This window comes from Haemorhous mexicanus, chromosome 3 (genome assembly GCF_027477595.1).
Source record: "Haemorhous mexicanus isolate bHaeMex1 chromosome 3, bHaeMex1.pri, whole genome shotgun sequence".
Lineage (NCBI taxonomy): Eukaryota > Metazoa > Chordata > Aves > Passeriformes > Fringillidae > Haemorhous > Haemorhous mexicanus.
The window spans coordinates 53,154,459-53,298,637 of NC_082343.1; the positions used below are offsets into that span (position 1 = coordinate 53,154,459).

At 41.2% G+C, this 144,179-nt stretch overlaps 2 protein-coding genes and 1 long non-coding RNA gene across 4 annotated transcripts; 1 reads left to right on the forward strand and 2 right to left on the reverse strand.

Moving 5' to 3' along the window:
* Positions 1-5,903: 5,903 nt before the first annotated feature.
* TXLNB (taxilin beta) lies at positions 5,904-44,345 on the reverse strand. 2 transcript variants are annotated; one of them, XR_009485820.1, is made up of 11 exons: positions 44,213-44,345; positions 38,885-39,301; positions 36,871-36,962; positions 32,945-33,115; positions 27,215-27,409; positions 25,537-25,656; positions 20,498-20,572; positions 15,253-15,345; positions 14,033-14,128; positions 10,741-12,915; positions 5,904-10,664 (listed from the first exon to the last, which is right to left on the reverse strand). XR_009485820.1 is itself a non-coding variant. In XM_059841845.1 (10 exons), the coding sequence occupies exons 2-10, from the start codon at positions 39,285-39,287 to the stop codon at positions 12,106-12,108; spliced, it is 2,055 nt and encodes a 684-aa protein (XP_059697828.1). In that variant the 5' UTR covers positions 39,288-39,301; positions 44,213-44,345; the 3' UTR covers positions 5,904-12,105. The 2 variants fall into 2 exon arrangements, 1 of the variants encoding a protein (XP_059697828.1); XM_059841845.1 differs by having other exon boundaries at positions 5,904-12,915.
* A 16,743-nt stretch (positions 44,346-61,088) lies between these two features.
* Positions 61,089-63,923, reverse strand: CITED2 (Cbp/p300 interacting transactivator with Glu/Asp rich carboxy-terminal domain 2). Its single transcript, XM_059841850.1, has 2 exons — positions 63,736-63,923; positions 61,089-63,099 (listed from the first exon to the last, which is right to left on the reverse strand). Exon 2 carries the CDS (start codon positions 63,090-63,092, stop codon positions 62,370-62,372), a length of 723 nt encoding a protein of 240 aa, XP_059697833.1. The 5' UTR covers positions 63,093-63,099; positions 63,736-63,923; the 3' UTR covers positions 61,089-62,369.
* A 2,251-nt stretch (positions 63,924-66,174) lies between these two features.
* On the forward strand, positions 66,175-86,625 carry LOC132325040 (uncharacterized). The gene is made up of 3 exons (XR_009485821.1): positions 66,175-67,039; positions 84,410-84,506; positions 86,433-86,625. It is a non-coding gene; the product is annotated as an uncharacterized LOC132325040 (long non-coding RNA).
* The last annotated feature ends 57,554 nt before the right edge of the window (positions 86,626-144,179 follow it).

A 144,179-nucleotide genomic window follows, 5' to 3' on the forward strand; every position in this document is an offset into this window, starting at 1 on the left:
CCATCTTACAGTTTCTGTGTCCCATTTTCCTGGCTACATACTCATTTAATAGGCAGCTGAAAAAAGTAAAAGGCTATGGCTGAATCTTTTCAAAACAAATTCTCCCCGGTTATCCAGATAAAGTTACAGAATAACAAATCAATGCTGCCTTTGTGTGATGCCTGCATGACTCTTACTAATAGAAGAGTCATAACTGTGGAATGGAGTCTGTGGAGATAGAAGATAATCCAGCCGTAATATCAAGGGACCTTAATGTATATTGCCAATTGCCAAATACTTCAGCCTTTTCCCCCTAATTTTCTTCTTTTTTTTCAGTGCCTGAGCTTTTAAATGAGTCTGGTTCCAACTGAAGTAATACTTTGTGTTTGCAATGTGATTAATTCTGAGAAACATCCCTGCTAGCTGGTTACTTTTATAATGTTTGCAAACCTCCCAATCCCCACATGACAACCTGATCCTTTTGTATTTGTATATTTAGGAAGCATCATTCTATTGGCACAAGACACAAATACTAGCTGAGGATACTTGGTGTCTCTGAGCCAAGCTCTTCCTTTTCCATGTATTTTTTAAAACCTGGAGGCAGACAGCACCTCTGAGGTCAGAAATGAGGAGGATCGAGAAACTGAATCAGAATCTAAAATCAATATTTTAATAACAAGGGAATATTTTCTTTAAAGCTTTGTTTGAGTGACTGCTATAGTTACAAGCCCTGTAACAAGGATATTCCAGTTATACAAATAATTTAATATAGCCTGCTTTTAAATCTGTGTGTTAAAGTCTTTCCTTGCCATTGGTCAGCCTCTCCATTTGGTGCAGTCATGGCTAGTTTGGCTGCCAGGGTGGTGGCAAAAGGGGATCAGGCTGCAAACCTCAGCACACAGCCAGGTGGAGCAGGGAAGCAGAATGGTTGGGAGCACAATAACACACAAAGTATAATCCACTGCTTGAGGCAGTGCAGCAGCCAGGTTGGTTGGAGTAAAAAGTGCAGGGTAAGGGCCATTTCCACACATAAGTTTCATGGCAATTCTTTCTGTTGATTTTGTATTCAGTTCCTCACTTAAAAATTGGCAATGTTTGTGCCTTGTTGAATTTAACTTCCTCTGCCTCTGGCTGGAAGAGCCCCTGTTCCTTACCTCTGCTGTCCCACGCCTGCTGGAGTTGAAGGGATGCTCACAGCTGGGGGATCATGGACCTGGCTCCTTGCAGTCCCACTGACCTGGCTCTGTGAACCTTAGTGCTTGCAGGTACAAGATGCAGCGCAGAGTTGGAAGCCTTGGAGAGGGCCAGCATGGACATGGCTGAGCTCAATTGTTTTGCTTCTGCATCCTGCCTCCAACATCTCTGATATGCTTGTGATCTTCTGAGAACTATTTTCTTAAAAGGCCGTCATGGAAAAGCAATGCAAAAAGCAGCAGCACTTAGCCACCCCCTGTTGCTACACGTCAATGGTGTGAGACCTGTTATGCAGGGAACCTAAAGCATCATGAGCCTGCTCAAGTTCCCTGCACCATGCAGGTGGAGAGGCTCTGGAGAGGGTCCTTGCTTCTTTAGTTGTGCACTGGGAGACTGGTGGGAGCACATGGCTGTCACTGCCATGGTGTGTGTGACTGCTTAGTGCTCATGGAGAGGGCAGGATTGCCCACCCACCTCTCTGCTCTGTGGGAAGATCCTAGTAGAAGTAGGTTTCAGCAGCTGCCTGTTTGTGGCTGGAATAAGTGAGAAATTAGTAGCTTGCAGCAGATCTAGGAAGCCCAAACAGGATTTTGGCATGTAGTTGTCCTCTGTCTCCTGAAGTCTGTGAAAATGGGGTTGTGCCTGTTTACACCAGAAGATTTGTGCTAGTGCTTTGGATAATTGGTGGACACCAGAACTTCAGAGTGCAGGTATTGCTGAGAACAAGCACTGCACAAATTAGCCTAGTCATGTGTTTGGCAGATCTCTCATTAGCAAGGAATTCTTAATAAGAATTATAGTATTAATGAGGGTTTATCTGCTAAATCCCTTTCACAGGAAGAAAAGAATCAGAAATCTGACTCAAACAGTAAGGTGAGGATGTTTGGCTGAAGGCATGGAAGAGGTGATGGGAGAATTAACATTGCAGTTCCTCTCTGGAGTGTTCACAGCAGAGCAGGGCTGGAGGGAAAGACATTCTGACTCAACAAACTGGGGGAGAGGTGGGATTAGCACTTCAGTGAATCTAAGAGAGCTTCACTGGAGCTGTTTGATGACTCATTTAGTTTATTTGCAATATAAAGTTTAGCTGGTGAGAAACCGAGTTCAAATACAAAGGACTTCCTCTGGTCTCTGTCTTGTCATTAAGGTCACTAATGACAAGTGAGCTGGGGGGAGTCACCACCCATAGCAGTGGTCACAGCCTGATGCAAAGACACCGTGGGATGGGAGTATGTGGGCTGCAGTCAGTTTTGCTGAGGATGGTGTCTGCACGCTGGCGCTCGCCTCTGCAGTGTTGTCGTGGCCTTACTGGAGTTGTGTTATTTGTGCAGATTTTGATGTGCTTCATGTCTGGCCTCTGATGAAAATGTGCTGGCAGGAGAGGAGTGCTGGAGGGCCCAGCCCTGCTCTGCTCCTGGGTTGAGAGCAAGGCTGCCCTGTTGTCCATGACCACTCGGCTGCCACCTCGGCACAAACACCCACCTACACGAAAAGCAGCTGGACTTTCTAGTTCAGATTAGTGCTGAATCCTCTCTTCCCTCTGTGCTCAGCTGCTGAGTAGTGGAAATGTAGTTTTGTGAGGTAAGCCCGAGAGTGTAAGCCAAGTTTTAAATGACATGTGTATAATCTTCAGGAAAAATAGTGTGTAACTGTGAACTTTCATTTTCTTCTGATTATTTTGATGGCTGCCAAGGCACGATGAATGTGCATGTGGGAATTTACACTGGCTTGACCGTGTCAACTTGAAAATGTACAGGATCCAGAAATGTCAGTATCACACCTTTGGAAGCCTGTAGTGTGGCAGTGAGGTCCCCAAAAGAAGTCTGACTTTCCTCCACAGTACTGTTGCTCCCTCTGACTGCTGCAGGTGCACACTGCAGCAGCACAGGGGAAGATATTTCAGAAAGGTTTATTTGAGCCCTGGAGTCAGTTGTGCTAGGGCACAGACCATGTGAGAGCTTTATCATATTGACTTAACCTTGCCTCTGTCTTTTGGGACCAAGCTGATGCCTCCCAAGTCCTTGCAGTTACGTAGTTCATCAGCCATGACTGTTAGCTAAGTTGTTTCAGCAGTTTTCAAAATAAAAGTACACATCCAACAGACTTCAAAAGGGTTATCACACATATATTATTCAGACTCTGGTGGTTGGAGAACCTCTGGGAGATGCCCTGTAGGGTATGTTTCTGTTCAATATACTTAAAATGATCTGGGTGCAGCAGTTGCCTGTCCCATTGGCAGGTTTGCTGATAGTACTCAACTGGGAGGTGCTGATGGCTCTGAGGGAGGAGAGGCTTTGCACAGGGATCTAGATAGATTGGAGTACTGGGCAATAATTCATGGGATGAAATTCAACAAATCCAAATGCCAGATTCTGCGCCTGGGACGGAGTAATATCAGGTACAAGTATAAACTGGGAGAGGAGAGTCTGGAGAACAGCTGTGCCGAGAGGGATCTGGGGGTGTTGGTGGTCAGCAGCTCAGTGTGGATCAGCAGTGTGTGCCCAGATAGCCAGGAGGGCAAACTGAATCCTGGGGTGCATCAGACATGGCATCATCAGCCTCATCTTGAGCACTGTGAGCAGTCCTGGGGCCCACAATTTAAGGAGGATGGGCAGGTCCTTGAGTGGATCCAGTAGAGGGCAACAAAGCTGGTGGAAGGGCTGGAAGGCATGTCCTGTGAGGAGTGGAGGAGGACTTTGGGCTTGTCTAGTTTGGAGAAAAAGAGGCTGAATTTTGACCTTGTTGCTCCCTGTAGCTGCCTGAGGAGGAGACATGGCTGATCTCTTCTCACTGAAATCCAGTGACAGGATGCATAGGAATGGTTCAAAAATGCAACAGAGACTGGGTATTAGAAAGCATTTTTTTTTTTTTTAGCAAGAGGGTGGTCAAACTCTGGAACAAACTTCCTAGAGGAGTGCTTGATGGCACAAGACTGTCAGTATCTAAGAGGCATTTGGACAGTACCATTAACAAAGTGCTTCAATTTTTGGTCATCCCTGAAAGTGGTTGGGCAGTTAGGCTAGATGATCACTGTAGGTCCCTTCCAACTGAACTGTTCTATTCTATGCTACTCTATTCTAGTCTAAAGTGGCTTCGCAGTGATAGGCTGGTGTGACAAGACAAAATGTCTTTACAAAACTGACTTAAGCTTCTTAACCTTTAAGGATTAGGAGAGACTTTTGCTTGTTTTGCTTTCTCTGTTTGAACATAGCATGTGTGGTGTGCTTTAACTAAGTTCTTGTGCTGCTGCATTTTTTGTCTTCTTGATCCTTGTAACATTTTGCTTGGCAAGCAGGAACAGTACATGTGGAAAGTTCATACACCTGTGTAAATGTTATTGTTAACAATTACTGCTCTGTTGAGGACTCAAAAAGTTTTGACAAAACCTCAGGAGAAAAAACATCCAGCACAGGAGCCTGAGCCTATGGGAATTAGTGCTCAAGCAGCTGTTGCTGTGCCACTCATCTTGTGGGAGCTGCAGCCGCAGAGGAATGAGGATTTTGCATTCCCAATGGACCTGGATGAACCCACCTGTTGGCCAACAGTTTTTTCTCTGCTCATCTGGCACAGCTGCCTACAAAGTCATCCCCTGAGCAAAGGCAATTCAAAATGCCTTTGCTCAAGCATTTTCATAACAATCTAAAGCTGCCTGAGGCATTTTCACCAGGTTGGGTTAGAAACTGATCAGGTGAGCTGCCATGCTGGAAAAACAGGTGAGGGTTTCCACTGTGATGAAGTTCATGGTGAAGTGCTGGGAAGACTGGTGGATGAATGGGGCGTGGTGGCTGCTTTACTTGGATAGCAGCAATGTGAACAGGCAGGGACTGCCCTGCTGCAGTTAAACATGCACGTGGGTTCTCTTGCTATGAAATGAGAATGCCCCATGTCATCTCAAGGGCTGGTTTTGTCCAGCCTGGAGAGGGCTCAGAGGGAATCTTAAACTAATGATGGGAGGCTATAGAGAAGACAGTGATGCATAATAGCAAGGAGAGAGGCCAAGGACACGGGCTGCACCAAGGAAGATTAGATAGAAAGAAAAAAAATTCACTGTGAAGAAAAATCAAATATGGGAACAAGCATCTGGAGACATGCAGTCTCTATCCTCGGAAATACTCAGAACTTACAGGACCTGAGCAACCTGATGTAGTTTCAATATTGATCTTGCTTCTCTTAGGAAGGGGAGGTGATGTCTAAAGTTCCCTACCAATATAAGATATTACATGATTATAATTTTTAATGGCATCTTAAATTAGATGAAAGCAATTAGTCTTACTGAGGAGTAAATGTTACTTGCACTCAAAATAATTCACAACCACATTCACTACCCACACTTTACAAGCAGCAGTACGAGGCAGAAAGGTCATTCATTTGTGTGAGACACACAGTTTCGAGAGCAGAGGTCATACATAGTGCAAAATTTGCAGGAGTTCCAGGTGTACCACCACCTGGTGTCTACATTCTATGTCTCCCCCTGCTATCCACTGGTACCTGTGGGATTCTCCAGGGTGCAGCAAGAAATCCAAGTCCTCTCTGGAGTAGAAGGGCATCAAGCAGAGCAGCAGTGTCCCTGCAGCTGTGGTGTTGCAAGGCTTACACCACTAAAATGTCCTACTACAGCTCTGCCGGTCTGTGACAAAACACCTGCATCATTCAAGATGTTACATTAATACATAATTAGGATGTCAGTATGGTATCTGTCAATTCACCAGTAACTGTGGCTTAAGCTGTGCTTCATTAAGAATCTTTATTGTTATGAGTGTAACAGAGACATAGAAATAGATAACAGCAAACATAATACACTAAAGATGTGGTGGGTGGGTTGTCAGCTGCTATTCTGCAGGCACAAGGTCACTGTGATCTTTTACAGAAGAAGTTCAGTCTTCTTTTGTCCTAGCTTTGTCTTTAGTTAATTTTTAGGGTCAATTTTCTTCCTAGTAGCTGGTACAGTGCTGTGTTTTGGATTCAGTATGAAAAAAATGTTGATAACACAATGATGCTTTAGTTTGTGCTCTCTAGTTCTTATTCTAAGTCAAGGAATTCTCAGTTTTCTGTCAGCAAGCAGGTGCACAAGAACCCGGGAGGGAACATGGCCAGGACAGCTGACACGAACTGTCCAAAGGGTTATTTCACACCACAGAGTGAAATGTGCAGTCTATGAACTGTGGGGAGCTAGCCAGGAACTGCTGATTGCTGCTCAGGGACAGGCTGGGCATCAGTCAGTGATGCTGAGCAACTGAATTGTGCATCACTCATCTTTCTTCAGTTTTATTCCTCTCTCATTCTTTGTTATGTCCTGTTTCACCACTATTATAATTCATTTTTTTAATATTATTGCTGTTGTATTTTAATCTATCTCAGTTGTTAAACTGTTCTTATTTCAGCCCATGGGTTTTACCTTTTCTGATTTTCCTCTCCACTCCCACTGTGGGGATGAGGGTAGTAAAGGGGTGGTTACATGTTATTTAATTGTCAGCTGAGGCTAAACCATGACACCTTTCTGAGGAGCCAGCTGAACATACCATGCTGTTGTGAACCATGCTTGTAAACTGCAGTTATTTTCATCTGAAGTGTTATGGGTGTATTTAATGATGCAGAAAATGCCAGCTGAGATAAATGGGTTGACCAAGGCAGGTGCAGAGATCTGCTGCTAAGACATCTCTCATGGTGGCAGGTCCATCTCTTTCCCACTGTGTCAAGCCCCTATTTCTGTCATCAAGACTTTTCTGAACAGACTCTCTAACTGTGCAGAATAGCACCAGTTAAAGCTGTGGGTTTGTGCAATGGTCTGGCAGTCTAGCGATGGTTTAGAAGCACAAACTTAAAATCAAAACTGTTTTCAGCTGATGTAATTCAAATGTGACCTTGGATTTCAGCGGGTAACACTGCATTACCAACCCACAAATAGAGGTTGCTTCTAGTAGAAATGACATGGACTTCTTCACTGTTTCTCTTCTTTCTGTGAAAAAAAAGCCTCTTTTTTTTTTGACATTACATTTAGCCTCCAGTGTAACAGAAGCAGAGTCTTGTGTTTTGGGATGCTCTGGTCTATAAACTTTGATTTAATAATATTTTGTGAGGAGAGGAGAGGAGAGGAGAGGAGAGGAGAGGAGAGGAGAGGAGAGGAGAGGAGAGGAGAGGAGAGGAGAGGAGAGGAGAGGAGAGGAGAGGAGAGGAGAGGAGAGGAGAGGAGAGGAGAGGAGAGGAGAGGAGAGGAGAAACTCACTACATGCATGTTGCTCAGTCATTTTGCCAATTAGCCTCTACCACAGCAACTGGGAGACGTGATCCTTGAATTTTGAGCGATCACCCTGCTGCTGGCACTTGACCTGTTCTCCTGTTTGAGATCCCAGGGTGTCTGTATGGAAGTGTTGGAGCTTTCTTTGTGTGCAGAAGATGTAACAGACAGTTCCAAAGGCTGCAGCTGGTCATTACCGATGTGCGATGTGCGTTGGATATTGTGTCTTCCCTGTCTTTTGTGCGGGGGTCAGACTGAGATTTAAAATACAGCTTTCCAAATTCTGTATTTGCTCCAGGAGATGTCTGTTAATAGTCAGTGGAAAGGCTGCCATTAACTCTGAGAACAGCATTATACTCCATAGTTAGCATCCAAATGTGTGGATTCCTTTATGAATAAAGGACGGGTGGAGTTCAATTAGCAGTTACGGTGACCATAATTGAGGTCACGTTTCCCTAGATACCATCCGAACAAAACCCCAACGGGATCACTGCAATGATCTGAGTTAAAATTAGCTCTTCTTGGTGATTGTGGTGGTGTATTTTTAACCTGAATTGTTGGAGTAACCCAATTCAAATGCAGCCGTGCACACTGGTGAGGGCAGCGGGTGCAGCATCTGAGTGGGAGTGATGCCTTGAATGGGGGCACAGGGGACAAGATGTAACTCACATTTCTGCCAGAGATGGCATTTTATTTTTATTTCTCTGGAAACTGGTGGGAAACACATGGGAAGAGATAGCATGATGACTCGCAGCACTCGACACTTGGGACTTAAAGTTCTTTTCTGTGTAGGATTGGCTGTGACACTGGAGGTGTGTTCAGCTTGCAACTTTGTTTTTCAGAGCCTCAACTAGCTGGCAGTGTGCAGGCTGAAGCTTTCCGGTGTCAGCCATAGGGCACCTGGACCATCTAACCTGAGAAAACAGAAATTCTAGAAACCAAATGAATGTCAGCAGATGCTGGTTTTAAAAAAAGCTCTTGCTTCCTAGTAAGGAAGAAATAGCTACCTTCACCACCTCTCCTCACCCCCAAATCTGTGCCTGGTGATAAGGGACTAACTGCGTGAAATAAAAGCGAGACTGAAGGAGGCAACCACACAACACACCGGGACTGATGACACTGCCAGATTAGAATAATGATGATAATAATGAACACTCTGGAGGCAGGTCTCACTGCCACTTGCTGCCTCCAAATGAGTGTTGAAACCCACAGAAGTGTGGTTTTCTGTGCCTTGAGTGCAGAGGCACCTGAGGAAGTGCAGCAGAGCTGCTGTGCAGACTGCCATCCCAAAGGCTTTTTACAAGGATACTGTGCATAGTCAGTTTTATATTGGGTACCAGTGGAAGAAAAGAGTAAGGTAGGCCAGGAGTTAATGTTGAAGAAGAATGAGAGAATCTAGGTTAGCACACAGAAATCTGTGATGGTGATTTAATCTTCCAGTCTGATGCAGTGGATGATTAAGAGGCGCTTGGTTAAATTTTACAGATTTTCCATTTCCACTGAGGGTACTCCAACTTTCCACAGCTCTACAGGCCATGAGATTACACATAAACCATCTCCACAGTTTGACTCTAAATACTCTGTGCAGCTTGGGATCAGCCAGAATTTTCCCTACAATTCTCATCTCTTGTAAACACCTGAAGCCAAATCCTGAAACGAAAAGCTATGGAGGTCACTCTTCTGTGCTTTCAGTATTGTATGTGTGCATACATGCTGAAAATGAGGAGGAAACTGCTGGGATAAAATTCAGTTGGCACACGAGAAAAGAAGAGAAGCAACAGGAATGTGAGAGAAACTCATAGCAATAGGAGCTGCAAGCATTTGAGTGTTAGAATTTTGCAGTGTTAGAATTTCAAGGGCAAAAATGAGGAAGGTGGAAGAGTGTGGGAGTAATTTTCCCAGAAGGCAGTGTATTTATTAATGAGGAATGATGCTGTAAGAATCAATCATAACTATGTAGGAAGTTTTTATCTGCAGGATCCTTGTCTCTCTGCTTGCTGAAGTTGGAAGGTATGAGACATGAATTACATAACTAAAGATATGACCATAATGATTATGTAAAATGGAACCAACCTAAAGTTGTAAGGCCATTATTATTGCATTAAATGTTTGAATGTATAAGAAAAAATCAACAACTGGAGGCTATTTGAAAATAAAGAAGGGAGTATTTAAAGAAAAAGAAGTTGGTTTCACGCAGGTGGTTACTAAAATGTCAACAGAATCAAAGGAGATCAAAAATTAAAACCCCCAAAACATTAACAAGTATATAAATTGCATTAATTTTAAAAGTCACCCTGGTAACAAACAAAACTTGTAACAGCAACTATATTTCTACCAACTTAAGTCAATGGAAACTAAAAGAAGTGTAGTATCAAGTGAGTATAACTTTTTATCTTCGGATACAGATTTGTTATAATGTTTTCAGGCACATAACTGGCTTGGTTTTCAGAGATGGCCATTCACTTAGGGTTTTGAATCTGAATATTTTATGGAATTCATGTTGCCTAATTTAGATACCTAACAATAGACATATTAAATTTAAATTAGTTGTCTTAGGCTGGCTCTAGCATCTGAAGAGAAAGATCCCCTTCAGACAGAAAGTAATTCCTTCTGACTTGGATGCCAGTCTTATCATGGGATAACTTGTCCTCAAAAGATGCTTTTCCTTCTCCACTGTTTATAAAAGGAGCTTAAGATAACTAAGACTCAAATTATCTACTTTCACATGATTAAAGACATGAGATAAATCCTGTAGGTCTTGTTATCTAACATAAGGCATTCACAATTGAAAACTAGTCATGATAGCTACAGGCCATATCCAAACACACTTTTGCAGTTTATGCTCTGTGTACTCCAAGGGTCAGCTCTGTAACCAAGCAGTTCACAGACATATAAGCAGGGTATGGACCATGTTGGCAGTAAGCAAAAATTCAAACCCCATTTTTGGAGAGTGATATGTTGTAAGGACTCTGTGACCACTGTTTCCCACAGTGTGTCAAAGACGACAGCTTTCCTCTTGGTTCACCTCTATTTCAACTTTGGCTTGAACAAGTTGCTTTGTCTTTGGGGTCTTCTTGGGATTTGTCTATAAACATGGGTTTCTTTGATTGTAAGATTTCCCTTTCCAACCTCTAAACATCTTGTTTAATTGCCCTTTTCAAATTCTTAAGCTGTCCAGCTAAGACTCTGAAAGGTCTGGGTGGAATTCAGAGGAAAGAGATGAGAAACAAGGAATGTCCCCCAGGATTATTTTAACCTTCTTTCAAAAAGCCTACTTAGGCTTAAAGAAGGTTAAAATAATCCTGGGGGACATTTCTGGGGGACATTTTAACCTTCTAAAAGGCCTACGTAGTCTCCTTGCTTGAGACTGTAGAGCTGTCTGGGTAGGTATCCTCCCTTGCCTCCTTCCTTCTTCATCTCTGTTCTTGGCACCAGAATAAACCAGTTTCTGTCAAGGTGGCTGCATTATTAAGCAATAGCTGTTGGCAGGCAGATGGGTAGAGCTGGTTAGACAAGAAAGGGGATGGGAATGTAGCCAGCCCCTGGAGGTGTCTGTGAGAGGGACTCCTGCTTTCCTGGTTCTTTGCTTCTGGCTTATTGACTTGTGCTCTATTTCCAGAATGGGGTGACAGGTAAGTCCTCATCCTTCTCCTGGGAGCATTAGCCCGTGCAGCAGTGCCGGGAGGAAGCTGTGGTTCATGTGGCTGTAACTGGGAGGGACAGCTCCATCCAGAAGCACGATCTCAGAACTGTTCTTCAGTATCCTTCTGGAATACATCCTGGTACCTTCCACTCTGCTTTCTGCTCCTTGCCTAGAAATTGGGATCTGCAACCAACTTCTGAACTTCTAACCTCGTTTATGTGCTGGAAACAGGCATGATCCCCACTGTGGGCCTTGTCATTCCAAATAGTATGATAATGTAGCAGTTTTCTGTTGGATGTAGAAAGAGAATTGTGACCCCTACCTTGGGAATTGCCATCAATTTGGAAATTGCTGTTTTCAGGTTATTTTATGTGAATCTAGAAAAGATCTTTTTCCTTTCCCTGTAGTTCTGTTGAAAACAAAACCTATTCTAGAACACTGAGCAGAAAAGACCAATGGAAGGTAAGGCTGAAAGCTTGTGGGTGTTTAGGTTACAGAGCTGAGTGGTCATTTCCTTGCCCAAAAATTCACCTCTGGCTGTTGCACCGCTCCTTGGATATGGCTGACCACATTTATGGTTTCACTATTTTACTTTGTAATTAGAGATTCCTTTCACCTCATTTATTAAAATCACAGTGTGTCCAAGTAGGCCACCTTTTATGCAATGTCAAAATAAATAGATAGGATTAATGATGAGTCTTTAAATATATGCATGAGAATTGCATTGGTTTTTGAAACATGGAAGTGCAAAACTAAAATTATTTTCCTGAATGAGATGACTCATCATGCCTGGGAAAAAGAGATCCTGTGATTTCATTGTATTTCCATGTCATTAAGAAAATATTATACTTCAAGCAGATGAAGGACAGCAAAATTTGCAGACCCATTATTACTGGATAGTGGTAGCAAGGAGAAGTGCATTACATTTGCATACAAATACATGAGTGTGTTTTAGGAATCAATTTTTGTTTCTTAAAAAAAAAAAAAAGGTATCCATTTAGAGGACAAAGCAGAGCTCTGGTTTGCAGAAGACAAGCCTGGACACATGGTGTCTTCAATCCACTGCTTCCATGTCTGTGTCCCCTGTTTGCTCTGCAGACTGACCCTGGACAGATCTATCTGCTGGCTCATCCACACATTCTGCAGCTTTTGGTGGACCCTGAATGGGCACTGGCATATTCCCAAGGGAGATGGGTGTGTTTTGTGTGGGGGTTGGCACGTTTTCAGGGGTTGCTGGCATGCTTTCAGTGGGTATTGGCATCTTCCCAGCGGGGACAAGCACACTCTCAGGAGGCACTGGCACACTTTCTGTGGGTGTTGGCACCCTGTCTGGAAGTGAGGGCATGCTTTTGGGGGGCTTTGACCCGTTCTCAGTGGGCACTGTCATACTTTCAGTGGGTGCTGGTGTGTGTTCAGTGGGTGTTGGTGTGCTTGTGCTGGGCTGCTCACAGTTTTTCCCAGCCTCTGAATGCGGAGTGAGAGGAGCAGGAGGCTCTGGCGCCAGGGTGGCATTACAGGTTTGAGTGTCACAGGGCTCTGGATTGCTGCTGTTGCTTGGGAGGGACTCCTCTGCCTTGTGGGACACCCTGAAAGCTTCAGCCAGCTGCTTCAGCATCCTCTTGTCACTCTCATGCAGCTCCATGCTGGCCTGCTCAGAGGGGGAAGGGGTTGTTTTAGTATCATCTTCTTCATCATCTTCTTCTTCTTCTTCTAAGATGCCATTTCCATTCACCTCTTCTGGGAACTGTGCTTGCTTTATTTTTTTGTACAATTCATTCCTCTCTTCCTGCAGAGCACGGCAGAGGTTCTCTAGTCTCTGGATTTTCAGCACAAAGCACTCGTATTCCTTGGACCTCATGGCTTTCTGTAGTCAAAGACATCAGGCAAAGGTACAGGCTCAGTTTGGGTGCATGCAATTCATTAGTGGAACTGGCAATTAGGAAATTATTTGAGCAGCCTTCAGAGGATGCTGCCAGGTGGCTGGCTTTCACCAACTGCTCTTCAATAACTGTGGTGTTTTGGACCAAAGCTTCAAGAGGAAATTCATCCCTGTAACTACAATGTTTTAACATCCTGGATACATATCCAGATCAATTTCACTCAAATATATTTGCAGGAGTACCTGCTGATGATCTGGAGAGATGGAAAAGCATAGTGGATGTCCATGCAGATAAGAAACCAAAAGCCTGCTTAGACTTTTGGTTGGTGTGGGTGTGAATTTGGAGGCAAACGAGCTGCTTTATTTATTTATTTATTTATTTTATTTTTTTTTTTTGTTTTGTTTTGTTTTGTTTATCTTGCTTCTGGGCTCTGTAAGAGCATCCTGAATTGGAACATTTTCTGCACCCAGTGAGGAAACAAGAGATACAGAAATCCATAAAAATAGAAATAGCAATAGCACAGAGCTACAAAGCTAACCAGAAAGATTTGTTCAGCTTATGTTTGGGGTGAAACTCCAGGCAGCCTCTAATCTTCTTTGAATGAGTTCCAATGTGCTTATGAACTTCCTTTGCAATGCCCCTGGGACAGCACATTTAAAAGTATGGTGAGACACAGTACTTGCTTTTGACTTTTAGAGTCTGGCTGCACAGGAAGTTAATGAAAGGCATGATTTTAAAGTTCATTAGCTAGAACACATTAATTCCCTGGGTGGATGCTCTTATGCAGAAAGTAGCATGAAGTGAACTAATGCCAATTTTCTTGTATGGGAGAGCATTGAGAATCACCCATTTTTAGAGCACTTAACATTCAGAGTTACATAATTCAGTTTCTCATGGATGCAATGGATATCTGCACAATCTAAAAGCACTACCGTTTATGATTGTCTTTTTCTCTAAAGATATCCAATTATCAAGGTAGCTTGAAAGAAAGACCCTTTGATTCAAGAAGAAATTTTTCACTGACTCTGGGATTATCTCATCTCCCAGTTAAAGTTTTACGTGTGGAAAAGGATGCATCTTGAGATGGGAAAGACTGCTCACCTCTTCAATCATGTCCAGTAATGCTCTGTTACAGTTCTCAAACCTGGATTTCCATGTAGCAGTATCCTTTTCTAACTTCTTCATTTTCTTTGTCATCTACAGAATTAGGAAGAAAAGCCGAATCACAACAGAAATTCCATGCTAAAAATGAAATTAGGGCAGCCCCTTTATTCAAGTCTTTGGCCCTGCTCAGAGCTCTGCTACCAGCAGCTCTAGTGTCTGTGCTAAGTAATAATTTATGTTAAGGGATGGATTTCATTTGAAGTAGCTGCTATATCACTTTCAGCCTCTAGTCTGTAGTCCCAACAGTAGGACCAGCTGAGTATAGCCAACTTCCAGCATACAAAATCCCACAAAAACGAAAGGCAAAGCATTTGGTGGAATCTGTTTGTTTCTTTACCAGACTACAGTGTTAGACTGCTGGGATGTTAAAGACAGGCTCTTCTGAGCCCTCAAGGCCAGGGAGATTCCCCCTGGACTAGTCACCCCTCTATACTACCTCCAGAACACACCACTAGCTGAATAGCACCATTTTTCCTGTTGGTTTTCTGCAAGCAAAACTCTCTATGAAGAATTATTAGGTGCTGCCTGGATCAGGGCATGAGGATTTTGAGCCTTGGTGGCAGAGCAGAACATTGTTTATTCTGAAAGCAGGTACAATGTGTAGATGTGCTTGGTTTTTAACTCCCATTCATTACAGGAAATAAGAACCCCAGCTGCAAGGACACAGTCTCTTGGACTGTTTCCACACAGTGTAAAGTGGTTGATGGGCTTCAGCTCTGCCCACACACTCTAGCAAAAGATGTGTAGCCTATGTCCAGCTCTCTGTACCAGTGTCAGTCACCCAGAAGTTCTGGGCACTCCTGGGAACATGGTCTGATAAATGTGGCTCCAGACTCCACCTCTGGTATGTCTCAGGGATCTGTACCCAACCACCACATTATATTTTAAGTAAAATATTTATTCTCCCTGGCATTTTCAGTTTTAGCTGAAATGAAGAGCTTTCTACTCTCCTTTCTGCTGTTCAGGTTGCAAAGCTGAAATCTAACCTGCTGTCAGTTGTGGCTGAGTGTGTCCTAAATCTTATTTGAATGTTGATGAAATTATTCTTCAAAATGTGCAGAGATGGTCCCATCTCAGGTAGAATTATTAGAGTGAGAAATATCAATATCTAAAAGGAAAGCATCAATTACAGAGTTCAGGCATGAGCTCCTACTCACTTTTTCCATCTCCTGTTTGAATGTGGCAAACACTTCATTGCTTTTGGCCAATGTTTTCTGAAATTCTTCAAATCTTTCAGAGTAGAGAGTGATCTGTATTAACAGAGAGAGAAAAAACCTCACTAATTCAGAACATTCAGGATGGTAAACTTCTACTTTGGCAGAAGATAAGATAAATATTGCATTTGGGCATGGAAATTAGTTTCTGTTTGGAGGCCATGAAAGCACAAACATCAGGGAACAGAAAACTCTTTGCACCCTTTTATGGTTGCAGACTATTATGATTCCTCCATTGCGGAAAGATAAACTGAGTAAGAATAGAAAGTGCCAGGCAAGGGATTTTAAAAAGACCTGGGAGTTATGGATGGCCCTACTCTCCTGAATGTTGCAGCTGTGGTATCTCTATACAGGGAGTCCAGAAAAAAAGTAATTCTGTAGATCTCAAGACTTCTGAAAACATTTCCCATGCTTTGATCCCTGGCCCATCTCCATGGGCAAGGACTAACCTGAACTGGTCCAACCACTGATGCTGTGCAGGACCATTCAGTGTGATTGACTCAAGGTGAGAGCCAGCGTGAGCAGAGCTGTGCCTGAGCTCTAAGCCTTGCTTCACCGTGCAGATGTCACCAAACCTCAGCTTTAACCTGGGGGTTTCAGCCCTGACAGAGGAGGTCAATACTGCCTGGCTGTTCACCTGCCTTGTGGATTTCTCTGAGCACTCTTCCAGCCAGGCTGGGACCTGGGTGCTACCCTGGCTAGGATGCTTTTGATGTCCAAGTGAGCTGGGGGAGAGACATCCCCACACCACGCTGCAATCATGGTTTCCCTTCTTCCATCTTTCCACCTGGTGGCTCAGGCTGTGGCCAGGAGCTGCACAGGCAGTGCTTGATGTGCTTCACTGCACTCCCCTGCTGAAGAGGAGAGTCACTGCTCACTTTCTATGTTACCTGGCATGTAAGCAAATCCCACCCTTCACTTTCTCACCGCCGTGAATCTGCACTGGATTCCTCCAGGATGCATCCCTGCACCACAGCTTGAGCAAGCCAAGAGGGCACCTTGTCAGCTCTGTTTTGAACTGCAGCTGCAGGCAAGGCCAGCAAAGACAGAGCAAGCCATACCCAGACAGCCTCTTTTGACAGGTTCCCTTCACTCTGAGAAGCAGAGCAGAATGAAGTTCTGTTGAAATGTGCCAGCATTTCAGATTACCAAGGCTCCATAATTTGCTATCAGTTTATACCTGGCAGCCATGTGAAAGTTTATCTGTGGCTGTATTTTTTCATTATTACAATTTCTTTTCTATCTAAAATCATCAGATGGTTTTGGGGGAACAAATGTTCTAAAGATCTGAGGTTAGTTTTTCTGTAAGATTTTCTTGTTTTCAGCTTTTCCTGCATGGTTCGATTGTCGTTGTCACTTAGGTTGGTTTTTGTTTGTTTTTTGTTTGTTTGTTTGTTTGTTTGCTGGGTTGTTTTTTTTTTTCCTTTTGGAAAAGAAGACCAGCTCCAGCTTGTTCCATTCCTTCTGGTGCCAGAACATCCCTACAAATGTTTAGGTCGTCAGACATTTCATCTGTCCAGCCTGGCAGCTCTTAGGAAAAGTGTCACATGGTGTCACATGTGGTGGCTGAGGCAGCGTGGGTGCAGAGCACTGGGAGGGTCAAGAGCAGCCTGCAGTATTCCAGTTTGTGGGTGGAAGCTGGTTGCTTCTCTCTCCACATCAGCAGGGAGCTGGATAAAGGATTACCTAAGAGCTTTTCTTTAGTGTAGAGGGGGTGTAGCCCCTCCCCTGTTACTACTGTGAAATTACTAAGGAAAAGAAGACTTAGAAAACATTGCTAATAGTGGGGTGGCTTTCATTCTGATTTTGAAATCAATTCAGTTACGTTATGTATCATGCTTGTTCAAGCTAGTTGATATGGTGCCCCTTGCCACAGCCACAAATGCAGGCTACAGCCAGGTATAACCTGGGCTGGAAGGGCCTTGGAGGCTGAGAGGAGGGCACAGGCTGCAGCCCTTCCCCACGGTAGGTTAACCCATACAAAGAACTCCATGGTGCCAGTGTCAGAGCTAGCTGACATGAAGATTGCATGTTTGTATTTATACAAGGCTGTAGCCAGAGCTGTGACCTAGGCACAAGCTAAAACTCAGAGGGATTTGGTTTAGCAGCCCAAATTCCACAGCCTAGGTGGGACACTGCTACCAGGTGCAGCAGTGGAACATTGACATTTAGAAGAGATATCACAACTCTAAGGAGAAATGCCTGAGCTTCCCAAAGCCAAGTGATGGAGCAGAGGTGGGAGTTAGAGAACTGAGGCTCCTAACCCAGATCTGTTTTAAAAAATCTCACCTCAATTCTGTCTCTGATTTCCCTTCCAAATTTTGCATCTTGTTTAATTAGGTCAAAAACATTTCACATTTGAACAGGGCAAGCTCTGACCTCAGCTGGGTCCCTAAGCAGCACCACAGCACTAAGAATAGCTTCTGCAATTTAAGCTGAATAATAAATGAATGTTTTTACAGTGGCTGGGAACAGGCTGTGAGAGATGTCACTCACAGGGAGCATGCGCTTGTGCTCCAAGATCAGGGAGACGAGGACCGGCTTGCTGCATCCAGCAGGACTGTGTGGGAAGGGAGGCCAGAGACAGCACTGCTGTGAGTGCAAGGCTTTGGGAAGTGGGGGCTCCTCAGCACTGCCATGCTGAGAGGGTGATACCGTGGGGACACCCCTTTGGTCTTGTTATGTTCTTCTTGGTTGCCATGGTTTAGTTGTTGCCCTGTGCTGGCTAAACATTAAAGGTCTTGGCTGGCTTCTATCTTTTTATCTGGTTTCAATGTGTGAAGCTAAAATAGTCTGCCTAAGCATCATGCCTGGGGAGAGCATGCAGCATCCTGGGAAGCACCACCACAGTTGGGGTGTGCCTCCTCAGCTGGTGCCAGATCCCCACCATTTGGAGTGCCAAATTTGGCTATCTCTGGCACATTGGCCACCCAGAGACTGACTGGTGTGAATATGATGTCCCCAGTTCCTTCCAGCTGAAGGAAGAAGTGGGTGTTTATCACCTCCTCTTAAACAGGGATATCTCACGGTGAAGGTTGTATTATGGCTTCTCCCTATCTCACTGACCCAACATCTTCTCTTAAATTTCCATGCAGCTGCTCCTCTGTTAATCAGAGGATCATAGAAAGACTTGTGTTAGAAGGGACCCCAAAGAGCGTCAGGGACATCTTCCATTAGACCGGGTTGCTCAAAGTCCCATCCAAACCTGTCCTGGAACACTCCCAGGGATGGGGCATAATATCTATTTATAGCTTTGTGTTGCTTGTATCAAAGAGCTCTTTATGCTCTTTGTGTTCTACACTTGCACAACACATTGCATTATAGCATCTGGTCCATGAGGGAGGTCCTTTGGTGCTACCATGCAGGAAATAATAAAAATTTAAAAAAATAATATTAATAATGTTATTATTCCTAGTAATTCCAAATGAAGGCTGGTATGTAAGTGACAGAGCTCTCACACTTGAGCAACACACTTAACTGTATATTTCATTTCAGGAAGCAAATCACCTAATTTTTATCTGCACAAGTCTGTAAGGAGCAAGTGTATTCTCAATGCTTTTACAGTCTTTACTGGTGTTTTCTAAAAACACCTTTTCTGTTTCAAATGTTCTAGTTTTTTCTCAATAACAACAGCTTCATTAAGCTGTCTACGGAGGTCTGCCTGCAGAATTTTTTTTCTTCTGGTTGAGCATAAAAGTTTAATTAAAACCACTCTGAGAAAATTGGGAGCAGGTTTGCAGTCAGGACAGACTCAGTTGGAGGCCTTGGAGGTTTCATTGCAGAACCTGTTAAACTATTGTCAGCACCAGTTTATATGATGTCCTTCAGTGTGCCGCTGGCTTACCTCAGCATCTGAAAAAACACAAGAAAAACTAAACCCCTCTTAGCAGGTGTCCAGGTTATCAGTTTAACACTGAAATTTTTTGATGGCTCAACAGGCTGCAATTAGACCATCTGCAAGGAAAAGGCTGGGACAACTTGCCTGTATGATTAACTGTGAGCAAGGGCTAGGAGGCACTTCCTGATGGATGAGGAGATTGGCAGCTGCAAGAGGGGCTGACAGACTGACATCACCCCCCTCAAGGTTCTGCTTGGAGGGAATCTTTCTCACAGACAGGTCAAAGAATCGACATAATTGTTTCTGAAATCTAGAAATATCTACTGATACTCTCTCTTTTTGATGTCATCTAGTGTTCTCACTCATTGATTCAAGGTCTCACTCGAACATTCAAGGTGATTATTGCATTGCTCCCAAAGTGTAGTATATTCTGCCTATGGCTTGGTTTTACTGCCTTTCACTCCAGCTTGACTCCTGGCGTAATTTTGGCAAGTAATTTTATTTTATTGAAAGTTTCAAATTACAGTTAAGCAATGAAATCCTAGAGATCCCTCTCTCTAAGCCCTTAGTAGACAGAGTTCCTTAAAGTTAATGAAAATGCTGCCTTTGCACCCCAGTTCAGAAAAGCATGTGGGCACAGCAGCTCCAGTTTGGTAAACTTGTTTCCTGATGTGTATGTACTCCGGTGCTTTGCTGTATAAGAAAGCTGCCTGAAGGGTAGCTGTGGTGAATAATCAAGGCACGTGTTGTTCTGTGGTTGAGGGCTGTAAACACTCATAAATCAGCATTTTAGAATGATTAGGGTCAGAAGGGACCTTTAAAGACCACGTAGTCCAATCCTTCTGCCTTAGACAGGGACACTTCCCACTGACCAGGTTACTTCAAACCCCATCCAGCCAGTTTTGAACACTACCAAGCACGGGACACCCACAACTTCTCTGGACAACCTTTTCCAGTGCCTCACCATCCTCACAGCAAAGCATTTATTCCTCATATGTAAAAGAAGTCTCTCCTCTTTCACTTTAAAACTGTTACCCTTTGTCCTATCACATGCCCTGGCAAAAAAATCTCTCTACATTTTTATAAACCTCCTTTAAATACCAAAAATTTGCAAAAAGTGCCTCTTCTCTTCTCTTCTTTAGACTAAACAACCCACATGTCAGAGTATAATTTGCAGTATGGGCATTACAGCTTGAAAATAACCTGCTTCCTTTGCAATAGACTATGGGATGTAGAATGAGGCTAGAAGGAATACACAGAAAGTAGTTTGGATACTTTACCTGGGATGTGCCTCATGGGTTAAAAACTGGCAAACAAAGGCACACCATGCAATCACCTCTCCTACGTCACCTGTGCCTGCAGGACAGTCTCTTGCTCCTTTAACATTTTGGCCTGGAGCTTCCATTCTGCAGCTTGGTTCAGGAGCTGTATTTTGAGCAACAGAGAAAAAATTGTTAGGTCCCTAGATTATCAGTTGGAAATCCTCATCCTCCAGCTACTTAGGTTACTGTGATAAGGAGTGGTCTAACTTTCAGGTGAATATAGTTGGAGCAGTTAGGTAAGGCAGACTATTTAGTGTTATCCTGAGACATGGGACAGATTATTTGCATTCCATAGGCATATTTGAATAGGAGTTCAAAACCTACTTGGAATTAAATGTGCAGTACAGTGGGCTATAAAAAGTGTGGTATTTAACCACATCTTCACCAGACTTCTAGAGAATGGATAGGATTCTTTCTGGCACATTCATTTCAGCACAGCTCCAGCCAAATTCCTGCTCTCCAGTGAATGGCAAACTTCCTTTCACATTAACAACCATGAGTTAGCACGTGGGGATGGTCACAGTCAGACCTGCATCAAGAAATCTGGGAGTTTTCAGAAAGCCAGTGCATAGCAAATGTCATACATTTACTGCTGTCTGTTATCTCTGGGCTCTGTTTGCACTGGCAAGTGGAGAATTCCAGCTCAGGGTGATAAATGTCTCAGGTTAAGTAGGCTGCCCAGGAGGACCTTGGCTGCAATTTCTTTCCTGGCTTCTCCTGGGAAGGTGTGCTTCCCTACTCCAATGTGTTTGGCAAAATCTCATTCTGATGTGCAGGCTGCAGATAAAACAGGTGGAAGATTAGTCAAGGCTGAACGAACTGTAGGAATGAGGTTTGCAGAGACCTTTCTTGGCCACAGTTCTGTGTCAGCACTTCCAAAGTACATAGTAATATTTTAGCAATTGGTTTAATCTAAAAGCAGGAAACATTTACCAGGGTGTTAAAGAAATGTCCCTGTCATCTACCAAACATTTATAAAGTGTTTTATTAGTCAGGCAAAATATATTTTAGAAAAAGAATGCTAATGATAGCTTGAGAAATGAGACATAAAGAAGTTATTTTACCACAGGATTTTGCTCAGTTGGACTAAATTGAACTTAAATTGTACTGTAAACTGTATTTAAAATAGCACAGCTGGGCTCTGAAAATATATTGATAATTAAAAGGACTGTGTAAGTCAGGGGATCTTATACTGGAAGTGAAAGGCAAGTAGAAGCACATGTTGAAAATGTATTTGATCCCCAGTAAAAACTTTTATTCAAACCATTTTATTGGAAATAACACATGTAAACTATGCAAATACCACCTGGAAAAAGAGCTGAGGATGAACCCTAAAATGCTGATGGTCTCCAGCTGTTTGTGGCACAGAGACTATCTGAATTAGATTTGCTGCATATATAAACATATGTATATTGGCCCTAGAAAAATATTTCTTTCATCAATTTGGCTCTTTGATTTGGACCCACTGAATTTTTAACAGCTAAAGTTTCCTAGACAAGAATGTTTTACTGCTCAATTATGAAGAAATTATGTGTTGTACTTATTTTATATCTGACTCTTAATATTTATTTTGAGAATTTAATTTGTTATTTGATTCCATGGAGATAAATCAAGTTCTTTAATTCAGGTCTTGTTGATTAAAATTTCAAATAGGATATGCCATGGCCAATAAAAAGAGTTGGCATGGGTTAAATGAGCATCAGTTTGTGCATTTATTTTCTCAGAAGAGGGTATGCTTTTCATGTAAAAAAAAAAAAATAGAAGCCTGGATGAAATCTGGATTTTTAAATTTCACCTTTCTTTGATATCTACTGTTTTTAGAGTGCCTTTTAGAATTTATAGGGTTTGAATGATTTAATGAAATGTGCTTCAAAAACCCTCAGAGCTACCCAGTCCCTAGGTCAGTCGTTACTTCTAAGGATTGGACTTTTATCGGAATTGCTTCAATCACAGCTAGGGTTACCTCCACACCCAATGTGACTGGAATAATGAAAAGGTTCCACCTCCTGCACCATGTCTTTGGCCACAACACAACAGATGGACAGAGAAGGCAAAGAAAAGTTGCTTCTTTTACCTCTTATTGAAATCCCTCTTTCTTATTGACCCTCATTATAACTTCTGCAGTCAGCAAAAATCCAAGAGTTAATAAACCCTTCTGTAATGGAAGCAAGCCACAGAGAGGCTTGCTCAAATTAGCACATGTTCTTATGCAGCCTGAGGTCATCTGCAAACACCAAGCTGGGAGAAAATGAATCAGAACTGATACATTTATTAATAGACTATGAAGTGGTAACAAGGAGGCTGAAGTATCAAGAAATGAATAAATATTGCATTGGTGTTTACAGAGCAGCACTTTAGTGAAGGGTGGTGATGCTACACTCTAATAATAGAGCTGTGGTAGCTGCTGGAGGCCCAGACAGTCACAGGGGCTGGCTTAGTGAAAATTAAACTTCTCTTTTTGCTGTCAGAGTCTGTAAATTCCAGTTACGTAGTGCTGACCAGTTGTGGGATGGTGAAAAAATGGCATCCTTAGGTCAAGCTGTCCCTTTGTGGAAACCACACATTAGGAACTACAGCCGCTTCAATAGGGAATTGCATTCTTTGATGCATGTGTAGAGTGAACTGTGCAAGCAATGAGATGACCTCCTTTTGAGGTGTACATGCTCTGAGAGAGGGAACACCTCTCACTGTCTGAGGTAAAGAAGTTTTGCATAGGGGCAAAGATTCCCACATGGAAGAAGTGCATGGGAAGACATCAAAGTGAGCCTTCAAAGTGTAATCAAATAGATTTAAGCATACAATAATTTTCATTTAAGAACACTTGCAAAATCCTGCAGCAAAGGTCATGCACAGGGATGAGAAAATTCTATGGAGAGAAAGGTTCTGAAAGCTGTTCTGACTTTGCACATTACTGAGCTGGAGAGAGTTACAGCTAAGTGAGAGAACCCCATCAAAAGCACCTTGATTTCACACATACATGTATATACATTACTCCCACAGACACTAGCACAATAGCTGGGTGGGTGGGACTAAGAGCACATCAATAGGATGGAGGTGGGAGCCAAGTGTAGGCCAGCTCTCTGGGTGCTGGGCTACCCGTGATGAATCGTGACATGCCTAATTATGCCTTGACTCATTGCATGGCTTTTGGCCTTAATTCCTGCAGCTAAATCTAACTTGCTTGGAGGTGATGTTAGCCATGCATCACCAGCCTGCCTCAAGGACAGGATTTTTAAGCATTTGGACTATGGGAAAAATATCCTTTGTACACTGTGCATACTACTATACACCTACTGCGTAAAGGTTTTGTAGCTTGTTTTCAAACCTGTTATTTCTTACCCACAGCAAAGCCCAAAAGAAAATCTTGGCCTCCCAATTGTAGACAGTGATGACTTTCAGTGCTTTAAAAGAAATGAAAATACCAAATCTGTGCATACCAGTTCTGGATAATACATACAAAGAAGTTTTGGCTAAAACAGGGACAGTCACAGGTAACAAGCAGCCCCAAAATTCATGTTCTGAGGGATGCAGCATGAAAGTTCATTGACACAAGGCTAAATATGCCAGTTTTCCACAGAGCCAATGTGGAAAACAGTCTTTTATATCTTCTGTTCTGGTTTTTTTTTCCCCTCAGTATTTGAAATCTGGTACTCATTAGCAGAACTCCCAGTGACACCAGTAAATTAAGCCCATATTTACTTTGCCATTGTAAGTGATTTCTTGGACATCTGGAGATTTTTGGAGTTTAAATCTGCCAAGAATCAATGGTCATGAATGAAATTTTGGGGTTTGGCTTTGTGTAGGTTTCAGAGTGAAGGAGAATAAGACAGCTGGACTACAGAATGTCATGCAGTGATATGCAGACTTGCACAGAGAAGCCCCAGCTCATTTTCACCCTCACTCTTTAGCAGGGAGTAAAGCTGAGCAGGAGTCAGTGTTCCAGCTGCAAGATAAGTGCAGAGAAAGAGGAGAAATGCTCTTATGGGCTGTTTTTGGTAAGAGGTGTATGCTGTGTTTTCCTTGTGCTCTAACAACAAGTCTTAGAGCCCCATATTTTCATCTATTTTGAGTATTTTAAGACACCCATTAGAGCCATGCTTGTGATAATATAATGTTTCCAGATATGGGGAAGGGATAAATGTCCTGTCTTTATGGAAATGTCTCATGCTGCTCCTGAGTTAGCTGGAGGACTGGTGAAAACCAAAGTTTTCTTCCAGCTGATGAGAGCCTGTCACTCCCTCTGAGAGCTGCTGCCTCCACTGAAAAGAGGGACCATGTGCCTGCGTTGAACTCCAATCCTTTGTAGATGTGAGGATTGCTGTGAAAATACCAGGCAGTCTGAGAAAATTAATTTTAGTCTGATTGAGTCACAAAATGTGTGAGACTACAGATGGAAGAGTGTCCTCCTTCCATCTCAGCTGTGTCTGCAGAGGACATGCCTCCTACTTTTCCCTGCTCCCCTGATAGAGCTCTCCAGAAAGGGAGGAAGAGCAGACAAAGCTGCTAAATGGATCCAGACCCTGCCTGCCTGAAAGAGGCACTGGGAAACCAGTATAAGGAGGGAAACAGTGAAGGGGAGGCTTTATAAAAGCAAGTGGTTCCTGTGGATTCCTCCATGGCAAAAGAGGATCCATGGCAGGATGCCTGGGGGAATAGCAGCATTCAGCCATTTCACATCAATCCCACATTCTTGGTCTCTTCTCTGATGGTTTAGATGTGTGCATTCATATTGTGTGGGGAGATGGAGTATCAAGTATCAGAGACAACTGAAAACCAACGGCATCACCTGACCCAACATCACCATGCACCAACTGCACAGTAACAGTGAGTTAGCTGAAACACCCTGGGCTCTAACCCACTGCTCTGCAGCGTGCCTCTAAAACTGTAAATGGCAATGAAAGCCGCCTTTCAGAGGCTGTTCCTTTGCATTGAACACCAATGGTAGCTATAAAAACTTCTCTGCTACTGTACCCCAGACTGGCCCTGAATATATTCGTGAAATAGCATGCAGGGCCTGTTTTGGCCTAAAGCTAAATAAAAAGACAAAGTAGAAGGATAGGTATGTACATATTCCTTCTCTTTCTGGTGTCGCTCCTCGGCTTCCTTCATCATTTCCTGAGACTGTTCCAACTTGGCATCCACCAGTTTCTGTTGAAGTTCTCTGTGCTTAAATATTTTGTCAAGGTGCTGTAAAAAAAAAAAAATCTGCTGAATTTGCAGGTTTAATTATCTACATATACCTTCATGCTTGTACATGTACAGCTATTTACTGGAACGCTTAAAAGACAAAATCATTGCAAAACAAGAAGACACTCCTATTGCAATTACTAAAAAGTTACAACTCTGATAAGCATAAACTGGGCCAGAATTAGCATGGGAAGGGAAACTGGTGTACATTATCAATTTTGATTTATTGTAAGAAAAAAAAAAGCCTTAGTATCGTTGCCAGTCCTAAGGTCTATGCATGCAGTTATCAGTAGAATCGAGTGTGACTGAAAATCAAATAATTGCTCACCAATAATAAATACGCTGGGGACACACTTTCTTTTTAGCTGTTAAATGGCCACAGTGTGGATGATGGTACAGACACATTGCACCTGCAGTACTTGGGAGCACGTGCACTGCCCATGACAGCCTCTGTGTAAATACAAGCCCAGCACATCCTCTTTGGTCTGGACATACCTGCGCAATGGAGGGCCTGGGTGACAGGACATGAGTGGGGATCTGGAGATAAGACCAAACAAACCAGAGGCCTCCTCTAGCCTGTAAAATGCCTGCCTCCATGGTGACTTTCAGGAGATAAATGTTGCTGATAGCCTTCTTCACCCCTAATTCACTTAGATAAAATTCATAGGAGCAATTATTCTGCGTGTGTCCCTCTGGTTTACATTTTCTTCTCAGAGACACCACAGGAGAGGAGTGTACATTTCCTTCATTCAGTATAGGAATTCATGCATGATTCAACAGATTTGGAAAAGCAGGTATTGTATCAGTCATTCCAGATTGTAAAGATAGATAACTTATGTTTTATTCAGTATGATAATGTTGTCTGATTGCACTGAGGCTCACAGTAAATGGATTTAGAAACTATAAAAAGACCCACTGTGATATTTGTTGATGTTTGTCATAAAATAAAAAAAAAAAAAGGTAGTTTGGAATTTTACTGGAGGATTTTTTTCTGGTGTCAAAAATTTAAAAAAAAAGAATCTATTTAAAGTCAAAGGGTCTCCTTTATCTGTCGTCCTAATATTCTGCTTTTGGGAAAGGGTCAAATAGTTTACATCAGAGTTCTTTTCCAGCCTGCTTCTGGAGGGAACAAAATATATATGTTGTCACCTGCAGAACAGGCTGCCTAAAGGAAAGGGAGCCGGGGTGGAGGGAGGGAGCTTAGTGGGAAGGAGGAAAGGGATGCTGGGGAAGGTCCCCAGGGATTTGGGGGAGCTGTGACAGGGGGTTGGGGCAGCTCAGCAGACAGCTGGCACGTCTGGCTGCTTGGGTGCCTCAGCCCGTCTCACACAGCAGCAAAGCTGCCGTGGCTGCCACAGGCGGGGCGCTATGGCACGCAGCTCCATACCGCAGAGATCAGAGGGCTTGCTGCTGCCACGGTGCTTCTCAGAGGGCAAAGCACGGTGGGGGCTACCCTGTGAGACAGCCGAATGATGGCCAGGCTGCTGGCAGTGCTTCCTGATCCCCTGGGACAGCCGGCCGTGCTGCCATCCCAGCCAGCAGCCAGGGCACTGCTCACCTCCTCCCGCAGCTCATACTGGTCAATGATGCTCTTCAGCTTCTCTGCCAGCTCCGTGTTCTCCTGGCAGAGCTTCATGTTCCTCTCACTCTGCTGCTCGATCTGAGCCTGGATTTCACTCAGTGTGCCCTGGAAGTGATTAGTTATTTCTTTCCTCTTCTCATCTTCCTCCCGTGCCCGCTGGATTGTTTCCTCCTGTTGTTAAATGGGAGAGAACACAGTAAGTGAGAGGCATAATAAGCAGTTCCAGAAAAATACCGTTTCAGAGTAGCATAAGGCTTCCCTTTGAAGGATTATACGTGTTTGCATTCCTCTTTGGAGATTTTCTTGCTTTCATCTGCTCCAGCATTAGGCAAGATTCTAAATTGACAGAGCCAATTACACAGTGGCCTTGAAAAAATTAGGGAACTAAGAATTTGCATTTATAAAGATGGATGTAGAGCACAACTTCAGGTCAAAGCAAGCCTGAAGGAGAGGACATACACGCATGTCTTGATTCATGATACTACATCACACCTTTTTCTTTGGAAAAAGATATTTAGTGGAAACAGTCAGAAGCTCTTTTATCAAAATTCTCTTTGACTGAATTAAAAAATCACCTTTTACAATGCCTCGTTTTAACAAGGAATCTCCATATCAAATTAATGGCCTTTGGGATTTAAATTTTCAAGAGAAATCCATCACTTGCTGAAGAATCCCTTCCAATTCCTCAATTTTCCTTCTCTAATTTTTTAATTGTCATAAACATTTGCACTAATTTACTAACTAGGGAATTCAAGGAAAGCTTTTAAGTTGAGCATTCAGATTTAATTTTTTTCCTTACTATTGAACTTCTGTTTTAGATTTGTTTATATAAAAGACAATGCAGAAAGAATCTGGATTCATTGCTTTGGATCCAGTAATACAGACTATTTTTATTCTTCCTCATTTTCTTCCAGGGCAATCTGCCCTTCTGGGGAAGGTAATCCTGATATAGAATTGCTAGACCATATCTGCTGTAGTTACAAATCAGGCCAGGACCATTTTAAAAACTCACTCCACAGCATGCAAATGGCACACTCTAATAAGGTTTCAACTATCATAGTAATTTGCATAAAAATCTCTGGGAATACTGCATATGGATATTTTCTATAAATATATTTGAATAAAACCTTAGCTGACTCTAATAATGTATAATTTGTATCATGAATGTGACATAGTAGGCGTTGATTTGGGCCCTGCTCATAAAGTAAGGTGAATACCAAATGACCCAATTTCTGCTTAGCATGCAGAACACGAGCCTGATCTAGGACAGCTGCTGTTCAAGGTAGGGCATGTTTGTCCTTTTGCTGTCCAGGGAGCAATAGGGATGCCAACACCTTGGATGATGGGAGGAAAGCAATGGAGCCATTAATAACACCCTGGTGCACAGAAATGAATAATACCCTGGTGCATGGAGCCCTGCTGTGCTCTGCAGTTCACACAAGAACTTGTGTGTGCATTCATAAAGAATAATAAAAAGTGTGAACCCAGAATGACTTTCTCTCCTAATAGGAAGGAAAAATTTCATGTGGAACTGGGCAAATGGCTTGGGGGTTGGGTCCTGGTTCAGTACCTGGCTTGGAAATTGGACATACATAAAATTTGCATCAAGATAAAAGAAGCTCTCCAATATTTTTTTCTCGGTTGGTGAGAATGACTTTGAAACATTTTGCTTAACCAGCAATAGAGCTGTTTGTAGGTATTTTTTGCTTAAATCCTTTTAGTAGAAGAATGACCTTCCAAAGTAGAGTTAAAAATGCTGCTCAAAAGATGCTTTAGATCTATTGATTTAGCATTCCCAAAAGGAAACATTTAATTTTCTTTTGAAAGGGCATATTTACAAACAATGCCATCCTTTTTATTTTTATTTGAAATTTTTTCCAAATTTCACTTGAACTCCTAGGCAGTTTTGATTAAGTTAGAATTCCATTTTATCTCTGATACGCTGTTTAAAAAACTCCTCATGCCTCTTAGTTCTCCATTATATAGGTGCAGCCCTGAGCAGGCAGAAGAGTGCAGGTGCTTCACTTCCAGAAGTCAGAGTGAGAAATTGAACTTGCATGTCTGAAGTTGTCATTCTGTGGCTTCAAAACATCCTTCCTCAAAAACATTGTATTGTTATAATGCAGGTAGCCTTATAACATGTCACTACGTGATTTAAAGCTCTCCAGACTAATAAGTCCATATGAATATAAACCAAAAAAGGTGGATTGTGCATATCTCACACCAAACAGCTCTGTTACAAGGTGAAACGAGACATTCTGAGACTACCAATCATGCAAATGTAAAAAACCCAACCCTCTGCATATGTTACTCAGATCTTATTTCCTGCTCTTCTGAGACAGAAAAATGATACAATACAGAACACAGAGACAATACAAAGATTCATGGTTAAAGACACTGAGCCAGCAAGCATTTCTTTGCAGGATGCAGGATTTCTCTGTATCTGTTCTGCTTTAGAAAAAATATACTTGAGAAGGATATTTGCTTGGAGATGGGGGCTGGTATGTGTCCTGAGGAGCTCCTCAGAGGCCTTCATTTGTTAAAGCCTTGAGATCCCAGTCACAGATTAAAGGGAACTGGCTGAGCAGAAGGGCAACAGTGTGGCTACAGCACCGAGCAGAGACCAGCCATAAACTCTTGTTCTCTTTTCTCTGCCCTTTCTGAACCTTTGCACTCCCTGTTTACCCTTTCAAACATATGTTCTTGTCCTTGTGCAATACTGCTTTTGCTCTCACGTTTTGCTGCCAAGAATGTAAGAATGCATTGAGTAAAAACTTGTTAAAATTAAGACAGGATATTTTGCAGTTTGGGATTCAGCACAGAAATGTGAAATCATTTGTGAACAGAAGAGTGTGATTGATACTGGAGTTGTTCTCGTGCCTCTCTGGGGCAGTTCCAGAAGACTATTGGTCTGCTGAAGCCATATCAGCCAAGATGGTATGAGCAAGGAATCCTTTTTTCAATGAACTGTGCTCTTCATTCCCAGGCTCCACGTCTGAGCCAGTTTGGAGCTGAGCCCATAACTAAAGCTGCTGACTTTTGTGACATTTGTATGAAAGTCAGTGCTTAATGCCTGGTGGCAGGGAGGACGAGGGACCTGAGATGTTCATGTCACTACAAGATGCTAAGTAGCTACCAAACTGTCAGATAATTGGCAGAACATGAACTCCATGCTGAGAAATGAGTTGCTGTTAGCAGAACTGGTCTTTATTGCAGTGGGAACACATTCCACTATTTCACAAACCTTTATTCTGCTTTTCTTGGAGGGAGAATTAAACATCTGTGTAACTGCAAGGAAATAATCAGAGTAGCTGGACTACATGTAAGCGAGAATTTGAGGCTGGGATCCAATACTAACCAGAAATTTTTCTTCTCTGATCTGCCCTGTGGATTTTCAATGCAGCTCTGCATTGCATATTCATCACCACTTGGCTGCACGGATGCGCAGTTAATGGGAATTCCACACACCAGATGAGTGAAGATGACATTTACATGACATGATGTGCATATAATGTACCACATGGTAAGTCAGAGGCGGTTTCTGATCTGGGCAGGCCAGATTTCTCCTTTGCTATTGAAATGACACAATCTCCTGGCTGCTATTTTCCACATTTGGAAACATAATCAAACCGCTAATCCCAAGTACTAAAAATATTATGAATCTCTGTCCTGCCAAAACCAAAATAAAAATATTTAAGCATAAGATTTTAAAAAACCATTTGATGGATTTGCTGGTTTTGGGCCCTCTCAGTACAGTCATAAGTGAAAGAAAATTGCACTCATTTAAATAAATAGAACAAGAGTTTCTGGACATTCATGGATTTCCAGCAGCTAAAGCATAAAGGCAAATATTCCAAGAACTATGCTAAAAATTCTTAGAGAGACAAAACTGGATAAAGATAATGAATGTTTTTGTTTATTACTTTACTTCTCATGCATTCTGCAAGTGTATTTTTTCTTACTGTTTTATTTAATTTTGGGGTTTTTTCCGCACTGATAACATGGGAGCCAGAGGAAAGACATTATTCTGGGTTTCTTAAAAGGTCTCCAAATTCTTAGAAAGAAGTGCTGAAAATAAGAACACTTCTTCCTAATACTGGATTACCTCAGGCATATTCCCTGGTTTACTCGGCAAAGATACACAATAAAAATAAGAACTGAGCCTGAAACTTATAAGTTTATTTAGAGAACCTAGTCACAAAGTAAAGCAGTCCAACAGGTAAAAAGATGTTGAAAAGACACTTTCCTAATTGTAAAGATGAAATGTGCAAGGAAGTATTTATATACAAAGAGAATGGAAAAATCATGCTCTCTAGGAGGAAGATTGATAAGCATAAAGTAGCTGGGAAACTGTATGAGGAATTCAACAAAATTTGTCCCAAATATGTTTTCCAAATAGAATTATTTTTTCTAAATGCCCAAGTCTTCACTGATTTGTTCCACTGATATGATTTTTTTAGGAATATCAGTTAAGGCTATGCAAAGCATTGTACACTGTAGCCTTAATTCACTTTAAAACTGGCTTGTATTTCTTTTGAAAGATTTTACCCACAGGTGGCCTGGTAAATCACTGTGGATCAATACTGAGGAATAGCTCAGGTCTAATACAAATGACAGGCACAAATTTAATTTTCACTACCAGTTCTGCGCGGCTGTAACTGAGCACAGAGAGATTTGCTTCTAGCTTCCCTGTGTGTTAAACTGCTTTTATCCTTCTACTAGGGCATACACTACTTTGAGTGTATGAGTGACTATTCCCTCTCCCAGCTGTATTCTTACCATCACACAATGAAAGTCAGAGCAAGACGCTGAAGGCCCACTCCTGAGCTGGTGGAAATGAATGCAAATGTATTACCAGTAATAGAGGTTATATCAGGTGGAATTCTTGCTGCTGACAATTCCTATGTGTAATTCTATACATAACTATATTCCCATAAAGAAAGGGCTTGAACAGATCAAAGCAGAGGCCTTTTGTATACTAATACCAACACTATCACTAACATGCACTCAGAAAAAAAAAGGATGATCACAACAGAAATATTCTTCTTGAACATACTTTTTTCCAAGGAGCATAATCATATTATAAATTTCACATTTAAATGGCATAATGCACCAAGCAATTGGTAGACATGGTGTATGGATCCCAGAATTTTAAAACTCCTGAAAATTTTCTCCTTTAACTGATTCTCGTAATCCAAACAACTTCCACAAATAATGTTGGCATTCTTCTTGTCTCGACATTTTGTGTCTTTAGACAAATGTCCTGATTGACTGATCCTCACAAATCACTTGAAAAAGTCCACGTGCTCAAATTACATGAAAGCACCCACCAGCCTCCTGTGAGCCCACTGGAGCAAAGCTGGTGTTCCTGTGGTTCTTTTTATGCACATGCATTTGCATCTGCACTCTGAGGGACCTGGTCTGTTAGTCCCGCTGCTCTTCTCTGCACTGAGCTCCCTAGTAATGCAAGGAGGGCTTAGAGATAGTGTGGGTAAGCCCAGGGTATAAAAGTGCTGGGATACTTCCAAATGAGAAACAAAGGGGTCTTGGTGTAAACGGACCTCAAGAGCAGAGTGTGTATGTAATTATTATATATTGCATGTGCAGATGCAAAAGTCCCTTTGGTTTGGTACTAGAGGGAGATGGCAAAGTGCCAACATCATCTTTCCCCTCACTGCTAGGTACTGTGATAAGGCTCCCACTCACCTTGAGGTTCTTGTTGTGCCTCTGGAGCTCCCGGCACAGGCTCTCGAGCTTGCTGCGGGCGAGGATGGCTCGGCTGTGCTCACTCTGCAGCTGGTCCTTCTCCTTGGTGATCTGGGCCTGTCTCTTCTGTAGATACTTCAGCTTTTTCTGCTCAGCACGATGTTCTTCAAGCTGGGCAAAACAGGGATTAAACCAGGGAAACATTGATTAAAATGAAACAAAGAGGGATAGAAAAGAAAATGAGCTCTTTTAGTCTGGGGAAAGTCTTCACACATTCTTAACCTCTTAGGAAATCTTTTGTATTTACCAGCACAAATGTGATAGGAGAGAGGAACCTGGAGATTCTCAAGCCTGCTTGCTGCAACAGTCCCAAGTGTGCTGTACTGTGGGTGAACGAACATAATTTTTAACATTCTTGTCACACAATTTTAGCTCTTCCTTCTTTGGTTTAAATTTCTTTGAAGGACATCTGTGAGGTTTTTATTTTTGTTTCAACATTTGGAACTAGAGCAGTCAGTAGTGCTTTATGTGGTGAGATTTCTCCAGATCATGAGGTGATACAGTAGTTGCTAATTCTGTTTTATTTTTCAGTTTCCTGAAAAAGAAGCAGTTTCCTAAATATCCAGGAATGTGCTGGACAAAACAACAAAAGAGGAGCTGGAGACCAGGAATGCTGTTCATGTGGGGGCTTTGTTTCTGGTGGAGGAGAATTCTCTTCAGAGAAGAGTTTCCCAAAATGACATGTGGAACCTCCTCTTGCCAGGCTCCTCTGGCTCACAGGACATGTGAGAGTGTCTGTCAGTTGTGTTTCTGAAGCTCCTGTCATCAGTGGGGGTGTGTCATGGTGCATCAAACCTCTTTTGGGCTCTTTGTCTCCGTAAAATTCCTGGAGGAAACACGGACAGACCCTACTGTTCCCTTGGGAGCCTGCTGTTCTGTGGATGCATGACTCCTGCCTTTCCTAGAAGGCTGGTAGGGAGCAGGGTGGATTTGGAGGGGGCAAAGAGGACCAGCAACATAATTGCTAATAGTAACCCCTGCACAGTCTGGTTCTTTCTTTTGATGCGTGTCCATCACTGGATGTTTGGAAAAAAAATCCTGTACTGTAAATTAACACCCTAACAGTGAGGTCAAAGAAGTCTTTCACCTCTGAAGCTTTTAATGATTTCATCTCCCGATCCAACACACAATAACCCTCCTCACTGTATCACAGATGTGCATACATTGCAAAGTATTTCTGAAATCCAGATGTTTTCTGATTGAAAAACAGTTGCACATGAGCTTTAACATGCAAACCTTAATAATAACAGTTGCTGTTAGGACTACATTATCTAATAATATGTTACCACTTGTACTAATTAACCCCAGTATGACTGGGAAAGCCTGTGAGCACTGGGGAATGATGTGCAGCTCAAACAAGACAGTCAACAGCATCATATTTTACACTTTCATCTGTTTTCTGTAGATGTTCAGTAGTTTATGTTTACAGTAGAGAGCTCTATGTATTATTAATCAAATCACAGCTAAGTGTACCACAAAACAATGCTCTCATCAGCTTGGAGTATATTTACAGTTTATGTCCAACTTCTAACCTGTGTATTGTCTATTTTTGTAGATCACAATATGGGCTTTTGCATCTAAAAAAGCTGCACTAGCTGAAATAATTTTTCTAGTATTGTAGGAAAATAAATTTATTTTCTGTAATTAAGGCTGAGATATTTTTCCTTCATAAGTTTGTTTTTGTCCCCTTCCCCTTTCTGCTGAAAAACATAAAAAGTGTTCTTTTTGCTTCACATTTTGCATGCACAGCCTGTGCTCAGTGGATAATGATTTATCCAAATTTCACGATTCACTCAAACTGTGCTTGAGATGGGGGGCTCAGAATAAATCTGGTATTAATCATGATATGAGAAGTCTTCCATGCATTTTTGTTTTTTGCTTTTTTCCCCCCATTAATATTACTTGCACTAGAAACTTATACTTCAAAGTTCTCAGGAATATCTAAGACACGGTGTTACTTTTGCAATGAAGAAGGCAATTCACTGGTAAATAGGAATGCCAAAATGGTCCCCAATGATAAATTTTTATGAATAATTAATGAAATAGAAGCTAAAATTAACTGCAAATAGAAGCAATATTGACTTTTGAAAGCTGTCGTAGAGAAATAGTCAATTTAGGAAAGAAAAGTTTTATCTTGCTCCCAACTGCAGATAATGTCAGAGCTCGTATTTATTTTTTAGCATATTGTTCTTGCACCCAGCACTTGTGAGACTCGCAGGGCCTCTGAAAATAATCCAGTTATAAACAATTCTGTGACAGCTGTTTGTAAGCAAAAGCTGTTGCAAACCACAGTCTGCTTTGCTAACCCGACACACTGGATTTAGTGAATGACATGTTCTCTGTTGGTGAGTAGTGTGGCAGAGCTCATTCCCAAATGCCTGTCCCACTTCCCCAACCCCCCTGGTCTGGCTTCTACCTTCACCAGCCCATGCTCCAGCCTGCAGTGTACCCACAGTACAGACTGTGCCAGGGCATGGGCTGGCAGGGACATAACATTGCTGGGGCCTCTTCAGCTACAGCCAGCCCCAACACTACTTGAAGCAGGGGAAGCACTGCCAAGCACCCAGCTCCATCTATCACATGGCTACACCTTCCCCTGAGCTGTGCTGCAACAAGTGTTTGTGACACTACACAGCCCACCAGACCAGGAGCTGATCTGGCTGGAAAACAGCTGAGCAAAAGTAAGACATGATCTGAAGTGTGTGATGGGGATGGACAGGAGGGAGCAGGGAGAGCGGTTGCAGCTACAGCCAACTGCTGACAAGCCATTTATCACCATACACCCCTCAGCCACTTCAAGTGAGCAGGCTAAGGCTGTCTCCAACAAGGTTTTTGTTGTATTTAAGGAATGATTTATTTCAGTGACATTGCACAGTACGTCAGAAACAAGTGTTCAGTACTCTTGCTTTAGCACCTTTCTCCTGCATGGGCTACTGGCAAAACAGCCCCTGCTTTATACGGTGCTGCACTGCCATTTGAATGCAGTGGAGAGTGCTTTGTAGAGGAAGAAGACCTATTTCAGTTAATCCGAGAGCATGAAGACCTTTTAAGCATGAGATAAACTATGAACAGCCTGAACCCAATTTATGAAATCAAAGGATTTTACATGAAAAACGGAAAGCTAAATTTCACTTCACATTATGATGAGACATGGACACATCTGTGCATAAAACCAATTAAAAAGTCAATGTTCTGCTTCACACATTTTTCAGCACTCCACAAAGCATAAAATGCTGCAGCCTTGTCATTTGTAAAATTTCCACAGCTTATGGTCATGTAGTCCTTTGACTACAAAGGAAAATATCCCTTCATCTGAAAATAATCCATCTTAAGTGTGGAAAGAACAGTCAGGTAGGTGGCATTGTTACAGGAGTGATATTATGGTGGCAGGGGCTTTGACTCTTCATTTCATTGTGCTGTGGCTTCTCTTACAATTAGTCTCAGTTGTCTATTGTCTGCTTCCCAATACAGGAAGCTTTATACTAAATCCTCTATTATTTTCATTTTGATGAAATTACCAATGCATAATTTAAAGCAATGCCTGCAACAGAAACATGCAAAAGTCCTTGCAGGAGGTGAAGGCAGGAGCCTAAACACCAGTCTCCAGTGTGGGCCAGTTTGGTAGATTTGCCTTCAAGTACAAATATTCTGCCTCATCAACTTTCTGGCCCAAATCTTGTTTACCTCACTTTTTACTTTTTTTCTCTTTTTCACCCATACTTATTTGACCATGACAACTGTATTGAGATTCACTTATCAGGACAGACACCACTGGTATGTGAGTTTTGACTCTGCTGCATGTCATATGTTTTTCAGACCTTCTTTTGTAGACAATTTGTACAGAAAAGAGCCAACATTGTACTCACCAGCTCAGCATACTTCTTAAACAACAGGTCCAGCTTCTCTTCTGGAGTATTCAGCTTATTCAAACTTTGCATCAGGAGGGTGGCTTCTTTTCCTTAGAAAGAGAGGAAGCAGAGATTTGATGCTAGAGGTAGTTGATGTACTATTATGAAATTAGTTGTTTGATGCATGGGTCTGTAAAAACACAGGCTGAAACGAGGCATTTTGGAAGGAAAGGAATAATTTTTGATGTAAATTTCTGAGTTTTTCTTTGCCCCATAAGAGCAAACATGCTAGGACTTTCCTCCATTTCAGACCTCAGTAATGGGCTTTTTTCTAACAAAAGCATTGTCTGCTTTTGTCTGGTGTAGTCTGATTTTCATTCAATGTCTTTGCAAGATGATTAGGTCAGACACATGGCACATTTGACTGAAATAGGACAGAAAGGGCCTGGACCCCAAGGCTCAGGAACAGCTCTCTTTGCAAGAGAAAGTGGATCAAGTCTGGTGTATTCAGCTCCTTTGCTGATCAACCCACACAAAACATCAAGAACATTAAGTCAGATATAGAGACTATGGTGTGGAAGTAAAAAATCAGAGGGTGGAAGGTGCTGCCAGCCAGGTCTGGGCTATGTGATGCTCCTGCAAATCAGTTCCCTGACTTGGTGGAGAAATCTTGTATTCCAGAGGGAGTCTAATAACTTCCTGGGCGCACAAAGCCAAATCCCTGCACAGCCATTTAGGTATTGCTTCTCCTCTGACACCTCTTGGTTTTCATTTCAGCCCCAGGTATGAGCTGGAGCTTGAACACTGCTTGTTCATCAAATACAAAATGTCCCTGACATCCCTGGAGATAAGGCTGCCTGTGGTCCCAGGGGCTTGGACATGCTTTTTCAAATGCTCCTTCCTGAGACTGTTAGACAAAATCTGCTCTTTGCTTTGGGCTGGACATTTTTTATGTTTTCAATTGTAGTGCAGACCAGGAGTACTGTCTCTGGAGAAAATCCTTTATTTCACACTAAATGCTCTCTACAGCATCAGCATAAATAAGTGGAAGTGAGCTAAAATCAAATCCTTTTGTGAACTGTCACAAGGGCAGATGGAGCACTGTGTGTTGGTAGGATTTTCACTGAGCTTGATGAGCTACCAGTAACAGCACCAAAGCCAAGGCAGTAGAAACTGAGGAATTTTCTTCCGGACATTCAAAGAATTTTTGAGGAAAAAAATCCATACCATGTCCTATGCTTAGCCCCTTCTCTGTAAGAATGTCTGCGGTGATTCATTTACAGGCTTAGTCTGCATTTGGGTTTGGGCTCTCATGCAAAGGAGAGGCTTGAAGATTGGCTGGAGTTAAATGTAGGAAGGGAAATAATTTACATCTATATTAGATTAGAATGTAACTACATTGCTCTCTAGTGGCTGCCCAGCAGAAAGTACATGTATTCAAAAACTTGATAAGACTTCTTTCTAGCTCAGCTGACAGCCCTACCAGGGCTGAGGTGTTAGAGAACAAATGTATTGGCTTATTTCATATATACTATATGATGAGTCCAGGGGTTTACTAAATGAAAAATAACCTGGGTGTGACTGACAGTAAATTTTTTCTGCAGGTCCCATGCCACACAGTAGCACCATTATTACTGTTCTGACCAGTGAGTAGCCATATCTGAGCAGACAAGAGAAGAAAGCATTCACTAAAGTACAGATGAGAGGCTAGGTTTTCCTTCTTCTAAGTGACTTTGTGCAGTGTGTCATTGCACTGACAGCTTTGGCTAACCAGTGTGGGTGGCCTAGTAGTACATCAGTGTTGTGTGATGCAATTCTTATTTTTAAAGAACTAATATCTGATATAGCCTACGTGTTGGGTAGTGCCAAAAGTAATTATCAGTTATAGAAAAGTTGTAAAGGTCACTATAATTTTCAGTGGTAGCTGGAGGTCCCTAACATCCATACCAGAAACTTAACATGGCAAAGAGCAAGGACCAGGGAGTTCTCACTTGTGTTTGCAGAAGGGCTGTGGGAGTATGTAAATGCTTACCTAGTCCCTTCAGGATTTTCTTCTCCAGCTTCTGCTCCTTGTTGCTGCTGGGCTCCTTTGCTTTGGAAGCATCCCCAGGAGCCAACTTCTCTTTCTCACTCTCTTCATTTCCATCTTCATACTCTGCATCCTCCAAGCTGCCTGGCTCTCCCTTCTCAGGCCTGTCTGCTCCTGTAGCAGTGCTTTCCTTCTCCATCAGGCTCGTGGCAGACCCGTAGGTTTTAATGATGTCCTCCAGCTGCCGGCTCAGCTCCTCTGAGATGTCACACATGGCTGCTTCGGGCCAGCTGCTTGGCTGCTCCATGGGGACTGGAGCAGGGGATGGCAGGCCAGGGGCAGGTTTGTCCCCACTCTGCCCCTGGATGTCCTGCCCAGGTGAGGTGGAAGACTGGTCATTCTCCATGCTTAGTGCAGCACCTGACAGAAAAACAAATGGAGGGTTAATTTAAAGGCATAGAACTAGCCCTATAAAGAATTAGACATCAAGATGTTCCCAAAGCTTGGCCAGCATATGAGTGATTTTGTGTGAAATTTGTGATGGCAGCTTATCCATTGGTTCTGGCCTGACAAATATGTCACAGTTAGATAAATAACCAAGGTGATTTGCCTGCAAGGAGAAAGGCAAATTATATATTTTCCAAGAGAAAAGCCTACCCAAATCTAACACTTAAAAATGAAAACCTCTTATTCCCACTGACAGCAATGACACATGAAATGACACCCCAGTCACTTATACCATTTTCCTCCTTGAATAAAATATTTGCCACATGTTTACTTTTCTTGATCTGTTTACCTGTAACACAGGCTTCTGATATGGGCAGCTTCACTTCAGAGCTGTATTAGTTTCATTTCCCGCTTCTCTCCTGTTGACACATCTTAAGTCAATAATCACAAAAAATATTTAAATATTTTTAATATTTTTATATTTATATTTTCAGTGCAACTGAAAAGTGCACTGTGCCCTTAGAAAGCCCAGCATGGTGCTTGATCTACAAGAGATGTGGTTTGGTACCATCACATGAACAGCAAAGAATAAAATTAACAGCTATAAACCACCCTTCTCTTGTACTTGCTGCATGCTGCTGACAGCTTCTTTGACAAAGTACAAACTACAGAATAAATCACAATGAAATAAATCCAACCACACATATCATAGTTTGATAGTCCATGGTGTTTTGTGGGGTGAATTTCAGCTAATTTATTCCCAGTGTGCAAAGGGAAGCTTTTGTTTTCTCAGGTTTCTGAGCAGCTGCACTCAGCCAGGCAAATACAGAGCCCCCAACATATCTGTGTTCCTGCTCTGGCTTACCCAGGACCTGATAATGAGGTTGTCAGCAAGAGCATCCTCAGCACCAGGAAAACTCAGAGTAGTGAAGGCTCCTTCCCTCTTAGAGGGAGAGGCTGCTGGCATCTCTGCATTGCCCTCCTGAAATAATGCAGAGGTGTGGGGTGCACAGCTGGACCTTGATCTGCAACTAACCTCCACTACTGCTTGACTGCAGACTCTGTACTCTTTGCAGCCATGAGTCCTTTCTCTCTCTTTTCCAGACTGATTTTTGTTCCTTTCCTTAATAATATGATTTATAATGGTGCCAGTGGGGAAGAGGGGAAGAAGCTTACTTGGTTGGTTCTTTCCAGCATGTGAAGTGATTGCCTTCTTATTTTTAAAAGATTTTGAAAACATGGAGCTAACTGGGAATCATTTTGTTCCCTGTTCAAACAGGCTGCAACATATGTTTTCTATAGTGTCTAAATTTCTACAGCTTTCAAAACTGTAAATAACATGACCAAAGGCATTATTTGATAAGAGAGAGGTCATTGTAATAAATGACTCAGTCTTCTTAAATTCTCCCCAGTCAAAGTGATGTTTGGAAGTGCAGTGATGGCCATCACTAAGGCAACATTTTTGAGGATTTGATTTTCTAGCTATATGACCAGGCTTGCAGATAAGATAGTCAAATGATTTATCATCTCTCAAGTAAATAATTGAAAGCTTTGAGTGGGCTCAGGAAGCACTTGAAAACTGTTAGCTATTAATCCATGCCCCTGCAGTCCACCCATAGATACAACTTGTCAGCAGAAATGGCTCAGGAATGCATCTGGACCTGGTCTCACAAACCTGTCACACAGTCATGTCCCATTGTTTCCTCACTCCTTGTGGCACAGTCACTATATCAGTGCAAAATGATTGTAAAATTATAGCGATCTGATTTGATGTAATTTCGAGTTTAACTGACATTGAAAAATTAGACCCTATATGTGCAATTTAAGTAAATCATTCCAGATAGCACAAATGTTAGCCTCCTGTTTGTGATCTTTTTAAACTAGAGTTAATTGACTGCCAACTAATTCAAGGTCAGTAAGAGTATTGTAAAGGCTAATCTAGACACTCCACAAAATATGTGTTTATCTCTGACATGTTCAGGCTAATGTTTACTGTTGCAATCATTAATTTGAGCTAATTGGCAGTTGGCAATCAATCAGCTAGAAAACCCAGGACTACCAGCTCTTGTTTAGGCAGAATAAAAGTCTCAGAAAGTATATCCCAGATCAAAATAGCTATTTTTGTAATATGTTCATCACAGAGGGAGGGCAGGACTGCAAAAGGCTCCATTTCCAAATATTAATTTATTTTCAGACTATCTCCCCCTCTTTGTAAGAAGGCTCAAGCCAACGTTTTCTCTGTACCCCGACGCTCTCCCTTGGCTGCCTCCCAACTTCATCACTCATGTGGCAGCACTCTCTGGCTAAAGGTTTCCTCTTATGTGAATCACAAAGCATGTCTCCAAATACTGTAGGCTTTAAATATACTGTGGCAATTGATCTGTGCATGATGTGTCTCAGTAACAAGAGAAAAACATGGGTGAATGAAAGAGAAACTGGATGGTTAGAATCAAGGACACAAGATGCTTACAAGCTGGCCTTGCAGGAAATCTTCCCTAACGTACATTCCTGGCTAGAAAGGATTTAGTTATAATCAGTCTGAAACCATGGCAATGGCTGAGTCTGAAACCATTCACAACTGCTGAGTTTCCATCCACCAGCCCAGAATGGTGAGCAGGCAGCAACCCCAGAGATACACAGCAATAAACTTCTAACCCAAAGGTGCCCACCCACTGGGTCTAGCAGCTGTATTTACACACACAAACAAATATCCTAATGTTTTATTTTGTTCTTCCTCAGACTAAACCAAAGGTCTGATGACTGCTTTCCAGCACAAACACAATGCCTGTAAAGACTTCTGTACCTTGTTTTGCACAACAGCTTCCACAGTGCTGCAGTTTATGTTGAGGGAGTCACAGCATCTTGGAATTGCCTGCTTACAGCCTTTGATGCTGGGAGTTTTTGCAGCACTTGACCCCAGTTCTCCCTTGTACTCCAGCCTGCTTAACCTTGATGTACACAAGGAATTCTCCCTTATAAGGCCATTAAAGACTTTTGGTGCCAATTTCAGCAAGATCCAAGGTGTTTACATTATACTCTATCTTAAACACAGTAATGCCTAAAAATGAGGTGATGGAGTCCAGAAGAGGAATTCCTTGGTTTTTCAGACTTGCCCAATTTTAGACTGGCCACCTCTTCAGTTTTGCAACTTCTACTAGCGTTACTGTTGCCTCCAGGCACTGAATTTCCAACACAGCCTTATCCTGTTTTATGGCAAGGGGGAGGACTGGCTAGTCTGACTGAGTTTGAGCATTGCATCTTGTTTACTCTTTTTCTCCTGCATTCCCAAATCCTGGACCTGTTCCAGAGCTGTGAGATCAGCACCTTTCTTGGCCCTGGTGTTTTGGATGGAAACTTGACACTTGTGGTTGCTGCCTACAAATAGTCACTGCTGTCCTCCTCTCCTTCAGTGGGGAACACCCCAAGACCCAGAGGGTGCTGCCGCCTCCCCACTGTGAGAAAGACTCTTCTCCATTCTCCTTCCTCTGTTAAGAACTTGGGAAGACTCAGGACAGAAATGGAGATTTCAGCATAACTGAGCACACAGCCTAGCCACAGCTGCATCCAGAGGCAACAGCAAAAGGTGTATGCCTCAGATCAGTCTGGTTACATGCTGAGCTTGTTTGTCTGCAATTATATCCCTTGATATTTCACATTTACAGCACAATTTGCCTTCACTGTGCTTTGAAAACAGCCAGTATTTCCAAAGTAAAAGGTCAGTAGGCAAGGGCCAGTGACTGATTTAGCAGAGCTGCAATAGCCATCCCACTGCTGCTGGGAAAACTGTTCCTGTGCTGGGGTGTGCCAGCCCACCTCTCGCACTGCTGGGAGCTGGCACTGCTGCCCAGGCACCCTCCTGGCATGACCAAAACACAAATTAAACATCTTCTTCTTAGCTTGTCTGGCAGGCTGCCTTGAAGACTGTCACAGAGTTTTGTTTACCTTTTATAAACAGTGTGCTTCCCCTTCCTTCTTATGGGATTTGCTTCCTGATTTCCTTCTTGCAGCTTTAACTTCTAGAGGGTTTACAGACTGGTCTATATTTAGCTTTTGCATCCCCCTATATTCAGCAGAAGGACACATGGCACCTGCTCTGCAGCCAGGAGCTATTTTAAGGTCTTCTAAAATGGGTGATGGTATTTAGCACTTTATGCTCAAAGTTCACATACACACACATTTCTCTAAAACAAAGCTTTACATATATTTGCAGCAGCCAACACATGCTGATAAAATCTGATTTTTTATCTTTATATAACACCAGATTGGTCTGCAGTGACACCTCAAAGCAGCAAACATTAAACCCTGGAATTGCCCCTGCCTCTGTAGCTCTGATCACCCTCCAGAAAAATACAAGTACCTTTTTACAGTCTAGATAGACAGTGCCCTATGTGTTACTTTAGAAAGCAGAGATAAAACCAGCTGTATCAGCTACCCACTGAATTCGAATAGCTTCATGCTTTATGTTCAATTTTCTAGTACAAAACTGAACAAAAGTTTGGAGGTTTTGTGGCAGTTTTCCATACAGGCTCAGAACCAGGCTTGGAGGCTTTCTGAAGCCTCCTGCCTCACCTTTCATGTGGCACCTGAACCTTGACCACTGTTGTAGCAGACCACTCATGGCCCCCAATCTCAATTCAACACAAGCGCTACCAAAGTAATCTTAAATTTCTCTGATCACTCTTGAGACAAGAATTTCTTACTTCTTCTTTCACTAGCAGCCTTGGTTACCTCCCTGTTTTCCTCAGATGTCACATGGTGCCCGGACTTTCCTAGGGCTGTTCCTAGAAAATGCAGGTTGACGCTCCCAAAGGGAAGTACTTAAATTAAAGCCCTTGTGCCGTGTCACCAAGCAGTGACAGCAAGGAAGCTGTTCATCAGACTTACCGCAGCAAAGAGAAGATCTGAGCAGAGGAAAAAAGCCAGGCAGAAAGCTCAGACAAGGGCACTCCAGCAACAGGTTCTGTAATCCTGCCACTGAGGAAAGAGAGACAGGAAGACTGAGTGAGGCGGGAAGGACAGAGTGACACAGGAGGAGCAAACAGTGCAGGGACTGAGTGTGCAGAGTGCAGGGACCGTCTCTGATAGGCGCAGGGGAAGCTGCCTGCTGCCTGGCAGCAGGAGCCAGCTATGTTGGCTATTCCCTGCTCTGACAGAGATAGCACGAGAGATTAGAGACTTGGGCCCTCAGAAAGAGAAAAGAAAGGAAGAAGGAAGGATACTTGCACAGCTGCTACCCTTCTTCAGATTTAAGTCTTAATCCCTCAATGACTTGAGGCGTTGTGCTGTGTGAAATTTGTCTGTATTGACAATGGATTGGTCGAACTTGGTTGAATTTTTCTGTCTCTACCACAAAGAATGGGATGAATTTCCATAATGTGAAGTCCCAGCTGTGACTGCCCTTTGCAGCCTGGGATTTGGGCAGGATTTGTTAAAAACAGACTGATTCTTAATCATAGACTCACTGACTGGAAGAAACCACAGGATGTCTTTAGTTCAAGCTTTTGCTTGAAGGAAGCTCAGCTGTATCTCAGACTAAGTCTCTCAGGGCTTTAAATTGGTCTTTACAACCTCCATGGATGGAGACTGTATGACCTCCCTGGGAAGCCTATTATCTGGCTTGACTGTCATGGCACTAAAAAAGTTTCTCTTTCTACCTAGCCTTAACTTCCCTTGTTCCAGCTTGTGCCTATTACCTCTTGTCTTCCCCCTACACACTCCTATAAAGACTATCTCTATCTTCTTGATAATCTCATCCAAAGCTGTCCCTTTTCCAGGCTGAAATCCAATCTCTCCTGACAGGAAAAGTGCTCCAGTGACAGCCACCATGGTGCTTCTCTGTTGAATTGATCAACTTTTTCATTAAGGCAGTGATGCTAAAAGAGGGGAGTGGTGCAGTTGTCCCTGATCCCAGCAGCTCCCAAGCAAATATTGCAGCCAAGATAACCTGCCTGACCTACTTTCTGCACATGACCCTGCAGGCTCATGTTGGCCCAAAGCTGTTGATACAAGCAAGCAGAGCACTCCCCAGGGAGCTCAGCTGCACGCTGCTTATGAAGCAACCAGCATTTCCCACTTCTGTGACCCACAAGCCACTCAAGCACCATCTTGAGGTGCCATATCACCTAAGCACCATCTGCTACCCACTCCCTAGAAGGAGATGTAGGTCAGTTTAATGCACAGATATGCAAACAATGGAGAAATGATAGGCTGGTACAGAAGTGGCAGCCAGGGCTATGAGAAGAGAAATGGGACTTGGTCTCCAGTGAAAAACAAAGAGGCTCAGAACAAAAGGTGGCAAAACAAATGTATACTATAATGATTTGGAGTAAGCTTCAGACTGATCCATGGCAATGGAAGAACCAGAAATGCTTTGTGCCTGATTTATAAGGGATGTCAGAAAAAGCAGTACTGGGCAGCTCAGTACCAAGAACTAGCAGCTCCGAAATAGTCTGTATCTCAGACTTTTAGCAGCATCTCAGACTTTTACTGGAGAGGACTAAAGGTCTTGCTTTATTTGTGGAGATGGTGGGGCAAAAATTCACCCTTGAGGTGGTTTCTCAGTCTTATTTGTCTACTTTGAAAAGGCAGCTACATTCTGGGGATGCATGGGCATTGTGGCTTTAGGAAAAATCAGTTCCTCCAATTTTCTTCAGACTCTGGTGGTGGCTTCGTAGTATTCCTAAGGAAGTCATTGATTTAGGGGTAATGAAAAGGAGTGAGCTTGCAAGGTCAGGGGCTTCTGTGGAAAATCTTTTGGAGAGGGTTGGAAACTGGGTGGATCTGTTTTGAGAGAAGATAAAACTCTGCAGATGTTTGTGACAGGGCAGTGTGCGACATCAGAATACCAGTGAAAATATGTGTTTGTATGGGCTCTTTGTGCTCCTTGTGCTCCTCCTGATTTGACTGAAGAATTTTCCTGTTCCAGACCCTGTTAATTTTTCTTTTGAAATAAAATCAGCTCTGAGATCAAAATGCACAACTGAGCTAGCAAGGAGCTAAGTAACAGCTGAGCTGTAGAAACTCACTCTGGCATGGTCTCACTCCTTGGCACACACAAGACAAGACAGGTTCAGCTTTGCTCTCTTTCACTGGGGTTAAAGATATTACATGTCAGCTCATTTTTGTAACAGCCTCACAGCATGTATGGGAACCCTTATCAAAGCTCAAATGAAATTATGGGATTCACTGGGCACTGGGAACTTGGTCATGTCCCTGAGACATCAGAGTGTGCTGATAAAGTGCGGGAAATTAGTTGGGGCCATCATTATAAAAATCAGCTACAAGTAGTACAAAGCCACATATTCTGAGTTGTTCCTAAATATGCAAGTAAATAAAGCAGTCTGTGGTAGAGTCAGAAAATAAAAAAGCACAGACAAAATCAGTATTACTTTTGTGGGGAGTATGTGGGTGTATTTTCAGAAGGTTAAAGGGATCTGCTGGATTTTGGGCTGTGAGTTGAAATAACTGTCTTTGAAATGGAAAGGGAAACACAGAGAAATTTAGAGGAGTGTGTTGAAACTGTCATGCAGGCAATTCATGTGCTGAGGACAACCAACCCACTGGCACTTGGACTCTGCATGCTGGGATGGTTACATCTGAGGAGCTCAGGAGAGAGTGGACTGAAAGTGCTTTCTGTAGAGCCTGCATAGTGTCTGAGGGCTCAGCTTTTGCAATGTTTTAGGCATTTCATGTCCCTGTTTTGGGGAAGAGAAAGAAATCATTCCCTAATACATGAGAAAGAGGAGAAATGTACCTTTCTCACATTAAAGCTAGATGACTCCTTGAGAATTTGCAGGAACAAAACTGAGTTTATTTTACAGATGTGTTCAGCTATGAACTGGATTGCATGTCAATAACCCTAGGCTCTCTTTGTTGCACAGGGTCATTTCCATGGAGGTCATACGGAATATCAGAAACAAAATGTTTATTTCTGGATTAAACATCATCATCATCATCAGCATAAATCTTTTGAAGGATAGACTTCCCAGGGGAAGAAAAAAACTTCTACCTGTACTGGTCATTTGCTCTATATAATAGAGAATATGTGTTCAGCCTTACCAAATAGAAGGATAAGTTAGTTCATCATTAAGTCAATATTATTGAAGCTTTTGGGTTCCCTTCCTATCTTCCTCTGACATACCTTCTCCCTTCTTTGCCTAGGCCATTTTCCACGACTTCAACATTCAGCTCTCACCTGCTCCCTTCTCTCCTCAACTCCCTCCAGCACAAATATTGCTTTTGGGAGTTATGTGTGTTCTTTCTGTGTGCCATGGGATAGTTTAGGTGAAAGACTGATGGTTCATGTTTAGAGTCTTTCTCTCGAATGCTCAAAGGCTTTAAAAAATGCCAACACTGAAGGCAATACTGTGTCGGATAAAACCACTTGAAAAAGTTTTGAGGGTTTCTTTTTCACCACAAGCAATGGCAAGCCTTAGTTGTTCTACCACCTAAATGAACACTTAGTTTCTGCAGAAGCCCTAATATCCCCTGGAAGCCATACAGACTGATTTGTCCTGCAGGCCAGTCTTTTGGCAGAAGGCAAAGAGGCTGCAGAGGTTCTCCTGCTTTCTGCAACTTCTAGATGCTCTCCTCCATGATCCTGCTAGGCAGCAGCAGAAGGAAATTTGGAAACTAGCATTTCCAGTCCTGTCACACACCGGGATGCAGACGTCAGCAGACTGCCATGGTCTGCTACTTCAGCGCCAGTTCTGTATCAGTGAGAGTATAATTTTTTATTATTGTGCAGGAACTTCTCTAAGAATCTGAATGAATTTTTCATGGCTTTCCTCCTGAATAGTTTTTGGTTTATTTTTTGACAGATACAGGTTTTTCAAATTATAGTGTGCAGGGACAGAACCACTTGCTGTAATACCACTATTTCAATTATATTATAAACATCATTAGAAGGCCAAACACATCGTGGACTGCATCAAAAGCAGCATGGCCAGCAGGTCAAGGAAGGTGATTCTCCTCTATTCTGCCCTTGTGAGACCCCACCTGCCCAGCTCAGCACAAAAAAGGTGTGGACTTGTTGGAGCAAGTCCAGAGCAGGGCCACAAAAAAGTGGGAGGACCTCTCCTATGAAAAAATATTAAGAGAATTGGGGTTGTTCAGCTTGGAGAAGGGAAGATCTGGGGAAACCTGATAGCAACCTTCCAGTACTTAAAGGGAGCTTATAAATGAGAAAGAGTGACTTTTTACATGGACAGATAGTGATACGACAAAGGGAAATTACTTTGAACTGAGAGATGGTAGATTTAGATAAGATATGAGGAAGAAATTCTTTACTGTGAGGTTGGTGAGGCATTGGAACAGGATGCCCAAAGAAGTTGTAAATGCCCCATTCCTGGAAGTGTTCAAGGCCAGTCTGGATGGGGTTTTCAGCAACCTAGTCTAGGGGAAGTTGTCCCTGCCTGTGCCAGGGAGGTTGGAACTAGATGGTCCTTCTGACCTGAACCATTCTATGATTCTACGATTCTGTGATTCTATGAAATAACATTGATCTGTTCTGTTTAAATATGACCATAATATACTTATGTCATAACATAATAATATAATATACTTACACCTTGATAATATACAGTAACAACCAGGTATGTAAAATACATAATGAAAGTATAGTGTTGATGAAGAATTTAGAAATGCCTATAAACATAAAACAGATAATTTGAATTTAGAAAGAGCCCTCATAATGGATCTTGAGACACAGAAGCATGGTGACATGTGAAGAATGGTCTAGAAGTCAGAAGGCTGCTCAATCTGGCAGGTTTTTCTGCCATTGGCACCTACAACTAAACCAGTATAGGGAGAGTCCTATGATTTTCCAATGAAAAGCTTGTCAAGACCAATCTCCACTGTGTTTAATTTACTTGGATAGAAACATTGTAAACACCAGGACCAACAGGACATTTTCTATAGTGGTCTCTTGGGAATCATTTCTCTCCTGTTTAGTCCTCGGTTAACGTGAAAAAAAGGAGGGGAGGGGGAATGATATATTTGCATTCCACACTGTATCAATTTTCTACAGATTTCCTAGCTCCACATCAATCTCAAAAAGGTTGGAAGGTTGTGATTTGCCTTCTAATAAGATTTTATGGCCTGAAGAGTTTGTCATATACTTAATGTTTGCCATGTTTTTTTCTTCCAGAGCTCAAAGATCCTGCCTACCAATGGCACTTAATAACACAGCCAAATTAGCTAACACAGAAAACCCCAACAGGCAACAGACTTAACTATTTTAAGCAAATAATTTAATTCTTAATCTACATCAGTAAGAATATAATTTCTGCAGTGTAGCAAGGAAACCACTCTAAGAATCTGGAGGGAATCCCCATGGTCTGCTACTGAACAGTTTTTGATTTATTCTTGGAAAGATTCAAGTCTTTTGAAACTTTAAGAGCTAGCAAAATCAATTATCAGGGTTTCAATTTTCTCCGGGCAATTTCCACCGCTTCAGCTTGCCCAGGAGACAGACTCTACATAAATACATTATGCTATGTGCTACTTGGAGAATTTGGCAGAGTCAAGAATAGCTCTACTTGAAAAATCACACAAAAGGTAAAGAAAACCCTCAGGTGAGGCATGCAGTCACACCTGAATGCATATCAGCACTTTGAAAATAACTTTTCTCCATATATAAAGGTAATTTATTGGGAAGGGAAAGAGCAGTATTAGCTGCTTCTAGTTATTCTGGTACTGCAGTGAAGTTACTGCTGATTTACACCATTTTAAGCGAGCACAAATCTGGCATGAAGCTTCAAAAAGGTACTGAATCCTGAAACAATCTATTTTTGTCATGTAATTTCATTTTAAAATGATACTCCTCCAGCTCGAAATCATCTTCTATCAACACACGATGGGAACAGAGTTGGGCCATGTCAACCATCAACCCCAGACATTTTCTGAGCCTGCCAGGGGAAATCTCTGGGCCCAATTCAGATGTGATCAGGTTGTAAATCACATATCAAATGTATTGGGAAGTCTATTAAATGCAGTGGTATGTTGGTCAAGGGTGAGTTATAGAGAAGAAATTATCTATTACGGCATGATAATGTAGACAATTATTTTGTAAAAGGCACTTGTCTTTGTCTTTTCCTCCCTTTTCTAAATCCTTCCATTTGCTAGTAATGTTCACTTGCATCAGTTCCATTATGTATCGTTTATTTTAGATTACTGCTAGAACTGGCTTATAAAAATTAGAAATGGGAAAGACTCATTAAAGGCTCAGTCCTGCAGCTGCTTCATGTGTGAAGCTGTCATTGATTTCCTAAACAGCACCTGCTTGTGAGCAGCAGAGAGAATAAAGCAAATTAGAAAGTGAAGGCTTGAATCTCTCAGCTGTATGAACTGCATATGGGCAGGAAAGCATCTCATAATTGGAGCCAAGCATCTTTCCCTGGAAAAGTCCAAATTCTGCTGATAATCAAAAGGAAACTGAGCGGGGCAGGGGGCTGAACAACACTGAGGTTATGACTAACCTGTCTGGGAATACTGGAGGAAAGATTAGGGCCTGACACAATGAAAATGACACAGATTGAGATAAATGAGGCTTGGAAATCAGAGGAATATTTGTGGTGAAAGATAAAGATGTGTAGAACGAAGCAGGAAAATAAGAGACAGTGATGGTGAACTAAGTCCTAATGAAGATTTTATTTTATAGGATAATGACAGGGTGGACAATGAACTGTTAGTTCAGAAGGAATGATCCTGTGATCAGCAGAACTGGCAGCACTATCCTGTGATGTCTAAAACTGCTGCTGATGTAAACACCAATGACCTATTTTAAGGCATGCATGGAAGGAGAATCACTGCATGGAGAATGCAAAAGGATGCAAGAGGTATATTGGCACTGGCAGATCAGAACTGTGAAACGGTGTCAACTGGACTTTTTATAAGGGCTTTCTAGCTATGCAGAAGCACCTTATTAAACATAACATTTGTGGGACCAAATTAATAAAGAAGAAAAGAGAATCCAAGAGATGAAAGGATGAATAAAGAAAAGAGCAGGTGAGAGTGAGCTTCTTATTTTACTAAGCTGAAAGACAAATACAGGAGGTAGCACCAATGTCCCCAGCTTGTTAGACTACAGCAAATCTTCATTCTGTGTTCATAAAAAGCCTATGCAAGTCATATTTACTGGGAAAGGCAGTTTGATCTCTAATTCAGATCCTGGACTTGAATAGGAGTATACAGAGAGATACATACATAATATTTAGCCTTAGGTAACTTCAGATGTGTCTCCAAAACTCTATTACTATGAATTTAAAGAGTTGTTTTTGCTCTAACAGCTTGCTAAAGGAGAGGATGGGTCAGATCTCAGTGCTTTTCAATAGCCTCAGAGCAGTTATGTAATTTGAGACTCTCAAACTATTTGGAGTACGGTGAATTGCTGAACTAAGGGAAGAAAATTAACTCTTTAGCCCCCCACCTGGAATCAGAGAGAACAATTCTAGTTGGCTTGGAAACTCATCATCAGGCAATCTGTAATATTGTCTGTGTTTCTACAGCATTACAAGATATATCACTAATTACTGTTTGCTTCTGTGGCTTCCAGTGTTTTCCAGTTGCGTAGTAGCTTGCATGCAAGATTGTAATATAACCTATTGAGTAACTTCAACATCAAGCAGCAGTGAACTGCAAAAAGCACACTGCACTCATTATTTGAAAGGGTAAACTGAGACACAAAGCATTACACATTAATGCACAATAAATAAGGACTTACCCAAGGCCATGCAGATGGGAACAAGATGTGCTCAGATTCTTTTCTACTGTAATTGCGGCATGCTTGCTTAATACAGGAGGACCAGAGTTGCATACTTAGAGTGAAAGGGATGTCCACCTCACAAAAATGTTGTGTCTTTGTGCGCTTTATGTGCCTTCACTTTCTGCAAAGGGTTTACATAGGTTGAAAAATTCATGTGACCTGTCCAGCCAGCTTGAGCAAAAATGGTCTAAAACCAACATTGCTTTCAACAAAGGAGGGCTGTCAGGTAAATATAGGACTGCAGGGCCTAAATGTTAACCAATCAAATCTATTCCTGTACAAAGGAACTGTAGTCCACATGACCAGGGAAATGAGTAATTTTGATTTTCATTAAATTAAAAAAAAAAAATCTGTGTGATCTCAGAGAAATTTCAGAGGCTGTGACTATGACTACCCACACAGGAGAATGCCAATAAAATCACAGGACTGTAATATCATTATTCTAATGACTAATAAATATTACCTTTTTTTGGTTTGTTTTCCTTCCCCCCCATCATTTGATCTTTCATGTCTTCCCTGTCTTGTAAAATAGATGGTGAGTAAATCACCAGAGCCACCATTCTGTTATATGATCGTGCTTTCCTGGTGCAGCAGGCTCCTACTCTCTGGTTGCACCTCCAGGCTTCTCAGTGTTGACTTCTGTGCCATAATCTTTTCTTATGGCCTCTGTGCTATAATCTTTTCTCTCTAGATCAGCTAGCAGAGCAGGCAAGAATGATAGTCACAATTCATATGACTGTGGACTGTTTTACCAACCACAAAATAGAAAAAAAAAAATAAAACCAGTCTTTAGTCCTATCCTTTCTCACTTATTTGCCAGTCACAAAAATGAAAAGATTTTGGAGGGCACACCAATCAGTAAGGCCCCCAGAAACCTCCTATGTGCCAGCCAACAGCAAGCAAGGAGAAAATACAGTTCTTTTGAGTCTCATTTTCTCTGTATTCTCTTTCCTTTTATGTCACCAACTAAGGTTTGACTAGCTGGGTCCTTGTGAGGCTCTATCAATTTCTAAGTCCTGTTCCAAGACCCAGTTCCTTCATAGACCATCAAGTGTCAAGGATACCCACAGATCATCAATCTTCTACATAACTTTCATCAACAAAGTGGAAGAAGAAAGTCATGCAGCATTTCAGCATGATCACCCGCCTCAGGCAACAAATGCTGAGGAGTCATGAATCTGGTAACTCTTGGCACAAGGAGGCATAAGCTGGCAACTTGCCTTTCTAAAGGAAAGTACAAAATCTCCCTGATAACAATGGATGCTTTACTGGCAGTGGGAATTGGTTTGGATGTTAAATTTTATATACACCTATGTCCTTACTTTTTTAGCAGAACAACCAAAAACCCCCATAGATGTGACATGAAAGTGATTCATGAATGTAGTTAAGCTTCCTTAAAAAGCAACATGCAATTTCCTCACAATGAAAGAGGCTGACCAAAGCCACTGACAAGCACTTTGGAGCTGCTCATTTTTGTGAGGGAGGAAAAAAATTACGAAAATATTAGCCAATCACATTTCCATCTACTTTCCTTTCCTTCTCAGTAGTTAAAGACCACCTGCTACCAGGTTGATAAAAAAACCCTCAAAACTAAGAAAGAAGACATTTTCAAGTTTTTTCACTTTAGGGTGAGGAAAAAGCTAATCATAAGGTCACAATAGTTCTTTATCAGAATGATTTTAACAGTAATAAACTCCAGTAAGTTAATGTAAGAGCAAACTATGGATCAGAACTTTCTCTAATCCATTCTTGACCCAAACAACACTTCAAGGTTATACTCAAATATGTGACACTATATTTGAATTAAGTTAATGAGAATATCAGATAGACTCTCAGTCATCATAGTGATTGTGAATTCTGATGTAATCCAATCTGAAATTACCACTGTTATACGAGGTGTTGGAGTTAGAGAGGATGGTTCATGTCTGCATCTGCAGTGCTGTGCTCAATCCACACTATAAATTGATCCATCAGTGTCTCCAGAAACACTACTCCAGACTCTGAAGAAGGACTGAAAAGACCCAAGACTAACTTACACCACTATGGTAGAACCTGACCAAGCAACACATAGTCCTCCTAAAATGAATAATGTGTTCTGAGCATTTTTAGGTCCACTGATTCTGGTGGGGTGACTTTGGGGGAGCTGAAGTAACTGCATTAGACTAAGAATATGCTATGTAGTTTTGGCATGAAGTACTGCCTGCTCTCCAAAAAGGATCCCAAGGCTATGGCTATACTGGATAAGCCATCAGTCAGGCATTGATTTTTGGCTTGGACTTCACTGACCAAGCAGTTGCCTAGGTCAGAACTGGACCCAAAAATCACTAATCTGGATTTTGGTTATAAAGCATATCTGGAAAAAATCACAGGTGAATAATAAAGTCAAGTCCTGTTAATCTTTACAATTCAAGACCACTGTCTTTTGAAAGCTAAGCATAAAAACCCAAACCCAAAATCAACTACAAACAAACAAACAAACAAAAAAACCCACAAAACCCCACCCCACAACCAAATTAAAAAAACCCAAAACCCCCAAACAAAGAAAAAACCTAATAGAGAGAGAATAGAATGTAACTCCTGAACTTTGCCTTATCTACAATCACAGTTATGAGAATGCCATTCAGGGCAAAGCTGTTAGGTACAGTAAGAGCTGAAGAGATCTGAAAGAGAGGCAAGGAAGAAAAGTAGTCTCCGTTCCTTCCTCAGGCCAAAATACTGAGAGCTCAGCTTTGGAATTTAGAAATGCTCTGCTTCACTGATTCCTGTGGAGCCAATCTTGCCCTTTAAACACACACCTTGATAACAGAGCTTGGGGGAAAACAACACAGTCCTCTAATAAAGGACTTCATTGCTTGCAATATTTACGTGTAAAACCATGTCAAAAAGACCCCTGGACTAAGAGGTTTGGGCTAAAGGAATCAGTCTAGTAGAGTCACTGTGTGTATTAATCTAATTTTTGTGAAGGCATTGTGGGATTGCCAAGAAGCAATTCTTGCACTAGGTAAAGGCTCTGCTCCATAAGCATCCATCACTACTCATGCTGACAGCATTCATTCAGTTAAAATGTATACGATAAATCAAATTAAAAGACTGCTCTTTTAAATACTTTAATCGATAAGAAAGGCAGGGCTTCAGCTACACCTAGCTACAAGCTTCCAGTACTGCAGCCTCTCCGCAGCACTGTGACAGCGAGGCTATATCTGTCGTGGTAAATAACTACTGCTCTGGTTCAATACAGAAACTGTGAATTGAAACTAAGCACCTCCAAGTAAGTATCCACAATTTAAACAGCTCCTTGTAAAAATCTGTCTGATTATCTGTGCATTGGCATCTTTCACATAAAGTGCTTTATTAAAAATGTCAGGCAAGGTCTCAAAAAGTGACAGCTCAGATGGAGATCAAGAAGTGAGGCGATGGGATGGCAGGCTGCCCTGCAGCAGATCCCTCTCTGCGGAGCCAGGGTTGGGGCAAGATCCTGGTCAGAGGCTGCTCTTTTCCTTACAGGGCAAAGTCACAAGGTGGCTTGTGACAGACCAGTTGTCCCCCCGCAACCATCCCAAGGCACTGCTGCAATAATGCACCGCACTGGCTGGCCATGCATCCCAAAGCAGACATGCTTCTGCCCCAAGTCCTTTCAATGGTTACATTTGCCCTGATTAAACCAGAGTGAGTTCATGATCAAGCACAAGGTCTGTGGTGCTTCCTGGCCACTGAAAGAGTCCCACCAGACAAAGCTCAGATCCTGTATTACATGGGATTTAGGAAGAGAGGAGGTAGTTTTTACAAGCAGCACTGAGCACAGGCTTCAAGCCCATCCTTTGGCTAAAACAGTTTCCAGTGTGACAATTGATGGGAAAAGGACAACTGATGGGAACGGGATAACTGATGGGAACAGGGCTACTCCCTACTCACAGTCCAGCAGCAGGCACATGCATCCTGTGTCTATCCTCAAGAGCAGAGAAGCTGGTGCTCAGAACTGCAGGCTTCAGCAGCAGCTTTGCTCACTTACATTCACCTAAGAAAATTCAGGTTTTTCATGTAAATAATGGTCTGTGAAGAAGGTTAACATGTCAATACCTCATTTTCCACTTTTCTGGCATACAGTGTTATGCCTTTTCAGACATGATGAGCAAAACCAGCCTGTCCTGACCACTCCACTGATAGGCACCAGTTCACAGCATGTGGTCAAGGCTCTACTGGTCTTCAGACCTTGTCCCTAAAACTTTCTGTGTGGTGGTCACTAATTTTTTTTCTGTCTGCTACTTAGAAAGACTTTGTATTCATCCCCACACCTGTATTTGAACATTGCCCTTCATCTCCTTGTTGGATCACACACTAGCCTTAGTGCAGCCTGCTGATAAGCAGCCCAAAATATAACTATATAACCTTTATAATCCTGTAAGGAACCTAAAATATAACTATTTTGTTTCTGTACAAAATCAAAGCAGATGCGTGCAGAAGCTTGGTGTCTTTTCCCATCATTGGGAAATCCTTGGAATTCATTTCTGTCTTCAAATACATACTCTACTTCACGTAAAGTTGATGGAGGGCATATAACTGTATGAGGTTTGTAGACAGAGATAATATCACTTATTAGACCAAATAATGTAACTTGAAGTAAATAGAAAAGATTTTGAGTATCAAGCCTTTAAATACTTATCCTGGCAGAGAGAGAGAGAGTGAAATCTGAAATACTCTGCATTACTTGTGTTTGAATAGCAGCAGATAAGACTTTTTATATACTCTCAGAAATGTCCCATCTCCTGCACAGTGCACTAGTGCTAACAAAGAAGCCTGCAGCAGAAAACTCACAGGGCAATTCTTAGGAGGCTCTTGGTCAAAACTGCCCTCAGCATCTTATGCTCTTACAGCATCTTACAATGAGCATCTGCTCAATAATTAGCTTTTGAGCTTAAGAATGCTGTGTACTGGCACTAATAACTTCAGACACAGTTTTAGGAACTTCACAATTCGGAAAGTTTCTTTTATTTTACTTTATTGCTTATAAAATAGGCAATATGTTGCCAAATGAACGCTCCAATAGAGAGAGACAACAAGATGGTCCAGTGAAAGAAAAAGGTGTGAAAAGTGGTTAGCATTTTATGAAGACTGATAAGGCGGAAAATGCTTTGCTTGGTTTTAATATAGTAAATAAGTCTTTCAAAATCTGTTTCAGGCCTGTGATCAAATTGGCCCTCTGTAATTTTTTAAGAGGGGGAAAGGCACAGCAGATGGAAAGGGACTGAACCAACTCTATTAAAAACCTGGTGTTGCAATTTTTTTCTAAAATGAGGCAAAGAGAGTAACAGAGAACCTACCATAACAGCAGCTCATCTGTTCAGTCACTTGATGTATCTCTTTATTGCTGCAGTTACTGAGACTCAGCTTTATCTTGCGCGTGAGCACAATAGTGACACCATATTGAAATGTGTAAATATATTTTCATAAACTATGTAAAACACCTCCTCTTTACTGACAAAATGATGCACTTAGAATACATGAAATCCTGAGAAAATGCTGCTGCCTTAGGTTCCAAATTCCTCTGATTCCTCATCTGAGTTTTATTGCACGTGCACTGTTATCTGACAAATATATCTGCCAGACTATTTAAAAAATACTTTGTCTTATCATTTAAACAGCTCCTGTCAATGTTACCTAGTCCTTGTTCACACTGCTATCCCTATGAGTGATGATACAGAAATAGATCTGGCTAAGGTCGGTGCAGCCCAGATCTGTAACACTGGCATTTCTTATTCCAGTCTCCATGAAACCCAAAGTATTTTTGAAGAAATGAAGGCTTCAAAAGGGACAGCTGTAGGGTCAGGGACAAGAACTGCTTTTTTGGACTTCATTTCCCTCCCACAAGCTCAGTGCTTGTGACCCACGATTTTGCTGGTGTTTCTGATACAAGGGTGTATTGTCCCCTTGGGTACCAGCTCACACGTTAAGCCCTGGTGTGCCACGCAGTCAGGAGGAAACAGAGGCAGAGGGCAGGAGGAAGAGGACAGGTACAAGGTCAGAATAGGATGACTCCTATAGCCAGATGCTGATGCAGAAGTCACCTATGCCCTGATGAACTACTTCTGCGGGGCTCCACGGACACAAGCCTTTGGCTGAACACCAGCGATGCACAGGGCTTTGTATCCAACTGAGCACGGAAAACATCTCCCTGGGGTAAAAGTTAAAAAAAAAGAAGAGTGACTAAAAAATGAAACAAATGAAAGGAACTCCACAGATCCAGATGTTGGAATTTTCCAATCCCCCTAGCAAGACAAGATAAGCAGGGGATAATCCTTGTTTATATAACTTTTTTTACTTAAAAAATTTTTTTTTTTTTTTTAATAAAACCTGAGACCAACAGGCATGTTTTCACCAGGCTTGTGTGCTTCTTTTCCAAATTCGCACCGAGAAATTTCGCTGGGCCCGCACCCCCCTCGGGCCGGGTGCTGGGGAGGGTCTCCGTCGGCGGGCACGGCTCCCCTTCCACGGCTCTCCGGGGGTCTCTTGAGCAGGTCAGTGACGAGCACTCGGCAGGCTGCCCTGGCTGAGAGCCGGGCCCCTCCTGTGTCCCGGCAGGCCTCGTTGCGGGCCCCTGGCCCCGCACAGCCCCCGGCCGAGGCGGGGACGCAGGTTCCCGGCTCGGGGGCGGCTCTCGGCCCCCCGCCCTCAGCGGGCGGCGCAGAGCGCGCTGGCGCCGCCGGGGGGCGCGCTGGCGCCGCGGCCGCCCCGCGCAGGTGGCTGAGGGGCCGGGCCGGGCCGGGCCGGGGCTGCCGCGGCGCCCACGGCCCTGGCGGGAAGCGCCCGAGCCCTTCGGTGAGCGGGCAGCTGCAGCTCCTGCGGCCTCCAGTCCAGCGCCCACCCGTGAATTCTTGACTCCCGGGGAACAAGGAGGAGGACGGCGTCAATCTGTGCTTAATTTCCCACCGAGCGCGCGTTGCGTGGCGGGCCGGCTTAAGGCTGATCTCCCGTCCAAATAAAGCAGCGCGTCTATTTATGGCCGTGGCTTAAAGAGGAGCAGATCTCATGTACCATGTTGGAAGTTCTTGAAAAACAGCCAACGTACAGAGGTCAAGTTTCCTGTACTGACAGCAACTTAGCGGGATGCGAGACGGCAGTGTCCTTCGTGAGGAGCTGGAGAACTGGGTCACTGTGCATCCTTCACTAATCGCTGGGTTCCAATTATAAATTACTTTAGTCTATTTGGAAGCAGTGTGGAGGAGAGAGAGGGAATCTACTTGAAAGCCTGTTACTGCCTCAGCCATGGGAGCCAGTGGGAGCATTGCCAAGGGGTTCATGTTGGCAAGATGAGGGTCAGGCCCCCAATATTGCTCAGTAGATGATATAATGAATAAAAAAAATACACACTTGGGGTATCCACTGGGATCTGACTCTTCATTAAAAATTAAGGGACAAGGCAGACAATATGATTGTTTGGCAAATTTCCCCAGGGTCTACTTTTAAGAAATCATAAAACCCCTTAGCGATGCCTTGCCCAAAGCCAGTGCTTTCCGTAGCTGCTGTTACTCAGGGGCAGCAGCTCTCAGTTTTGCACGGAGCTGTACACAAATAGACTCTACCAGTATGCCCATGGAACTGCCTACTCTTGGAAAATCTTGCATGGAAGGATTTAATGTTGACAGACTTAAGTAGTGATGTCTCAACTGTGAAGAATCTGTTGTTTAACCAACTTTATGAAGCAAAAGTGCCTATCATTAAAGTGAGAGTATTCCCTTTAGTTTTAGAAGATCATTGAAGCTTTAAACATCTATGCAATTTGGTATGCACATAATTTGATAGTCTGTTTTACAAGAAGTTGATTAGAATCAGAAAAATCACCCTCCCTAACTCCCGCAGAAGAGGGCAATGAAATGTGTGCAGATCAAACAGCCTTAAAATGGAAAAAGAATTTATATAGTGGCAAATTGGGCAATGGCTCTTAAAACTACAGCTGTATTCTTCTAAACACTCTTTTACGTTATTGGTGAGTTGGTAAGTTATGACTTACTGTCATTTGATGTAAAATTTACTGTCACAAAACATTAGCAATCACTGGCTGAAACCAGAAGGCTGCTTTTTTTGAATTCTTGGTATTGAGTTTTCTAGGAATGGACTGTCACTGCCTGCAGAGTGCATTTTTGTCATCTCAGTTTTTCCCAGAAGCATACACCTCCTTCTTTTTACCTTTGCTAGTACTTTAATATTTACTTTTTTTTCATCCATAAATGTGTTAGCTGCTTTGTGTCTGTAAGGCAAAGAAGGACAAGTATCACTTTTCTCACCAGCTGGGGCAATCTTAGAAATAGTAATCACTTTAATTTCCCAGCTTGATTCAAAACACTGCTATTTACACTCCCATTGTGTGGTGATATCCTCCTGTTTACGTGACCAGGTTTAAAATTTAACTACATCCACCATGCTGTTTTTCTTCCTAATTCAGAAGACAAGGATTAAAATGTAAGCAAAAAGAAGGCTCAGTGGTACTGCTCCTCTGTCAAACTTGGGAAGCATGGCTAAACAGGATTACATGTATTATTAAGGTCCTGATCCCACAGTCCTCACCAAACTAATAACTTGTGCAGGAGCTTTGCCAAAGGCCGAGTGAGGGCAGAAGGCAGCAACAGTTGGCACTAAATGTCAGCTGCCTTAAAATAATGGGCATTTTCCTCCAAAATATTTTAAGTAGAACTGTATGGATTTTTGTCAGTGGCTTCAGTTGGCAGCAATTTCTGGGGGAGGGGGGTCAGAGATGTCCCACTGTGGAATACTTCAATACTATATTCCCCTTCTCCCAAGTCACTGGAAATGAAATGAAACTGGTTCCAGTGTCACCCAGATCTGGATTGAGGCAGCAATATCCTGTGTTACCCTGTAAGAGAGAGGCAGAGGGTGACACCCACCACCCTCCCTTCCCACCTTACCAATACTTTTTACATAGCTCTTCCAGGTGAGATAACGAATATACAAAAGAACAAAGTCTACTATATAAATGAAAGCAGATTTATAAAATTACAAGTTTAATAGATAAATATAATAAATACTTTATGCATCATAACTCTGGACAACTACATTTAAAGCAAGTATGTTGGCAAGTCACAAAAAAAGTTGCGCCCTCGGCAACTTTATTTTTCAGAAAACCACACTGACAGGCATATTACAATGTAACGCATGAGGCTTTATGCTGTAAGTATGTTCAAATCCCGCTCACCTACCGAGTTCACCATGACATATATATGGGTGTAGTGTACTTTCTATCTTGGAATGTCTTTTTGCACACCAACACGGTTGTACAGATAGACGTTATGTTCTACTTACCAGGGACAGTGGGGAAGAGTTTTGAAGAAAAATACTGGTAAATGACTTCTAGAAAAACTAAAGCATTTCTTAACTTTTTATTGACATTGGCAAATTAAAATAGAATAAATTAACAATATTTTCTCAAAAAAATGTTTTGTACAAAAATACTGTCAAAATTTCCTGAAAAGCTTTCAACACAGTAGTATCTTTTCATGTACTGAATAAACTATATTAGCACAGTGTCAAAACGCTGAAGACAGAAACAAAATTAAAAAAAAAAAAAAAAATCTGTGAAATGTTTGCCACTAGTCAACATTCCATCCACACCATATTATTGTCTGTACATATGGGGGAGGGGGACTGGGTAGCAGACTTTTTAAGTAACAGTATTACTTTTCCTGATCTGGAAAGGTTTGGCCCACATCTGTTAAGCTTCCAGTTTAGCGTATTCAGAAAAAAAAAAAAAAAAAAAAATTAGTCTGCACTGCAATGCATAGTTAAAAATTAAGCAAGATGGCAGCTTTTGTGCAGTAGTATCTGCCCTTCAAAGTTCATGCAACCAACTAATGCAATTTTTTTCCCTGTTCCCTCAGAATTTGAATGCAGTTCAAGTCACTGGAAATCATAGTTTACAAAATCCACAAGATTAAGCAATTTGCCAAGATTAATATCTAACAGTCCGGCACTGTGGGAATTCTGGGCATGTTACTGTGAGGAAATTAAGAGTGGGAGGTCGGGAGGGGGGCAACCAACATAAAAAGGCAGAGTTCGCTAGATATTATTACTACAGGAGGGGAGGTGAGTGACAAAGCTACAAAAAGAAAAACAAAAGTGGCAGCGATTAAAAAAAAAAAAATTATACAAGCGCATAGTTGACTCTGCTTTCCAGATTCTCACCTTTTCAAGCCCTGAAAAGTGAGACACTGTGTCTAGGGGAATGTTTTCATTCGCACCGATAAAAGTCCTTTGTTTGTTTTAAATGAATCAGCAGCTCACCCTGCTGGGCTGCTGTTTGCAAACGAAGTCTGTCATGAAGTCAAACTCGTTCTGTCCCAACCACAGCTCGGGAAGCTCCTTGATGCGATCCAGCCCCATTTCGATGACTAAGGACATGAGGACCTCCTCGTCGATGAAGTCCGTGTCTATGACATTGGGCGGCAGCATTGCCGCGGGGACGTGGGGGACGGCGGGCGGCAAGCCGCTGCCGCCGCCGCCGCCGTGCTTGGGGTTGCAGTCCCTGAAATGCTGCTGGCTGCCGCCGTTCAGCTGGTGGCTACCGGGGTGCAAGTCCGGCATGTAGTGGCTGTGGGGGTAGGGGTGGTGGCTGAAGTACTGGTTGTTCAGCTTCTGGAGCTGCATGCTGGCGCTCAGCTGTCCTCCCGGGCTGGCGACGGGGGGGGCCATGAACTGGGAGCCGCTGAAGCGGGCGGGGGGCGGCATGCTGCCGGCCGGGTGCCCTCCGCTCACGCTGCCCGGCCCCATGGCGTGCCTCACCCCGCTGCTCGCGTTCATACTCCCAGCTCCGTAATGTATATGGTCGCCCATCAGGGCGCTGAAGGCGTGCTGCTGCGGCGGCTGCTGCTGCTGGTGGTGGTGATGGGGGGTGGGAAACTGCCCCATGCCCATCCGATGCGCAGGGTGGTGGTGGAGCCCGCCGGATCCGTCGGGGAATCGCCCGTGGTTCATGGCCATCATGTGGTCTGCCATGGCTCACCTGGAAAGTTAGCGAGTGAATATATTAGGAAAATACACCCTCATCGGACATCCAGCCGCCTCTCCCGGACCAGCTGCATCTGCTTGGCCCTGGCAGATATTACTTCGCTGGTCCTGCAGTCCTCTCTCCTTCCCGGTGGAGGGAATAAGAAAAAAAAAAAAAACTCCCAAAAATCTACAGTGGCTCCACCATGGAGTACAAAAGGAAAAATAATAGGAGAGCCCGCGGAACGAAAATCCCGGTGCCCTCCGCTAATCCGGCGGGCAGCACGCATTCCCACTCCAAGTCGCGCATACCTATCGGCGGGGAGCGTCGCATTCGGCCACCGCCGCCGCCTCCCGCACGCTCTGGAGCCGCCCAAGCCCCCCGGCTTCTCCCTCGAAGGCAGCGGATTCCCACGGCACTCTCGCTAACTTGAGCGGAACAAGCAAAGAATTGGCAAGTCCCACCTAGCCGCTGTCAGCAACTTTTGGATTTAAGTCCCAATTATTTTGGTGAATATACGGTAATGAACAGATAAGGACATGAAGCCAAGCAGCTGAAAACCACCTTTCCTCGCGTGTTTATACAGTCACGTTTTTCCTGTTGCACACAAAAGGGACACCCGGCACCAGCCACGAGAGCCGCCGCACTCACCTCCCGGCTTCTTTCTTCCTCTCCTTCAAAGGTGGCGGTGGAATCAGTCAGCGAGAGTCACCCAGCATAGAGAGGGCTTCTCCGGCTCCCTCTCCCCGGCGCTGACGTGACCGGCGCCGCGATCGCTGCCGCAGCCCCGGAGCTGGTTCTCGCCCCTCCGCGAGGCGCATCGGCACTTGCCAACAATGAGCTGTGTTCCTTACACGGCTTTGGCCGCGGCTAATATAGGATTTCAGAAGGGAGGAGCAAAACCCTTACAGGCAACCAGAAGTAAAACCTGGAGCAAGCGGGGCGTGGGGGGGGAGGGAAAAGGGGGGGGGGGGGGGGAAGAAAAGGGAAAAAAAAAAAAAAAAACCCGAACACCCAACACTCAGCGCGCGGGCGCAGGCAGCGGGGCACACGCGTGTTCGGAGACACGCGGGAAGGGGCCAAGGCGGCTCGGGAAGGCACCGCGCACCCCGCGCTCAGCGCCTCCCCCGGGAACAAAGCGGGGCTCCGCGGCGGGGCGGCAGGAGCGGCACCCCGCGCACCCCCCGCACCTCGCAGCCGCTCTCCCGCCGCCCACGGCCCCGTCCGGCCCCGCGCCCGGGCATCGCCGCTGCCCCTTGCGCCCCGTCCGGTCGTGTCGCTGCAGAGCGGCGGCCGCCGAAACGCGTGGGACTGAGCGCTCCGGTACCGCTGCCCGGGCAGGGCGAGGTCCGTCCCTCCGGCGCCGCCGTGGTGCAGGTGCCCGGATCCGCCGGCGTGCGGCCCCAGAACTCGCGTGGGCGTCCATGGGGCCGGCCCCTCCCCCGGAGCTGAGATCCGAAATCCACCTTTTTCCACAAACACGGCAGCCGTATGCGGGAGGTGTATGTGGGGATACCGGCACGCTCCCCACTTCCCACGTCCCTCCATCTCCTGTTTTTTGCCCGCTGCCCCCCGGGATGTGCAGGGCGAGTGCCCACCCACTCTTGTCCTTGGTCGGTGTTGTGGGGTTTATTACAGTTATTTACGATTGTTTCCATTGGAATGGCATAAAAACCCAGGACGTGCGGGTTTCGGGTGGGCACACGCTTTGCACGGGCAATCGCCCTGGCTGGGCACGTCCCTTGTCGCTCCCCCTGCCCGGGAGAGCCATGCCTCGCTGCACAGCCCCGGTAAGGACCACGCGTACCCAAGCTGCCCCCCCTCAACCCCCGAGGCCATCGTTCCTGCCTTTTGCTCCAGATCCACTAGCTCCTTTCTGAAGGGCAGCCATGCTGTCCTTCAAGTAGCAGGGAAGAGCTGAGGGGCTGGGGGAGGCATGCCACAGGAAAGTGCTGGATGGTGGCCCACTTTTCCACAGCGCCTTTGCCTGGCTTTCTGCTTCCGTGTTTGTTTTTCTTCTTGGAGCCGTCTACGGACACACAAAGAGGACAGTGATAGGCAGAACACTCCCTCAGCACAAAGAATTGTGAATATGAGGTCAAGACGGCCATCGTGTAGGCTGAGATGGGGTTTCTGCTCCTCCACGTGCTTTGCAAGGATGCAGCACAGTGCAGGAGGGTCTCCCTGGGGAGACACAGGTGAGGCAAATGGGATGCTTCAAGAGGCTCTCCATGTGGCAGTGTCTTGCCCCCTTTTGGGTAGGGCAGGTTCTTACTTGGCTGCAGTGACTTACAAAACCTAAAGGATGGTTAGCTCTGCCTTCATCTCAAGGAGAGACAAGGCAGAGCTGGGCTCCTAGATGCACTGAGGTGATGGATGAGTGTCTCTGTGTGGCTGGTGCAATCCTTTGGCAAAGCCATATGGGCAGATGGCAGTGGTTGGGCAGACATGGGATACCAGGAAAATACCTGGCTGACGTCTCAGCTGTGAGGGACAAAAGGGGTGAAGTCAAAGCGCTGGGAGGACAGGAAGCTTTAAAAGTGTGAGTTCCTTCAAGGAAGTTTCCTTATCCTGGAGCTCCTTTTCCTGCAGTAAAGTAGGGTGCTCACCATGATTTCACATTTTGGTCTTCAAATGCATGTCAGTAGATGGATGGGGGAATTGCCACTGAACAAGGATCTCCAGCACAGCCAGAGATGGTCAGAAAAGTGACAGTACCTTTCTGGAGTTTTTTCCTTCTCATTGGTGTGCAGGTTTAGCAGGACATAACAATGAATAATATGAAGATCCTGTTCCATTTGGCAAGTAGTCAGCTGTGTATCATGACAAGTGGTTTGTTTAATGTCACATATCCATGGTGATACTGGTATGCCTTTTTGCTCTCCGCTGCTTTAAATTTGTGATCCTTTTTAAAGCCATCGTATCACTACTCTGCAAATGCCCTTTCCTATTTTCAGCTTTCAGGTGCTGGAAGCTGCCAGCTTGCCAAAGTGAGTTATGGACAATTGGTGCAAGACTGCCAGAAGCAATAGTAGGAAAGTCGCAGTCTCCATGATGCTTCACTCATACAAAACATATTTTCAGGTATTTACAGTCCACATACAAAGAATTAGGTGGAATGGTGCTTTCTCCATCAGGGCCTACAGTGGGATCCAGATAGGGCTCAGCAGAGCGGTGCCAGACAAGGCAAGTCTGTCATTGTTTATGGCCATAGCAAAGTGGGAACACAGTCAGTTGGTTGCTTTCCAGGAATTGGCTGGAAGACTTATGACTGGCAGCTAAGGGAATGCAGGACAAAGCATGAGCCCATCACCACTGAGCTCTCAGGAAACTCTGAATCTCATTTGTTTGCTACTCCTGATCTAAGCCATGGTTATTTAAAAGAATCTTCTTTCGATTCCTTTAAAGTCTTTTGCATATGAGTTGGTTCCTCAGTCAAACAGCAAGAAAGCAGGGCACTGCATATCAGGAGAGAGCCGGCGGTGGCCGGGGTGGGAATGAAACCAGCAGGATTCAGAGTTGCTTCTCAAATGAAGAATTGGAGTAGAGCTGAAAGCAGAATGTGACTGAAGGGCCCATCTAGGACAAATCACTGAGGAATATCAAACACCACAATGGAAAAGAAAGACAAAAGTGGATCCTCAGTTGAATGTTAACATTTTGGATTGGAAGGCTGGCTTGCAGATGCGGCCCTGCGTACTCCTTCCAGAGTCGAATGTCTGCTCATTGTGGTGAAAGGAAGGAAAGGAAAATCACAAAGGAGAATCCAGATGGTGTGTTTTTAGATATCTACTGGAAATGTTTAGGCTTGCTGAGTACTGTAATATATCCCTGGAACAAGATACCCAGGACAACAAATTTCAGGGGGGACATGGATCTTCAAGCCCTTTTTTTGCAACTTTGAAACTGTAATCCCTAACTCTCTGTAACTTGTCTGCCCCAGATGATGGTGGAGGTGAGTTTCTGTGTGTTCCCTCCCGCACTGACAAAGAAGCAGTCAGGAAAATCCAGGTCAGGACAGCTGCTAGGGTTATCTGATAGGAAATTTTATATTAGAATGATATCCTGGAAGAAATGCCCTTTCTGTAGAAATCACACCCTGCAATTGAGAAGACAAGCCATGATTTTCTGGCTGCTCTCACATCTGACCTCTTCAAAGCTTTACCTGAGCTACCTACCCTTCTCAGAGGCACCTGGCAGTTGGGATAGAGGAGGGAACTGTGGTGCAGGATGTCCCTAGCTCTTTGCTGGTTGGCTGTCCCTAGTTTCACTGCCCACCCCCAGGAAAAATGACGAGTTTGTTCCAGATGGGCACCCAGGAAGCAGAGAAATCTGTTTTGGTGTCTCAACATGCCTTTTTATTACCCCCTGGAATTCCCTTTGTGAGAAGGGCAGGTTTTTTTTGGTGGTTTTTTTTTTTTTTTTTTTTTTTTTTTCTGTTGGAGTTTTGATTAACAGGGAACTCTGTTTTCTGGGTTACTGAGAGAACCGTTATTCTTATGGGATTGAGGGGAAGGATTGGACACAAGATTAACCATGAGTCTAGTCATGAGAACCTCTGTGTATCCAGGTGGGAAGGAATTATCATGCCAAGTTTGATTGTTGGAACAGCCCCAAAGTCCAGACTATGGCAGAACACATAGGATTAACTCAGTTTACTGAGTTCAATATAGACATGAGTTTCCTAAATCCATCACTGCTCCCCTCTGTTGGTCCAGACACTGGGCAGGCATTCCCCAGAGCTGAGCATCTAGACTCCTGTTTCAACAATCTGCTATCCCAGGGAAGGCCACTGTTCAGAGAGGTACTGCACCTGACATACAGGTGGGCAGCCCAAGTATGGATGAGATGACCCACTGGGGATTTCTTTCAGTGGTGGCCTGTATTACCAGGAGTTGCTGGAGTGATGTCTAAGCAAATTTGTATTGTATTCCTAAGAGTTCCTAGTAGGAGAAAGTCAGTGGAAATGCAGAAAGAGACATGGAATGTGCTATCTCAATTAGTCTGTATGGGATTTTTTTTTTCTTTGACAGGTTTGATAGGATAAACCATCTCTGTGCTGATTGCAAGTGGTTACTGTGCTGAAAATTGGGGTTACAGGTGTGCTTTATTAGCAGCAAATCATTCTGAAAGGAGTTACCCAGGGCAAGGAACTTCCTTGAAGCATTAGGGGGTATGTTAGAGGTTTTCATGTGTATGCATCTCTTGTTGATATGCCAGGAACCAAAGATGTACACATCAAATTGGTGGTCAACATTAAGGAACACAGGCTATGCAAAGTGTGCTGCTCTCTTCCCACACACTTTTTTTTTTGTTTTGTTTTGTTAGATGGATCAAGATACTAATGTGCCAGTATATTTTACTTTGATAACAATGAATGTGGCTTTGCAACCTTTATCTCCATGATCTTATTCCTGTGCGAATGTCTTGGCAAGCTTCATTTTTTACCCTTATATGCCCTTTTTTGTACAGTCTTTCAAACTTGTGTGACCACAACTGAGAGTGTTCCTTAAGTGTAATTTCACGGCAAGGTATCTTTTTTGAAAAAGTAACTCTGCAAAAATAGGAAAATTTATTAAGAACATTATTTCCTGAAGAGGCACGAGAGGATGTAAATATAATAAAAAAACCACACACATAAGCAAATAATGAATTAAGCATCATTCCATTTGTACGTTTTCACACAGAACCCCAACACAGACCTATTCACTACTCTTTATGTTTTGGTATCAGTGGGAAGCAGAAATAACAAAAGGAAACATTCAGGTGCTTTTGACAAAGCAGTGGCAGCTTCTGTAGTAAACTGAATAACACAAGCTTCAAATAGAGCACAGAGGTGGAAAGCGGTCACCAGGGCTAGGCTGTATGAACAAATATTTTTTTACATTTGGAGACCAAGCCATGTACTAATACTACTCATTTGGGTCAAGAAAGACTTCAATTTTTTTTTTTTTTTTTAGAATGAGATGCTTTATTTAATTAAAAATTATTAGAAAGCACTGTGCATACTTCTAAGTATGTATTAGACCTGGATGAGTACACCTAAAGCGTTTGTTGCATACATTCTGTAATTAATTGGACTGGTAGTTGACAAGTAATTTATTTGAAGTCCACTGAATAATTGAAATTTATTCTTAGAATGAACTGGAATGCTAAAAAAAAAAGATTTATTATTACAAATATAGGGCTCAATACAGATGCATTTATACACATGATTAACAGTCATGTTTTTTGGACAGATCATTTCACACAGTACCCTACTCTCTTGTATCTGCATACAAACATTCTATTTTAAGTGGGTGAGGCTATGCAGGAAGTAAGATTCTTCTCAGTATGAATAAGGTTGACAAAATCTTAACTTCTCAGACCACCAACAGTTCAAATTGACAGCAATACAGCAACTGTCTGTACTTGGGACTGGATTTTCAGGTGATCACATCTTTATAGCACAATAGTCCACTTGAGACACTGATCTGTGTGAGTGTCGGGCCTGGAATTTAATAATACCTAATTAAAAATATAATTATATTATTCCATTGATTAAGTCCAGATTGTGTCTTTGCAATTTCAATATTTCTGACTTGAAGAAATTGTTAGTAAAGTTAACATAATGGTTATTATGGAAGAGAAATGTTCTGTTGCAATGCTGAACACCAATATAGACATGGATAAGCACGTACTTTGGATGTGCTTATTGAACCTAATGGTATAATATGCAGCAAAGTCTCTCTAAATCACATGAGAAATACTGACTTTTGTGGGACTACAAGAGTTCTGTGTACAGCAAACAAGTGTGCAAATATGGTTATGTAGTGTGTAGGAAAGTAGTTGTTTCATATAACCACTATGGTCATTTAGGCTTCTCCAGCAACTTTGCCACTTTAAATTTTTATTTAAAGAAATAGGGAAGTAGTTTAGTCCTCCTCTTGATGATAAAGGGTTACAAGCAGCTGTGGTGTTGGTGTCACGTGTCATACATTGTCAGCAGACATTTGCAGCTTCAGTTACATTTTCTCCTTTGATTTAATTATGTTCTTCTCCTAAATGAAATAATTATAATGTGTGTACTGTGTGGTAATGGCAGCACTGTCTATTCCAGGCCTTTAGAAATATGCTGCGGGTTCAGGAGAATTTGTAAGCAATAAACCTTCTCATCTAGATTGTCATTTTAGGCAACTTACTTTGCATACACCTTCTCCAGGGGTTTATTTTTTACAAGGATGAAGAATCTGAGAATGATTCCAGTCTGACCTGTCATATCAGTGGATTTTTCACTGCCTTTCTTTAGTTGAGAACCTTTCTACTGCCAAGCTGTATTTTGAGGCTTTATATTCCAAATTTGGTCTCAACTCAATCCAGCACTGCACATTGTCTGTTCTCTGTAACACCAATAGGTTATCTTTGTTTTCTGTGGCAAGGGTTAATCTTGCTCAGACAGGCCATTCTCAGTGTAGAAGATGCCTATCTGTGCTTCTCCCTTCCTGAATGCTTGCTGCAGAGGAGCCTGGCTGCTATCCCTCTCAAGATTAGTTACACACTTTCTATGTGGATTACTTCCTGCTTTCCTTCAGCCTTTCATTTTGGTTGGCACCAGCAAATGTTGTTTCCATTTGTGTAAGTAGCTGTTTCGTGGGCCCTAGGATTTGGAAACGACAGACTCAATTCTAGTACGTTTTGAGTTTTGCTCTGAAATATGTACAGTAAGTCTGTCAAACCCGTGAAAAATAATGAAATGTAAACAAAGAAATGTAAATATTCAAAATAGTTTCTATTTCCTAAAACTACTCAAAACTCAAGTTTGGTAGCCCCTTATTTGGAAACACACACCCTGTTTTCTTATCAGACATATCTTTATGAGTGTTGCGAACTACACCATCAATTTTTTTCCAATTGATTATTTTTGGTTTCAGTTGTTTTTAGGAAAGCACAGCAGATGTATGTAATTTTTCACACTTTGCCGTTCTTATGTGTCAGCCTGATGATCTCATACTCAAGCACTAATAATACTACTACTCGCCTTTTACATAAATTACCACTTCACAGCTTCAGAGCATAATACCAACATTACCTAATTACTCCAGAATTGAGCATGCACTCTTTTCCTTTTAGAGTAGAAGCTTAAATTGATTTAAATGGTCAAATGTAATCAGAAAGGAAAACAAGTCCTTTAATAGCTGTGCAGTGGTCTCATCAAAAGGCCAGGAGCCAGGGTATTTGTTCTCTCCTCTCTCCCAGCTCCAGCAGTGTAATTAAAATCAGACTTAAGCACCCAAATTCCTTTCTGCTTCTGAAAGGCCTACATAGACCTCACTTTATCTCTCTGTAAAGTGGAAAAAATTGATACCTTTCTCCTAGAAAATGCCTAGCAGAGATCTTTTTGGGCTAATGCCTAAGAATCACCACTGTGGCCACAGAAGTTTGACATCAAAGCATTTTACAGCTATCCTAGTTTTCTGCATTTATTTCAGATCATGAGTGGGCTCCAGCCACCTTAATGTCAGTAGAAACAGTCATTACCATCACTGACTTCAGGATAGGCAGATCCACTCTGGCATTTTTAATCTCATCCAAAAGGTAACCCTTCCAATAACCTTGTGTTCAGTCCCACCCAAGCAACAGGACAATTTTCTCCCCTCTCTTTTCTGCCTTCCCTGTGTCCTAAATATTCCACTCCCAGTGCCTCTTACCAATTACCTCTGCAAGACTCTTTGGAGGCTCTTGCTTCCTTTCTGCTCCAGAATGAATTTTCCCTGCAAACTTTCAATCCTCATAGCTCTTGTCCAGGAAGATCACTGCAATTTTCCTTCCAAATAGCCCATTTCCTGCAGCTATGTGCAACACCCCCCAACCAAATCTCTCACAGGGTGAATGGCAGCAGTCCAACAACATTCTATCAATCACAGTGAAGTTACATTCTTTGACAATTTCTTTGCATAACCACATCCACTGCCTCTTTCTTCCCTGCAGACTCTTCACACCCCAGTAACCAATTTCCATTCATTTAGGAAATGTTGAAACCAACAACTTCCCTCACTTTAATGCCCATACACAATAAACATGGTATAGAAGGTGTTCAGTGATAGCATGAATATGTGTTAGGGCTCTTGCATCCATCTGAAGTTGTTTTCAAGATCATAAGAAAAATATTTCCTCCAAGAGTGAAGGCTGACCTACCCTTGTACTTCACTGAGGTTGTCTGCAGTTCCAATCTCCCTCCCCCACCACCATTCCCATTCCAGGGTAGGAAGAGGATTATTACTACTAATGGACACATACATATTGCTTTTACTCCTCCAAGAATTTGAGAAATATCCACCACTCTGTATTTTAATTTACAGATTTTCTATAAGTCTTCACATTTAAGGGCAAAATTCCTGACAGTTTGCAATGTTTTGAACATTTCATTCATTGTCTTTCATGTATGAATTCTCCAGGCTAGTTGACTGCTCAATATTATTAGTATTAGCATTAGTAGTAGTATTTGTATTATCTTGAATATTATATGGTCTTGAATATTATATTAGGTCTGGCAGAATAAAACAAAATGTTCTGTGACTAATACTTAAGTTCAGTCTATAGCTCTGATTAATGCTATTTTAAACTGTCATATTGCTTCTCATGTATTACGGCTAGCAATCCCTTGCTCAATTTTTTTCTTTTTTTTTTTTTCACAGCACAAGGGAACTTGATTTCAGAGAGAACAAATAGCTAAAAGGACATCTGAAATTCAGTTGCATGTATTTTGCCTGAAGACAGGTATTCATAGCACAGGAAAAGCTGCTGGTACTCTAAGTTCTGTATCTGCCTAACTAGCAATGCCAACATTAATGTCTTCTAGAGAACTCGTGATGCATCTGGCATTTGACAATACCTGAGGAAGGATTCCCTCATGACTACAACAGAGAGGGCAAAACTTTAATATGAAGCAACTCACCAGTTATATCATCACTGGTGGAGGCATAAATCTGAGGGATTTCTGTCTTAACCCTGCTGACTCTGGAACACTGGAAATTGAAGGCTCTTGTCATTTTTATTTTCTGTACAACTGATGAAATGGTACCTCCGTGGCTTGTATAATCAGTTCTACTGATTACAACAGTTAATGGACTGACTCTGTTTACATGAGCAGAGAGGCTGTGTTTCTTTTCTTTTTTTATGTATGTTTAAGTCTCCTGGCTTTGGTGGTAAACAAAGCTATTTACCACAGTAACAGTTTATGACCAGTTTTCTACAGATTAGTTACAGGCTGCATTGAAAGACTATGTCCTTTTACATGTTTCCTTATTATGAGCTAGGTACATAAGCATGCCATGTGCCACATCCATTCCATCCTTCATTGAACAAACATTCATGTACTCTTTCTTTAAAAGTCATCAATCTGCTTAGTTAGGGTGCTGAGATTCTAGGATGCACTGCAGTCAGTAACTCAGGACATAAACAGCACTTGGCATGGTTGACCTCTACAAGTTCATTTGGTTTATTCTCTAGGCGGGTTTTTCTTCTGCATCCCTCTGAGGTTGGATAACTGAAATTTTCTAGGAATATTTTTTATATAATCATGTTACAATATCTTCTGTCATCCATTTTTTTATTACAGCTTATTTTCTGAGTTTGACCACTGCAGCACACTGAGCAGACATCTTCATTAAGCTGTCCACGCTGATGCCTCAATCTTTTTGTTGAAAGGTTACAATTAATTCAGAACCCATCTGTGTATATGAGTAGTTTAAATCATGCCTTCCAAGGTTCATTACTGTGCACTCATCTACTGCATTCCCTCTGCTGATGCATTACTCAGTTACTTAGTGTTGTCAAGGCTTACCAAGGCGCCTCACCAGCCTTGTCTTGCCCACTGCTCTTAGGGATCCAGCTTTTCTAGTAGGACCTCAATAAGTACATTAAACAATGCCACTGTTTGTATTGATCCTAGAGGCACCCCACTACTTAAATGCTGTGAAGAGAACCAAGCAATTATTCCTGCTCTGCCCCTGTGTGCTATCCCCTAACTGGATTTGCATCCATGACTGGCAGGGTGTTACCCACTCTTCTCTTCCTGACAACTGGCTTTCCTTAGTAGCCTTTTGTGAACACTCTTTATTCAAAGCCTTTGCACTGTTAAGTAACATCCCCTGGTTCCCCATTACCACTTCACAAAATTGCTCAAAATCCAAAGAACTGACATCAAAGCCTTCTTTCTTTTCACAAACTTTTGTTTGTTGACCCAGAAGATTTTGTTGCTATGAGTGTTGTTTTTTCAGTGTTCTGTACAGGTGACTTTCAGGTCTGTATTACTGCAGTGCTGCTGTGATGGGAAGCTACTTTATAAACTAAATCTATTTCAGCAGGTTGTTGTGTTTTGTACAAGTAGCAATCTCTGTAGAAGCAGTTCTCTCAGCCACTCGGGAGCTAAAGAAAAAAAGACAGAGAAATGAAGTTTCCTCAGTAATGATGCATCCACATACACACACCCCAGTTTGGGGCTTGCTGAGGGTTCACTTTTAACTCTACGATCCCATGCTTGTGTGACTAAATTTGGTACTGACTGATCAGCAGCTGCCACCTTGTCCCTCAGGAAAATTCCTCAAGTTTCTGTTTTGCCTGGAGGAGAGGCTTCTCTCAGACACCAGGTCTAGCAGGTGTGTGAGCCTGGGCTTCCTTCCCCCTCTAGGGCTCCTCTCTGCCTGCCACCCCACAGCTGCCTCACCCCAGCCTTGTTCATCCTTGGTGCCTCATCTCAGACCTCACACAACAGCCTTCACTACTCCTCAGTCCTCAAGTGGATCGCCCTCCTCTCCCTGGCCACCACCTCGGCTAGCAGCACCCACCCAAGTGCCCCTTCTGCCATGCCTGTTGGGGCAGGTGGCTGAGCACATTTTGGGATTTGGAGCAGGTTTGTCTTGGTGTCCCCATGAGCTGGGAGCTGTGAACCTGGAGGAGAGCTGTGGTCCTCCATGGTGAATCTCTTGTCTGGGCCCAGGGAACGAGCCAAAACTGTGTGCAGGGATCACCTAGCTTTAGGTGAATCACCTTTATAAAACTCTTCTTCATAGGTGTGAGGGATGGAAAATTACTTAGAGAAAAGAAAGGATTTGAGATCACCTGGTGCCAGAAAATAACAGCACCAAGTACTAGAGACTTGTGACAGTGTGTGGGAAGTGGTGCAGCACCCAAGAGCAGAAATTGAGGCCTTTCACAGGAAGGGACACACTTTCTTCCTTAAGGGGATTTGATGTGGGTGTTTGTTTCTTTTTTTTCTTTTAGTTTTTTTTTTTTTTTTTAAATTCGCTGGCTGTGAAGCACTGGTAATGGGTGGGGCACAGCTCCTGTTTAACCTTTGGCCCTGTGGATGGGTTGAAACAGTCACTGTCTAGGGAGCTCCATCTGCAGCTGTGCACTGAGCATCCCTGATACTGGTGGGGTTAGACCAGCCTTGTCAGTCCTCAGAGACTCCAGAAGAAAACACTGGTGCAGACAAGGCCACTGTGTCCCAAACAGCAGACAATGCAATTTTTGAAGATTGCCTTGCTTACTACTTGTTGGCTTTTCCTAGTGAAAAATAACAGGCATAAATGTGTCAAGATGAGCTGTGATTCTGGTCAGCATATGACCATCAGGCCAGCATGGGGCAGGAGGCAAAGATGTGAGTTTGGTAGTGTGGGACAAAGGTTGGACCACCTATTTTGCCAACTTATACAACACAGAGTAACTGCATGGCAGAACTGTGAAAGGTATCAGCAGGATACCTTTTTTACTGTTCCATGTGGCAGAAGGAGAAGCAGCAACTCTTACCCTGAGCAGCTTGCACCTCAATTCAGTTACCTCAATGGAATATACTTTAGGGTACTGTACTTCCCTTATGGCTGGTGCTAGTAATACCACCTTGGTTTCCTGAAGTTTTCATTTCATGGTACTCTAGTTTGGCAAATAAAAAACTTAAAGTATTTTTACATTCACTTTCACATTAACCTCAGAGTAGACCTTTCAAATCTGACATGCTGAAAATAAGTGACACTCATTTTGGATTAATTTTAAGGCACTCTTAAAAAGTATTACCTTCCCCCCCTTCTGATAAAAGAATTTTGCAGTTAGTTTCAATGATCCATTTAAAATCTCATTCTGCTTTTGAGGTCTTTTCGTAATCTAATTTAAATTTCTACTGCTTGGAAGACCTGCTAAGAATTCTTAATTGGTATATGGAACAGTAAATATAAAAACAAATGGCAAAGAATAGTGGAAGAGAACAAAACAGTTGGAATGCAATAGAAACAAGGAGTGACTTTGTTGGCACTATTCTATCAATGTAGAGTTTTAACAGCATGCTGAATGTCAGTTCTCTTCCATAACTTTCTACCCTCTTCTTCTACAGGATTTTTCCTTTCTGAATTATTTTTGGAATCATGGCTCTGCAAAATTCCATTTCCTCTCTTCACCCCTCTATTCCTCTACCAACTTCCTTGAAACCAAGAAATTAATTTCTTTCTCTAATAATTGCAGTGTGGAATGGAGATTATATCATAGAAATTAGAGATGCAAATGGGCAAGTTAGGTCATTCAGCAGTGCATCTGCACTGTGTATGCATGATGACTCCCTATACTGTAACATGTTCTCTAGTGTTTTGTCCAATCCAATTTTGTAAATTGGGTTGACTTCTATTTAAATTGTGAGGCTGTTCTATAATACAGAGAGATTACCAAGAGGAATGTCCTACATATGACCCAATTTAGAGATTTTATTTTCTTTTTAATCAAGCTTTTGCCATATAACTTTTTAAAACTTCTTGCTAAAACCATATGGGAAAATACACAGAAATCATCTAAGATCACTGGAACGGTGATGCAGCTTGCAATCCCTTTGAAGGAAAACTGAGGATTAATCTTGTCAATAAGTGTATTATGGGGACTGCTTCCACAGCATTTCTTCCCACACAAGCACCCATTGCCCCAAATAGGAGCTGCTCAAGTGCAAGAGCTGCAAAATCAATCCTCCTTTGTGTAACATCCCTTGAATAACAAACTAGAAGTGCAGTGTATTATTAGTTTATCTACAGTCTGAAAGTCTCTCAGTTGTTTTTGCATTTGAAGTGTAGTGCAAAATTATTATATAACTGTCTGAGCAAAGATCCATTAATCTAAACCCAGAAATCTAAAGATTATTTGCCCTAGTTTATTTGGTGGAGAAGGAGACAGGAGGCACAAAGTTATTTAGGCACCTCACTGTGCTTGAGTGATTTCAGTGTGAGCTGGCCATCTACACAGCTGCTTAGTGCCTTAGACCTTTGTAGCTTTTGGCCTGAATATTTGGCTTCCCATTCCCTGTTCTAAACACATCTTAGGAGTTCTAATTCAGTAATTTATCATACGAGGCATTAGAAATAATAGATGAGACTTTGATATTTCTATCGTGTGGGACTTTAAAAAAAATAATTAATTGTCCATTGTTATGTATCTTAATGTTATGTTTTTGTTTTGTAAAGTAAACAGTAAGTGGGTAGTCTTGGCACTTGGCTGCTTTGGAAATCAAGATTCTTTTTTCAGGTGCCTGAGGCTGTGCGTGGCATTCCAGGTTGGAGCAGCAATGCAGTTTTATAGTTATTTCCCCAATTGTCTCCACTTACAGAGCTCTGGTTTAGTTTGCAAAGTGTTTTTGGTATGAGCTAACTAAATTTTGCTTCTTTTCAGAGAAATTAAACCAGAAGCTTCGCTCTGCTTGCACACCAAAACCACTTTGACAGCTGGTGATGGTCCAAGCCTGTAATGCAGCCCCTGAACGACTTGGAAATGCCTGGGGCAACACATGCTCACTTCAGGGGATTGGACTAAACTTAGTCTGAATTTTCCCCAAACTGCTCGAATTAGAAATGAAGGGGCCTCAATACCAATACTTTCGATTGACTTATCTGTGCTTATAATATCAAATTAGTGGCTAACTATAGACTTAACCTGAGATTTTAGGAATATAGTGTTAGGCCCGTCAGCCTGGCAGTTTGGACCCATGAGTGCATTAGTGACTCCCTACATGCCTTTTCCAATTCCACTGGAAAAATAAATCACCTTTCTCTCTGGCTTAATCACTTGGAAACTACATCATCTTGAATTAAAATTGCTTTTTCCTATTTACAAAACCAGGAATGGTTTCTAAGAGCTCTGCCCCTCCCACATCACTTTCTTTGCCTCTTTTCCAGCTGGGTCCAGCATGATTCCAGGGCTGAGATAACAAAGCACCATCCGCAGGGTGATGTGGGTGGAGGCACATCGAGAGGGTGTAACTGCCCACCGCACATTTAGATATCTTTTCACTGGATCAGGTGAAAAAGATAGTACTTAATGCCTTTAAGAAAAGGCAGCCTTTGTGACAAGTACGAATTATACTTCGTGTTCCTGTAATTTGACCAGTCAACACCTGGTCTAAAACAAGTGATATGCTGTTAAAAGAGAATTCCAAAGCCACATCTAACAACAGACATATCATTTTCCAGATGAAATAAACAGGCAGTTAAACCCCCATCTGCACTTACCCCTCCCTAGAAACCAGAAAAGCTAAACACTCAAAACTTAGCAAGTAAGATTTAAAAAAAATGAAGAAAATGTAGGTAATACTACACTGGTTTATATTTGCAGGTTTGTTATTATGATTATTAAAGGCTGTAAAATGAAATGTTCAGGATTTGTATAACTATAAAACCAGAAATATTTTAAGATAAAACCTGGAAAATAAAGTTTCAGCAGATATGATCTCTATCAAAATATGTTTTATCTTGGTTAGAAAATATAAGTACTTCTTTAGTTTTGTTTCTATAAATAAGAAAACTGAAGTGCTTAGGTGACCTTAATTTAATAACTTCTGCTGGGAATTATTCTTTAAATTCAGTTCAATGACAAAACTGAGTGTAGGTGCTCAGCAGAAACAAAACCAGTAAATAATTGTTCAAGAAAGTACTTTTGAATTGTGGCACTTGGAGTAATAATGGTTTGGCTCTCTATAATACTATATAATTGACCCAACTTGGAGGGGAAACCAAACCAAACTAAAACTTGCTGAGAAAAAAGGATGTCTCTGTGCATCAGAAATATGTGGATAGAAAATAATTCAAGCAAAAATGAGAGCTTAAAACCACAGGAAAGAAAGAAGGAGTCTGCAAGATCAGTGGCTACCAAGGAATAAAGGACTTTGGGGGTTGGTATTGAGGGAAGTGCAGCCTCATCTGCTTGAGGCAGTCAGCTGAAGCCCCTTTCTCTGCTGCTTGGCCAAAATCAGCAAAGCTTGAACAACTTTGGGACTATCTCCTATGGATCCTCCAGCTCTGTGAGGGCAGAGATATCTGTCAGAACAGTGAATATTTAGTTGAGAGCATCCACCTACATCACTGGCTTTTAAAAAAGTACCTGGGACTTTGCTTTACATTCTGTTAGGTGCATATTCTGAGGGTGTCTTGTGGCTGGAGCCATTGACTGAGGAATGTCTTACACTGTGCTGCTTAAGAAGTGTCTGTCCCAAGAGGTGCTGGGCATGGGCCATTCCTCCTGATCTTGTTAGCACTCCTACTGTGATTGAGGGCTTGTTTACACTTAGAGCTATTTCTGAGCAGTGCTGCATGTGGATGCAGTGGCCACACAGGACATGAATCAAGAACAATTCATCAGGAGCAACTCCATGTGTAGACAAGCCCAAATTTAAGGTGAGGGTGATCACAAGATGGTGTTCTCCACCAAAGTGACCTCAGAGCAGACATCACTTCCATGTGAGTTATCATGATCTTGGCAGGGAAAGAACAGGCATTTGGGAATGATTTAATTTTTTATGACCAGGTACACACTCATACACCACTGTTAACAATCCCCAGTCCCATGAATACTGGAATATGGATCATGAAGGCAAGCACCTCTTGCTATTGCTGCCTGGTATGAGCAGCATGAGGTTTTCCATGTGTGAGGAGGCACTGGGCCAAAAGGTGTTAGTGCATTTATTCCTTTATCTTAGGGAAGGTTAAGTGCAGGGAACCTAAGCCTTTCTCACTAAATGGTTTGTGTCACACAGGCCAAGCTTGGGTTAAATTTTCTTGTTTACAACCAAATTATTGCTAGTGGAAGGCTGCTGACAAGTTCTTCTTGTGTGGGCAGCTTTTAAAGGCAGAGATGCTTCAGTGTGCCACAAAGATAACCTCTTGTGGCAATCACTGCAGTTTCCTGAGCTGGGGCTGGTAGGAAGTAAGATTATTCTGGAGGTGGGTTGGTGTGCTCAGGGAATATTTACCCATACTTAAGGTGGCTCCCAAACTGGCTTTACACTGTTTGTTACTGTACCATTTTGTGAAGAACTAATTGCCCATGCTTAGCTTGCTCAATGTCTGACCAGTACTTTGTCCTTTTCTTCCCCCCTGCTTTTTGATGCTCAGAGCAAGAAGGCACTTCTCTGGTTCAGTGAATGGTTTGGTTGGACCCCAGTTCCACAATACTGGGATGATGCACTCTTTCTCCTCAGAATATTTAGTGGAGTTCACTCTGTATATAATTTCCCATGAAGCAATATAAAATCCCTTGAATATCAGTGTGTCACATGTTAGGATAGAGAAATTTTATCTTATTTTATTTATTTATTTATTTATTTATTTATTTATTTAATTTTTAAAAAAATTTAATTTGGAGAATGCAAAATACCAGGGAAGTATTCAGACTATGTTTGTATTTGGTCTGATTTGGAGCCATATATGAACATACATTTCCAACATCTGAGGCCACAGCACATTTTTGAGCAAGTACCTCCTACTGAAGTTATTCTTCCTCAGTGGAAATTAGAGCCTGTGAAACTAACCTGATAGTTAAGGTGGTCATATGGGGGACTCAGATTCATGTGTGTGTTCCAAGAAATGTAAAAAGTGAAGCAGCTGTAGGGGGACAGATTGAGACTAATTTTTTTTTTCAAAACACTGAATGGTTTTGACATTTGACCAATTCCTGGAGAAAGAGAATAGGTTCAAGTTCCTTCAATGAATCAGGCAGAGAGGAAACTTCAGAATGTATTTCCCAATACACCTAATCCTGACAGATGTGTGCCCTGACCCTGCTGCACCCTCCTAACCTTCCCCACCAAATGCTGAATGTGACATTTCCAGCAGGGTGGGCATGAGGTAGGACTGTGAGCAGCTTCACAGCCTACCGTGTGCCTACCTGTTATCTCCTGCTCTGCCCTCAAATATAAGCAAGACCTGTGGGTTGCAATACTGCTAAAATGTTAAACTGAGGCACCTAAACTTGGAGTTAGGCACTCAATTAATTTGTAGATTTAGTTCATAAAATCTGAAGGGTTGTATAGCTTAATATTTGGCTTCTATAATAAGAACTTTGTTTTGGCATCAAAAATGTATATTTCATGCTTGTATATATTTGGCATTTTTAATTACTCATTTTTCTAATACTCTTGTGGGGAAGGTCTTTTCCAAACTAAATGATTCTCTGATTCTGTGTTATAATTTATATTGTAATGTCATGTAAGTTGAATGCAATTCTAGGAGTAGCATATTTGGTGCGAATAGTTCTTTTTCTTGTTACATTTTTACTATGCTTAAATAAATAAACTATATCATAAAGGGATATGGCCTTTAAAAACGTCAGATATTAAAAGTTACTGCAATTTTGTTCACTTAAATTCATGGAAGTGACATTCGGATGACAGATACCCAAGGTTTTGCTGACCTTGTGAACATTACTGAGTAATCAGTCATTAAGTAATCATGAAGTGTTCATGAACACTTCAGTGTTCAGCACTTAACATACTTTCTCTTGAAAGCAGGAATCTTCTTGCTCCATCTTCTATTCTGGCACCCAAATTTGTCCTAATTTTAAGGGAACACTGTTCTTCATTTTCCTTGTTTGCTTTTTCCTGTCACATCTCTTCTTAATGGGAGTAATAGCTTTCTGTTCAACTTTTGACTTTGTGTGTGTCTCTTAAAGACTATAATAAAACTTGAGGTTTATGTCTTGAGTGTAGAAGGGCTGAGTTCTGCCTTCAGGTAGAAAAGCACAATTCCCCTTGAAATAAATGGAACTCAAAGATATTTTTTGCAAAATTCTGCGAGGAAGGTGAGCAAAGCATTATGATACCAATCTTTGCGGATAATCTGAGACAAAGAGGATTAATGAATTGTTGGGATCCATTTAAAAAATCATTACTTAAAGCTACTGCTGGCACTCAGGAGTTTCTGGGCTCCCAGTCCTATGTGCAAGCCACGTGGCCATAATTCTGAAAGCAAGGCACCCCAGGGTGGTGGGTAAATTACTCCTCCAAGAGGTTCCATGGCAGGTTTTTCAGATTCTCCAGCTTAGTGTGCAGACAACCAAACTGGCACATGGACCCACACACTGCTTTGCAGTTTCTGGAAGCAAATCAACAGTGAAGGAAAGGTTCTGGATGCCATGGCTGAAGGATGAGCTGTAATGTCTGGTGTACAGAGTGGTACTGTTGATGCTCAACACACAGGAGGCAGGGCAGGGGGAACAGAGGGGACATGGAAGAGGGAACATCATGATGAGAGAGGATAGGAGGACAGGTTGGGAGTGGACAGAAAAGACAATGTGAGGAGTATGAGAGAAAAAGCTGAATGTGAAGGAAAGGGATTATAGAGCTAAATTAGAGAAAAGTGTATTAATTGATGTAATTTCTTATCATTTGAAGAATGACTACTATATCTATCCATATATTTACATCATGACAGTGCTACTGTGGAAGGTATTCCAGGAATTATTGATTGCTTCTGCAACACAAAGAAATAATTGTTAATTTAATTTTCTGAGTTTAACAAAGTTAGTGTTGTAGTTTGTGATGGATTGGAATCAGATTTGCCAAAGCACAATGAATTAAACTGGTTCCTGAAAAAATAACAATTTTCACTTGCTCCCCCTGATATTAATATCAGATTTCAAAATTACTTATAATAAAGTAGGATTGTGCTTTTACACGAAAGCCCTGATTTCTTAAGCATTGAATTTTCTATTAGATGCAATGGGCATCCATTTAATGGCTAAGAATGGAAAATATATGCCCATATTTTGTCACTAAAACTCTAGTGTAAAATCTACCTACAGCCACCTGCCTTTTTATTCTGAACTACTATAAGGGACCCTCCTAAAAATTTATTGGTTAAAATAACATGTTCTGTTAAAATTCACTTTACTGATACACTGTGTATTATTAAAAATATTATGAAAAGTTTTAATTCACTGGTAAGATGCAGGAGATCATTGAGGAAGGGAGAAATGAGAGTTTGAATGTGGAAAACAAGCCTATATGAGCTTACTTAGGATGGGCACATAATCAAATGTCAGAGATAAAGATATATATTTCTTTGTTGTTTCTTTCAGTTTCTGTAGCCTTAAGTGTTATTTTCACTGTTGTGGATACCACATTTGATAAGCGTAACAAAAATGTGGTTTTCAAGCTGACCCTTTTAAGGCAGAATAGCCCGAAGGAAATGCACCCATTCTGCTTCAAAGATCTGTCTGTAGGAAGGAGGAATAATATGCATGCATAAGTAATTAATAATGATCTAAAGCTTTGATATTTTGTAAGGCCCAGAAAATTACATTTTTGCAGGATGTAATATATTGTTGGGTTGAAAACACATGGCTTAATTCCATATCCTGTGACAAAATTTCTGTTGAGATAAATAGGAACCAAGCTTGAATAAGGACAGAAGTATCAAAAGTACTGGTTTGAGTGCTGTGTGTGTCCTTTTATTGCACCAGTGAATACAGTTGTGGTATCACTGCAATCCTTAATAGGATAATATGGATGAGAAAGATCTTCAATACACAGTATAATGAGGTGCTCAAATAGCCTGACTTTTCACTTAATTTAAAGAATTCATTCCCCTGAAAAGCTCAATTTCTACATACCTAATAGTACAACATGAAATTCAGAGGCCCAATCTCATTGACTAGATTTTGTTTGAATATGTTTTAAAACAGCTGCTTTGACTTCATTAGATGTCTTTAATGTATCCATTTGTAAAGTCCTTTTCTTGTATAATAGATTAACTTGCAGAGAGGAACCAGCTGATACAGCGATGCCTTCTGACAGTCCTATTTTTAGAATCAGAGGGAGGTATAGTCAAATAAAACATGCTGCAATTAATAAGCCAGCTATCAAGCATGGATCATTTTGAGGAAACTCCCTCTGTATTTTAACATCCTTCTGGGCCTTCCTGCCCATCTTATAACCACAGAGAATACCACAGGCTATTTTTACCTGGTGAGAAAGTACCTGTGCACTTATCCATCTGTAACAGGTATATACATATATTTAGTTTTTATCTTTTTTTTTTTTGTTCAGTGACAAAAGATGAGAACCTGATGATCGACTTCCACCATTCAGTTATTTCTCCTCTCACATGTTGTTTTAGCAGGACATGCGGGCACTGAACTAACAGGTAACCACCCTATTATATCCCACGGCTATGGCAACGCCACTCGGGTACATTGCACAGATGGAGGTTTGAAAACCTGGGGAATATGTTGTTATGATGTGTTCTGGGGGTTTAACTACTCAGCACCCAAACTGGTAGGTTGAATAGAAACATGGAAAGATTCAGGAGATTTAATAGTAACCCTCAAAAGTTGTAGTAAAAGAAAAATAACAATTCTGAGATCAAAGGAAATGGACTGAGCATGGTTTGGCTCTTGGTGAACTATTACCACAGGGAAAAGATCTCCCTGATGGCAGTCTGATAGCAGGTTAGTTCAGTTCTGTGCCTGAGATATAAGTGGCAGAGTTTAGGTGTTGCCTTAATTGACACATTACCCAGTTAGAAATTTGAGCAGCAAGGTGATGGTGTTTGCAGTTGAAAACATCTCTGTATCTTTTATACAGATAAACTTTCTTTTATGTATAAATTGGGCACTGGTTGATTTGATATTGCCAGATTATGGTTATTGCCCCAGAAAAGCTTTTCACTGAACATCTCTGCCATATAAAGCTATTAGGAAAGTAAACATTCAAACCTAGGCTTCCCTGACTGGAAGCTTGGATTGGCAAGATGAGGTTAGTTGACCTAATTTAGGAATCCATTCCCTGTGGTGCACTGACAAGTTGTCTGGTGAGAAAGGCTGGGGAAAGGCTGAATCTATAAATGCAGCTTTCCTGCAGGTCATCTACACTCAGTGTCTCTGTCCTTCCAGTGTAGTGTACAATTCCCTTACCTTTTCCACAGATGCTTGGGCAAATTGCCTGTGCTTTCTCACTGAGCACTGGACAAGAATGTGCAAAGCAGCTAATGGTGAAGGGGATCAGCTCCCAAAAGTCCTTCTGATGCATTTATTGATGGCAGTACCTCTGTCAATGCAGATGCTTCAATGCTGTGTCACATTCACTAAGTAAATGAGGCATTTCTGTAATTTACAGTTACCACATATTTTTAGCCACATTCATTTCAAAGTTATTAATAAGCAACAGGGAGCTAAACAGGCATTCCCAAGGAGCAAAACTTGTTACTTCTGTCTTCTTCAATCCACTGCCAGCACATTAACTTTTTGTTTACTGCTATTGGAACTGTTTGTTATCTAATGCTGTATACTTACACCCTATAAACAAGTTATCTATTCTAATGCTCTGTCTAGACAAAGACTTAGAGGTGTGATGTTAGCATGTGCAACCAACTTTAACCCATGCTAACCTGTTAGAACCTAGGCTCCCCATGATTCTTTAAGACAGTCTGTTCAGCATGTTTCAAAGGTAATGTGTCCTGTCTAAAGCTTAAGAAAAATATAGTTTGACAAAAGCTCTAAGAAGACAGCAATGTGCATCACTAGTCTCTTTGTGTAGCTGCTAGGTTCCATCCACCTCCCCCCCCTTCAAGTTGGCATAGTATTTTTTTGTAAAACAATGTGTCTTTGTTTTATTTATAAACCTGCCTATCACTTTTGCCTTTGTGGAAGACTCCACACTTTTATCTAGGCTCTCTTCACGATGAATTTTTAACTGATGCATTTGCAGTCGCATGTAATCTTTACTGTGGACTTCTAGTTCTGCACTGAGCCAGGCAGTCAACCCCCAGAGTAAACTGTACCACGGTGCCACCTTTTTCACTAAGGTAGCACATCTGCTTTAGGTAGTGTGGCGAGAGTTATCCTATATAATACAAATTGGCCTGAATTATATGATTGGAGTCAAGTGTCTTATGAAATTTATGTTGAATTCAATTTTTCCCAGGGCAGCCGTCACAGTAAAGGAGATTTTCTGAATGTAGAAATTACTTGTCTATAATTTGTCTGATCTCACATTTATTAGAACAGTTGATTGATGTGCAGAGTACTTCATTCTGAATCAAATAAAACATGTGCATAACTTTTCTCTCTAGGACTATCTTGAATTTTCATATTTAAAATCTGACAGCTGAAACATGAGGGACTTTTATCAGTGCGTAACCACTGCACAACCACGGTAATGCAGAAAAAAAAAAGAGAGAAGAAAAGATTTTAATGTCTGTTGATAACAGCCAAAGATTCATCTCCCTGTACTGCCTTGAATTTGTTTGGTTTTTTTTTTTTACAGGTAAGGCAAAAATAGGAATAATTCTTTGATAAATGCCTTATGTGATAGCATGTGTTTCTTATTTGCACTAACTTGTTTACTTGATCATTGAGTTTACTTTACTTGAGTTTAAGTTTACTTGTGAACTTAAAGGTTTAATACCTGAATATTTTCAGATATTAAACCTTTAAGGCCAATAATACTCCAAGCTCTTATTGATTTAGATGCATTTTTGCCTTTTTTTTGACCATGATGATGGCAGATGCTATACTACTATCTTTTTCTCTTATTCTCCAGTATAATGAAAGTATATTTTAGGACATATTCATTATATATTTATTTTAATGCTGGCCTTTGTAAAAATCTTTTTCAGATCCTCAGACATTCTTATGTCCTCTGTCAAGGTCTCTGCTAGTTCAGTTTTCAGTATTCCTACATCATATTATTTTGCACTGCCATGCCCTTTACACATTTTTTTTCTCGGTGATTCTTCTTATACATGCCCTACATAACTCACTAAAATCAGTCTCCGTTTAATTCTCTCTCCTCGTTTTCAGTACTCTCCCACTTTATATAGTGATTTTTTTTTAATTATATAATTTTAACCTCTCTGATAAGCTGATTTGGGTTCCTTCTTGTGTTCTTAACAACCAGGACAAAAGTGCTCTGAGTGATACATAGAACCAAATTCAGTATGTCCCCTCATAACTAAATTTTTCTACCACTGAAATACTGCACTGCATTTCCAATTTTGAGCATTTTGAGTTTGTAGAATAAGACCTTTGCTCTTAGTTCACATCTGAAGAGTTCTGTCTGGTCTGTTCAGCAGCCAGAGAGCCACATTGTATGAGCAGTGCTGGTGCTGCCAGCAGGTCCTCAAACTTCAGCATCCATAGCAGCTCGGCAGGATCAGTTAAGTAGCCCCAGGCCACCTGCTGACCTGCAAGGTAGTTCTTTTCTCACAACTCAGTCAACTGGAAACACTGTCTTTTTGTAATCCATACTCTGATAAATAGTATTCTTAATTAGCATTGGATTTATTCATGTAGTTGATTTCATTAAGCAGAAGGACGATGAACAATCATTCTGCTTCATAAATGTAAGTTGCACTAGCCTAGTGCCACAATCTGGTGTGAGTTACATGATCAGTGTTCTTGAAAATGTTCTTGGGGGAGGAAGCTGCATTTCAAATACAGACAAAAGAAATTTGACACCATTTTGACTTGATGAGAGAAGCATACAAGTGTTCTGTCATGGACTGGATGCTCTACTTTATCTTTTAGCAGAGAGATACCATTTCATCCATAATGCACACAAGCTGTTTCAAATGATAAGGCAGAACAAGAGGCTTGTTAATGGATGGTTTGCTTTTGCCAAGGTGGGCATGAAGCTCTTGCCTCTGTACTGCCTGTCATCTCCCTGCCAATGTAACAGCAATGAGGTAGGAAAAACATTCCAGAACTTCATGTTATAAGATAGAGAGTTCCAAGTGGTAATTACTTGGTCATTCACTTTCTTTTGTGGCTGAGGTTTTCTCTTAGGTGGGGAGTGAGTGTGAGCCCATGTACTGGTTTTGTGGGTCTTTGTCCCTTGCCCATAGGACCCTAGTATTCCTATAGAACAGTGGGAGTACAGAATGATCTGTGGAACAGAGCTATATTTTCCTTCATGCTGCAGTCCTGAGTAATATAACATCAAGGAACCATTTTCTTTTAGGAAAATAGAGCCATTAAAAAAATTCCTCTTTCTGCACAAAATGTGATGGTGTGATCAGTCCAAGGTTATAGGTGCCGATACCATCTAATTACTCCTGCTGTCTGTAAAGTTCTAAGAACAGCTTTGCATTCTTTCATTATTTTGAGACAGGTGGAAACACTGTTCATTAAAAATTTAGCACTCTTCTCATTTATTCAGAATAGACTAACATAGTGGTGCCCTATGATAGGTTGTTGCATATGAAACTGGTGGGGCTGTTACCCTTGAGCCAGACATGTGGCTGTTTCTTAAAAGGATGCTGTAAATGCACCCAGTTCTCTATCAAACACAGTAAAGGCACAGTAAAGGATTTTTCAGAAGTGTCTATTAGTTTCAGGTGCGTCACTTCTGTGGTGCTTATCTTCATACAGCTTAAGAGGAGTCTGATTTTCAAAGAGCAGGTGTCCATCATTTTGTAAAAATCCAGTTATATTAAAGTGTCAGACAACTGGAGGTGTCCAGATGCACTAAGCCATTTTTTGAAGTCTTGTTCAAACCAATGTCTTCTGCGAGACTTTGTAGTCTAATTCACCAAATACAATGTATAGAATGAAAACAAGATGAGGCTTGAGAAGAGAGAGACATCAAAGGGAACAGAATGAAAACACAGAATTTGTCATATCGGAGCAGACCGTTGATCTGGGGAGAGCTGTGTTCTGCTTCCAGCTGTGGCCAGTACCCTGTGATTATAAAAGAAGGGCCAAAAAATATGATTCATATCTTGCCATACAAAAAACTCCCCCAAGGGTTTTGCTTGTTCACTGCAAATACATTGGTTAAGTAAGAATGAGGTGGAACAAGAAAGCCACACATGGCACTTGATAGTTGATATGAAGGAGGTGTATCTGTGTCTAACATACAGGCAAAATGCTGCAAGACTAGTTGATCCTTAGGAAGGTGTTATTCCTGCAATGCTGCCACATTCAGTGCCTGTTTGGGTTCTGTCTGCCTTGAACAGAAACTGCCAAGTTTGCAAGGGGGTTATTTCTTTGGAATTATTTATCTTAATTTTTTTCTGATTACTCAGAAAACTTTCTGATGTTCATTTCTCCTTTGTGCCGGAACTGTTGCGTAAGTTGGAAAACAGCTCATCAGCTAAGACATTTCTTCCTCAAAATGCGGATGTAAAGTTGGGCACTAAAGGTCATCCTATGTGTCACATCCTTCTTATTTTTGCATCACTTCAAACTTGCATCTTCCTAATTATCATATTATAAGAAAGTCTGTGCAGAGTCATGGAATGGGCTAGAACAGAGGGGATCTTTGGAAGTTATCTGGTCAACCCTCCCCTGCTCAAAGCAGTGCTAACATTTGGTAAAATTGCTTAGGATTGTATCCAGGAAAACTTTGAATATTACCAAGAATGGAAGTCTCATGACCTCTTTGTGAGCCTGTTCCTTTTTCTGCCTATTCTTCTTATGTTTTGGGATTTTTTTTCCTTTTGCATGTCATTGCAGCCTCCCGTGATGTAAGTTTTGAGGATTGCATCTTGGCCTTTTGCTGTGCACTGCTGAGAAGAAGCTGTCTCTGACTTCTCTCTGTCTCTTTTACCCCGTTTAGGAAGCTGAAAATAGAAACTAGACTCTCCTTATGCCTTTTATCTAGGTTGAACAAATCCAGTTTCCTCAGCTTCTTGTCCTATGTCACATGCTTCACCAGAGAGATGGAACTTTTCTGTTTGTAAGTATCCATTTTGTCCTAGGGAACCCCAAACAACACACAGTGCTCCAGATGGGGTCCTTCAAGCGCTAAATTGTCAGGGATAATTGCTTATTTATAAAATGGGTCATGATTGCTTTCCCTCTCATCCCTCTACATTAATACAATGGTAAAGACAGAGAAGAAAAACAAGATTTTGGGACTACTAGAAGGGAGAAAAGAGATGCTGTGATGCTGTGCTTAATTTTTCCTTCTGTTTCTTTCAGTTTTGCTTTTTTTTTTTTCCTGCATAGTGACACAACTTCAAAAGAAGGGGCAGATGGTGCTGCTACTGATCCCAGCTATCAAAGAAACACCCTCCTGGGAGGGAGGCAAGAGATAGGGGTTTCAAATAGTTCCAGCTTGGTCCTATCACTTGTTTGGGAGGAACATGCTATCCATTCAGAGGTGGTTTAGTATCTACTTGAATATTCCCACAGAGATCTTTTTGCATGCAAAAATGTTGGTGTTTTGAATTTTGAGGATTTTCTGCATTTGCAGACATTCTTTTTGCCCCTACAACAAGTCGAATGTGTGTGAAGCACCTCAGGCTGGGTTTTTGTACCTTTAGATGTACTGCATATATTGCTTTGTTTGAGAAATGCAATGCTTCGGTGATTTGGACATAGGAATTGCCTTTCTAGTTTCATTTCTAAGTTTCATTGCTGCTTAGACCAGGGGAAAGCTCTGTGCTTGAGAAGCAAGGTACTTTCAAGACAAAATGAAAGCTGAGTCTGGCTACTGTCAGGTGGGTTGTCCAGGCACATAAAGTCACACTTAATTGTCAAAGTCCTCTTCTAGGGGGTCTAACCTCAAGAGTAAGTTTTTAGCAGTATTTAAGTAACTAAGTGAACAGATAAGAACTTAATGTTGTTTAAGGAATTTTCAGCCCTGCCATCTCTGTTTCCTGTTTTTGACATGCACATATTCTCTTTTTGTAAGAGTGTTGTGGAAATGAAATTACATATTCAAGTCTACAGAGTTCTCAGACACTATACTGTGTGCAGGACATAAAGCTATTTCACTAGGCACTATGATAGAGGGATTTAATGCTCCTCCTATCTCAGTCCAGTCAATCCTCTGCTTTCCTTCTGCTTGTTTGCCTTTTCCCTCCTGTTTTATTGTGATATACTTCTGTTCCTTGAGAAGCATATGTTGACGAATACTGATGGGTGAGTGAGTGTTGTGGAAGAGGTACATACTCGTTGATTTCTTTTTATTCCATGACAGTTCTAAAAAAAAAAAAAACTGCAAAGCCATTCATGAAAAAAACCCCAGGCATTCGGTATCACTGTGCAGAGTATAAATCACCAAAGAGGCAGCCTTATGTTTGACTTTCTAATATGCAACAGAAGTGCCTTCACATCATCAGATGTTGATGCTATGGCTGCCATTCCTAAGTTGTTCCCCCCACACCCCAAGCTGCTGCTAATAAATTACAAACACATTTGCTCTCATTAATCATTCTTTGGAATGGCAGAATAGTCTTTGCTGATTGAAAATAATTATTAGCTTCTCAAAAGGATTAAACAGCCTGTTTGGATTTTAATTTATATCACCATTTTGATGGAGTGATGTGGGGGTATGTACACAGCCTTTGTCTTAAAAGTAGTAATAATAATAATTAATGCTGTGTAACAAAGAGTTTCAGAAGGACTTCAAACAAAGAGAGAAAGAAAAGGCAGGCAAGGTGAGCTGTGGAATAAATGTAGGACACAGAGCTGAACATAAGCTTGTGTTGGGCAAGAAGCCTCCTGCTGTAGCAGAGCAGTGATAAACACAAAGGAAACTGCAGCATTCTCTACATAGCAGTGGAGAGACTTGAAATTTCTGGCTAACATTACAATCTGAGCAGTGTAATTAATCTGGAATTGAAAGAATACCACAGATGTTTAAAATTATTTTTTTCTACTGAGTCAGTATCCTGCACATTTACAAATTGTAGGTTGTGGATTAATAGCCTCTGAGGTTCATTACCCGATGGGCCTTGCTCCAAGCTTTGAATTTACACTCAGCAAAGTGTATTTGGATTGAGACAATTTCCTGAAGTCAGGTCCCAAGGCTTTAAAATAAAGTATGTTTGCTCTTAAAGTGTTCTGTGGGCCATGGGACGGGAGTGCTTTCTGGACTGTCAGGGATATTAAAAATTTTTAAAAGTACACCAGCTAAGATTTAGCACATGTGTACTTCAGAATGGGATGCAATGTGGAGATGGCCAAATTGTATAACCCTATTAATGTCTTATGCTCACAGAGTAATACTGCTAATATGATATTATATTTGTCTGCTGAAGGGCAGGACTTATTAACTAGATCCATGTTCTACATTAATTTGATTGCAGTGTCTTGGGACCTGAGTTGACACATCCGTGCAGTGCAATACACCTCTCTGGAGGTACTAGCTACTGAGGGTTCTTCATGTGATACAGGCAGGCTTTCTAAGAATCTGAGTGGTACAGAAACACTATGGGTCATTTTTGGATAGGGTGAATTCCATCAAAGTCCCTGTGCTTGATATTTCCTGCTGGTTCTCTGTAGGCTTCTCTCTGGCCTTGACCCGCATTTTAGTTCTTTTAGTCATTCCTTAGAGTCTGTCATGGAACTTGGATGTAAATGGAGCTGTTAAAATAAATCCCTCTGTGACTGTCACGTTTCATTCATCCTCAGTGTCATGCTAGCAGTGAGACCCCAAGCACTGGGAGGCCAATAATGGATTTTCTTCACCTGTGGGGATGGGACATGTGGCATTCCAGTTTCTACTCAGAAATATTTACATAGATTTCACAAAATGAAAAAATCCCATGAGGAGGGGTGGAGATGTAATCTCCTTGTTTGGAAATAACGTGGTCATGTAGCAACTGAATTAAACCTGTGAAGCAGAAAGGACTGCCACAGCTATTAAGGAGAGGAGAATCCAGAATGGTTCTTTCCTGTGCTGCTGCTTACTGATGTGGACTTTTCTGAAAGAGAGATGTAAGTACAGTGCCTTTTTCAATTCTTTTATGACCAAGTAATGAATGGTTGGTCACTATTTAGATGGTTGTACATCTACTCCACAGCACTTTACTAACTTTAGCAGTGGACGAAGGGGTTATTTTAAGCACTGAATGTTCAAATGGTGCTTTAAATGTTTGGCTAAAGAGTCAAGCAGGTGTATTGTGAATCTAATTCTAGTCAGCCCCAGAATTAATTTCCTGATGATAATCTTTGAATATGACTTTGAACTAAAAGAGAAATTGTACACAGATGCATTGAAGTAGCGTATCTTCTGTTCCCTGTCACAAATTGTACCAAGAATCACAATACAAAGGCTTATCTGGATTTATGGTTGGATAAATGATTTTGTGACATGGGTCAAGGAATCCTTGACCTAATTATTTAACTAGCCTCTGGAGCATTATTTCTCTGACTGTAACAATGGGAATCTGAATTTCTCTTGGACTTTGCTATGCCTAATTAGTGTACAAGGTCTTCTGGCAGGTGTAATATCTTAAAATGTATGTAAGCATTTTAAAGACCTGTGCACTGAGATCTCCATTTCCACTGAGTGCTGCATTTGAAACAGGTAACGAGAGGGGCCGTGTGACAGGGTGCACAGCACAGGGTGCTCTCAACCATAAAGTTAAAGACAGTGTGTACTCTAGACAGCTTGCAACCTAAATACTGGTGATTTATTTTAGCAGCTGTTTACATAATTCTTATATCAGTGTGAAAAATGTCTGTGAAAATATTTAAAAGTAAATGCAATTTATTCTTCCAAAGTTCAGTATCCAGTTCCTAAACATGGAGCTCCAGATGGAGGTTTATTTACTAGAAGTGTGTCTGTAACATTATGTGTGGCAGTATATTCTCTCCTTCCCTTTTTACAGGGTAATATTCCTATGTGAAAGTTCAGTTTTGAACCTACTCCATACCAAACATTTTCTTTCTCAGTGACCTAGGAAGACATTTCTGAAAGCTGTTTATACTGGAACAGGTTAACAACTTTCTTGTTTTTCTCACAGATCACCTTAATAAATATTGTATTGATTCTTTACTATATTAGTTGCTACCGTTGTGTCCTTAATTCGGACCTTTCCATGTGCAGCTGTTGTCTAAATGCACAGAGATCAAGATGGATACAGTAGGTAAGACCTGTCTGTATTTTGTTTGCATAGATCATTTGATTTTATAAAGTGAAGGAACTCATCTAACCTTATAACTAACAGTTTCTGGTTGATTTGCATAATGAGTTGATGGCAAAGCTTTCCTTGTCAACAATTAAAAGCAATATTGGATTCAAATTTAAAAAGTTGCAGAGGATGAGAAATGAAAATATACTGGACCCGGGAATCAGGGCAACAAAATATCTGTCTTCCACATGTTAGCCTAATTTCTGCTTTCTCTGGATTCAGAGAAGCAGAAGATCTCCTTTGCAAGTGACTTCATGCAGCCAGATGGGAAAGCATTTCCTCACCTCCCATGTGTGCAGGGAAGATCCTCTCTCCAGTGAAAACCATGTTCCCTTGATGGCACAGCCATCTGATGAGTAGGTGGGAGGACACTTGACTGTGTCTCTTCTGACACAATCAGCATCATGTAGAATGGGAAGGAAGGTGTAGGAGATACAGACTTACTGCTACATACTTCCACTATGGGTCAAGAACTGTCTGAACTTTAAACTGCAAAACTTTTTTTGTAAGTTGAATTTGGTTGCATGTTGGCTCCTCTCAGAATGCTCCTGTATGTTGGCACCCAGTTTCATGTTTCTACACACAGGTCTTAATATTAGATAGGGCATGTTATATTTTTTTAATGACTAAGATCTTTGGTTATGAGCAATTCTTCTATTACAAAACAGAAACACACACACAAAAAATAAGGGAATGAAAAACATTAACCCAGAAGAGTAATTCTTTTATACAAACATTGGCATGATCTATTAAAATGTGGGATCTTATAGGACAAAATACATTTACATCTCCTAGAGACATTGAAAAGGTGGGAATAGTCAAGGTAGCATTAAACATTCATCCTTTTTCTATTAACTTTATTAACTTGGGTTATCATATTTTACTATAAGCTGTTTTTTGTTTTTATACAGTTTGGACCTGATCTAGTATCTTCTTACCAGTAAGGAGTCTTCTTTGTATAGGGAAAATAGGATTTTATTCATTTGTTTGTTGATTTTGACTGCTCATTAGAGTTCTAGAGTTCTCAAACTTCTGTTTGAGCTGCTAACAATATGTCACTGTATCTTGAGAGTCTCTTTGGATTATTGCTTGATAATTGGGAGACTGTGTAATATAACAAATTATTTTCAAAAGGGTATAGGGCATAACAGAAGGCTGCTCTATAATTTGCTGTAATCATTAGTTTGACTCACTTGTCTATCCTAAACAAATTTTACTGTGTTATTGCAATTACTGTATGTCAAAGAATAGTAAAAGAAAAAAATCCCATTGGCTTCTATTTCAAGAGAATTATTAACAGGAGAACCTGAACTTAACTGCAGCATTAAGATACAATATCTGGTTCTGCCTTTTTAAATCCAACAAAAGTCAAATAAATTGTGTGGATAAAACTGAAGTGTATTTAAATTGTTTTGTTTAGCTCGGTGCTAGGATAGAATGTGAAACTGAATATGTTCATCCAAAGATAACTGAAGTTCCTGCTGCTGTTTAGATTTCATCGTCTGTTAGAAATCTCCTAGGTGATTAAACTAATGCACTGTAAAAGAATGAATCAGTCCTGCAGAGCTCCTCTCTGTACTGAGAATAACTTGCTCAGTTAAGTACTGTTGGGGTTTTACTAAATTAAAATCCCGGGAATTTTTGTACATAATATATTTTATCTGCAAAAGCTGAGTAAAATTTTATATCTGACTCTCAAACCAAATTCCTATGGTAATTAATAAAGAAGATTTGAATACATTTCTGGTAGAGTCATCTTTGACCAATTTAATAACTTGATTTTCTTAACAGAGGAAAATCCTTATCTCTCAAGGCTTGTGGTAGCATTGGGATACACCATGAAATTGTTAAGAGAATCAGAGAGTCTTTTCTTTGTTGTAAGAAGAGGAATTCAGACTGGAAAGTTATCATTTACTGGCTCAGGTGGAATACATTCTTAGTAATTATTTAATATTTATACTTCAGTTCCTCTGTAGATACCAGTAGATTCCTGAAACTCTTATCAGGAGCATCATGTAGGCTGCTTGCAAAGCTGACTCATTTTAACTACTCACTTGTTTACAGATAAATACGAATATCGTTTGTTCACATGTCAGCACAGATAGGTAAAAAATTAGTCAGATGTATATTCTTGAAGCATATGTATACACACACACACACACACATTTGCCTTTTTTTAGTAGATTTATTAAATGTTACTAATCCCCACCCCCTCTTGGCCTATTTTTTGTGACTTGTATGGCAAGGAGGAATGACAAGAGCTAAAAAAGAGATAAGGAAATGATCTTATCAGTCAGCTCAGAGATTGCATTTCCTGAGTGGCATTTTGCAATTGTTGCGTGTAATAAAAGTGCAGAAATAGAATAAATTTTTGCTTTTCAGTGGATTGTCTTTTAACACCTGATCTCTAGCTGCAACTTACTCTTGTCCACTTCAATCATTGTAGCTGTGATAAAGACTACAAGAAATTAATTAAAATGAAACAAATGCTTCTTTTTGTTATATGACATAGAATTTATGTATGTATTCACTATCCAATTCAAAAACAGTTTGATTTTTGAATGTAGTGAACAGAAATAATTATCTCAGCTTTTTCTAAAAATATGGTATGTCCTTTTCCAGTTTCTTTTAAAATTCCATGTAAAGATCTTACTGTGCTGTACCCAGCAAGTATCTGCATGTGTGCACTTTTCTGTAGATTGCTAAATCAATGATAAATCTGACTAAAGTTGACTGAATTGTGAAAAGAAACCCAAACTCACAACCAAATATATAAAAAATTTTGAATTCCACATGAAATTTTAATTCAATCATGTTTGCTGCCCTTTTATGCTTTCTGTTTGTGAACACTTAAGAATTTGATTCTTGACACTGAGAACATTTAAGACTGAAGATTTTATGAAATCAATGTGTATTATGGTAGTAGCAGGGTGAGATTCCCTTGGTCCTTTTGTAATAAAGCTATTGATGGCATTGTGGAATAATGTTTGTCTTTATAAAGAGCTGGCTGATGAAGGACTTGATCTAGAAGAGTGCCTTCCATGGTAAAATTCAGTAGTCTTACACCAGCTAGGGAAGACTCCCATCCTTAGGAAGTAAAGCTGATAGATTTTCATAGGAACATTGCAAAGTCTATTTGATTTACTTGAAATGACCAGTATTTTCAGAAAAGTGTTTCTTGTGCAATTGTACTTGGCAGAAGGCAAAAGAGGATTGTACAGTCTGGAGAAAGGAGTCGATAGCAGCTCAGCATACAGTGCTTTCCTTAATTATTTTGGAACAGTACGTTTAGTTGGCTTTTGACCTGATGTTCTCCTAAATCAACGTGAAAGGTTAGACAGATAAATAAGAGAAATTTGATGCACTGGTAATTAAGAAGGAATTCTGAATCAGGCCAGTAACTTAGAGGAAATGAATGCAACCAGGCAGATACAAACAGAGGGGAGAGCCTTTCCAAAGCTACTCCAACAACCTTTGAGCTCTGCTTCTGCAGAGTACAGTACTTTGCCCGCTCTGGAGGGAAGGCTGGTTTAGTTTTCTCTGTTTTGTTTTCAATGTAGACTCACGGCAATAATCTCTGTTCAAAAGATGTTAGGGACGTGACAGAACTTGCAGCAAGTGAGGAGGATTGCCCACTATGCTATTTTTATGTATGAGTTCCATTTCCATGCATGTGTTCTCTTTCCATGACAAACATTGATCCAAACTGGACAGTACTGGTAGCTGATAGATTAGGACAGGGCAGATCCTGAAGGAAAGAGTTCCTTTCAAGAGATGGGGTTTTGACAACTGTCAAGTCAAGGAATTTCATCTTCAATGTAATGGAGACTTGGAAGTTCTTCCTACCCAGCTGGGAAGGTGAAAGTCTGCTGAAAAGACCAAAGCCAGCAAAACAATGGGTTAAGGACAGCAGCAAGCTGGATGGAGCATAAATAGAGATGCTAATGAATTTAGGAGTAAAATAGCTGCTAACTGAAGTACACATTCTCTTTCTTAAGTCAGCAATTACATTGGAAGATAGCAAATATTATATTTATAAAAAGCCTGCATAATAACCTGGAGAATTACAGAGCAGTAAGACTTCAGTTCCTGGCAACTTGGCTGATAGGATGATTAAAAATACAGAAGCTATAAAAAAATCTCAGAAACAGAGTTTGATGATACGGTAGGGAAAACTGACACAAATTTTGTAAAGGATTATTGCACCTCACTAGTTCCTTAAATGTATAAATGACACAGTAGATGAATAAAAACCAGTTGGTAAAGTATATTTCTGTACATAATTACTGATACTTCTTGAAGTGACAGCTAAGGAAACAAAGGGATGGAATTTCCCTAGAAAGGTGGTGAGAGGAGATAGAAGTCTGAGATTCAAGTATTCCTTCTGAATCAGTGCAGAAGATAGATTTGATCTTACATTCTCTCTATTCAAAATAACTGTTAAAATCGGTGGATTTCTGAGATCCCAAGGAGTGAATTTTTTGTTCCCTTTGTTCTGATAGGATTTACAGTGCCTGGCAGAATGCCTGCTTCAGCTGAATTGATGCCCAAACCCCACCCATTTCCTCTGTTTCACTGCTTAGCGGTGTCACATTCAGCCAGCTTTGGGAATCTCTTTAGCTGCATATTAATTGCATGCAAGTATGCCATTAGGCATCAGGGCATGTCTGAGTTAGGCATAGTAACACTTTAGTATCTTTGATATTCTGAGCAGAGTAATACTCTGAGAAAGTATCATCCTCTGTGGATAAACGAGTACAAAGCAGAAGGAAAGAAAGAAAGGAGTCCAATTTCCTCAGGGGAAAAAAATAACCTTTGGAGTATGTCAGAACTTCCACCCAGTCTATGGGTGGAAGTTAGTCTATTTATTAATCTTTTGGAAAATGGAAGACCAATGATGTATTAAATTATAAATATGCTCCAAATTAATTTAATTAAGGTTGAAGAAATATGGACAAACTTCGGGTGGAACTAGCAGCTGGCAGCAAAATTGCAACAATGGCAGGATAAAATCAGCTTTGGTTTAAAAGTGGTGATCCCTAAATCATTTTATGCCAAAGGACTGTTGTCACACCTTCAGTTGTGTCATAGATGGCTTTTAAAAATGTGAGTCCAATGAAGACAGCATCTCAAATGAGTAATGAGGTACAGATGAAAGAATCAGAAAAACTCAGAGAAAATTCAAGAATTAAATAAATATAGTAAAGACATGAACTTTTTTCTCATCAGATTTTTAATGGAGGAATTTTAGTACTGTTTGATATACTTCTACGGACAGTCTACAACCTAGTTTTCATGGCTTAGCATGAACTCCATGGAAACCACAAGAATTTGGTTTGGGATCTCTTGGCCTGAGAAAGCACTAAATATTGAAAGGTACAATTGTAAGTATTTTTACAACTTAATGGTTTCAAAACCCAGTACCTTGGGAAATTTCTTGTATAGGTGAAGGTTTTGTGTAATAAGTACAAGTGTTCTGATATGAAGCTTGCTTTTTAAAGTATTTTTTAATGACCTCTTACAGATCCCAGCAGTTACCCACGTATATCCAGGAATACACACATAATAGGAACAAAAACAAAAGCCCACCAGTTCAATAAGGGTTTCTAAAGCATCCTTTAGTTGAAAACACTGATAATTAGGATTAGAGCAATTGTACCTAAGCTTGTGATAAAGTGTCTTTTGCATTTCTTGCCATAGTTATTTTTAGCATCACTACTTAATGTTTTTCAGTTTGGACACAAGCCCTTTGTTTTCACTGAAGTTGGAAAGGAAGACATTCTGGAGTAATTAGAACACTACCGATCTTTTCAGCTTTGGTGTTCCCCTTATCCTTACAGTCAGAAAAAAAATCAAACTAGTGGACTTCAGAGCCTTGATGAGTGCTTGGGCTGGGAGAAGCAGCAGGGAAGCAATATACTTAATGTGGCAAAAGGTGAGATAGCAAACTTTTATGTACCCTGGGCACCATGTATTAATCTCCTGATAACTGCTTTCACATTTGAACCTCCTGTCTCTTATGTGAGATCCAGCAATCTTTGCTTTTTTTCTGTTCTGGGAGCAATTTTCTGAATCATTAATTTTCAGTGGCCAGGCTTCAATTAGCTTAATCAGGCATTGATTAGATTTCTCAAGTCCCTGGCATTTATTTTCCACCTTGCCTATATGGTTCCTTGACTCCATTACCTGATTGTTCACTTATTGCATATAAGGTTGATTCCTCTCCATTAACATTCCCTGATGAGAGGTCTCCTTAGCCATCCAGCTAGCCACTTTCATTAGTGATGGTGGCAATTCATGGTGAAGGCCAGTTTCTACTGCCCTTGCAAACAGGATGTTTTCTTCTAAGGTACATCACTATATCAGCAATTTACTCTTAGATGAAAGTGCTGCCTATGAACAGTTCTGACCCAAAGAAAAAATAATTTATTCCACATTTATTTGGAATATGTTTCACATTTTGTTTAGAAAGTTGTGAAGTTGTAGAAAATGAGGGAAGTAAAGCAGTAATTTTTTCAAAGCATACTTAATGCAAATCCAGGGAGTTTTTTATTCCTGCTTTTCTTAGTTTCTAGCCTGACATATTAAAATACATTTCCATAGCCAGTGCTCCTAATTTCTGAGGGAGCTTGACAAAGTTTTATAATCAAGGCTGGTGTGAGTTGCATGTAGGCTCCAAGTCCCATAGAAAGAACCATGCCCTGTTCCTAATACCAGCTGCTCAGCAGTACCAGCCTGTGTGCAGACTTATTCCTCAGGATACATACTTAGGGGAAGTGTGAGCATGCAGCAAGACAGGTGAAGAATGGGGCTGGAGGTGAGGGATTGGACAGAGCTGGAAAATGGGACCTCAGACTCAGGTGAATTTTTCTAGGTTGAAAAGCACTTTCTTTTCTCTAAATTCTACTGAGGTTCTCACATCGTCTGTGGCCAGCTCTGTTCATTCCATTTTGTTTTTGCAAACTATGTCTTCTAAAGGCACAGACCTCTTTTTGAAATTCTCTTTTTAAGTCATGTATCTACATGATATTGAACTAGACAGACCTGAATGTAAATAAGCTTGTGCCAAAATCAATAGCAGGAAAGTTTTAATAACACAGTTTTTAGAACTTCATGTAATATATGCTAATTAAAAATTGCAATAAAAAGTTTTATAACAATAAAACAAAACATGGGATCAGATCTTCAAGCTTTCTCTTTTTTTTTGCTATAGGTTCTTTGAGTTGGGAGAGTTGCCAAAATTTCCTTTTTTTTGTAACCAAACTGAAGTTGTTTAACTTCAGTTTTGATAAGTCAACATTTCTTAAAAAAATGACATTTTTCCAGGTATCTTCTAACCCACTCTAATCTTCATTCTTTATATGATTAAATATGTGATTTGTCTTATCACAGTCCTAAAACATATAGGAGCTTTCTAATTTAAATGATAAAGCATAAAAAGGGATCCATTCAAAGTTTAACATTTGATTTTTTAGAGATTGTTCTCAGAAATATTTTGAGCATCAGCTTCAGCTTTTGGTCAAAAATGTTAGAAGAAAAAATTGTAAAAAGCAATTAATGATCCCTTTCTTCTTAACAACTAGTTGCAACAGTGATTAGATTCAGTGTGAGACTGTTCTGAAGTTAATTTCCTCTTTTTGTACTCTGTTTTACAGATTCATTGTGATTTGCTGAATTCACAAGGAGAGCTATCTCTTGATTTTCTTATTCAATTTGTTGTTTATGCTCCATGTCCTTATCATGGCCCCAGGACTTGTAGCCATTTATTTAAGAAATATAAAATGTGGGGGGTTTAATATGTTTTCGGTCTTGAAATTATTCTAAAATTATATTTTAGGGGATTAAAATCTCATATATATATGAGAAATATTCTTTGGCTTTCTTAAAACATCCCCCTTCCCCATTTTGCATCTTCCCCTCCCTTTTGAATCAGAGGACCCCTTCAGCAAAAAAATTTTCATGTGTCTATGGCTGTCTTTCTATAGAAACTATGGTCTTCTGTGATGAAAAAATCCTTTGAAGATATCTGACAGTTCATCTCTGCAATTAGTATTTTTCAATTACTACATTCAGAATGGCAAGGGGAATTACCATATAGCTATCTCAGAAATCACATCCAGTATCATCACTCCTTCAGTTTTGGTCATTCGCTGTCTCTGAGGTTTCTGGGCTTATTGGGACCGTTTTGACCATTTGGTGGGGGCACCATCAGTTTGGACCTTTTCCTTCTCTTGCTGGTGAAAGCCTCTGCTGATTCACTGCATTACTTGGGCAGTTAATAATGCTCCATGAAAGATTGCTAGAAGGAAGTATTTTGTCAACGGCAGAGGCAATGGTGTGGGGCTCAGGTTGCTCCAGAATCAATGGCACACCTCTGACAATCCTGCCAGCTGTCCAAGCATGTCTCATTTTCAGTCTGGAGGTTATTGATGGAGTATGGGTAAATGGCGTGTTCAACAGAGATTCTTTCAGGTGTGGCTTTACATGCTTCACCCAGCTGAACAATCCTAGCACAAAGCAAATGTCAAAATGGTTGCCCTGAGGTGCTTTTTCTTCCTTTTTGGATGGTCTTGGAGGACACTGTTGGGTGCTGTATTTCAGTGCACTTTCTACAGGAGTGTTTTCAGCATCACTTTAGAAATCCCTCTTCTCCAACATATGCATAAAATTATGTGTTTGGTGAAGGGAGAAGGGATGGTCCTTGGTGGACAGTGCTTGTTAGACTCCTTGCCTAGTTCAGGCTGGTCAGAAACTTCTGCGGCACATGTCCCCTCATTTGTGTTTTTCCTGCTGATGAGGCAAACGGGCCTCTTTATTTCAGATCTTCACCTTGCAACACCTTTTTATCTTCTGAGTGGTGCAAGGAAATGTTCCTCCAACAAGCAATACCTTGAGTTCTCAAAACAGAGCTTATCATGGCTGCTTGATTTATTGAAGTGGGTTCTTAAGGAAGTCCTATGACATCCTGTTGCCAAAAGCACAGATCTTCTCACTAAAGATGAAGTTATTTGTTTTAATTAGAGCTGATCTAGATAAAAGGACCAAAATCATAATAACATTCTCATAAAAGTTCATTTCCATTTTTCATCAAAGGTTTCTTTGCAATGAAATTTTCCTAGAGGCAGAGATTAGATCTATGTAAATTTAGGTGCTTAACTAAGTTGCCAAAGACTGAAGCTTAGGTTTTTTTTGATTCTCTCTGCAGTCAAGGGAGAGAGATGGGCAAAGCTAGAAGTACTTTAGCCTGGTTTATGTGGGCTGGGCTGCACATTGAAGCAATTTGTCTTTCTCCATTGACTATAGACAACAGATACAAGAGCTGTGTGATTTGGGAGCTTGTGAAAATAAACTTGGATGAAGTGCAGAAATGCAGAGGGAAGAATCTGGACATAAGCATCTTTACTGCAATGTGAAGGGGTTGGCTAGACCTCCGATTGTCCCATATGGCCTGCCTCAGGGAATGGACCTGACTTAGGTTGGGAAGTAGTGATGGAACAAGCAAAGTCATGTGTTGCAGAAATGACTCAGGAAATATCTATAACTGTCAAGCAAATCGGCTCCTGTTAGAGAGACAGCTGTACCTGAAAGGCTTCTTCTGTTTCAAGGAGTTAGGTGTTGAGAATTTTATTCCTTAATACTTTTTTCTTTCAAGAGAAAAAGAACAAAAGCCAAGAGCTGGTTAAAATCCTAATACCTCCTTATCCCTAAGCATTTTGAAGTAGCTTGAATATAAAATTTATTCAGTGCTGTATAAAACAAGAGGTTTATAATGTAAGTGCTTCATATACATTAATTCTTATTTTCTCTTAAAAAAAAATAACACACCAATAATGTGTTGAGATAAAAACACACGTGAGTATTGTAACTACAGGCATTAATGCTCTGAAATAGAAATTAATGCATATCTTATTAACTGCTTAAGCCTATATTATGATTAGAAAAAAAAGCCATATATTCTTGCTAGAAATTAAAATAAACGTGGTCCACCTTGTGCAGTATCTAAATGGAAAAATTAGACAGTAAAGAGTACAGTTGTATATTTGTTGTATGTGTACGTAAAGAGAATATACTATATCATGACAGGTGGTTTTTTCAGTGTGAATTTGGGACAGCCACATTCCTAATGATTAAAATACAGTGAGTCATCTCTTGCTGCTATGAACAGTACCCTATACCTTTCACTTTGTACATGAAATATGATGCATGTATTGTGCCAACAGAAAAAATATTTTCAAAGCAGTTATATTAAAAAAATTGGAAAAAAAATTTTACTCTTGGCTTGTAAACTCTGGTACTTTCCACCTGTATATCTATCCAAAGCCTTTGAGGCAGCCATATAAAATAACTTTAAAATATTGTGAGTTTGAAATTTGATATTTCAAGAAGTTTTAAGAGCGAAATGCAATCACAAGGATCTCTTGGGAAAGAAAGGGTTTCTCCTTTCAGTTACCTTTACAACTTTACAAGGCTGGAAAAATTTCAGGCTCCAAGTTATGATTTGTATTAATATACGATTTCTCTGGTATGTATGTGTGTGTATATATATATATATATATATATATATATATATATATATATATATATGTATGTAAGTATGTATGTATATATAGTCTACCTTTATCTTTAGAAGTAATTTGTGGATGTAAAAAATCAAAGATTTTTGGAACTTCTTTTTACCCTAAAATATTAAAATAAGTCCCAGCTAGCAGGATTAATGTTCAGAGGTCAAAGATCCTTGATAAAAGTATTTTTTTTACACAGTTAATTTCTCATGTGGCTTTTACTGAATGTGCTATTTTGCCATGTCACTCTACAAAGACAGCTGGGTAAATTTATTGGATGGTGAGTGTAGGAATTTCTGCAGATGGAGAAACATTTCTCCTGCCCGATTGATTTAAAAAGAAAATGGTTTGTCAGTGTGCAAATGCATCTGGAGGAAGAAGGGTAAAGGAATGAATTAGAGGTCAGTCAGGATAATCATAAGCGAATCACACAAATGTGTATGTGTGCTCAGGCTGTGTAGAGCTGGCTGAGTGTTCATTGTTCTCATGAATATTGTGCTGGACTGGGATTTTCCTGAAGAATATTTGGAAAATGTTGATTCAGTGAAACCAAATCTTTTTGTAGACACATGCATAGTTTCACCTGGATTTGGCTGGGAATATTTTTAGGTATTCGGAGAGAATTAGGATGGCAGAGGTGCACCAGTGTTTTCACTGGAATCCTGCACTGGCTGAGGCACCTGGCGCAGCGTGGGCAGGAGAGTGCAGAGTTACCCCCTGGGCCCACCTGGCAGGAGGAGGTGAACCTCTCGCCTTTGCCTGGGGTAATAACTTTCCCCACCCTGCTGGCTTTATAATAGGGACCATTTAACATATTCATATGCTGGGTTTTTTGTTTGTTTGGGCTTTTTTTTTGTTTGTTTTGTTTTGTAATCTGCAAAGATATTCTTGACTGAAATTTCAGACAGAGAAAATTCAATTTATTTTTGCAACCTATCCTTGAGTCCCCATATTTGCTTGTAGTCCCACTGCATATTTAAGCCCCTTCACTTAAGAGAGCACTATTTGATAAGTAAATCTCTACCTATATTCCTCTCAGTGTGCTGCTGTTTCCTTTTGATTCCTCCTTTTGTGTTCTCATACTTCTCTATTCTGCTGTAGATCCTCCGGACCCGAGGTAGCCTCCTTTTCCAATTCCCCTGTTTTCCCTAAAACTCCTGATCCAAACACTCCTTAACTGTCTTTCCTTCTTTTTTCTTTACCTCAGTTGCAGTTATTCCCTCACACGGCCCTTCTATGTTGAACAGATGAGTTCCAGTTTTGTAGCTGGGTTTTTCCTTTCAGAGGTGTTCTTTTAAGATATCCATAAAGTTTTAAAGGTTTAAAGGCCAAACTCGAGAGGAAGATCTGGTAAGGGTGCAAGGGACTTTGTTTTTCTTTCTTTTACCCCAATCTTTTTTCCTTAAAATATTTTTTCCATTTGCAGCTTTGCTCCATGAATAGAAGTCAGAAGCCCCTGGGGCCTGTTTATCCAGTCACCCCCATTCTTAAACATTTGGGGTGCAATAAAACGGACTCCAGATACCATCAGCTCCTGCTGTTGGGTAAAAGTCTGACTAATGTTATTTTGATAAAAACCAAAGACCCCTACCCCTTCCCCCCAGGGATTCTGCATTTATTTTATGCTTTTAAATTGAACAGAAAGGAGCCATCATTTCATTTAGCATCTCCTCCTTCTAGCTGGTGTTTGGAAGGCTGGGAAAGGTGGGGTGTAGTGTTGGGGCACCCCTTTTTTCGCATTACCAATTCCCTGTGCCTCTGCTCCTCCCCAGGCACAGAGAGGCACGCAGGCAAACAACAGAAACAACAGTCTATCTGCAACCCGCTTACCACTGCGAGCAACTACAGCTTTTTGTTTAACTGTATAATTGCTCTCTCCGTGGGTTGTGGGTTTTCTTCTCCACATCTCCATTTGTTTTCTTTATAACTAAGACCAGTACATTTAAATAGTCCTTTACCTTTTTTTTTTCTTTTTTTTTTTTCTTTTTGACAAGCATACCGGATGTAACAAGATATGCAGCTAAAAACATTAATCATATTAAAACTAATTAAAAACTGAAAAGTTTCTGTGCATTCCAAGCACTGGGGGTGGGAGGGGGCGGGGAGGCCTTTGGTCTGAGCACTGGCGTTTCCTGAGGCAAGCAAATGCCTGACACATGGACTTCGCCGAATTCCAAAATGTAGCAAAACAGTGCCTGCATATTTGGCAGGAATCACCACCAGTTCAGGTCAGTGTCTGTTTCAGCAAAAGACGAAGCCCTGCATGTTAACAGAGGAAAATAATTCAGAGGAAAAGGGGAGGAACAACATGTGACATTTTGTAAGAGCGGCACTTGTGTTACCCAAGGCGCACCACTCTCTGTAAACACTTCCTCCGGTGCCAGTGCCTCAGGACGCATTTTTTCGGATTGGGGTGGGGGGGAGGCAGCGGGAGGGGTGAGGGGGAGGTCAGGGCTTTCAAGCTGCTGGGATATGAATGAGCTAGGGTTTCCCCCCTGCTCCCCTTTTTTTTTTTAAACTTCTTCTTTTTACATATTGAGTGCCGTAAATGTTTTAAGGAGACATGGGTGAATCTGTGGCCGAAAAGATGGGCAAGAAGTGCTACAGGACACCAAACCCCAAACCTCAGTGGGAACGTGAGGGAGAGAAGGGGCAAGGCTGCAGGGAAGGGGGTGCAAATGATGGGGCTCTGCAGTGCAATCTCACAGCACCAGGTGCAGGGGAGGCCAGCTGGGAAGGGTGGGCGACTCTCTGAAGCCCCAACACCTCACCTTGCTTCCACCTTGGTGCTTCATAAGCCTGTGCCATGGTTCTCGGTCACTGGTTCTCCAGTGTTGGGATGGGACAACCCCTGTCTGCTTAGGGACATAGTCTGACTCCCCCAGTCTGACTCCTGCAATTAATTTAGAAGTAAACCCATTTTTAAGCCCTCTCCCAGTAAAAGCAAGAGTAGGTAATTAGGATTTAAAATACTGTTTTGGTCGTTGTCTTCTTAGTTCTTTCTTGAATTTCGGCACCTTAAGCTGCCTTTGTTGTTGAGGAACTTGCTATTTCTTGAGAGATAGGACTGGATCACTTGTTATTGTAACACTTCTTGGTGATAAAGTTCAGTCTAAAAATTAAGCAGCTGCAATGTTGCAGCACAAATTAGTTTAATGTAAGCAGTCAGGAGCAGCTGTTTGGCTCGGGACTCCGCTCCGGCGGTGGGGGAAGGGCGCTGTGATGCTGACAGTGTTTTTTTCTCTACATAAACATTTTCGGCTGTTGCAGCTTTTGTGCCGATCATGTGACAGTGTCCCTAGGCAGATAATTTATTTCTGTAGCTTTCATGAGCAATCATTAACCTTCAGACACCGAGCTTGCTTTCTGCTTTGTGGCATTTGTTGTTTTTTTTTTTGTATCCTAACTAGTTTAATTCACAGAGTGTCAAGAGAAAATTACAACCAATTTATAATAGACTGTAATGCATAATACTTATGTTTCTATTAAAACAGACCTTGCTTACAAGACCATTCTTACGGCTTAGCTTGTGTTCATGGATCAGAATAATTATTTTCAGTGATGTAAGTGCAGCTGTCATCATGATACTCCCACAGTGTCTTATTCTGAATGCAAAGCCCTTCAGAGTCCTGATTTGGGACCACCCTTTTGAATTCCCTCTTTGCTGGAGACACTGTGAAGTTTATTGAGATGCAACAGGCTTGGGAGAAAGGGCACAGCATTTATTCTGGTGATTGCTATTCTCCCACCATGACCGGCTGCTGAACAGGTATTGACCACCATAGAAAGTGTGTCTAGGGGAGAGGCGAGGCAGTACTGATAACAATTACAGCTCCAGTCTGTGCTAACTTAGTCTGGGGTTTCAGAGCAGGCTCCGACGACAGGGTTGGATCGCAAAGCAGTTGTGACTGTCAGAAAAAGACTTCATTTTCATTCCTGACCATTTTGTAACAGTAAGGGAAACAATAAATTAGGTGACTTTGTCAAGGTCACTGAAGAAATAAATGTCAGGATAGGAATTTCCCTTTCCCTGATCCTTTTCCCTAAGTCCTGTGCTTTTGTCTAGGGAAGATGACAAAGGAGTGAAAAATACAGTCTTGAGCAAAATAACTAAAAATTAAGCCATGAAAAAAGCGGGAGGTGAGTGGGGGCAGGGAAGAGAAATCATAAAAGGAGCTGAAAGCCAGGGTGACTGCTGACTTACTGTGAATATAATTTTCCTTCAGATCTGAATGTGATTTTTGCTTTTGTTCATCGCCTCTCTGCCTTATCTTAATTCTTTTTTCTAACTGGTCATTCACTAGCACTGGCAAGTTCATCTTTTTTGTGCCAGAGAGCAAGATATTATGTTTGTATATGCCTCTGAATAGGTGTAATCTAGACATGTGTATTCCTTAGTTTATTTTTTGCAGCTTGTGCCATAGTGGAATCAAACATTTGTAACAGAGGTGCTCCCAACATAATGTTGCAGATACAATGGACAAGACAGACACAGGGTGGAATTGGGACAGAGATGAAGAAATAAAAAGATATTTCCAATGCCTCAAGGTTAAAAAGGGACTTTGCCACAACCTGTCAATGAAAGAGCAGTACCATCCAGATAGTTCAACAATTGTTTTATTTCCTTAGGACTCAAATGAAACTTTGTGCATCCTATGATTGCCCATTAACTTGTGAAAAAGGCGTGGAACTGGAAGAAGACCAAAATACATGCTTAGTCTGAGTGGCAGTAGTACGTGCTGTATCATCTTGTAAAACATACAGATGGGTAGATGGATTTTTGCTGTCAATATCAGGAAAAATATTGCTTCCTCATTAGTTAAAAATGCCTGAAATTGGTGTTTTACTGATGCTAGGTTTGTGTGTGGAAAGATGAATGAATGAGTGGCTCACTGTTTGAAACCTCCATTTTTCAAAATGTTTAATGAAAATGAAGGCACAACATATGGTAAATGTGGACTGAAATCAGGGATGAAAAAGTGGAAGCCTTGGATGCCCACTGAAAGGCAAACGGGACCATGGAGGCGCTTGGTGTTGTGTTACATATAGAAGTGAGTAACATTTCTGGATGTATTAGAGTGATTTAGGAGTTATCATCCCATTGACTTTTGACTAGAGTCAGGATGTAACTGCCTAAGTCAATTCTGAAAATGGGAATTAGATTTCTAAGTCATTTTAAGGTGCTTTTGAAATTTTTAGCTGTAATCCCAGGTTGATTAATTTGTAACAAGGTGATTCATTCGTATCTTTCTTGTCTTCAGAAGCCTGAATGACACATTTGAGATGCACTCTAAAAGCACAGGTAATAGTCAGAGTGCTACCTCAGCGACTTTAAAAGACAATTGATTAATTTGAATTCATGCTTTTATTCATACTTTTAGAGGATTCTGAAATTAGTAATAGCACTTTAGAGCTGCTTGGTTTGAACTGTCACTTCCATGCCCTTGCCTTCATAAAGGTTTTCCTAGTTTTTTCTTTCTTTTTTACTTTTTTCCTGAAAATTGTCCCTATCCCTCCCCACTGCTAAAAGCAGTGCATCCCCTCTGATCACAGCAAAAGCAGGAGTTCTAAGACAGTAGCTGCTTTGCTGCATGGAATGGCTGAGTAGCTTTAGACAAAACAGTGTCCAGGAACCTGCTGTGAACTTGTCTCTACTAGTTTGCACAGGGAACTGCAGGTACTTTTGCTGAAGCTGCCCTGCAGTGAATGATGCTGGGAGGAAGGCATAGTTAGATAATTAGGAAGACAAGATTTTCTTACAGTGAATTCAAGCCACCTAACCTGCTACTTGGTCCAAAACGAAAAAAAAGTTCTCTTTGGTATTTCATTAGATTTTGTCAAAATCTTGCTAAGAACACACTGTAGAATTTTATGAACTTAATTATTTTTGTTATTACTGTCTTAATCTACTGTTGAAAAGCTGAGACTATAGTCGTACTGGATAGAGTTAGTCAAGACATTATATAAATCTATACATACTGCTGCCTTACATCAGCAACATTATTGCAAATGTCAGTGTGTGCTGCTGCTCCTATGAGCCTCTGTATTTTAGGGTGTAACTGATGACACAGAATCCTTTCTGGAGTGAAAGGAAGACTGCCAAGCCTATCTGTGGGACTTCTCGAAAACATTAGTGCTTACCAGAAGCAAATCTAAATATTTGACTTGACTGTACTTTCAGAATCGAAGGATCTGATGATCACAAATTCACATTCATCCCCTGGTGCAATCACAACCAAACAGACATCCCAAATTAATTTAGAAGTCAATGGCTGGTATTTACTGTTTGGAGTAAGGAAACCTGGGTTTGCTTATGTGTCTTCAAGGACAAAAGTGGAGTGGAGGGACTGAATGCTATACAAGTTTGATTTATGGACTAATATCACCAACTTTTGACTGTGGAAGTTATTTTGTGGAATGATTTGTTTCATGCAGTTTCAAAGTAATCTTCCTGAGATCTAGGAAAGTCACCTAAGTTTTCTGTGCTGCAGGCAGGATATAATCAAGGTCCCAAGGAGCCCTCCCACATTTTCCAGTGTCATCAGTCTCAACCACTACACATCTTTTGATGTAAGGATTCCTAAAAGGTCCAAAGGAATACTGGGGACATGTGAATACCAGGGAAAACATGCCTCTAGGAACATACTCTAAAGCTCCCTACTCTCCCTACTTCACACATGAGAAGGAGAAAAGTAAAACTTCATCACAGTCTGAGCTGGAGCATCTGGGCTTTTATTTTTCTTCCTGAGTCCCTTGTCTGGAAAAAGTGCTGCACATCATTTGGTCCTTGAGGAATGGAATGCTCTACATTGAGAGCAACCCTTGCCGGCACTTCTGCCTCCCACTGTCATTTAGGACATCAAGCACTAAGTTAATGAGTGACAGAGCTTTCCTTCTCTGTAGCCCAGAACTGTAGAAGGTGGATCTAGAAGATCTAAAGACTACCGTGAACTTTACCACCATCAATTACCTGAACTTGCTTTTTAAACTGACAAAACATGAATGTGTTCATAATACTTAAACATATTCTAAAACAGATTCCAGACTGTGCACCATGCTCTCAGGAGAGAATGATAAAGCAGATTGATTTGTGCAGTAATAGACAGAGCTAGGAAATGGTGACAAACACAGGGTGAGAATGTGTATGTGAATGTGTATGTGTATGCTCTTTGAGGGCTGGAACTGGTAAATTTCTTTCCCTTGCATTTTTCATTGCTTAAAGAGGGAAAAAACAACAAACATCCTTAAAAGGCAAAACCACAAGACAAAACCCTGACCCAAAACCCTGCAGAGGAAACGAAACCACAAGAACATTTTTCACACCAGCTAATTTCAAGGGTCTACCATGTACACAGCAAGCCTAGGAAATTCACAGGTGCACTGTATCATTCTCCAGAATGCATTGAGCTTTTTCTCTCTTGATATACACACATGTGCTTTAATGTAGTTTTAACCATTTCTTTATTGTCACTTTGATTTTTTACTACCTGTAATCCACACACTCCTTTTACTGCCATGCAGCTGACTAGACCCAGAGGCTTCACAGTGGAGTAATCTGTCATCTCAGATGTGTATAATGTAGGGAAAGTTGAGCAGAATGAATTTATTTTCACAAGAGCAAGGGACAGTCCTTATTTTCACAAGGACTTGTAGTTTACAAATCATCAGGGTTTCATTTTATATGAACTGCAAAACATAAAAGAAGGGAGGAGTCTGCCAGAAACAGAAAGCAAGGATCTAGAAATGTATTTTGACAGTTTTACCCCACTGAAAGTTAGCAACACAGAAGAAAACAATGTCTTATAACCATAAGCATTGCAGAACTCTCTGGGGCAACCTCACTGCAGCCTTCCAGTACTTAAAGGGTTCTTGGAACACAGACAATGACTTTTTACACAGGCAGATAGTGACAGGACAAGGGGAACAGTTTTAAACTAAAAGAGGAGAGATTTAGATTAGATGTTAAAAAGAAACTCTTCAGTCAGAGGATAGTGAGGCACTGGCACAGGCTGCCCAGAGAAGCTGTGGATGCCCCATCCCTGCAAGTGTTCAAGGCCAGGTGGGATGGGGCTGGGAACAGCCTGATCTAGTGGAAGGTGTCCATGCCCATGGCAGGGGATTGGAACTTGGACTAGATGGTCCTTAAGGTTCCTTCCTACTCAAACTATGGGTACCTGGTCTTGGGAGTCTGGCTACAGGCATGAATATTTTGTCCTATTTTTTATTTTTCCCTCTTGAGAATAGTTGTCAGCTTAAAAGAAGGTGTCATGGCGAGACTGATATCCCGTTTATGGAGAATGTGCTTCAAAGAAAAGGATAAATCTCTCAGAGAAACGTCAGGAAACATCTTTATAATTTCATTAGCTCAATTTAAAGTTAATATTAAGCTTCTGAAATATGTTTACTAATTTGTTTGCTGGCAGTCTGTTTGCACATTCTCCCTGCTTAACACTGGTTTGAAAACTTGTATTTTTATTCATGTATTCTCCTCGCTGTTTCCTGAGGTAAAAGAAAAACAATTTTCAATAAAGCTTTAATTTTCTTTACAGGTGACTGAATGTTAAAGGTGTTAGAATGGTGAAAATGGGTGAAAATAAAGAGGGGCAACATGCATATTATTAGTTTAAAATATTATTTAAGCCCCTACACAGTTTTCTCTTGCTCCACTGTCTACTTCACGTCATCATCAATAATATTTAATTGACTCTTCTACAAAGGCCTTCTCTCAGAGACAGTGAAATATCCAAAATATATCTAAATGGAGAAAAATTCCCTGAATCTCCCAATTAGGGAAAATTTCAGAGGGAGGTATAAATAGAACATAATTGAGAGTTAACTGGTACATATCCTGTTGTGACCTTTTGCAGAGAACACATTCACCCTTAGCTAACTATTTGAGCAAAGATATGCCTGGTATTGGTCCTGTAGTAAATAAAAGACATTCCTTCCCTTTAAATGTGAACTACTATGTGATTTGCAGCTCCAGCATGTCAGTTCAGTTTTCTTGGAGGGGAAGAATCTGGTGTCTGTAAGCTGCTTTTTAAGTGCTTAAGTGGATTTGAGAAGCAGGCAGCCATATACTTGGGGAAAAAAAAAGATTCCCTGAAGAAAAAAATTGATTTTCAGATTTCCATTCAGAATTTAAAGGCAATTCTCTTTGTGTGCTCCATATATAGTAAAAATCGGACCTATTATAGCCAATTGCTACTATGAGTTTACATCCAGTTTCTTCTTCTTAGAGCTCAGATTTAGCCCAGTATCTGCCTTGGGAAAGAAATATATTTGTGAAAAGAAATGATGGAATTTGATGTAATACAGAAATAGTCCAACCAAGTATAACTAGAAATAAGGGGATGAAAGTGAACAAAGAAAGATCCATGCTGATAATGAGGAAAAATTTCACAGCAGTGAGGTCTGTTAGTCTGCTGAATGGTCTCCCAAGGGAATGAGTTGAACCCTCGTTGCTTTAGTTATTTTTAAAATGAACAAAACAGTCAAAATCCTTGCAAGGAGACACTCTTAATTAACAACAAGACAGGAGAAATGACCGAATGGGTCTTTTTTCCCATCTCCACTGTTCATGACTATTATTGTAGGCAAAATCAGGTTTGGCAATAAAATTATGGATTTCCAATTTTCACTGCAATTTTGCAGTACTCTCATTCCATAACAATAGCAGTACTTGCCCACTTTTTCTTTTCCCTCTATTAACTTTTGTGTCTTACTTTCCTTCAAAGAGGGCTATTTTGTAGCCCTCTGACTCAAAATGGCTGTCAGGTAGCCTAATTTACTTTAAATAATACTGCTTGTAAATATAAGATAAATATTTGGACCTTGTGCCTCCTAATTTTCCTCAAGAACTCTTCAGTCAGACCTCAAGTCCAGGGCAACAATACTGGGCAAAATGTCACTGCCTGTATCTATGGGTCAGCTTGTGAAATGAGGGGCTGCCTGTACAGCCAAGTGTTGAGCTTCTGTTGATTTCCACAAACATAAATTATGAAGGCATGACATGCAGCACATCTTTGTGATCAGTATTTAGGGCTCCTTATATGATTTCAAGACTTTTCATCTTTCTCTTGAAGCCAGTCTTTGACCTGGAGTGTTTTCACACTAGCAAGAGGCTCAGGCAAAGGTGATTCCTGCTCCTCTGTCCAGGCAGCTCCAGTACCCATCAATGCCCTGCATCCCTTCCCTTGTTCTCAGAAGCCCCACACAGACTTGTAGGGTGCACTGGCTCAAGCAAATGGTAACTCACAAAAATAGCAGGTAAGAAATAGTGCAAGGAGAGCAGCAGTTGCACATTGTCCTTTAAGGACTTGCTTCTCAGCAGCTGTTTTTTTTGGACAGATGATAGTGACATGAATTTTAATGGTTAATACTGATGTCAAAACTGAAGTAATGCTGCAATGAGTCAGGCCCTGCTTCTTCGAAATGCTTTGCAAATATTTGCCAGTTACTCTTCCCAGCAGACAGCAATCTATGCAACCTTGTTGCTGCTTTATCAGAAGACAGATTGATGGAGGTGAAATCCAGGAAGATGCGATTGTTATGTTACAGTCATACAGCAAGGATGGGCAAAGGGCATCGAAGCCCATACTTCATAATCAGCCCCAGATAAACCTGGAGTAGCATGACCAAGATGACTAGAGTATAAAATAGAGAGATACATGGTGCTATTGTGTATTTATTAGTGATTTACTGAGATGAACGTTCATCCCAAGAGTTAATCCAGGAATATCCAAACCACTGTAATTATCCCTGCACAAAGGCTCTCTATTATTTGCCTGTTAAGTAACAAAGCCTTTTCATTACCTGGCACTGACATAACTTTAGCTGCAGTGGTAGGTAGGCAGTGAGCTAGCTTCCCCTGTTTGTGGGGGATGGGATGTCATGGGATGAAGCCCTACCCCCCCGTCCCTGCAAGCTCCAGCAGAATACAAACGGGATGGCCAAACTTTTCTTTGAATAAAAATGACTGCCATTGCTAATATGCCAAATGCTGTGTACCACTAACAGTTGAAATTTTATGAACTGTACAAAAAGAACAAAGGAGCAAATTTCTGTCACACACAAAAATAAAAACGTAGAAGCACTGGCCACAGGAAGGTAACTGCATTAAAATTGGGAAGGGATCCAAAATCTGTAGTGGCTCTCTAATCTGCAACACAAGAGCAAGGATTTTCATTATGTTTTGCATTCCACATGCGCCTTTGCTTTGGAGCTCTTATGCAATTGTTGATGCAGTAAACCCATTGTATTCATAGTGATTTCAAAGATGTGGATGCTTCCAGGGTTTGACCTATTTTACCACTCATACATTATACACCGGGTAAAGCTACTCTCATAAGGCAGAGTCATTAGTACTTAAAATGCATCTGTCTACTGCTGTCCCTCTTCTCTGCAAGGCTGCTGATTTTTTACAATTCTAAATCAATTATTCTTTATTAAATAATTTATGTTTACATGCATCAGTGGAAACTGCCCATGCACATTTAAGGCAGAGCTCAGTATAGAGATAAATTAAAGCAGAGATCAGTGGATAAAGATAACTGTTGTTACCCCATAGCAAATATTTCTGTAAAGTCTACATAGTCCTTTTCAATTAGTGATATTTTTTATTCTGGAGATATAAAAACATACCTGTGGTCATTACTTCCAGATCAATAATACAACTCAGGTTTTTGGAGGCTCAGATTCAACAAAACTCCTAATCCCATGCCTTGCTTTCAGTGGGATGAAGTCTTCCCTAGTTAAGCATGTTTGAGACCTATTAATATCTACAGATCTCAAACTTTGCTCTGCACAGTAAGGTGCAAACAACTTTTTGAGCATCAGTTTAATGCTTCAGGATTTTTCCATGAGCCAGACTGCAAATTTTGTGTGCTGCAGTCATCATTGCAAGGACAAACCTTCCTGCTTCTTTTTGAAAAAAGAATTAATAACTGATCCCCAAATAGTGTAGTTCAGGGCTTATTTTCTTTAGATCCCCTGAGCCATCCTGTCTGGTACTGCCAGCAAGCTTGAGTGATGAAGACAACACTGATTTCTCCAGGCTCTACCATGGATTTCCACAGTAAGAACAGGCCCGAGACAAATGTATTTTCCACTGCTGAAGTGTAAGGCATACAGCATGCATGGGAGATGATCTCCAGAGGTCCCTTCCAACCCTAACAGTTCTGTGATTCTGTGAGATGATGATGAGTAGGCTCAGACCAAAAGTTTGTTTGCAGCGGTGGGGGAAGATAGTGAATACCACCCTTCCCCCCTCCTTCCTCCACAGGGATCTTGTTTTCTGTGGGTCAGTCTTCCCCTTTCTCCACAAAAACTGGATTAATCTCTCTGAAGCAGCTGCACAACAAAAGCTTAAATGTCTGCCCAGAAAATCTTTCCTCTGTACCAGCTGCACCAGTGGCGTTAGAGCAGAGATCTTCCCTTTACCTGCTGGGCAGAGGGAGACTTCCACATTGTGTCCTTTTGACTTGCCCGACTTTTTGAAGCCATAGTAAGGGAGATGCCACTGCACTGCTGAAGATGACCCATCTGCTGGTCACTTCAGCACCAGGCCACAGACCAGAGCTGCTCCCAGGGCTGAATCCAGGGCAGGAACAAGGGGTTTCCCACTTCCCCATTGTAGCCTTACACCTCGGCTCTGGGCTGAGGTGGATGGTGTTTCTCTGCCTTACTCTGGGCTCTTGAGTGCTTTGGGGCTGAAGTGAGGTCTCTAATGAGAAGTTAAATGAAACCTTTGCTGGTTCTGTGACCTCCAAACATAGGAGCAAAGTGAAAACAGAGGCAAGAGTCAATCAGCCAGTGGTTGAGAGAGAAATGGAGAAAATGGTTCTCTGCAAAAAGCATGAAAAAGAAAACAGACTGGGTGCTGGGATTGAAGTAAGGAAAACAAGACTTGTGGGGTTTTGAGGTCTTTTACTTTACTTTTAATCCTTTCATAGTGTATTTTAAATTCTTAAATAATGGAATAAAAAAGACACCAACAAAACTCAGCTAAATGATCTCGAGCCCTGAAGCCTCAATCAAAAAATAAACACTATAATGCTTTTAAAAGGAATTAGTAATCCACAATTATAGTATTCCATGTTTAAAAATAAAGCTGTTGAATAAATGAACAATACCATGGCTGAAAAGTATTTCAGCTGAAGAGTGAAATCCCTGCAGAGAGTGATCTGTGAGATTCTGCAGGAAATCTGCATTACAATACACCATTTCCATTTCCAGGGAGGGACTCACAGAAGGACACATAGAGGAGAAAAAAGAAATGAAAAAGCCCCAGTCCTTTATGCCTAGGTTGTAGGGGGCCTTGGCCCATCATTCTCATGCTAAACAGTTACTTCTTCTACAGGTACCCAACTTAAATGGGAATATTTTTTGAAAGAATAGTGAATGTGAAAAAGGCTAACAGAATTGGTTCTTAGGTTAAAGAAAACTGTCTCCATAGCTCCCTTAGATAGCAGACATGAGTTTACTTCTCTGTCTTCCCGAAAATGAAGTAAGGAGTGTGTCTGAAGCACTGGACTACTCTGCTGCTCTTTGTCTTCAGCCCCTCCATTCCAACTACTCCACCTCTTGTTACTAATTAAATATCTTTGCAGTGGAGGAAAGGTTCCAAGCTAGATCATTAGTCAACCAGCTTGTGAGGGTTGGGGGATGTCAGGGTCCTAAAGCTGTTCCAGTGACAATCACACTCTGGTGTTGCTGTTCTCCAGCACAGGGGACTACCAATAGAGCCCTTTAGGCTTGAGTCTTCTGGCTGTAACTTAGCAGCTGGGCAAATGGCCATGCAGGGACTTGGATACACAAAGTATTGTCCTGGCTGACTGCCCCATCCGAAGGCTAGGGTGCAATGGCCAGCCTCACTTGTGTGTGGAAAAATTGACACGAGGCTGGTTTCCCTTTGCTGCAAAGTGGGAAAATTTGTGAAATCTTTGTCAAATTTGTGGGATAGGAAAAACGGAAAGGCAGCAAGTGGAAGAAAAAAGGAATAAAGTTCCTGGCTTCTAGCCCCCAGGCTACTAAGCCAGTCGAAGCAGTGTGACTGGGTCACTGGCATTAGCATGTTCACATGGTTACTTTGGTGGAGAGCAGCAGTAAACACACGGTGATGTCTGCACCATGCATAGCAGGCAGAGAAAGTGTTTTGGCAGATGGAAAGAATGGGCCCATCAGCTGCATAAATCTGTTTGTTGCAGTCTGTACTATAACTAATACAATGGGCTTGCTACTCTCTTTGTGGAAGATGACAATCTTGTAGACAAGTAGATGCCATGTTTCTGTCTCCTTAGCATTTCGTGACACACAGAGTATCTTCTGCTTGGGTGTGTATTGAAAGGAAGAGAAACCACAAAGCAATCAGCGTCTGGTTATTTCTGCTAATCAGAAGTTTGTGGTGTTTCAAAAAAAGACCCAAAATTTGCCCCCTGACCTCTACTCCTGGAAAGCACTGACTGTTATCTTTTGCTTATAATTTATTGTGGGTCTGCATTATGCCAAAATATGATCTAATTAGGCATAGAATAATTTGAAATTTCTGCATTTGTATGAACATGAATATCTGCCTTCATATCTGGATTTAGCCACATTTTATCTATGTGCATTGTATCTATGGATTTGTGTATTTAAGTTTGTCTGAGTGTGTGTAGGAAGGAGTGTGTGTACATTCCAAATAGGTGTGCATGTGAGGAGGCAGTTTTAAAAGCATACCTTACATGGTATAAAATATACTGCTACATAATTCACAGGAAGAATTCCATTTCTAAATTAAAGTACACTCCAGAAAGAGCAATTATTGCCTCTAAAATGTTTCTGTTAAATTCATGAGACACCATACAATTTTATTCATGTTATCATCTACGGTTGCCTGAAAGTGTAAAAAAATAATCTTAGCCACTAGCAGAGAAATGTGCAAAATACTGTCAAAAGAGTGGCAAAGGTCATTTCTATTGCCTGCCTTTTTATGTGTTCCATTTTTGTCTTTTTTTTCTCGTTGCAGTTTGTTTGTGTACATTGCAAAACTTTAATGGAAGAAAATATTAGGGGGGGCAAAATAAATATAAAGAAACAGACTGCTGTACAACAGTGCTGAGCTGGTATTTCCATGAATGATGTTAGACTCGTGTTTAGAATAGAAATTCGGAAGGTCCACAAAGAAAAGGTTGCAGAAATGCTTTCCTCCTTTTCTCTCTCTTTTACACTTGATACATTTTAAAATTAACCCATATTTCTGTGTAGTTTGATGAATGTGTTATCATTAAGCACAGCAGTACTGATTCTGTGAGGCACAGAAAGGAGAAGCCTTGGAACAGCTGGACCATACATTTTCTTTGTTGTTGTAGATGGCCCATTGCTCTGTGCATGGGATTTTGTTTGTGCAGGTTCAAATTCCAAACTCGATTGCTTAACCCCTACAGTAATAGCAACTGATTAGAGTTTAACACAGCAATAACAACATTTCCATATGCAGGTGCCTGACATCAGGCATGAGAGCTCCATTTGAGATCCCTAAGAAAAGGTACCATTTTCCAGAGATGGCAGCAAGCATTTGCAGTTTTTGTTGAATTCAGTTGTATCAGCATGTCCTTCATTTCTCTGAGAAGGAGAAGCCCTTAACTCTGTTTAATCAGTTGAAATATTATCTTCTCAGTAAAGTGTCTTAAATTCAGATGAGCTTTTCTTGTTCAGAATCAGGCTTAGCAAAATGCATAAATAAATGTGGGGGTAAAAGGCAAGACTGAATATATTCAGATACTTAAGTGCTTTGCTGTATAAGGGCACCACATCTTATACATCTATTTTGTTGAGTCAGTCCCTAATTGTCTGTTATGCCTGCCTTAAAATGAGATTTACAACTGTTCTGGCAATGTTTAAAGGCAGTGTAGTTTAATTTCTATAGTTACTTCTTTACTTTTTTTTTTGCTAGAAGTTTGCTTTCTCCCTTCTTACTGCAAGACTCCTTCTAGCAGTAAAGAAAATTCCATGTGAAGTATGAGCACAGTCCTTGAATGAATACTTTATTCCTTGAGATAAGGAAAAATATTGTTAGTCAAATGTGATGGATAAGCTGACCTCTGTAAAAAAATCCAAACTCTTCCTGTTTCCACCTAAAATACCGCTCAGCAGGTGATGGTGCAGTTTTTTACCCCTCACAAGAGTCTGCATAGTTGCAAACCTACAAAAGTGAAAAATGGTGTAGAAAATCTGACATTACAGTTAGAGGCTGCATCTCCTGTGCAGTGCAGAAGTGATACCAAGCAGAGTTTGTGCAGAAACCATGCAAGCCTTTCCCCAGAGACCACTGCAGAAGTGGGGTGAAATGGCAGCTGAAACAAGGGTGTTACTGAGTTGAGTGCCAGGCAGTGCCTGCTGTACTGCCAGGACCACAGCCAAGAGAGGCAGCAAGGTGTGGTACACAAAACATTTCCATCAAGAAGGCAGAAATTCCTGAAATCTCCATATGTTGAATAGTCCCAGGAGAGTTCCAGCATAATTTGTGAGACCAGAAGCTTTAAAATTCCAGAATTTTTGGATGTTTAGACTAACTGGACACTAGAACCCCTAGGCTCCTTTTATAGGCCAGAACAAAACACTCCAATTCATATACATATATATATATATATATATATATATATATATATACTCCAAATAATATAAATTGCTTATTTAGTAGCATTTCAAGGAATTTTCATATTTATTTCACCTATAGAGAAGCTTAGATATGGGCAGGGAACCTATTCCCAGCCCGTTGAAACTGTTTATAGTTGAAATTGTTTTTCCTGTTGGAACAAACCCAACCTGCCTTTAGATTTTTTCATGGAGAGAAAGCACATCACTGAACTGTTAAAAGCCAGCAGGCTTTTAGTGAGTTAAATCAGGTACCCTACAAAACTCAGTATGGATTATTTGGGCTGGAATTTGTTTGTTTGAGTTCTGGACAATCCATGTATGAACTTGTGGAACTGATGTATTCTGTCTCCAGTGTTTTTATGATTAAAAAGACAGGGAGAAAATTATACCTCAGAAAAATCACTGTTTACAACTGCTGTCCCAGAATGAGTTGAATCCCTGTAGTGGAGACTACCACATACCACTCAAACCATTTTGTCTACCGAAATTTCTGGCTTTCCTGCCCACCTGCCTAGCCAGCAAATATGACTGGCACAGAATGCAGAATGCATTCAGTGCAGAATTAAGGTATCAGAAACTCCACATCTGCTTTGACCTAGTCCTGGGCAGCTCTGATTTCTGACATGAAAAAAGCCCCAGATTCCTTAAATTAGCATTGGCTTCTGACTCAGACACTCCTACCTTCTCCCTGACCTGCAAACACTAGCTTAGGCCAGCCAACTCCCCTTCCTACCAATATACCCATAAGCATATGTCTAAAAAAATAAAAAATAATTTCTCTGTTTGCCCCCCAGTAAAATAGTTTTGTCAGTCTGCATTTCTCAGGCCTTTATGAAAGGGACTTTTAACTGTGACTTGTGCAAGCAACGACATGCATAATTTCTGTTTGATAAACAGTAAAAACAATGCTAAAATTAAAACATTCTTTTTGCCAGCATATGTAGCTGGAATGCTGAAGGCTGTTCTTCTAGTAGGGAGAGATCTTGCACACATTTATTTATCTGGTTAAACTTTGCGGCTCATTTTTAAAGCCAGCAACTTCTCAACCCCAAGCAGCAGAGCACAAGTAAAGGCAGATGGTCGAATGAAGCAGAAAGACTGACTATAAAAAGCTCAGCCTTTCAATAATGTTGCTGCCTCCCAGTTTTTTCATACAAATCTCTCCATTTTGCCTTCCAGAGCCTCACAATTAAAATTCTATTCTGCCTGTCTAATCAAGACAGCAAATCTATTGAGTTGCATAATGCTGGGGATAATCAAGGAAGGATGTGACATGAATCCATTTTTCTTTACAGGTAGAAAATGAAATATTTTCTCTCTTCCCCTGAAAACAGATGGGTGGATGAGGAATTTTTATTTGGCCTATCTTCTCCCTCTTGTTCCCTTCTACCTTTGGCACCAGCCATTCACTGCTGAGTACATCTGCTTATTAGGGACCACTGGCATGGGGGCAAACAGATTTCAGTGGTGACAGTACCTTAGTGGTGTGGGACACAGGCACTGCACGTGGCTCTAGATGCTAGTGGGTTTAAGTGGTGGTGTTAATCGCCTCACTTCCCACCCCTTCACTTTAAGGTTATTTGTCCAGTAGTCTGGAGAACTGAATAAAATGTGTATTTGTTCCCTAGTTGCTGTAGCTAAACCCTGTTTATTAATGTACTCTGAAATCCCTTCTGTACCTCCTCTAACTCATGTTTACATCCTTTAGGGCTGGTCTGGGCTCTTGAGAAGAAAACAGGGGCTTGCAGGATTTGACCCTGCAGTCTGTGGGCTGTCACAGTTAAGTGACCAAATGTAACTCTGGAGCAAGGGCACGTCACTCCCTCTCAGCTGTTTGAAGAGGAGCTGTGTGAGCTTGTGCAATGACTGAAATTGGCACGTAGCTTCCTATCCACCAGTAAATCCCTGAGCATCGAGGTGAACAGGCAGACTACTTTTTGTGTGAAGTCAGAGAGGGAACCAAACCAACAGAGCTGAATTGGTTTGTAACCCAATCACGCTTAATTTGGTTACAGGAAAAACAAGGCCCATGGAGTTTCAACCTTGCTCCTGTGCAACATCAGGAATCTGATTTGTGCCGATCTCATAATCGGGTGCAGACAACAAGGAAAACAAGTCCTTGCAGTGGTTTCTTTACTGAGCCTAACAAACCACATCTGATAAGCTATATAATTTGCTACAGCAATTTGTGCCAAAAATAAAAGGCACAGCCCTACAGTGCAGCACGTTTCTGAGAAAAACAGAACCCCACCTCTTGCCTTTGCAGCATCTTTCTCTTTCTTTTGCTCTCTCAGTGAGCCTGAGCAGATGCCTTCTGTCCTGAATGACTGCCTCTGTGTTGCTGTGCCTGCCCTGTTCCCCAAACTGATTTTGGCTCCCTTCTTCCCTGCAGGATGATCCAAGGTGATGGCACTAGCAGGGTTAGGAAATGATGACAGTATCTTGATGACTTCAACAGAGATGGTTGTTTCTTGGCTGAGTGGTCCTGACTAGAGGGGAGGAAGCTGAAGATCTGAATCATCATGTAATAAGCTATACAACTTTTTATAAAAGAACTCAGGCTTTTTGGTTGTTGTTGATTTGACAGTTATTCTAATATTGCAAGAAATGTGTTTCTTTTTAGTTAAGTGACCAGAAAAGGAACTGGTTCTTCATATGTATTTTATGGATCAGGCCGCTAATGGAGAAAATAAGTTCTTATGTGTTTTTTTTGGGGGGTGGGGTGGGAGGGGTGTGTATGTATGTTTTTTTCTTTGTCCTGTTGCTTACAAAGAGAGAGGGAAAGAAAAAAAGCAAACAATACAAAGTTCTGAAGAATGCAAGCTGTCAGCTATGCTGTGGAATAACTTGGAGGTTAAATGTGAATCCCTGCAGTATATTTTCTAATTTGGATTTTGCCAAGGTTACCTTAAAAACCTTAATGCTTTTTGCAGTGTTTACAGCAAAAACTGCAGATGTGCTTCTTAGTTATTAAAGGGAAAGTATATGAGAGGGAGGTGGACTAAGAGGGAAGGAGAATGAAAGGTCAATAATTTTAATTCTACCTCGCTGAATTCCAAAGTTTGAAGGGATATATTTGCTTGAAAGGTCATGCTATGGAAGGTAAGCACCCTGAAAGCAGCGTGTTCAGGGTTGCACAGTGGAAATAAACAACAAGGTAACTTGCTGGGATGTTTGCGTGTCAAAGGTGACAAAAAAACCTGCCTTTTTTCAAAGCCTCTCAGCCCTCTGCAAACTCACTGGGATCAGGACTGGAGTTTAAAGGCAACACACTGGTGTTTGCTTTAACTCCTTAGACAAAAGCCCTATCCAGAAGCCAGCAAGATTTCACTCCTTACTGAAAACAACTAAAAGAGAGAGCAGTAGGCTTCGTATCAGGGCAGCACTTGAAACTTTCAGTGTTTATGAGCTCAGTGAGTTCACACTGTGTTCCCTTAAATATGAAAATTCTAGAAAAACAAAGGCTGGGCACAATGATCTGCAATGCTGACTTCGATTATGAAAATCCTTCTGATGGTAATTTTGAGGCTAAATATATCATACTTTGGTCCTTTGCTTGCACATAACCCAGCACAACAGATTCCAAATTTATGACTATTGCCCCTGAGCACTACTACGACACAACAGTGGATACTGATAATGCTATTTATTCTTCAGTTAAAGTTACCTGGAAGGAGTGAGATCCTTCAAGTCAAGTATCAAGAAAGTTTTCCTTTAACAGCCACCCCTCCTCTCTGCCCCCCTGGCCAACTCTTGCACGGTTCATTAATGGATTTTAACTATATAAGAGTACTGGAAAGAAGGAAAGTTCTTACAGGCAAGGACGATGGAGGCACACGAAAGAATAAGTGACTTATACAAGGTCATGCAGGAAACCTGATGCTGTGCCAAGAACAGAGTGTAAGTTCCTTGAGTTCTAGTTAAGCTCTTTGTCCATTTACCCATCCTCCTGCCTGCTTGCCTAAGCCAAATAAACAATGACAGCCACACACACACACACACACACACACGCACATGCACACGTGTACCTACCTACATGTGCACACATTACAGGACGGTATTCCTGCAAACCAACTCAAATGTTTGGAAGCAGCAGGCAAAGTGTGCTTGTGCACCTTTAGTTTAAGCAGCCCTGACTGTATGCATTCGAATGCATGGTGCTTAAACAAGCTCAACAGTATAAAACTGCAGCCCATTGAGCATATGGGCAGTGCAGTCTTTGAAAGGATTTTCATCTGGCAACATCTTGGTGGAATATGGCTCATCCCAGGAATAAAGCACACTGGGTTTTAAGTTCTTTCCCCCAAGTGCATGGGGAACAAGGGCTTTTGAAGGAATTATCATTAGAATATTTTAACACAAGAAACAGCTGATTTAGCCCTTGCCTCATTGTCAGAAATCTTTACTTGAGGCTGAAGACAAGCACAAGCATTGTTAGACTGAACCATTACAGTCTGGCAGACACAAGCAATGGTAAACAGGATTGTATAATGGTGTCAGCAGCTTTAGGAGTTAGCTGGTGCTACTCAGTCTATATTTAATCATACAGTGAGTTTGACTCTCTGATTAGGCTCTACTCCTGTATCCCAGCAAACAGCTGAAATATTGTCTCCTGCTTTAAATGAGAGGAGGATCAGGCTTTAAAGAAAGGGGCTCTTATTTTTTGCAAAGCTGTACTCAATGAGAATGTTTTGGAAATACATCAGCATGACCTTTCAGCAATGTGCCAAAAAATGGGAAAAAAAAGACTTTGGGAACTGCCAACCAGGAAACATTGTTTTGTTTGTTTAAAAAAGAAAACCAGAAACCCGTCCAAGAATTTTTGTGTAAGTTAGAGGCTAAGTCACTCTCCTTTATAATCACTCATCTTTTTCTGGATACTGTATTTTCAGTGAGGGTAGATAAAATCTGGCAACATGCTCATTGGCTCTGTGTTTGGATTCAGTCCCCTTGACAGTCATCTGCCTCCATAAACTTTCATCTCTTAAACTCAAAGCAAGTTCACCCAGGAAAGGAAAAAGAGGGAAGGGGGCTGGGGCGAAGGCTGGTGAACTGCGCAATAAAAATCCAAACCGCAGCTTTTGCCATTTCTCAATGAAGAAAACATTAGCAATGGCCAAGAAGTGCAATAAAATGCCATAAATCACCCTGCTTTTATTTCCTGTATGTGAGCACTACATAAAGATGAATTTCTGGCAATTTCTAGATACGCACAGGTTTTGCAAGTGTGATTATTTCTTCAGGTTGAGTAATTTCAAAATATGCACAGAGAGTGAATTGAAGAGAGACCAAAAGGTGAAAAGCTGTATGTACTACTCCTTCCCCCTGCTCCCTTCCCCCTGTGCTGGCTGTTTTGCAGCGTCAGCCTTCCATGCATCATCAGCTCTCTACAAGCGGTGGAAACCCCCTCCCTAGAAGTCAGAGGCCTTGTGCAAAGCCATAGGATTTGGCTACCCCAAATGCATTCTGGTGCATTTCTTATTCTCCTCCTCCCCCCTGTTTACATTCCAGCTCATTTCTCATTTTCCATGGGAAAGAAAGAGATACTAGCAGGTATAACAAGGGGCCCTTTAAATATTTCCTGATTCCTGCTTGCTAATGGGACCCTGAAACTGCGTTTTACAGAGGTTCTCACACAATGCACTTTTAATAGCAGCATAACTTTTATTGAAGTTTTATTAAAGTGGGAAAAATGTTAAAAATAAATTATAAATTCTTTTAACGCTAATTGTTAGTGTAAAGTGGAATAACTGCCATTTTATTAAACACAAGCAAGTCTGACAAACTCAGACTTCCCATTTTACTTGGAGCTTGGTAATTTTTCTTAGGTGACTGTTCAAAGGGTTTAGATCCCAATTTAATTCACTTTAAGGCTTATTTTAATTTCACAGGTAATTAGAGGTACTTTTCTTCATGTTAAACATACCTGATGTCACAGAATGACAACAGAATCCCCAACAGCCAGTTGGGACATAAAAGGGACATATTAAATGGGACATATTAAAACACCCCCCAACATTTTGTGCCCCCTCTAGCTTAACCAGTTGGCTAGTAAGCACCGAGCCAAATTCTGCCTCAGTGACACATATGCAGCCAGCCTCCCCCGACCTTAATGACAGTTCTGTGCCTACGTCTAAGGGCAGAATTTGACCCATTTTTTCCCAGGGTGGTAATGGGCTCAGATGCATCTTCCTTCTCCTATTTTGCTCTGCTGATGGATGAGCACGGCACACCAGCACAAACAATCGTGGTATAGATCCTAAACATAAATGCCATGTTAATTTCAAGGTCTATTAGCAACACCACGAAAAAAAAAAAATGTTTGACAGGACAAAATCTGCAGGGGAAAAGAAAACATTATTCTCAAGCTTCAGGGAGGTTATTATTACAAACAATGGAGAATTGATTAATTATATTTAACGCTATTAAAGGCAGTTGACAGTGTTCCTTTGAGCGAGCACACCGAGGTCCCGAACACCGTGTGATTGCTGCCCCAGTGCCCAGAGCTTTCTAACTCACCACCGGGTCACGTTGGGAACACTCTGCACAGCATTTGTGGAAGGGCTGCTGGGAAGCGCCCTGTGCTGAGCACACACACACACACACACACACACACACACACTCATCAATAAACTGAAACACAGCCTGCCCCCCCCGCCCCCCGAGCTTGTTATGCTTAATTTCTGAGTTGGTGAAGTGGGCTGCTGCACACTCTCGGGGCTGTTTTTTGTTTCGTTTGAAAGCAAGTGGAAAGGCAAAAGCAAACAGGGTTTTGGCTACGAAAGGATGACCTTCCTTGTAAAGAATTTAAGTCTTTTTAACTTCAGAGGGGAATGAGGCAGGAATGCTGTTTGTATCTGAACACTAACATGGTGAAGGGGAGTGGGGGGAGGGAAGCGGCATCTTCCTCCTATCACTTCGGCGCTTTCAAAGATCCCCATTTCCCAGAAGTACTTCTGCAGCAGGATAATATAATTATTAGCAGCTGTTAAAACAAACAACAAACAACAACAAAAAGCGCCGGCCAGGACTGGCATGTCTGCACATGCCTGAATGCTCGGAGCGTTGCAGGGAGAACTCCAGAGAGGCCCCTTTCCCCGCGCACCGCTCGCATTCAGGCCGGGCGCAGCCGGAGCGCGGAGCAGCAGGGCGAGGACGGCGGCCAGAGGCATTTATTTTCATCCCTTCACGTTCTGAATGCCGAACACTCCTCCATTTGATGAGTGGAGCATTGATTCTTTCGCTTCTCGAACACGCTCTCCCATAAACAAAGGGCAGAAGAGATGACTTATTTCAGATTTAGAGAAACACAGGGGGAACAAATGAAACAACAAAAGCTGCAAAGGCAAAAACTTCCACGCTTTTAAAGAGGAGTATGGGGAGAGGGGGAGAGGGGCGGAAAGAGGTTAAATGATGGTTTGCTCCGGTGGCTTTAAAAATCTGACAAGTGGTAGGACTTCTGATCACATCTTTTGTTGTCATGTGGCTGATGTTCTTGGGATTGCGGGGGGGTGTGGTTTGGGGGGGATGCAGATCTTTCTCTTTCCCTTTTTTAACAAGAGCCTTCAGGGCCTTAAATTCTGGCTAAAAGTTTATAAACATGATCCTGGGAATCTGTAAAATCCAAAAGCAAATAAAAGCATTCCCATGAGAATTGTTTATTAAAATCACATGATTTTTAAGTAGCTCTCATGATTCTGTGGGCCAGTTTCACGATTCTGAATGCTCAAGGCTGGCAGTATATATTCTACCTGCTCCCTGGGACTACTTTTTCTGATTAGCCGGCTCTAGGCAGCTACTTGGTCTGCAGATTCCTGTTCGGAACCCTCCATTCATTTATTAACAAGGCAGAGGGGCACAGGTAGAGTGTCAGCCCCATGAATATGAATGCCCTGCTTGACTGATCCGAGTGGCAGGCACCAAAGCAGCGACTCACAGCAATTTAAAACGTGACTGCCTCCAAGAGTGCGCACCCTCCCTCCGTCTCTCCCTCCCTCCCTCCCTGCTTCGAGGATCCCATGCCCGAACAGCGATGCGGTGTGCTGGTGCAGAGCCGCCCTTCCTTTAGGCTGGGGCTGCAGTGGCCGAGGCACAGGCACAGGTTTGGGATGTGCTGCCGGAGGACATCTGGCCTAGGGGCAGGGCGGGCAGGAGGGTTTGAAACCCCTGTGGCAGAATGCACCGGCTCTCATGCCCGAGCCTGCAGCTAAAATGAAATGCAAAATGGCACATATCGCATGCATGTCCCCTTTGTCTGGAAGGGAGAGACTTCTCTCTTTAAAGGGGCAGTACGCAAAAGCAGAGGGGTTTCTGATGCTGCTAAGATTCCCGGTGTCTTTCCAGGCTGGATAATAATTGGCAAATGTCAAAGTCTTAAACAATATTTAGTGGTAGTTAAAACTGTGACTAAACCCCGAAGGTTGGTATTAAATCCAGACAAATCCCTTTAATATACTGGGCCAGACCTGCTGTAAGTATTTATGAAACTTTCCAGCCTGGACCCCTCTCCACTGATAATGACGGTCAGTCTTGTTATCACGGACCTCTTCCTTTGTCCTTCCCTTGCCTGCCAGGCAAAGAAGCTCTGCCGCTTACATTTTCTTCTTGACCCTCCTTGTCCTTTTCTCAAGTGCCTCTTATGCTGGTTAGATAAAAGGTAGCAGTGTTCTAAAACGCTGCCTCTGTAGTTTTGCTATGTAAAATGACATTCATTCTGAAGAGTGGTAAGAAAATAATGATCTCATTAGAAGAGAGTTTAGCTGTGTAGTGGTTCCTCTCTGTAGTGGGAGATTAAATAGCAGCTAACTACAAACAATAGTCATTTAAACAAAGAGCCGGCATCAAAGTTTTTATCTCTCTTTCTGCCCTTCAAGAACATCATCAGAAATTGATCCTCTCACCACTGCACATTTTCATCAAAGGTCCTGAATTTTAAGCTTGAAACACTAATTGTTTTGTGCATGTGTGAGTGTGTCTATGTGTGTTCTAAACTGCTTTCTCAGGTTGGTGATCTAACTAATTATTGGTGACATTTCACTTTTTTTTGGCCATGAACTTTCTCCATTGTTGTTTTTTTTTTTTTCTTTCTTTCTTCCTCGGAAAGAAAGAATACAACTCCTGTCTCAAAAAAGAGAGGTGAAGTGGCAGAAATGAAAGAAATAATAGTGCAAACATTTTTTTCTCTTCTGTGTACGAGGAATGCTAGGAGCACATGGTCACTGCACATTTGGGAAATGGAATAAAAGAGGTGGCTCAGAATTGCAGATGCTGCCTGGACTGTAATCAGAATAAGAGAAGGATGGGAATGATGAACCTGGCATTTCCAGTTTTGTGCCACATCTCGGAGAATGGTAAAGTGTAATTGCAAGACAAGAAGCAAGGAAGCCTTGAAAATAAGCAGCCTCCCCTCTTTCCTCTGACCCAATACCCTCCACCTCCTCAGGTACATCATTTGTTTCCTTTCTGAAACAAGAGCCTGCCTTCCTTGGTTGATGCCTGCTCACAGCAGAACCTCCTCTCTTTGCACTCATGCAGCTTTTGAACTGTGGAAGGGGAGAGGCATGAAAAGCAGACCATCCAAGAAGGTGTTGCTTAAAACTGAAGCTCTCTAGTTGCTGCTCATGCTGTTGCAATTGCTGCCCTGCAGCACCACGGAGGGGCCTGCATTTCAGGGATGGCAACAAGCAGAGGAGTGGTCTTTAGTGATGATTATGATGCTGGTTCATATGTGCATACATGCAGCAAACCCCAAGTTGTTTGATTTGTGGTTGGCTCAAATTTGAGCATGCATTCTACATCAGTTAGGAAAGAACACCTTGTGAGAAAATTACTCTCACTGTAGTGCATGAAAATGCTTCATTTTTCTAAACGTCTTTGCTCAGTGTGAAGAACCAGACTCATGAAGACCCAAAATAGACAGCTGTCACTGTTTTTTAAGGGCAGATATATGCAGTCACCTACCTTTATCGTGACCTCCAAATGCCAATTATATCTCTAGGAAATCTGAAAGAAAAATGTCAGGCTTTTTGTTTGAGATTTCCTGTGAAAAGTGAAAACTGAAGCAATAGCTTGGTTAAAGCTTCAGTCTAGTTGGGGTTGGTCTGATCTGAATGGATTTCTTTCTGGAACAATTCTCTTCGCTGTGGAAAACATTGTAAAGTATGTATTTTTCTTTCCTTGAAAGTACATTTTTATTCAAAGGGACTTTTTTGTCTTTTAAATGAAAAACATTTTGACCAAGTCAGCTAGGGGTATAAAAGTGCCCAAATACTAGCGAGTCTAAATTCCTGACCTCTGATCTGGAGCAGTTACTGAATGCATAATGTTGAATAGCAAAAAGGGAAGAAGTGTAATAAAAGATAATAGCAGTGACTTCTACTACCCACATCCAATCGAGAAAGAAGTTATCTAAGGACATTGTAGCACTCACAGAAGCCGCTAAAAAGAAAGCAGGAAGAAAGAGAAAACAAATTGTGATTAAATGGCGAAGTTCAAAATGCTGTTTGAGGTAAGCAAGATCCTCTGGAAAATGGAGAGAGAGCAGGAATGAAGCCAAAAGTAAAGAGTGCAAGCTATGATAAGAAAAAAGAAGATGAAAATTCTGAAGAATGGCAATTACTTGATAATAAGGGTTATTTAAATATGTAAGATACCGTAAGCCCATCTGTCCACAGGATTTCAAGGATGCAAGGAAAGCAATTAAGGGGAACAGGGTTCTTCCAGAGAGTTTTGACAACTCCTTTGATTGCCAGCGGGGTAGATGGTACAGAGGAATGCAGTGAATTTGTGGAAGAGCCAAATTAGTTTCACATTGGTGCTGTGCAAAGTGCACAAAAGCATTGCCTTGCAATGCCAGGCCATGTGTGTGACCTACCTGGGGTTGTGGCTGGAAACACTTCTTCCAGAGCTGGTGACAACCCTCAGGATGGCGACTTGTGTGGATGGGCTGAATCCTTGGGAGCTGCCTCTGCTATTTCCGAAGGTTTTTTCCATGCTGTTACAAGGCTCTGGTTGTTCAGCTCTGCTGCTCGCCCTGCCTCTCTGGGGAGCAAAGCAGTCAGGACAGCACTGGCTAATGAACGGAGCACAGCAGCAGGAGGTCTTCCACCCTGGTTTATTCATTGTGGCCCCAGGTTTTACTTAGCAAAACTCCTTCACTCACAAAACAAGTTTAATGCTGTCTCTGATACAGTGTATGGCTACTGTACCTTGACTTTCAATTACATTAAATCCTATTATAATCACTTTCTTTATAACAAATCCTCTTTAACACCTGAAAAGCTCAGTTCCCATGGGTGCAGTGCTGTGTTCTTGAAATAAAAAACAGTGGAATTCTAATGGAAATGCATTAACTGGGAGAATACTTTGAAAATGTGCCTGGCATGAAAGGCCTTCAGCACGCAGCTTACATTCAAATAGCAGAGAAGAAAAAAAATTTCCAGAGCCAAGCACTTGTACACCAGCTGCCTTAAGACAGAGTGTCTGAATCACTGTGTTATCACAGTAAAACATCTTGTATGGAAAATCATCACTATCCAAAGACAGGTCAAGTACAGGTTATCTAAGTACTGTTATTATAGAACTGAATGTTTTCCATCAAAACAGGAGCAAGAATTTGAAGAGATTTACGGTGATGGCCAAGAGGCTCAGTGGTATAGTTGATAAACCACGGAGCTTCTTTGTGATTCTTTTATTTGTTGTTGCTGCTTTCTTTTTTTTTGGCTGGCAGAAGGGCACCAAAAGTAGTGTGCCACTATTTGTTAACAATTCTTTTCAGGGTTGTACCCTTCCTGGAAAAATACAAAGATTTTGTGCATGATTCACATGATGTTTGGTTTTTCTTATATAAAAATTACCCGGCTGTTTTCTATTGAAATGAGAAATAACGACTCAGTTCACTTCTTTGGGGGAGATAGAGAGAGAGGGGAAGAATATTTCTAACACAGATGCAAATCTGGTACCTCCATCCAAACAACTGGGCCTTTCTCAATGCATTTTACATACAGCTCGAAAGGGACATGCTCACTCAGGGGTTCTAGGAGGTAGCAGATAAAATGAATGACATGAATAATTCATGCCTTTAGGGTACCATACGCATCTTGGTCTGTTTTCCATGCTAGTTGGGTTTGCTGAGGGAACCTGGAAGCCTGAGCTACACCTTTATGCTTACAAACTACCTCTGGGGTTCTCTCACACACTGGCCAAACACTGAAGAATAGATTTTTTTGCATACATTTTTCAGCAGTAGAAAAATCCCCAGCCCTGTTCTTATCCTGAGTACTGGTTCATGCCTTTGCTTTCTTGGCACTACCCCTAAGTGGGGAATATGCTGCAGACACAGTTTGTAGTAAATGCTTTCCTGGGTAGATCTTGTGAAATAATTTAACTTACGCTTTAACTTACATGACCCCTCTTGGTACATACATACCTTCTTTAAATGTCACCAGATTTGGTTGCATGTCAACCAAATTTCTGGCAGTAGTGCTGGTAAATTCTGTGCCAAGCAGGGAGGACTACTCACATGTCCTTCTAGACCTCATCAGCAACAAAAACATGAAATAATGATCATGGTTTTCCAGTGCAGGCGGCTGCCTTCTGACCTAGAGCTCTGTTTTGGTGCTAGTGGGGCCCCATACCAGCTGATGGTCTCTGTGAACCTGCACCCTGAGGGGCTGGAGTCTGTCCTTAAGCATGTGCACACATTTCTCCTTGGTTTTCAAGCTAGGGACACAACAGTGTATGCAGGCGTGTTCTACTGCTAGAATATGGCAACATGTGATGGCTTTGTTGAATGGTGAATGTGCACTGACATAAGGCAATACTCTCTTCCAAAGGGAAAAAACCCATTATTTTTTTTCTGTATAGAAACCTTTTTATAGATTATTGTGTGTATAATTCTGCGGAAGTAGCATACTTCTTCTTGTAAAGTGGAGCTAAAAAATTGTCTGAATTTTGTGGAAAGGTTATGTAACTGTACTCTTTCTTTAAATAGTACTTTTTATTCATACTGCTTACTTTCTCATCAGTAGGAAAAAAATATTTTCCTAGCACAAAAGGTAATTTCCAAAGGACTGTAATTAGTTCGTGAAAACTCTGCCTTTTGTCATATCTCCTCAGCTGAAATGGAAAAAAGGATGGACCTTTTCCTTTGTTAAAACAAAAACATAGCATATGAGGTAAGGGAGCCTAAAGGAATCATATGACAGTTTGTGTCTTAGGTCTACAGAAAATGATATTGCAGCAGTACTGTAGATTCATGACTTCTCACTTTGATTGCCAACTTTTGGAAAACCTAGAAGTGGTAACTGTCATCTATTTCTTTGCTCATGTCTCCTGAGAGAGAGCCTGGAGTCTTATGAAAAAGAGGTATAGTTCAAGTGCTAATGGGGAGATAAGAAGGAAGCTATAAAAGCCCTAATACTGCAAGGTGACTCTAGCACAGTCACCTACACTTTTGATCTCTGAGTATCACCTGAGTTCACCACTGTTTTTTGGTCCCAAACAGGAGGGAAGAGGTACTAACAGAAGGAAAAAGACTGCTAGAGATTTGGGTAAAATTAAAGGAAAGAGATGAGGAAAGAAGAAAAAGGGAAGGGCAAACATTGATGGCAGTGGATAATAAAGAACGGCGCCTAAAAAGATATTCTGTCAGAAAGAATATTTTAAAAAAATGTAATAATTTCATTTTGGGTGATGTTTTTAAAACTGTGTACAAAGATCATAAATTATAGAAATAGTCAGAGACAAGAAGAAAAGAAAGAAATTATGGGAACAAGAGGAACTAAAATCTTCTCACCCTGTCATTTTCATCTTTCTTCTATGTTCTTATTGTGAAGCACTGCCAATAAGTGATTTATTTTTTAATAATAAACACATGATGCGACCATTTCTGCTGTATCCCTTAGATTATGGTCATGGATGAAGAAGGGAGAAATATCTTCTGAACAAAGGTTCTTATTTACATAAAGATATAGCTAATCCTAAAATCATAAAAAATGATACTGTAAATAAATTTGGGGCCTATAAATAGAACTCAATTTTAAAGGGCTTACTTAAATAGGCTCAAACCACAAAATAGAAGTTTATTGAAATATGGCTTTAAATAGAAGTTTATTTGAGTAGGCACAAGCCATACATTTCAAATCCAGATTTAGAAAACCCCAAATTTTAGGAGTGTTCGGAGCTATGGTTTTTGTTTCATCCCATTATAGAGGAGGTTACTTTTCATTTAGATTAGGGTTGATATTTCATATGCATCCAAAATCTGGAGCTTAATTATGTGCTCTGCTTAAAAACAATAACTAAAGAAGGAACCAGAACTTCTTTATTTTTGTCAGTTGTATTCTAATCAACGATTTTCTTTTGTAGTTCTGTTGTTTTGTAACAACCATTTTTACCCTGAGTTTTTTCAATAAGCATAAAGACATTGACCATTAAGTTAATGAAATTAGTGAAGGTAGGAAAACAATAAAAAACATTATAAGGTATTACTAAACATGCATCTAAGGAGATTGGGAATACTATATGGTTTATTACTTGAGGAGCAACGTGGGATACTGTAACTAAAATCTGTTTCATAATTCATATACACGAGAGGATAGAGTTAGCGTTGCAAATGGTGTAACTCAGCATAAATTTAATGGAACTATGCCAGTTTGTAACAGGAGGCTCTCTGCATCTCAGAGGGGTTGACTTTTGCTTCTGAAAAAAATTATCAGTGCAGTGACAACATCTCCCACTGCAGCTGGCACGGAGGGGATGGGTGGCAAAAAGCTGGTGTTGCCCTTGATGGGAGCTGGCTCTGGCAGCATGCAGTGGCCATGCTTTGACTAAAGGGTTGTCTCTGTGGGGCTAGAGAAGAAGAGATGGGGTTGGACATTCTCTGAAGTAGGAAAGGCAAGAAAGATGCTGCTGGATAAGTGCTCTGCCAAAGCTGCAGTACCCCAGCATTGGTCTGCCTGGTTTCTCTGCTGGGAAGATGGGCACAGGGAAAAACATTCCTGTAAGGAGGGCAAGGTAAATACAGCAGTAAATGGCAAAGTGATGTGTGACTGAAGCTTTTTGATAGGGCTCCTGGCTAAATCTGATGAGTCATTATGCTTTGAGGAAGCAGAGCAGCCCGTGTGAAATACAAGATCACGTCACAGGGAACTGCATCTTTCCTGCTGTGAAACAGGCTGCTACTGTGGCAGGTAAAGAGATGCCTCTTAAGAAATGACACCACGTTGCTTGACATATCTGCTCTTTGGGCTCAGTTCTGGTTTGCAGCAGCAAAGCGAGCTACAGGGTCCTTAAGCGAAAGCCTGACTGTGGTGAAACCCCTGAGTTTTTTGTTATGACCTGCAGTGTAGCAGGGATTTTAGCCTTAGGTCAAATCTGCTCTGAAAAAGTAATGTAAAAAAACCGTCCAGGTCCTCTGAGACAGGAAGTGCTTAAAATTCCCTTACTAAGATTACGCTATTCTGCCCTTTGAATACTTTGCTTACACCTTTGTAGGTGGCCTGACTACACATAAGAGTTGGAAATTGGAGTGGAAGGCAGCCAGTGTTAGCAGGTATTTGTTGATTATAACAAAATAAACTAAGGGAAATGCAGAAAAATGTCTTAATTGGTCTCAAATTACATGGCCATCCTTACTGGACTTCTCATAGGCTCCTTGAAATTTTACTCGTGTGAATCAGTATTTAGCCATGTCTGCCTTCCAGTCAAAAGGAGTAAAAAGATATTTTGCTTACCATTCCATTAATTCTTTAACACCTGCTCAAATGCATGATTCTCCAGGCTGTAGCATGCTCAGAGATGAGAGCCTGCAGGATAAATACTAGCTAATACACTAGAAATAATGCAGTATCCCTGTGGAAGCAGAAGTAAGTACTTGATTTTGGCTTGGTGTATGGTGAGGCTGTTAGGAAGAAAAAAAGAAGAAAAAAAAAGGGGATTGCAGAACTGTGACACAGTGTTTTAGAAATTTTATATCCCTTCTTGTATAGCTCCTGTAGGGCTGCTGGAGACCTAAAGGAAGCTCGGTTCGATTAATACAAGGCAGCTAAACCTTTTCAAGCAGCAGATAGCCTTTGAGTTTCAGAAATGTATCTTATGCTTTTGGCAAAGGTTGATGAGTCATATATATTCCTTGTGCGTTCAACATGAGGATCAGGCTAAAATTAACCCCATTCTGAGGCAGAAGGTAGGCAACTTGACACTGTGATCCATTATGCTAAAGAGAAATGTTTCTGTCTAAACCCAGAGGTAAACTGCACAGACAAGGAGTCATTGAAATGAATTATGTGGCCAATCTTGTTAGGCCTAGGTCAGAAGCAGAGATATCTCTCTATTTCTGTTCCTCCACCTCCTAAGTACATTTAGCCTTTACACTATTAGACTTCCCTGGGCCCTTTTTTAAAATGTCACCTGCTCCACAGATTCCAGCATTTTGTATTTTTAGATGCTGGGGTCAGGATGAGTGCAAAAATAATGACATTTCTGCCCTTACAAGTAATTCCTTCATTTTATTGCTTGTAGGAATGAGCCATAATACAGAGTGAAGGAAAACTGCTTAACCATTTTAACCTCTCACAGTCTGAAAGAGAAATTACAAGGGAAAGGAGCCTCTTCCTAACCCAGTAACCTTTCTCGTACCTACCACCATCATGAAGAAGTCCCTTCCTGGTGTGCTTTTGAAGCTACTTGCATGATGGGCAATGGGGTAGTGTATTGTAAGGCATTTTGTCCCTCTAACCATTCTGGAAAGCAGCTTTGCCAGAAACCCAGCTGATCTGATACTCTCATTTCTCCAACCACAATTTTTTTTTTTTTAGATTTCATTTAGCGCTTACTGTTTTTCCCATTCAGAGCAAGGTCAAATGCTTGTTCTAGGCTCTCTTTCTGACTTTGAATTAAGATGCTTTTCTCCCCCTCTGCCCCCCTTAATGTGCGAGGCTATGTCACTGCTCCTGAACAAGGAAGTGAAGCTGTTTTATGTGGAATCAATTATCACTGGCAGACCCCAACAAGCCATTTTCAAATGGGAAGATCTGACTTAATTTTTTTTTCTTCCAAGACAAGTCCACGGTAATTCCCATTTTATGTGGGGGGGATATTTTCTCAAATGAACATCAACTTTCCAAACATAAATGAGGAAACCCTTACCAAATAATTTTTCACTTATTAACTAGAAGGTCCATTATATTTGAGACCTGGCCATAAGTGTGCTAAGAGCTTCTTCTCAGTGTCCCTGTATTTTAAGGTTTGGACCAGTAATTCTGGTCTTCAGTGCCTAATTGTCTCAAAATGTGGTTTTCTGTCCCTGCCCTTAACCAGCTGAGATTGCTTCGAAATATGAAGAGCAAGACTGTCAAAAGGAAAAGACAATCTCACGGAGGTATTCTCAGAAACAGTATTAAACTCAGTCTTCTGGGGATACATTTTAAAAAAGGATCCGATTTACCATAAGGCTGCCTTGCAGTGGTTAGCCTGGTGTAGTTGTCCCCAGGGGAATACATTCAAGTGTGGTGGTGGGGTAAAGAAAAGCATGTGTTTTTTATTAAGAACTTTTAGCCCTTTACCATTTCTGTAAGGAAACACCACCACAGATGATAACTGAGCAAAGGAAAGATCGTATTTTAAGTGAATTCCTATGCAATCAGTGATGATTTTTCATGCCTTTTCATCACTTTTATTAGTATTTTAAAGGAGAAATAAAGAATACATAGCTATTAAACCCATGAAACCCTCCACAAACTCTCTGATGCAAAAAAGAAAGAAAAACAATCTAAACCATTCATTATAATTTCAACATTTGTCAAAAACTTGATGTAAAAATAGAAAGGAAGGAGAAATTACGTGTTGATCTATATTTAGTGTAATCAGGCTTTTGAGTGAAGTTTTGAGGCCCATATTTTCATAATTGTGTGTGTGCAACTGATTGGAATTTTATGGCAGGCGAGCTTTCCTTGAGGGAGGGAGATAGATTACTGAGTCAATATTTGAGGGCTCTTTTGTTTTGCTTTGTTTTAATGTTATTGGAAAGTCTGGGTGGCAGCCATGATAAGTGCTTTACAGCTCACAGATTATTAAAAAAAAAAACAAACAACTAATTATTAAAAAAAAAAAAAAAAAGCAATCAATTGGGTGCACATGACCAGTACAGGAGAGCAGTGATTTAAAATATTTGTCGTGTGTGCTTTGCATCCATGGAAATACCATATGAAGCTGTACTAATGATCAGGATAATTTATTTGAGAAGAGACTTCTGGATCAAGTTAGTTTGTATTAGAAATTCAGACCTCATTTGATTGCTACCTGTGAGGCCTTTAGTGAAATGAAAAGGCAAGGGTAGAAGGGTGTTGTGCTGTATGCTAAATATTAATAAACAACAAAGTAGAAGGTTTGGCTCAACACCAAGTCTTTTAAAATATACTTCTGTGATAAAAGCATCCTTGATATCTCAACAGCTTTGAGAATTCTTAGGAGTCCACTGGAAAAAAAAAATAGTATATCTTCATATATCATTACCCACTTCTATCCATGTATAGGTAAGTTTATTCCAGCAGGATGCAGGTGACCCTTAGACCACTACTGCCTACATACAAAATTTTCAGAATTCTGGGAAACACATTAAGAAGTTACACTTCTGGAAACAATACTCCTCTGTCAAATCTCATAAAGCAGTACAAACCAGAGAGATTCCATAAACTTTGCAAGTTTTGTACAGCCATGTTTCTTGAAAAAAAGCAACTCCCCTGTTGCCCTTGGCTCCAAGTAAGCTTTTTGACTTGTCTTTTGCCATGCACTTGGAATATAACGAATCCTTCAGCTTAATGAGATATTGTCAATTAAAGAAGCTGAGGGACCAGATTTTGTTCTTTTTTATTGCTTCTGAAATGCTTTACGGAACCAAACATTAATTAAAGTATACAGGTGCACATGTGTGCCCACATATACACACTCACATGTGCAGATGTCGTCCTAAATGGAGCAGCATTTTATCTCCTGAAATTTCAACTAAGTATTTTTAAAATAGACATAAAATGGAACCACCTACTATTTGAAAAACTTCAAATGTTGTGTTTCATTCTTTTGGTGTTTCCAGCCCTCTGTGTTTCCCAGAGTGGAGCTGTGTAATCTCACTGGAGAAAACATAAAAGACATACAAACTGGACTTCATAAATATGAAGTAACCTAAATCAATTGCTGCTTTAAGAAAAGCGGCCGTATTACCTTGTTGTTTCTCTGTCCTCTTATACAAAACAATTTTGTGCCAGACTGAACATTGTATAATTTGTGTTAAAAAAAGTTGTAGAGTCATAATTTCTGATTTATTCTCATGTTAGTTTAGGCTATTCATAATAATAATATCAACACTATCTAGCTCTTTTCTGAATCCTTAATTCAGGGGTCTGAGAGATCATAGAAAAGAAGGAAATAAAGAAAAAAAAGAAGAAAAAAATGCTAGGTATATATTTTCCTGATTTTAAAGTTGGGAAGCAGAGACAAAGTAGAGAAGAGTGATTTTCTCAGTGTCACCCATGAGGCCAGTGGCAGAAAAGGGGACAAAATTCCAGATTTGCCGAGAACCAAAATGACATGGTATCCACCTTCTCCCCTATCATGGGTGATATCACACACACTCTTCCTCAGGCTACTTGTCTACCAAGTAAGCACAAGGATGATTTTTCTCTTGTTTATTATAACTCAAGCTATTTTTTTCCCCTGAAACTAAGCACCAGAGACCCATGCTAAATTTCACATCTCAGAATCAGACATTTTTGCAGGAGCTGTGTTACCACCTTTTTTTTATTTTCACAATGAGACTATATCCTTCGTTCTTCCATTCCTCATAAAACTGACAAAATCATTTCCATCAGAATTTCTTTTTAAGAGTCACCTCAGGCACAAAATAATAATGAAAAATTGAAAATAGCCTTAAGACTGAATATTTGGAGAAATCATATCCATGGCACTGGTGTCTTAAATGCAACATATTTGTTTTTGGGGCCCACTTAGGAAGGCAGTCATATTCGTGGCCATGAACAGTGTTTGGGACACTCTGCAATATTCCCAGCAGCCTATATCCGAGGTGTGGCTGGCTGAGTTTTGCCCCCCAATAACAGAATGCTTCTTCTGAACTTATTTCTTGATAGGTGCCCTGCATCTCATAGTTAAGGACTCACATGTATTAAAAACTGAAAATATATAGGTGGACATCACTTTGATTTCAGTGAGGCAGGTGGCAGATCACTTGAGAATTAGGCTGAGATGGTAACTGCTACTGAGGTGGTAACTGCTGTTAAACCAGACTTTTGGAGGTAATGATGATCCAGCAATAAAGTGCTGACTGTAATAAAAAAGGGAAAAAAACCCCAAACCTCAAACAAGTAAAAAACTCAATGTCTCTTACATCTTTCAAAGGTCAGTGTGATTTTCTTTGTCAGATGTCTGTGAAACAGAGCAGATATGGCATGACACCTTTGCAGCAAGCTTTGGTTTGGTCCAGGGAAAAATGGAACTGGAATTTTGGCATCAAAGATGTTTTTCCTGTATAGTGGAAGAGCTTGCTTTCTCCTCTTTGGCTTTTTGAGGTGACTGGAAGAGTGAGAAGGTTACAAACATTTCACCTGAGTTTCTCTGGCTGTGGAGCAACAGCAGGGGAGATCTGGACTGGGTGTTTTGTATCTTTGTGTTTTTCTGATTTCTTTCAGAGGAAATTCAACCCCAGTGGTATCATCACCTGGCATAGTGATGACTTTGCAGTCCTCTGACTTGTTACATTAGGATAAAATTCACTGCCCTTACAGCCATATCCTGCCTCAGAGCTGCATGCTCCTGACTTCAATGGGAATTCTGTATACGGAACAATGACTGGAAATGCCTGGAGAATTGCATACAGTGACATTATAGCCCATGAAAGCAGCAAAGAACAATAGCCAAAGTTCTTCCTAGGCAATAAAATTATGTCTGGTTTCTTTACTTTTCCTCCTCCCCCCATCCTGGGAAGCTTCCATAGCATGAGATGTAAATTTTGGGGCTGTTAATTTCTAACATCCCTTTTCATTGAATGAGATCTTAAAAATATGCCACAACTTAACAATTCTATTGACAAAGTATCCAGTGAAGAAGCTTTTCATAAAAAAATAGGCACAACTGACATTTGGTCTTGTAATTTTTTTTATTCTAAAAAAGGAAATTAAAGAGTTTTCTTTTGCTAAAATTAAACAATGGGCCCTAACAACAGGAATGCTACTAGCCTTGATCAAAAACCCTCTGAAGTTAATGCAGAAGCTTGCATTGATTCTAGTAAGGCTTTGGGTCAGACCAATTTTGAATTAAAGACAAAATATTAGTTTTGTTACAGAAATGTACTTGTCCTCATTTCCTTGGTATCCCACACCTGCTGTTCTCATAGTGCACATATTTTAACCTGTTTAATTTTTTTCAGGTGTGACACAATTTGAATTAAAATAAACAGCTGAACCTCCACACATAGCACATTTGAATATTGTCCTGGAGAACAGAGAACCAACAAAATTAATGCTTCCTTAGAGGTTTCTTAACTATATTAAGATTTATTTTTTTTTTTGTTCTGCATAGGAAATTTTTCCCCTTCAGCAAGCACACAGGCAGGGATTTCTACCTAAATATCTTGTAGGATAAAGAAGTGTCCCTCTCTAACTGCCCCCTTTTTCTCCCACATACTCTTAAGCCCAAGCCCTTATTTGGGAAACCAGAGTTTTCTTAGCCATTTTCTTCCCAAGCTGTCCATGACAAACAGGATTCCTAAGAGTGGTGTATTGCTCACAAATGTGTCAGCAAACTGGTCATTTACAGAGATCAGAATTTTTTCATTAATATGCCCACTTATTTGGGAAGGGTTTTCAAAATATTTGTTCCCTTTACCATGAGTGTGGCACCGTGAGATGACACTTTCCTCCACATAAGTTGAGATCAAACTACCCCACACAGATAAACCAATAGCAAATATGACTCCAACAGCCAAAACAGGTTTTCCTCTCTCATAGGGGAAAGCACCCATATTTAAAGTTTGCATTGCATCCTATCAGATAATGTTAGACCTTATTATCTAATGTAGTACTTACAATACCCATAAATCACTCAATCTGACATAAATGCAGAGAATATTAATTCTTTTCTTTGAGCAGAATGCAATCATGCCTTCATACTGCCTTAAAACCAGTGAGGAGTCATATCCAATAACTATCCCAATTATCTCTCAGCACAATGTTTTCCACCTGCAAGGAATGATTATGTGTCAGTAATGATGATAAAGTCCTTAAAGAGATGTTGATGCCTCATGGAAAAATTTGAAAGACATATTGTTTAGAGAGAGTTCTGCTTACAGACTGCATCACATATATCTGATGTATTTCTTTTCCCTATTTTTTATTACTAAGGACATATGCATAAAGAGATATTGTGTGTCGGGAAATAATCATTACACAGCTAAAGTAGAAACTGGCAATCATGTGGGTTCTATTCTTGTTTTGACAGAGACTTCACAATGACCTTGGGGAAGTTTTGTAACTGTTCTGTGTCCTACTCCAATGTGAAGTGGAGGCAATGCCTGTATGAGGCTGAGTGTCAATCCATGGCAAGGTGTTCCATATTGTAGGATGGAATGTGCCAGGAAAGGGTTAGAGCGTGTTCTTGCCATTTATACCACAAGCTGTAGTTCTCTTCCTGTTGAGCCTAAATGCAGAGATGAACATCTATCTGTTACTGTTTAGGTGCTATA

Coding starts and splice junctions, on each gene's coding strand:
- CITED2 (XM_059841850.1), bottom strand. CDS start 63,092: ATGGCAGACCACATGATGGCCATGAACCACGGGCGATTCCCCGACGGA.
- TXLNB (XM_059841845.1), bottom strand. CDS start 39,287: ATGGAGAATGACCAGTCTTCCACCTCACCTGGGCAGGACATCCAGGGG. Junction 33,116..36,870: donor TTAAGAAGTATGCTGAGCTG/GTGAGTACAATG, acceptor TGTTTTGCCCAG/CTTGAAGAACATCGTGCTGA. Junction 14,129..15,252: donor TCAAACAGGAGATGGAAAAA/GTGAGTAGGAGC, acceptor CTAATTCTGTAG/ATGACAAAGAAAATGAAGAA.